General features: G+C 43.1%; 1 protein-coding gene across 1 annotated transcript; it reads left to right on the forward strand.

The window, feature by feature from the left end:
- Positions 1 to 53,851: 53,851 nt before the first annotated feature.
- On the forward strand, positions 53,852 to 121,506 carry SLC16A1 (solute carrier family 16 member 1). The gene is made up of 5 exons (XM_089676730.1): positions 53,852 to 53,968; positions 90,171 to 90,420; positions 111,830 to 111,973; positions 115,160 to 116,020; positions 118,512 to 121,506. Exons 2-5 carry the CDS (start codon positions 90,204 to 90,206, stop codon positions 118,766 to 118,768), a joined length of 1,479 nt encoding a protein of 492 aa, XP_089532856.1. The 5' UTR covers positions 53,852 to 53,968; positions 90,171 to 90,203; the 3' UTR covers positions 118,769 to 121,506.
- The last annotated feature ends 12,968 nt before the right edge of the window (positions 121,507 to 134,474 follow it).

The raw sequence follows: 134,474 nt of genomic DNA on the forward strand, positions 1-134,474 counted from the left end.
ACAGATGCTTGACATGTTCAGCAAACACATTTTAAGTAATATAACATTTTGTAGAACTCAAGTGGTGGTTGAACTCTGAGGACATATTCTGGAGACAAACGGCTTGGCCTCTTTAGATACATCAAGTGCCTTTGACTTTATAAAGTAGTCCATTTTACAGGCCTACCTGGCTCATTTTGGTCTGGGTTCCACATTTCACAAAAACATTAATATATTCTCTATGGCCAGCCTCAATGTAATATTCTATTTAATGGCCTACTCTCCCCACCAGGGCACTAGACAGGGTGGCACCAATCTCTGCTCGTATTAGCTATGACAATTGAGGCTATCAGGGTCTGACAGATGAAACATTTCAGTGGTACATACTTGGCAGAAAAACTGAGCTTATAGGGCAGGGTTTTTCAACTATCCATCCATATGGCGCTGAAAATGAGGTAATTGGTGCTGGAACTGAAGCAGTGGGCCAGCAGAAGTGGTAATTTTCAGAGGTGGTAGTTTTCCCTATGCTGCTCAGCCATAGCCTGTTGAGTTGTGGGATCTTATTTGTCGCCATTTCCACAGGGATGTGATTGATCGTGTTTGGTCAGCTGACTGGAATATTTTTCTTTATATGCCCAATTCCTCCTGTTGATTGTTTTGCAATCATCTGTTGAATGGTTGCTGTGATTGCGTGGACGATACAACTTTTATTGTTTGCTCAATACTTGATGATCAGCCCATTTTTCATCATTTTATTGGATGATTTCGTTTTTGGAACCTTTATCAACACTTTCTGGATTCCAGTATGGCCTTTTTGATCTTTTGGGCTCTCTTCGTGCTTATGTTGTGAGGCATCTGTTGACCCTATTTTTCATTATTGCACCTCAATTCTGTGGTTACGTTACTATAAATCAGCATTACAGGTATCATCTTTTTCTATTGGTAATCATCTATGGACACACTTTAGCTTCAATACTTTTAATGACATATGAACATCATTAGTAGTTGTTGTCCTTTTTATTTTGATAGAATTGGACCAGTCTTGCACAGCTTGACTTTTATTATATTCTCGCCACAGTGCAGTGTCCTGTAAATGCCACTATTGAGTTCTTGCTTATTTAAATATCGCATGTCCCTTAATTTGTGGCTATTTTTTGTTTTGCTTTATATGTAACTTTTTTATTTAGCTTGATGTGGTTATATCGGCATCCTTTGTACCGTAACAAGTTTACACCTTGAAGCTGCTGATGGTAAACGCACTCATCCTATTTGTATCATGTCATACTGATTATTGTGAGTTTATTGATGTATGAAACAATGTTTTTTGTTTGTATATGGCCAGCTCTCTTTTTGTTTTAATATATATATTTAGGGTGCAGAATCCACCATTACATGAATTCCTTGAAGAAGACTTATACTCTTTGAGAGTTGAAACATGTTGAGGTTTATTTGTACATGCTAGGCTATATATGAGTGCTGAAGATGACTTTCTGATGAGGGCTTTATACATACCAAAGTTGTTATGTATATTATTATTATTATTATATAGTGTTTATATAGCAACAAAAAGTTTGCTCAGCGCTGTACGATACAGTGGGGGACAGTACATGAGACAATACAGTGACAAAACAATACACGAGGGGTTCGAGGGCCCTGCTCTTTCGAGCTCACAATCTAGGAGGTACAGGAGGAAGTGGCTGTGGGGGATGGAGTGGTAAGAGGAGTGGAGGAGATCGGCTGTTAGGTGAGGGTGGGGTAGGCTTCCCTGAAGAGATGGGTTTTCAGGGTGCGCCTAAAGGTGATGAGGGTAGGTGACAGTCTGATGGATTGGGGTAGTGAGTTCCAGAGGATGTGAGAAGTCTTGGAGAAGTCCTGCAGTCGGGCATGGGAGGAGGAGACCAGGGAGCTAGAAAGTAGGAGGTCTTGTGAGGAGCGAAGAGTACGGGTTGAGTGGTATTTGGGTATCAGGTCGGTGAGGTAGTTTGGGGCAGTGTTATGAATGTCTTTGTACGTCAATGTTAGTAGTTTGAATTTAATGCGTTGGGCAATCGGAAGCCAATGGAGGGAATGACAGAGGGGGGTGGCAGATGCGGAGCGGTTGGTAAGGTGGATGAGTCTGGCTGCTGAGTTCAGGATAGACTAAAGCCGGGATAGTCTGTGATGAGGTAGGCTGGTGAGGAGGGAGATGCAGTAGTCGAGTCCTGAGATAATAAGGGAGTGAATGAGTTGTTTAGTAGAGTCTGGGGTTAGGAACGTACGTATTTTGGAGATGTTGCGGAGGTGGAGCCTGCATGAGTTTTTCCAGCGATTGGACATGGGGTTGGAAGGACAGATTTGAGTCTAGAGTGACACCTAGGACTTTGGCTTGTGTATATATCATTTTATATCTTGATGATCAGCCCTCTGTTGGTCTTTTTTATAATGATTGATGTTTTTATATTATCTTTTATTGTGGTTAAACTTTGATTCCTACAAAATCCTATTCCAAATGTAAATAATCTTTCCCCACTCATTACCAACCTTTGGCTTGTTCCTTGGTTACACTTCGGCTTCATCCCAACCTGCAACCGTTTGTTCCCAACCGTTGGCTTGTTTACTGACTACTGTCGCAAACGTGCGCAACAGAGACTGACGCAGCATTTTGTTAAGAGTATCCATTTTTCTCCCCTCACTCCCTCCCCCTCCCTCTCTGAGAGGAGACATTTGGCCAGTGTGTGTGTGCTGGTTGTGGGTAACTGGCAGGCCAAGGCAGCAGGGAACCCAAGAGCCATAAAACATCTCTGAGCTAGGTGCCTAGCTGTCTGGGCGAGCTGTACCATATCACACCAAGTATAAGATAAGCCAAGCTTTCCCCGGAGTTCAAAGAACATTCCAAGGAAACACGACCAGTTAGCCTTGTGTTAAAATCCATTTTTCCCCTATGTCTCTTATCTTGGAATATGAGAGACTTACATAAAAACTGGACATATTGTCAGATGGACGATGAGCAGATGAACAGTTTGATGGGTCACTCGGACACACAGGAAAGCAGAAAAATAGATCTCGCGAACTGTTCAGTGTACACTTTCATAATTCATATCTAATCAATCCTCAGACTTGTCTGCATAATAATCTACCCGTGGGTGGAATGTCACTTGTGCATAGGAAAAGTTATGAGCCCAAATAGGAACTACACAAGATTTTGGCTCTAGTTTAGGTCGACACCCAGACCTCCATGCCTACATGGGGTATTGGTCCGTGGCGTCAGTGCCGCCCCCTGACCATCGTAACATAGGGAAATCAAAGCACCCCCTTCTGCTCTGAAACTTGGATCTGCTAACCCAGAACTTTGGCAAGTACTTTAACCCTTTCACCTCTCTCTGATATCTCTTTGCTGTGCTGTGGTTCTTTGTATATGTTTATATATATATCTTAGTTACAAATTTTTCTGTAAATATTTTTATTGCACCCGTTTGACCTTTTAGTAATAAATCTTTCCTTCTGAAAGTGTTGAATTGTTTCTATAGCGCTTTATTGCAATTTACGAATTCCTGCCTCTAAAGAGATGCTACTGTTTGTTTAACCCTCTGTATAACAGGCCTGTGTTATGACCGTGTTATGCAGACGATTATTTCAATCATTATAGTGTTATAGCTGATATTGCCGAGTTTCCTCTTTCTCTGTATAAAAAGGAGGTGGTGGCAGTGTGAAGGGTTAATTGCGTAATTAACCTGACCCAGTAACAATCGCTCAGGCTGCCGGTACATCGATCTGTGGTCCATTAGCTGAAAAATCGTTGTGCAGGGTGCAGCTGGGTGTGGCATTGTTACACACGTCACATCGCGGTTTTAGATTGGCTAGTCCTTCAGTCACGAGTTTGGTGTTTCTGCTACTGGACCTTGGTTTGCTCATCTCCTAGTGGGGTGATCCAGAGGAATGTGACCTGGTGCTGACATGCAGCAAATCGTATCTCCACTATCTGGAGCTCTGGTGAATACTGTTCAGTGCTTAGACCCCGCACCTCGGATGAGCCCACATCATCCTTCAGGGTGACCAGCTTTTGTACTTATCCTGCTGGTTGGTGGGAGCCTCTCAATGACTAAGTCTACTGGTCTCAGACCCAGACCCTGACCCCTGACTGTGACAGAATAATCTGGCCTAAAACATGGAAGATGCTATAGCAAATATTTGTGGCTCCTTTCAGGCAGCAAATTGCAGACCTGTAAGAGGTCAGTTTTATCTACTAAGAAAAATTTTCAGATCTGGTCCGCAGAATCAATTGCTGGACTTTTGTTCCTGAGATGGTGCTAACTCATGTATGCCTCTAACACTCAAGTTCAGTGGAGACCACTGCCATTATAGAAGTTTCCTTAACCAATGTCTCATTTATTTCCAAATGCAGCCGGCTGCATTTACTTCAGAAAAAAGAAGGTATTGTTTGTTAATCAATCAATTATGTAGAACAAGACAGCTCCACAACTGCTGTGCTATTGCCGAAGCAAAGATGCAAAGTTTGTAGCAGGGTAGACACTCTGTTGCGGAGTACACAGCTGAATTCTGACGCTGGATCTCAGAAACCCCTTGGAACCCAGCAGTGCAAAAGAGTCAGTTCCGCCAAGAACTCTATGAACAGGTAAAAGATGAGCTTGCTAGAGTAGACTCCTAATGATCTCAAGGCTTTCATCGAATTATGTATCCAAATTGATCAGAGACTGACAGAAAGGAGGAAGGAGAGACTGGAAATGTTTTTAAGTAATGGTGGCATGCATTTCTCAGCTAATCAGTTTGTTCAAAAGGATCCAAAAGTTTCTCCAGATTCTAACACTCCTGAACCTATGAAGTATGATGCTATTAAGAGATCCATTTCTTCTCAGGACAAAGAGTGAAGTTGTTCAGAGAACTTAAGGACAATTGCTGTGACTGATGTTATAGTGCCTGAACAAAAAACTCCATTACCCAACCTATTTCCCCATTGATTCATGAAGAAAATAAAGTTAATTCTCTGCTATCTCATTTTGTCATCCCTACCTAACTCATCACCGAGGGCCATGACCTTCCTTCCTGTGCTATGCTGGACTTCCAGGCCAAGAGGAACTTTATGGACATGGAATCTGCCCACAGCAATAATATTTAAACAAGAAATAAATTGGCCCCTATTGATAGGGAGGTGGTTGATGGTTCACCTTTATCTTCAGAATCTGTTACCCATGAAATGGTTCCTTTGTACCCCAATTTGAGGCTGATCATCTTTCAGCTGATTACGTCACCAAAATTTTCAGTAATCCATTCCTCGTTTTCTACCTATAATCCCTCCATCACCTGGGGAACATGGACTATAAATTTTATGTCCCCCCATTGCGAGGAAGATTATAGAAAGCCTTAAACCCCTTGAACTTCACCGATCAAGGAATCACAAGTTGATGTGATATCTACCCAGTCATATGACAACCTGCCTCCACAATACCATGGGTTTTGGGATGTCTGTGATAAAAAGAATGTCTTTTCAATTTGTCAGAATCTGAATTAAAGGTGCTCAGGAAGAGGCTTGAAGAGAATTTAGAAAAGGACTTTATTAGGTACTCAATGTCCCCTGTAGGGGCAGCCCTGTTCTATTTTGAAAAGTAAAGGACTCCACCTTGCGTCCGTGCATCAATTACAGGGATTTGAATAAAATTACTATTAAAAACTGTTAATCGCTGAAATGTTGGAAAGACTTGGTTCTGCTAAAATGTTTACAAAACTAGATTTATGGGGGCATATAACCTTGTCCACATTGGTCATGGAGATGATTGGAATAGCGCCTTTAGAACCAGATAAGGTAATTTCGAGTCCTTGGTTATGCCTTTTGGATTTTGCTACTCTCCCGCAACTTTTCAACATCATGTTTTTTAAGATCTGTTGATCCAGTTTGTGATTTTGTAAACTAAAGACTCTTCACTTCTGCACCAATATTGGTACACCTCAATCCTGAACTGCCTTTTATTATGGAAGTGAAGGTCTCAGACTCTGCTGTGGGAGCTATCCTTTCTTACTGAAGAGGAGAAAAGATGCAGATTCATCCTAGTTCTTATTTCTCTCATTTAATATCTTCAACCAAAAGGAATTATGACATAGGGAATAAAGAGTTGCTGGCAATTAAGGAAGCCTTTTCTGACTGGAAGCATCTGCTTGAAAGGGCTAATAATCCTGTAACTGTTCTCATTGATCATAAAAATTTGTAGTTCATTTGTTCTGCCAAGAGGTTATCTTCTAGACAAGCACATTGGTCTCTATTCTTTTCCAGGTTCAATTTCAATATCTCATATTGACCTAAGTCAAGGAATGGTAGGGCCAATGCTTTATTGGGAATGTTGTCTGAGCTGAGCTCTCCAGGAAGGCAACTCTAAATGTCCAATCCTATCTGAAAAGAACTTCCTAGGGGCCACAAGTTCCAAGATAATATTGAATCTCCTCAAAGAGGAGTATGAGAATGACCCACTTCTCAATTATCATCTTAAGGACATTAACCTTGAGCACTGGAAAGGCTTTTGGACCACACCGTCTCTATTTAATTGAATTGGTTCGGTGGAAACCCTCAGGTTGGCGCATGACTCTAAAATGCTGGGCATTTTGGGGTTTGAAGAACTTGTATAATGTTCCTTTTGATGTAAAGAACTATGTGACCTCGTTTGACCTGTGCATGCAGTAAGACATCCCAATCTTCTCCTTTGGGGGTTACTCGAACCACTTCCTGTTCCATCAAGACCTTGGCAGTCAATTTCAATGCACTTTGTGGTCGATCTTCCTCACTTGAAAGAATTGATCACTATCTTTGTTGTCATTGACCATTTCACAAGGATGGCTCAATTTATACCTGTTAAATGGGTACCATCTAACAAACTGTGGAGTTGATGGTTTGGGAAGTCTTTAAACTACATCACTGAATATGTGTTGTCTGAGAGAGGAGTGCAGTTCACTGTGAAATTTTGGAAAAGCTTTTGCTCAGCTTTAGATCTAACAATTAATCTGTCCTCTGCTTTTCATCCCCAGTATAATGGACAGGCCGAGAGGACCAATCAAACTTTGGAGCAGTAGCTTGGATGTTTTGTTAGTTATCTTCAGGATGACTGGGTGAACTATCTTCTTATAGTGGAGTTTGCCTATAACAATTGTAAACATTGCGCCAATTTCTTTTTTTCTTTAATGCATTGTATCATCCACTTTTTATTCCTGACCCCCCTATCTCCACTCCAATTACTGCTGTTACCAACAAATTAACTACATTACAGGAGATTCAAGAAAAATTGACTGATACTTTGAAGGACACTCGGAAATATTACAAGAAGGCTGCTGACAGACATCGCAGATCATACATTTTATGTGGGTGACAAGGTGTTTATTTCCATCTGCCAAGTTAGGTCAAAAGTTTGTGGGACCTGTCCAGCTCTCTGCTCAAATCAGCCTGCTCACCTGATGCTTAAAATTTCCTAACAGTAGGAAGATTAAGCCTGTTTATCACACATCCCTACTTTCATGAAAGAATTCTTGATTACAGGATCTTTGGAAACAAATTACAATATCTGGTGCAATGGGAAGGATATGGACCAGAGGACAATCCTTGGTAACCTGAGGAGAATGTTCATGCTCCCAGATTGACAAAAGTGTTCCGTCAGAGGTTTCCTCACAAACCTGGTCCCTAAGATGTCCAGGGGCCATCTTAAAAGAAAGGGAATGTCAGGAATGGACTCGCCAATGGTGGTGGGACTCACCTGCCTTGTAGGCTGCAGTACTAAGGCTGGCCAGCGGGTGCTCTCAGCAGCCAGAATCTCACTCCTGCAATCAAGCCATCACCTGAGGCTGATTGCAGGAGGTGTATTTAAGCAGGACCAGGCCTGCAATCAGTGCCTTGGTGTTGTTTCCCATGAGCCCCTGTACCTTGTATCCTGTGTTTCTGTTTTTCTGCCTATCTGATTTGTTGCCGACCCTGCCCTCTGCTGACTTCTCCTGCTCTGACCCCTGGCTCGTTTGACTACTCTCCTGGACATCCCTATTCTGATCTGAACCCCCGTTACCGAACTCGGCGAGTGACCTGACTACCCTTTGCCTGCTACCTTGTACATATTAGTATTAGTTAAGGTTTGGTTTTGTTTGCACTGCGTTTGTTTATTTAGTGCAGCTAATAATAAATCTTATTATTTCACCATACTTGAAGCCTGCTGTTTCCCTGTGTCAGTCCACACATCTCTGGTCATACCTGGATCCCTGACAGGGAATACTGTCAGGGTCCAGATATGAACCTGCAACCTTTGTGGTATCTGGCTGTGGCTCTTCTCACTGTGCAACATGGGATGCTGGGAAACTCTCTGTCTTATCTCTCAGGACAATCTTGATTTGTCTCTTGTTTCTGGTGAACCCTAAACTCTTTGATCCTTCCATGAACTTCCTGATTTCATGACTTCCTAATCCCTACCTGCTATATCTGTTACTGGATCCTGGTGAGGTGATCCTGAGGACCTGGTACCAACATGCAGCAAAACTCATCTCCACCATCAGGAACTCTGGTGACTACTGGTTAGTTCTTACATCCTGCACCTTGGGTGATTCTGCGTCATCCTCCAGGGTGATCTGTTTGTGTATTTATTATGCTGGTCAGTGGGATCCTCTCTAATGCTATAGCTGCTGGTCTCCGAGCCTAACCCCTGACCATGACACTTCCATACTATAGAACAACTTGGCGAATACTATGGCCAGAAAATAAACTGGCAGAAATCAGTCCTTATGCATATGTCCCCCAGATCCCCAGCTACCATGTGGCTGTAGGAGACAAAAAGAGGGGAGGGGGAGAGAAGCGCAACTGTCAGGAATGGACTGGCCAGCAATAGTGGGACTCACCTGCCTTATGAGCTGCAGTACCAGGGCTGGCCAGCGGGTGCTCCCAGCAATCAGAGACTCAACCTTGCAGCCAGTCAAACACCTGGAACTAATTATACTGGTGTATTTAAGGGACATTCAGACCTGCAGACTCTGCCTTGGTGTTGTGTTTTTCCTGGGCCCTGTATCTTGTTCCTGCATCCTGCTCCTGTTCCTGTTCCTGTTCCTGTCTTGTTGCTGACCCGGCTTGATTCTGACCTCTGCTGACTTCTCCTGTTCTGATCCCTGGCTTGCGACCCCGACCATTCTCTGCCTGACCCCCTGTACCTACCTGCCTGTTAGTTGCTGTACCCTGCTCGTGACCTGACTATTCTCCGCTTGCTCCCCCTGTACCTACCTGCCTGATTGATATTGACCCGGCCTGCCTGACGACGCTTGCACTGTATGTACTGTTATCTGTGGGTGGTTTGGTTTGGTTCGTTTGCACTGTGTTATGTTTTAGTATTGCACTGCGTTTATGTTTGTATTGTTAGCGTTAATAAATTGTTTATAACTTATCTGAAGTCTGCGTTTCCCTGCGTCAGTCACACACCTCTGGTCATACCCGGGAGCCCTGACATTACACCAAGGCCAATCCTGACCAGAAGTGGCTGCACAGGGAAGCCATCTTGGTTTGTTGATGGGAAGGATGGATCTGGATGAGGTTGCATATTTATATCTGCTAGTGTTTGATGACAGGGAGTATGCTTATCAAACTCTGAAGGAGTATACCCGGGATGAACTGCTAGAATGTATACGGCTCGCTCATGTTCTAGTAGATCAGGGCACAGAGTTCTCTGAGGTGCAGCCATTGATTGAGGTTTGTGCTGAGTTGGTTTCATCTGGTACCCCCGAATGCAGGGATGAATTTTTGCCACCATTTAGTGCAGACCAGGTAGAGTCCCTGGTATGGTTATTAGAGGATGATGTGGGTTACTTTCTGGAGCGTTATTCCACATGTTCACCACAGGTACTAAGAGATTGTATAAACGCAGTGCAGTCTTTGTTCAGACAGGCTTTGTGTAAGCTCAGCTTTGTTCAACCCATACTGCAGACATGGACAGATTTGTTACACCCAGCCTCAGTCAGCTTACAAAGACCCAGTCCTGCTTCTAATCTATCTCCTCAAAGCTCTACTCCTGTATTCCCAACAGCTCCTCCAGTTACAGCCCAGTATACTTGGCTATCTACCGCATGTCAGTACCCTGTTCCCACTCGCTGCACCTATCCTGCCTTTAACCCTGTAAAGAAGCCCTCTGTAGCGACTGTTCCTTCCCCTGTTCCATCCTCCAGCTCTTCTCTGTCTCCAGCTGCTCCATTCATTTGCAGACCTGCGTTTACTTGCAGTGCCCCAGTAGTTAAAACCAGAAAAAGCGAAAATTCTTTCCAACCAATACCATCCTGCCAGTATCCAAACCGGTGAGCCTACCGTCTGAGAACCTGCCTTCCGTGGTTCAGCCTGAAGCCTCTACTCAGCCTGAAGCCTCTACTCAGCCTGATGCCTCTACTCAGCCGGATGCCTCTACTCAGCCTGATGCCTCTACTCAGCCTGATGCCTCTCTTCAGCCTGATGCCTCCACTCAGCCTGATGCCTCCACTCAGCCTGATGCCTCTACTCAGCCTGAAGCCTCTACTCAGCCTGAAGCCTCTACTCAGCCTGAAGCCTCTACTCAGCCGGATGCCTCTACTCAGCCGGATGCTTCTACCCAGCATAATGAACTGATCCAGCCTGATGATCCTATTAGGCCAGTTGACTCGATGCCCGCTGTTGATCCAGATGATCCGGTACCTGATCCGGTGCCCGCTGTCGTGCCAATTGACTCAGAGCCCGCTGTCGTACCTGGTGACTCGGTGCCCACTGCCTTGCCAGATGACGCGGTGCCCGCTGGCGAGCCAAATGACCTGATGCCTGGTGACCCAGTGCCCGCTGTCATACCTGGTGACCTGATGCCCGCTGTCGAGCCAGACGATCCAATGCCAGACGACTCGGTGCCCGCAGTCTTGCCAGACGACTCGGTGCCCGCAGTCTTGCCAGACGACTCGGTGCCCGCAGTCTTGTCAGACGACTCGGTGCCCGCTGTTCCGCCAGTTGACTCGATGCCCGCTGTTCCGCCAGACGACTCGGTGCCCGCTGTTCCGCCAGTTGACTCGATGCCCACTGTTCCGCCAGTTGACTCGATGCCCGCTGTTCCGCCAGATGACTCGGTGCCCGCAGTCTTGCCAGACGACTCGGTGCCCGCAGTCTTGCCAGACGACTCGGTGCCCGCAGTTCCGCCAGTTGACTCGATGCCCGCTGTTCCGCCAGTTGACTCGGTGCCTGCAGTCTTGCCAGACGACTCGGTGCCCGCAGTCTTGCCAGACGACTCGGTGCCCGCAGTCTTGCCAGACGACTCGGTGCCCGCTGTTCCGCCAGTTGACTCGATGCCCGCTGTTCCGCCAGACGACTCGGTGCCCTTAGTCTTGCCAGACGACTCGGTGCCCTTAGTCTTGCCAGACAACTCGGTGCCCGCAGTTCCGCCAGTTGACTCGATGCCCGCTGTTCCGCCAGTTGACTCGGTGCCCGCAGTCTTGCCAGACGACTCGGTGCCCGCAGTCTTGCCAGACGACTCGGTGCCCGCAGTCTTGCCAGACAACTCTGTGCCCGCAGTTCCGCCAGTTGACTCGGTGCCCGCAGTCTTGCCAGACGACTTGGTGCCCGCAGTCTTGCCAGACGACTCGGTGCCCGCAGTCTTGACAGACGACTCGGTGCCCGCAGTCTTGCCAGACGACTCGGTGCCCGCTTTTCCGCCAGACGACTCGGTGCCCGCAGTCTTGCCAGACGACTCGGTGCCCGCAGTCTTGCCAGACGACTTGGTGCCCGCAGTCTTGCCAGATGACTCGGTGCCCGCAGTTCCGCCAGTTGACTCGATGCCCGCTGTTCCGCCAGTTGACTCGGTGCCAGCAGCCTTGCCAGACGACTCGGTGCCCACTGTCGTGCCTGGTGACTCGGTGCCCGCCGCTCTGCCTGGGGGCCCGAGACCTGTCGCTCCGCCTGGGGGTCCGGCGCCCGCCGCTCCGCCTGGGGGTCCGGCGCCCGCCGCTCCGCCTGGGGGTCCGGCGCCCGCCGCTCCGCCTGGGGGCCTGAGACCTGTCGCTCCGCCTGGGAGCCTGAGACCTGTCGCACCGCCTGGGGGTCCGGCACCTGCCGCTCCGCCTGGGGGCCCGAGACCTGTCGCTCCGCCTGGGAGCCTGAGACCTGTCGCACCGCCTGGGGGTCCGGCGCCTGCCGCTCCGCCTGGGGGCCCGAGACCTGTCGCTCCGCCTGGGGGCCCGATGCCTGTCGCCCCGCCTGGGGGCCCGATGCCTGTCGCCCCGCCTGGGGGCCCGATGCCTGTCGCCCCGCCTGGGGGCCCGATGCCTGTTGCCCCGCCTGGGGGCCCGATGCCTGTCGCCCCTCCTGGGGGCCCGGTGCCCGCCGCTCCGCTTGGGGGCTCGATGCCTGTAGCCCCGCCGGGGGGCCCAATGCCTGTCGCCCCGCCTAGGGGCCCGATGCCTGTCGCCCCACCTGGGGGCCCGATACCTGTCGCCCCTCCTGGGGGCCCGGCGCCCGCCGCTCCGCTTGGGGCCCGATGCCTGTCGCGCCGCCTGGGGGCCCGATGCCTGTCGCCCCGCCTGGGGGCCTGGTGCCTGCTGCTTCACCTGGTAATCTCCCGATGTGCCTCTGCCCGGAGTCCAGCCCGATGTGCCTCTGCCCGGACTCCAGCCCGATGTGCCTCTGCCCGGAGTCCAGCCCGATGTGCCTCTGCCCGGAGTCCAGCCCGATGTGCCTCTGCCCGGAGTCCAGCCCGATGTGCCTCTGCCCGGAGTCCAGCCCGATGTGCCTCTGCCCGGAGTCCAGCCCGATGTGCCTCTGCCCGGAGTCCAGCCCGATGTGCCTCTGCCTGGAGTCCAGCCCGATGTGCCTCTGCCCGGTGTGCCGCTGCCCGGAGTGCCTCTGCCCGGAGTCCAGCCCGATGTGCCTCTGCCCGGAGTCCAGCCCGATGTGCCTCTGCCCGGAGTCCAGCCCGATGTGCCTCTGCCCGGAGTCCAGCCCGATGTGCCTCTGCCCGGAGTCCAGCCCGATGTGCCTCTGCCCGGAGTCCAGCCCGATGTGCCTCTGCCCGGAGTCCAGCCCGATGTGCCTCTGCCCGGTGTGCCTCTGCCCGGTGTGCCCCTGCCCGGTGTGCCCCTGCCCGAAATCCAGTGCCAGTCTTTGATATCCCGCCAGTTACCAGACCCGGGCGGTGGAACTTTTTGCCCAGCTAGGACTGTTTGGAGCATCCTGAGGCCGCTCCTTGAGGGGGGGGTACTGTCAGGAATGGAATGGCCAGCAATAGTGGGACTCACCTGCCTTATGAGCTGCAGTACCAGGGCTGGCCAGCGGGTGCTCCCAGCAATCAGAGACTCAACCTTGCAGCCAGTCAAACACCTGGAACTAATTATACTGGTGTATTTAAGGGACATTCAGACCTGCAGACTCTGCCTTGGTGTTGTGTTTTTCCTGGGCCCTGTATCTTGTTCCTGCATCCTGCTCCTGTTCCTGTTCCTGTCTTGTTGCTGACCCGGCTTGATTCTGACCTCTGCTGACTTCTCCTGTTCTGATCCCTAGCTTGTGACCCCGACCATTCTCTGCCTGACCCCCTGTACCTACCTGCCTGTTAGTTACTGTACCCTGCTCGTGACCTGACTATTCTCCGCTTGCTCCCCCTGTACCTACCTGCCCGATTGATATTGACCCGGCCTGCCTGACGACGCTTGCACTGTATGTACTGTTATCTGTGGGTGGTTTGGTTTGGTTCGTTTGCACTGTGTTATGTTTTAGTATTGCACTGCGTTTATGTTTGTATTGTTAGCGTTAATAAATTGTTTATAACTTATCTGAAGTCTGCGTTTCCCTGCGTCAGTCACACACCTCTGGTCATACCCGGGTGCCCTGACAGCAACAACCATAGTGTAGCATGTAAAGTGTACTGTTAATGGAAAAAGTAAACAAGCACTCACAATGTTAAAAAGGAGCTCATCATGACAGTCAGGTAGCCTTTCGGATAGAGATCGGACAGGCGACCAGGATGCCTTGCCTTGGTCACTGGCAAGGGAGTGGAGATGGAATGGAAGCAGGGAACGGCCAAAGCCATGGGTCCAACACAGGGCCCAGGATATGAATCCACCTTTGTTGGAGAATGCTGGAGCTGGAACAGGAACAGGTTTCAAAGCAACCTTGATTTTTCTTCAGCCTGTCTAAAAATGGGCTACCAACTAGCATTTATATGATCAGGAAGAAGCAGGTCACAGGGAGCCGGTACACACCCTTTCAAACACTGATTACCATAGCTGTCAGCAAAGCACCCAGATCTGCGTAAAACAACAGAAAACAGAAGTTAAAAACAAAAACTGTAAAAAATAGACAAATCGTGTAATATATAAACATTATGTTTGACCACAGCTGGGCTGTTGGGGGAAGGGGGGACTGTCAAAAGCAATAAAAAAAATGTTATAGATCAATGAGTAGAATCAAATCAAGGACTAGACTGGGTTTGAACACTAGTCTGTGTGAGCCAAAGCCTGCAGCCAAATTTATGTAGCCAGCTACTCAGAACTATCCATAGAAATGACCAGTGAGAGATCCAGAACAGCCACCATCATTGAAACAAAACATCTCCTATTGAAGCAGGGCCAGATCTGAACCATCTTGCACTGAAAAGTATAGAGGGATGAATAAGCTCAGACAAGCCAGCAATTAGACCTTTCAGTGCAGGAAGGATGCATGCGTCGTGTCGCCACAGGTGCCAGGTGAAGAAATGGGGCAACCAGCACACTACACTTCACAGAGAGATGTCAATAACAGGTTTGTACCTGGCAATGCCCCATATATAAAATCAATAAATCAGTAAATCATTTTATCATTTAAATGCCTGGGGAATGTAGTTACTAAAGACCCTTCCATGGCCCTTACAGGAAATATCACCCCTCTGATAAACACCATTACATGTAAAACATTGCAAACATGGCCTCTGTCTTTGGCAGGCAGAATGAATCTTATTTAGACTATTCTTCTTCCTACATGCCTTTACAGTATATTCTCACTAAAATGCCTGCGATGGTACAAAAATACATTGTCTTACAGAACCCAGTTCTATGTTTTCTACTTTTGTGTAGGGCACCAATAGGCCAAAAGTAGAATTGACCACATTACAGAGACCCAAGGAAGAGACAGGAACGGTCCTCCTAGACCTATTTTTATATTCTTTGGCAGGGAAATTGAAACACCTAGTTTCATGGGTCATTCCTTATACTTCCTCTACTTCCTAGACCCACTTGGCGTATGTGCTGGGTATACAACAGTTATTTTCTAGAAGCTGTTTTTAGTGGATGTTTTTCCTCTCTGTGTACAGAAACAATTGAGTACTGTCCATGATACTTTTTTTATTTGCACTAACATACAATTTTGAGAACAAGCTTTCGGGGTATGTCCCCTTCTTCAAGGTCCAAGCAGTACTATACAAATACAAATTACAAAGTTTAAGCAGAATATTAGAAGGGATGAAAAAAAAAAAGAGGCTAGAGATAAGAGACAGCAAAAGCAAGGGGGGAGGGGAATACTACACTCACACAGAGGCAGTCATGCTTGAGGTGATAAAACTGTTGGATAATGGTTGAGGAATCCAATGTCCAAATTCAGGCCGTTATTTCTTGTGTCAAATAGAATTATCATTCTTAGTTCAAAAGTTTTTCTTTCCTGAATGGATTTGAAATTTCCTTTAAGAACTAAAATATTGAGGTCTCCCATTGTGTGGCCTGGTTGTGCGAAATGGTGTCCCACAGGTGTGCAAAAGTCATCTTCTTGCAACCTCCACAGTTCCAGCTTCCACCCCCAACACACGAAACGTGCCATCATACACAGTCAGGCCATTAGATACCACTGAATATGTTCTGACCCAAGAGACAGAGATAAACATCTCGGGACACTAGCAGACGCCTTCCATAAGAAAGGTTACAAGGACAAAACTATCAACACCAGATTAAACACAGCCTTGAGAATCCGAAGAGAAAATCTACTTCAGTACAAAGAGAAAAAAACAAACAACCGTGTACCTCTAGTAACCACATACAACCCAGCACTAGAAGGAATAAGAAAAATAATCAAAGATTTACAACCCATCATAACAGAGGATGGAACTCTGAAAGAAATATTCCAGAAACCACCAATACTAGCCTGCAGACAACCCCCCAACCTCAGAAATAAACTAATCAGTAGGAAACTTCCTTCTGATCAAGATGTCACAAATAATGGAAGCAAACCCTAATAAAAATCGCTGCAAACTGTGCAACCAAATCAATCCATCAAAAAGTGTCAGACACTCAAAAGGGATCTTCAATATTTCCGGATCATGCAGCTGCACCTCTAGTAATGTTGTGTACCTTATCCAGTGCAGAAAATGCAGGAAGGGATCTTATGTTGGCGAAACAGGACAGAAGTTGCAAACAAGAATGAATTTGCACAGACATATCATCAAGGAACATAAAGAAGATGACTTGTGCACACCTGTGGGACACCATTTCACGCAACCAGGCCACACAATGGGAGTCCTCAATATTTTAGTTCTTAAAGGAAATTTCAAATCCATTCAGGAAAGAAAAACTTTTGAACTAAGAATGGTAATTCTATTTGACACAAGAGATAATGGCCTGAATTTGGACATGGTATTCCTCAACCATTATTCAACAGTTTTATCACCTCAAGCATGACTGCCTCTGCGTGAGTGTAGTATCCCCCCTTCCCCCCTCGCTTTTGCTATCTCTTATCTCTAGCCTCTTTTTTTTTCATCCCTTCTAATATTCTGCTGAAACTTTGTGATTTGTATTTGTATAGTACTGCTTGGACCTTGAAGAAGGGGACACTCCCCGAAAGCTTGTCCTCAAAATTGTATGTTAGTGCAAATAAAAAAAGTATCACGGACAGTACTCAATTGTTTCTGTCGCGAATGCACTAATAGGGCTACAATCACCTCAAGCAATCTCCTCTCTGTGTAGAATGGTGTTAGGTGACTGGTATCCTATCAAGGTCTGCCTGGTGATTTATCTTCATAGTATAATCCAACTTTTGAGCAGTTATGTATTGTTCATAACTCTGTTTTATGAAAATCTAATGGATTTTCCCCTTGCCATCTTATTAAATATGTACTATGAATGTGTTCTGCACTCCTTTTCAAAATTTCATGATAAGTATGAGTTGCCTTGTTCTTTCTTGTACACTTTTCCACAACTCTGTCATGGCTTAGAGGCACAATTTAAAACTCAGAATATACCTAAATCTAACTGTGCCCTAAAATCAAAGTGTCCTAAAGGGTTGGTTTCTATTCTACTCCACCATTTACTACTTACTACTTACTAAACTAGGGTTGTCTCCCCTTGCAGTTAGAACTATATGGCAGCTTATGCACACAATCAGATGAAGACTGGGGTGATGTGTTTTCGCATATAAATGTCTCATCGAAAAGCAAATAATCTGTTAATCCAGCTGTATATTATCCACCAGACCTATCTATCCTTACTCCATTTAAATAAAATGTGATGTATAACCACCCACAACTGTATACATTGTACCCAGCCCCAAGCTGATTTTCTGCACCTCATCTGGAGTTGTCCATTCATAGTTGATTTCCTGAAGCAAGTGACTACTTTCGGTGCTATCCTACTCACAGTTTTATGTTTGCTAGAAATGTGCTTATTTTGTTTATTGGACAAAGAAACATTGTTCATAGCTTGCAAAGTCATTGCTATTAGACAAACTCACCTCCCCCTAATGCAGGGGTGGGCAAACGTTTTGACTTGAGGGCCACAATGGGTTCATATATTGGACCCGGGGGCCGGACCAAGAGTAGATGAATGATGTGTATGTGTCATCCATAGTAAGTATAGTAATATTCCCCCATAGTAAGCATAGTAATTAATCCCCCATATAGTAATTCATTACCCATATAGTAATTCATCCCCCATATAGTAATTCATCCCCCATAGTAATTCATCCCCCATATAGTAATTCATCCCCCATAGTAATTCATCCCCCATAGTAATTCATCCCCCATATAGTAATTCATCCCCCATAGTAATTCATCCCCCATATAGTAATTCATCCCCCATAGTAATTCATCCCCCATAGTAATTCATCCCCCCTATAGTAATTCATCCCCCCTATAGTAATTCATTGCCCATATTAATTCATCCCCCATATTAAGTCCCCAAGTCCCCCCTGTGTCAATTCACTTACCTTTGCTCCGCGCGTTCCTCTCGCCGTGTTCCCGCGCCATTCCGGTGTAGCATGAAAATCTGTCTCCTATGAGGATCTGTCCCCCTCGACGTATCTGCGCATGTGCCAGTTTCAGGCATTAGCAGCCGATCGGCGATCTCCGGCACATGCGCAGATACGTCGAGGGGGACAGATCCTCATAGGAGACAGATTTTCATGCTACACCGGTCTTCAGGGCGGACTGTGAGAGGAGCCTAGCGGGATCCTAGCTCCGCGGGCCGGATTAAAAGGTTCGCCGGACCGTATACGGCCCGCGGGCCATAGTTTGCCCATTGCTGCCCTAATGTCTCCCAGTGTAAGCTGGTAATAAATCAGATTATCCCTTATGAGAAGGTGATGTATGGGAAGAGAAGCAATCCTCTTAAATTTCATAAAACACGGGACTTATTGTGTACTTTGACTTTGGGATAAAAATTGCTCTGGTCCTCTTAAAGTGGTTGTAACCCCTTTCATACAGTATACCCAGTGAAGTGACTGTCCTAAGGTGATACACAGAGATGAAAGAAATTCTCCTACATAAGTTGTACCTGTTTATCTGCAGCATTCACTTCTATACATCCAAAATCCTGGATTTATAAAGCTTGTCTAAGCTTTCAGAAAGCAGGGGACGGAGAGCTGACATCACTCACTGCAGAGCCCAGTGAGGAGAGCTGATTAACCCTCAATTCACATCTGTGCGGGTGGTACCACGCGGGACAAATGCCTGCAGCCACACAACCCACACAGAAGAATGCGGGACCTGTGGGCATGTGCCATTAATTCTAATGGCACTTTGCCCACACTGGAAATCACAGCCGTACTGGGAACCTTGGTTCCTGTTCGGGCTGCGATTTCCAAAGTAGTGCAGGGACTTCTTCCCTGCTTATCCCATTCAAATAAATGGGCTCTCGTGCCCTCGCAAATCGCGGCCTGCTCAACCACAAAGATGTGAACCAGCGCTAAGGGAAGGGATATCCCCCCCCTTCACACAGCACATAGGAACAGACCTGAGGATGTCAATTACAGGATATGTGCTGGAGATCCCTCCCTTGTCACCTTTTTTCTCTTGGTGTCATTAACACTTGCCAGTAACTCATGCTTATGGCAGAGGAATGAGGCAGCAGACAGAAATTACACTTAGTGCTCTGGATTGAGACAAGTACAAAATATATGCCTTGTTCATATTTTGTGTCTGAGGTTTACAGTTACTTCAATGTAATCTTAGAAATCCACTGTAAGTTTACTTTAAAGACCAACTCCAGGAATTAGAAAAAATTACCCTTGCATTCCTTCCTCCCCTCATAGTACAAGGGTGAAATACCCAATACCTCTAGGGGATAAGGAATAATTACCTTAATCATCATTCCAGCAGCAGGCTCCCTTTATCTGTGTATGGTGACATCATCAGATAGTGATATCACCAAGTACAATGAAGGGTCAGTAGGCCTGCATGTATGTGAGAACGGTGAGGAGAGTGCTGAAGGTTGCAAGATTGAGGAGTAAGGTGATTAATACACCTTATTTCTCATCCACTAGCGTTATTAAGCATTTAAGCCATGGGCTTTGAGCTTTAAAGGATGTATCTTACCAAATGCTGTTTATGATAAAACAAATCAGTAGAGATTGTCAAAGTTTGCCTAATTATTTTATTTTCTGTTACCATGCACTGCTACATTATTTTTCATATACAGTATATATATACAGTGGTGATCGAAAGTTTAGGCACCCCAGCTAAAAATTTGTATTAATGTGCATAAAGAAGCCAAGGAAAGATGGAAAAATCTCCAAAAGGCATCAAATTACAGATTAGACATTCTTATAATATGTCAACAAAAGTTAGATTTTATTTCCATCATTTACACTTTCAAAATAACAGAAAACAAAAAAATGGCGTCTGCAAAAGTTTGGGCACCCTGCAGAATTTATAGCATGCACTGCCCCCTTTGCCAAGCTGAGACCTGCCAGTGTCATGGATTGTTCTCAATCATCATCTGGGAAGACCAGGTGATGTCAATCTCAAAGGTTTTAAATGCCCAGACTCATCTGACCTTGCCCCAACAATCAGCACCATGGGTTCTTCTAAGCAGTTGTCTAGAAAACTGAAACTGAAAATAGTTGACGCTCACAAAGCTGGAGAAGGCTATAAGAAGATAGCAAAGCGTTTTCAGATGTCAATATCCTCTGTTCGGAATGTAATTAAGAAATGGCAGTCATCAGGAACAGTGGAAGTTAAAGCAACATCTGGAAGACCAAGAAAAATATCAGACAGAACAGCTCGCAGGATTGTGAGAAAAACAATTCAAAACCCACGTTTGACTGCACGATCCCTCCAGAAAGATCTGGCAGACACTGGAGTTGTGGTACACTATTCCAGTATAAAGAGATACTTGTACAAATATGGTCTTCATGGAAGAGTCATCATAAGAAAACCTCTTCTATGTCCTCACCACAAAAATCATCGTTTGAACTTTGCAAATGAACATATAGACAAGCCTGATGCATTTTGGAAACAAGTTCTGTGGACCGATGAGGTTAGAATTGAACTTTTTGGCCGGAATGAGCAAAGGTACGTTTGGAGAAGAAGCGGCCCAGAATTTAATGAAAAGAACCTCTGTCCAACTATTAAGCATGGGGTTTGATCAATCATGCTTTGGGGTTGTGTTGCAGCCAGTGGCACAGGGAACATCTCACGAGTAGAAGGAAAAATGGATTCAATAAAATTTCAGCAAATTTTGGATGGTAACTTGATGCCATCTGTGAAAAAGCTGAAGTTAAAGAGAGGATGGCTTCTACAAATGGATAATGATCCTAAACACACCTCGAAATCCACGGGGGATTACATCAAGAGGCGTAAACTGAAGGTTTTGCCATGGCCTTCACAATCTCCTGACCTCAACATAATTGAAAATCTGTGGATAGACCTTAAAAGAGCAGTGCGTGACAGACAGCCCAGAAATCTCAAAGAACTGGAAGACATTTGTAAGGAAGAATGGGCAAAGATACCTCAAACAAGAATTGAAAGACTCTTGGCTGGCTACAAAAAGCGTTTACAAGCTGTGATACTTGCCAAAGGGGGCAGTACAAGATATTAACTCTGCAGGGTGCCCAAACTTTTGCAGACGCCATTTTTTTGTTTTCTGTTATTTTGAAAGTGTAAATGATGGAAATAAAATCTAACTTTTGTTGACATATTATAAGAATGTCTAATCTGTAATTTGATGCCTTTTGGAGATTTTTCCATCTTTCCTTGGCTTCTTTATGCACATTAATACAAATTTTTAGCTGGGGTGCCCACACTTTCGTTTCCCACTGTATATATATATATATATATATATATATATATATATATATATATATATTGAATATGCATATGTTTTTTATTTTGTACAACTGGTGTAAGAGCAATAAACGAAGTTAAAAAGAAAAAAGTATAGATTCCCTTTTGTTAAAATATTATTTTTCTTTTTAAAATAAAAATAAATACAGCACAAAAAGTACAGCTTGCCCTTCCCAAGTGGAACAACAAACATATAGGTATATTTATTTAAATAGACGTACAACTCCTGTTTTGGGAGCAGCCCTATTCCTGCTTGCAGGTCCTGTGACGAGATTCCAATGTTCTGTGTACATCCTAGACAGTGTGTGGTCTTTGCAAACAATAGCATTCACTTCAAAGAAATATGATCTTACAACAATTTTTTTTCTTTTATTGACGTTACAGGTTGAGTGTAGTAAAACATGTAAAGGAATGTTGTAAATATTAGCTGCTAAAGTACCTAAGCCATTTTACTTTCTGGAATCTTTTTTTTTTTTCAGAAACTTTTTTTTAATTTGTCTTTTCTCTTTTATACATGATCTTATGGAGAGCTCTGCACAAGAAAGAAAGACAGGAAGCTAATGTCCAGTTCTCCCTCTTAGGATAGCCAAATGATCATACAAAGCACACATGCATTTCCTGTGATCGGTTAAATACTATTTAATTAGATATTTATTGGCAGAGAAAATTTTTTGAAAGATCATCCACAAGTTCGCTAAATATGCATAGCCTTAGGAATAGCGCAGATTACACTAATACAGACATGATCTTTAAAATATGACATTCTTTAAAAACAATTATACAGGCTCTGCTGCAGTGCATGTGTTGAATACCAAAATGCTGCCAAGAGAGCAGAGGGATGGCCTCATCATTGTGCTGCTGCTGCTTCCGTATCCAATCTTCAGGCTGGGAAGTGTTTTTTAATAAACTGCACTGCCTCTGTCTAGGAGTTCAAAAATCTGGCTGCGCTGTCTGGCAAGAGTTATTTTTTGACAAGACACTTTGCATGTCCAAAATATTCTACATCCTAGCAATTTTCTATTTTCAGAGTTTAGTCCCACTTTTTTTATAATTATATTTTTCATTAAGATTTTTCAAAATATTATCATAATTACAAATTCTAAACAAATTATTACAAGGAGATAAGTGTGTAGAACAAAAATATACAATATCATAAAAGTGGCAAACACATGGTAGAAAAAAAGGCAAGTTGTCAGAATCTCAAGTTTACAAGATTTCTCTGATAGCTATTATTATTATACAGGATTTATATAGCTCCACCAGTTTGCACAGTGCTTTACAAAATGGATTCTCATCATATGGATACAGTAGTAAATGTCATTAGGACAGAATCATATATCAATTTAACAACAGCCAATGGGAAACAATCAAAGGATGTTGTAAGAAGGGGATGGAGTCCCACTTTAACTATGCCCCTTAAGCTATGCCCACTTTTTGCCACCATACCACCATACTACTGCTCTGTATGGTTTTCTATGCACCATAAAGTGGCATCGTTATCTAATATACTTTTCTGATTATATAGTCATGTGCCATTTTAGCTTTGTCACTAGTGCCACTTGTAACTTTATCTGATCTGTTTTAAATCCAGAGTGCAGAAGATTTAATTTTTATTAGAATTCTACTACATAAAAAAAGGTCTTACAAAATAAAAAGGAAAGTAAAAACACCTACAGTGTTTAGTACTATAAAAGACCACTTTTCTGTCTGAGATCCAAGTGGTGGCAGTTGATCCATATCTTTGCAATTAACTCAGATCTTTATCCAAGCAAGCCCAGCAACCAATTACATTGAAAACGGATAAGTAAAACGGCATGTGGATACATGTGTTTCATTGAGTATAACAGGCTGTTTTGGAACTAATGTTGACAGATGGAAAACTAGCAAAACCTTGCATTATTCATAAAATTGTTGTGCAATTCCGACTATTTAAAATAAACAGGAGACTGCAGGGCTACAGAAAATGGGGTAATAAAAATCTGGAAGTCAGTTTAAAGTTATGTTTATCTGGAAATGAATATTCTATTCTTATTTCATCAGTATTCTGCTAATGAAAAATAAATCAGCTTTGCACAATACATAGAAGCCATGGATTTTTTGAACCTTGCAGGTATTTTGATGCAAAGGTTGAAAAATGGTGATTTTCACTACTCACATAAACTTACCTAACATTATTATTATTATATAGGATTTATATAGCGCCATATTTTTACTGCTACTGGTAACTGGCATTAGGGTTGACTTAAAGTGGTTCTAAAGGCTCAAGGTTTTTTACCTTCATGCATTCTATGCATGAAGGTAAAAAACCTTCTGTATACAGCATCCTCCCCAGCCCACCCTAATACCCACCCTAATACCCACCCTCTTCTCATTGGCTGAGACAGAAGCCGGGAGCCATTGGCTCACACTGCTGTCAATCACAACCAGTGAGCCAATGAGAAGATAGAGGGGGCGAGGTCAAGCCACAGCTCCATGTGTGAATGGACACACAGAGCAGCGGGTGCCCCCATAGCAAGCTGCTTGCTGTAGGGGCACCCCACAGGAAGGAGGGGCCAGGAGAGCCTGCAGGGGACCTGAGAAGAGGAAGATCCAGGCTGCTCTGTGCAAAACCACTACACACAGCAGGTAAGTATAAACATGTTTGTTATATTTTCCTTTAAAAAAAAAAATAAGGCTTTAGAATTGCTTTCAAGTAGCATTAAACCCCCTTAGCATTTTTTAGTTTAACACAAAATTAAAGTTGTTCTAAAGCCAAACCATTTTTCACCTTAATGCATTCCATTTACCTTGCATCACTGAGGAAAAAAAATATTCCCCTCAGGGTGATCTATGTACAGTGCAAGGATTTTGACAAAAGTTGTTGCAGGGTCTTCATCCCTTTATTTAAGATTTCCCTTTGGGAATATTTCACCAAAAATGACATTTTTATTGCAGGGGATGCCCAAAATCTGACTTGTATCTTAGTGCAGACTTCTGGGAAAATCAGTAAGCCAATCATACAAGCAGGAAATGACAAATCTGGGGGGCGTCCTGTAGACCATCTGTGTACAGAACACCTCCAGGTAGCCATATACTGCATTGCATGTTACAGAAAATTACAGAGCTGTAGATTGAAAAGGTAATTTTTAATAACATTCAATTACAATATGACTTGTATCGCAATTGTATAGGCTATAATATTTTTTTTATTTGCTATTTTCTTTTCAAAGACAGTGGAGTTACCCTTTAACCAGATGCCTGCCACCCCATGCAAATATTTGCTGCAGAGCGGATCACATGACTGATATGTGATCTGGCTCTTCTGGGTAGGGGGGCAAATCATAGCTGTGCTTTGATTTGTTACAGCACAAGGTAATCAGTGGGTCCCAGCCAATGATTTATGGCCAGGACCCACCGATTGGCACAGCGGAGCTATTTCTTGACAGCGGCAATATGCCGTTTTTTGTTTCCCTGCAAAGCAGAGAACAAAAACCGGCACTTCCCTTAGAAAAATCAGCACACAGTAAACACGTAACACTTGTTAGGCACACAATTAACCCTTTGATTGCTCCTAGATGTTAACTCCTTCCCAGCCAGCATCATTAGTACAGTGTCAGTGTATGTTATTAGCAATGATCACTGTATTAGTGTTACTGGTGATGTCAGTGACAGTCAGTTCCCACAAAGTGCCTATCACAGTCCCGATATAATTTGCTAATCTTTGCCATTACTAGTATTAAACAAACAAACAAATAAATAAATAAAGATTCCAGTATGTATCCCATAGTTTGTAGGCACTATAACTTTCATGCAAACCAATTAATATACGCTTATTGGCATTTTGGCCTAAATTAATTAAGAAATTATTTTTTTTATTTTTATTGCAAATGTTTTCCAGCAGAAAGTAAAAAAAATTTTTTTTCAGCATTTTTGGTCTTTTTTTTCTTTATATAATAAACAATAAAAAAACTCAGTGATGATCAAATACCATTAAAAGAAAGCTCTATTTCTGTGAAAAAATGATATAAATTTAGTTTGGGTACAGAGTTGCATGACCTCGCAATTGTCAGTTCAATTAGCGCAGTGCCAAATAGCAAAAAAATTGCCTTGTCATGAAGGGGGTAAAATCTTTTGAAGGTCAAGTGGTTAAGGTAAATAAAGGTCCAACTATTTGTTCCTCCTCATGTGTGCTCTCATGATCCAGAACTGTGCCCATCTGCAGTGCTGCTGCTCTTTCTTCCTCTTAGAGGACACACTGTCAGTCAAATCCTGTGAGGAGAGAGCAGGGGGTATGAGCCGAGCTGTGTGTGTCTACGGATGCACACAGCCCAGCTTGGTAGGGAACCTGCATGGGTACCTCCTAAGCATATGGCTTGTTGAGGAAACAGTCAGAGAAGAAGAGGAGTGGAAAGCGCCGACAGGGGACCCCATAAGTGGAGGTAAGAGACAGCAGTACCATTGCACAGAGCAGGTAGATTTAACATCTCTTTTTTTTAGGAAAAAAATACCTTTAGAACCACTTTAACATTCCACAGTAACTCTTTTTAACTTTGTTAAAATTCTTACACCAGCACTTGCAGTTTACAGCTTTCAATGCTGCTGACTCCTGCTCTCGCACTGTAGCTTCCCCCAACCTAGCTTCAATCTATATTCTAAACCAACACCTCTATATAAGCCTTTTGGTTAAAATATTATTGCCCCAAAGTTACCCTGGGTCCTACATAGTTTTGAGCCAGCATTGCCCATATTTCATTGCGTCTAACAAGGCCTGCTTGAGTATGGCCAACCTTTGTGGTACATTTAGGGTAGTACTATCTATTGGCAGAATCCCTGTCCTGTGTCCTATACACTTTCAAGCATAGACAGTATGAAATGTCACTAACAATAACAAATAAAGTCTCCTTCTTATTGCCTAAACATAATCACGTGATGTGTGGTGAAAGGGCATTGTACATAATGTAGGCATAACTATATTTAATAATCTTGATGTATGCACATAATACATATAACTATAACTTCATAAAGTATAAAGTCATTTATTGATTAGACAGCCTGTTAATAAAATGATTCTGTATACGTACTAGACTTGTGATGTCAGGGTTGCCACCTCATCTCTTTAAATCTGAACACATATTAATTACACAGGTTCTGTGGCTGATTAAGGTGGTAATTACACGCACTTAGTGCCTTATCTGCAATAAATTAGCCCCAGAACCTGCGTAAATAATATGTGTTCAGTTTTAAAGGGATGAGCTGGCAACCCTGCCAGTGAGTTAATGAGGAGCTCATTGATATAATAAAACAATTAATTTAACCTGTGCAATTACTGTATGTGTCACACAGCCAGTATCTTGAAAACCACATGTTTGTTTCCCTGCAGGGTGTTGTCTCCATGGATCTGGCACCATGTCCTTTGACTTGTTGCCAATTCATTCTGTTGAAATGAAATAAAGGAAATGTTTGCATTTGTGAAGAACACAGCTTGAGGTAGCTTACTGTCATTGTGAACTGCTCTGTCTGTTTTGACCTCTAACAATATGGAGGTGGGGCAATAGATAATTGTTTTGTCAGTTTTCTCTTATTCTACACTTCTAAGAATCCCTTATAGCTCAGAGAATGTTCCGGCTTTTAAATGTCAAAAACTTGCTGTATTTGCCTGTTTATTGATATAGTTAAACCTCAAAACAAAGGTGTATTATTTTGAAATTTACCAAGTCTTAGATGTGGTGGCTCCATGAAAACTTTCTTTTGTTAAATTTTTTTCCCTTTTTTTTGAATCTGGTTATCCGGACAATAAGTCTGCTTTTTTTCAACTTTCAAAAGTAGTAATAATAATAATAATAATTGGTTATGACCTCCTTTCCGGTAATTTATATTTGCCTGCTTAGCTTTGGTGAGTGTTTAAGTTCTTGACACTCTCATTTATGATTTCCAATAGCAATAGCCCGGACCTTTCGCTTCCCTTGCTTCCTTTTTTTGCCTCTTATCCCCCCTCCTCCCTCTCCCCCTACTCTCCCCCCCCTCTTCTCCCCCTTTTTTTTTTCCTCTTCCTCTCCTCTCTCTCTACTATGACTTCCATTCTTTTCCTTTTCTTGTCCTTTTCCTTCTTTCTATTCTTTTTTTTTTTTTTTCTCGACAAGCCCTTAGTCATCGATCAGGCTTAGTCTTCGTTTCATTCAGGATTACTTGGTATATGGTTAGCTTACCTCCTCTAGGATAGTTAATGCTACTCACGACATCTACTCTTATACTGCGATGCTCTCTTAGCCTCATGATAGCATACTGCTTTTGGTTTAGGCTCCGAAGGTTCATTTCCTCCATGCATAGGCCAGTACGCCAATAATCAATTGGTGGAAGTAAGCTGTTATTATCTTCTATATTGTATATTTGTGAAACTTGAGTACTACAGGCCTATCTCTTTCGTAACTTGACATGCTTATGTTGTCCACAGTGTCACACTCTACCATGTTGTTTCTTCCTGTATTTTGGTTTAAGCTGTGTCTATGACCTGATTGATGCTGTGTGTGCATTTCTTTATATTTTCCTGTAACATGTTGTCACTTCTAAATAAACTTTTATGGAATAAAAAAAATAATAATAATAACTGCACATTTATTTACAAAAAAAAACTATTATCAGTGGATATTGGGTGCAATGCCAGGCTCCTGCAAACTTTTCCTCCAGCTCTCTGTCTGTACCAAGGTATTAACTTTCAGTTGGAGACCTGTCAATGGACTATGAGTGCTGTGAATGAATGGTATGGATGTGCATTTGGAGCCATACACAGTCACTATGATTTCAAATCTGACAGTTGCTGCATGCTATTCAAGGGGGAGACAGCATTTTGGGGTGGGGAGGGTTTGCTTGGCACCATATTATATGTTTCACCCTAACATGGTCTTAAAGGTGGAATTAATCTTTAACAGTCCAAGCTGTCCAGCAAAGGTGGCATTTAGAGGGTTAAGAAAATCCATTTACCACTGCCAGGGGTGCCTACCATGATCAGCTTTTATTTATTTATATAAAATCTTTATCCCAAGGAAAAAAAAAAGCTTTTGCTGTAACTGCTGAAAAAGTGCTAGCTGTAGTTTGGCTTTAATTAATTAGTCCATCTTAATCTGCTATTGCATCTAAGGCTACATTCACACAGCAGTTTAACTGTGGCCAAGAGGAGTCACTGGCAAGAATCAGTAGATTCTTGCCAGCAGTTGTAAACAATGATTGCCAATATTGTGTGTTAACAGCTGCAGTTGTCAGCGGCAGCTTTCAGATTTGCTCTCAAATCTATGGCCAGTACAGCCGTTGTTCTCATGTAATTGCTGATCTGAGTGGTTACAAGTGAATAGAGTGCTTGATGGACTCTGGACACAGCCAATCTACATTTAGAGTTGGTAGCTCTGTTGCGTTTTGGCTACATACAAACTGGCTGTGGCTAATTGGCCAATTTGCTTGTGGCCATAGCACAGAGTATTGTTGCATCCAGAACTGGCTTTGAGCCACCTCTTAACACAGCAAGCTATCCATGACTAAACTGCCATGTGAATGCAATTTAAGATTATCCTCTCTCCAGATTGACATTGCTGCTGTTCAAAAGTGTCTCTGTTGTTCTTCCATCCAGAGTGGAGACACCATAAGACTGAATGTGTGTTAGACTGGTTCCATCAGGAACAACATAAACAATAGGTCACTGTTGAGACCCTGATCTACCCAGGGACCCTTGGGCTTTTTTGGGCACCAAAACTCCATTAAGATCCGAACTGAAGTCCTCTTCTTTAATAAAGGCTACTTTATTGTGCTGGATTGTGCAATTTCAAATACTCCAAGCCCCTTCACTCACTTGACAATTCCCATTTTCCACAAGGATATTTTTTCTCCAGGGTTTGGAGACTAGGATAAAGTGTTTTTGTCACAAATGAATGTCAATATTCTCATTGCACACATTCCCGGATTAGTCTTAGATGTAGCAGGTGGAACAGCAAAAACTAACTGGAGATTGGAAGCATCATAGGTCAATGTACATCATTGCCAGTACACCACGGATCAACAAATACCATCCTAAAGTTTTATCGTAGCATGAACACATCACATTGGACAAAGTACAATGTTTCGGGGCCATGCAGGACCCCTTTGTCAGGCATGCATCCATCACATGCCTGATGAAGGGGTCCTGCATGGGCCAAAATTTTGGACTTTGTTCATTTTGATGTGGTCATGTTACAATAAAACTTTCGAACAGTACTTGTCGATCCATGGTGTGCTGGCAAAGATGTACATTGGCCACAAATCAGACACATTTGAACCATTTCAAGTATTATTTCTGCAGACACGCTTTACTCTGTTACAGTAAAGGATCATTATGGTTTCATCATAGATAACTATCTAGTTATCATAGAATGCTCTCCTCAAGGTAGTTATACATCACTCACTGAAGGAATTTGAATGTCTCTATGTACAGTCTCAACCATCTTCACACACCATTTCCCCAGTTTACTCTCTTCTTCTCTCTGGGAAAATGGCTCTCTCCTTCCCACTTTCAAGGTAAATTGGAGCTGGACTGTGATACACATTTGTCTGGTGAGGATTGGCTTACCAGATTCTTTTCTACTTTTTCATATACCTGCTGGTGGTATAATAGACAGAAGGGCATCTATATTTACTTTTGGTGGAGTTGCTTTCCCCTTAAACAACTATGGGACACAATTTTTACATTGTTTAATGATTGCTATCTTACAAACTGTAGAAATACCCTAAAGATAGTATTGATGTCCATGATCCCAGGTACAGTGAAATCTGCAAAATGTACTTATTGCCATCAGGCAAATCATTCCCCAACACTGGAAGTCACAGGTTATTCCTACCTCGAGGGAGTGGTTTGAGGTCCTGAGTGAACTCATACGAATGGAACAAATGATTGCACAAGACAATGGTAAGTCAGAACAATTCAGTGCAGTATGGATGTCTTGGTGGGTGTTCAACACATCTAAATTTAAACAATACTTCACTTAACTTCTATCTACTTGTGGCTTGTCATTTATTTAATTGCAGGTTATACATGTTATTTTACTTTAATTGCTTTACATATTGTTGCTACATGATGCGACCTGTAACAGAGATTGCTCTCTCTTTTACCTCTTTAGATAAACACTGATTTTTAAATTTGTTCTGCCTCTGAATTGCTGAAATTCAACCTGTGAATCACCAAAATTAGGTTTTTTGGGCTTTTAAAGCTTTAAGGGCTCATGCACACAAAGCATGAAAAAATGCCTCTTTTACAGACATCAGGCTTTTTTCTTTCAGCCTGTAAAAGCACCTCTACGTAGGCCAAGGTGTCCATGCATGCATAGACATTTATAGGTGTATTAGAAGAGGAGTGATTAGGAGAGGAGCTGAAGAGGAGAAAAATTGCTAAATGTGTCTAAATGCACATAAATGAGTATTAATGCATTCCAAAGGCCAGAATAAATTAATAACCAACAGAATGTCCAATAGAAAGCAATAACGCTCAAACATCAGACAGACTTAAATGGGCCTAAACGCTTGTGCAATATCTGGCTTTTAGTGTTTTCATTAGTTGTGCAACTTTCTGAATGTACCGTATATTTTTTAAGCTCTCAGGTTCCACTGTAATGCAATTTTAGGGTCACATTTTCTCCTTCTAGTGTGCATTGAAGGGCAACTTCAGTAGCTTAATTGCTATCACGTGTTAACACGTTTGACCAATCGCCTCTACCTAATAATAGTGACAAAAATCCTCTAATTTACTCATGGTAAAAAAGTTATAATTTGGTATTTTCAATGGCTAGAAGATACACTGTACTTACAATCCTTCTCAGACTTTCCTAAATTAAAAGGATGACAATTTGAATAGACAAGACTCTAGTATAGACACAGTTTAGTGTGGTTTCTGTATTTTAATGTCAACTTTAGCACCGCCATTGTTTTTAAATAATGCTGACAAGGTAGGCCAAAGCATCTGTGAATGACAAGTCTTGCCCATTATCCTTCAATAGTTCTTTTGTGTGAATGTTTAAGGGCATAAACTGTTTTTTTTGGCTGAACTTCAACTGCACCTGCCTGACCAAATTGTGCAAGTAACCTGTTTTCTCCTGCAGTGAGTATGGGATGATCTATTGTATTTTAGGTAGATGGGGCATTGGACTTTTCGGAAATTTGATGCACCCACATTCATAAGTCTTCTTTGTCATGGGAGGTTTAGTAGTTCTGAGCTATTTTATGCCACAAAAAGTAAACACTTTTCAGAAAAAAAGCCAAACATTGGGCCACACAATGGTTTGACAGGTTTTGAAAATAAAAAATAAACCCTTAATGACTCGTTTAGCAAACGGCAAAGTCATGTAGGTAGGTGCCTACAGAGTATTTTGGAATATCTGCCTGTTTGCTGTATGTTATAAAAAGGGTTAATAAACTCAGAAAATATACAAGAGTTGACTTCCTAGTATCCAAGTGTAACATGCAATTTAATGTCCCTGGGAGTGAGGTGACTGGTAGCTGAGCTTGTGGAGTCCAGTACAGGCTCAGCAGTATCAGCTCAGAAGTGCTGCAGCACAAGTGTCCCCAGTGTAACCCAGTGTCCAGAGTAGAGTAATGAACTGTACCAAGGATTAAAAAATGCTAACTCTTAAATGAAGTAGTTTTGCTTTTAAGATGGAGTGCTGCCTTAAAGCTGTATTGGTATTTAGTGTCGGCCTCAGCCCACCTTTGGGCACTAGTGAACAATATTGGGGTCGGTCCCCAACATGGCGGCAGTAAGCCTCAGCCACAAACGGCCTTTCCTTCAATTATAAAATTCTCTCTGCAGTGTTAAAAGGTTAGTTCACCTTTACCAAAAAACTGCCTATGCAGGCAAGGGGCTCCTGCAGATATAACAAACTGTACAGCTTTGACCACAGTTAAATAATGCCCTTGCTATACAGTAGATCTAGTCCATGTACATACCTCCCAAGGCATGGCCAAAAACAAATCCTAGAGATGGTATCATCCCATCCGGTATTATTGCTAGGACAATGCTAAGACATTTTCAGCTGATTCAAACCACTTCATATTCACTCTCCTTCCCTGTTGTTGAGGTTCTGAGCTCAGCAAAGCTGCAACAGCGTAGATAATAGACCACACATATTCGGGGAATTGATTGTTTGGTCCTATGATGATGGAAGTGATCAGTAATGGCTGGGTGTGTCTTAGCAACATCCTAGCAACCACGCAGGCTAAAATGATGCCCATTACCTGCATATGCAGGTTTTGGTAACAATGAACAAACCCTTTAAGCAGAGAGAATGCTGTGCTGACGTTACACTGCTGCCTTTATGGTATGAATGGGATGTAACATGCAGGCCACCATATGGAGTAACAGAAATCTGAGCACAGTGCAGGCATGCAGAAGGACAGGTACACTGTAGGGTTGGCCAGGGGCCAGGAGCAGCAGATCTTAACCATTGAATATTTGAAGGAAACCTGCCTGGAGGAACAACTCTCAGCAGACGGCCTTTGAGAATGCATAGCTGTGAAGACAGACAGACAGAAACTACTGGAGTCCCAGTACATGGTAGATAACGTGAACAGACAGATAAAATCTGGGCAACAAGCTATACATACAAACAGGAACAGAAGTCGAAGCCAATACAGATAAATAGGAGCAAAAGCTAAACAAAAAAAATTTTTACAACATACTATCTGCCCTACATGTCTACATTTACTTCTCCATGGTAACTACAGAAATAGCCACAATTGTCATACAGGCTGGACTTCAAAGATATCTCGTCATCACATACTGAATTGATGGGACTAGTAGTTTATAAAAGATAGCATGGTTTATCTTTATCTTTTCAGCTCACATGAAGTGACAATGACACTGCAGTTCTGATGGGATTAACAGGTATTTTTTCGACTTGCTAAAAATGCACTTAGCTTGAAAAATAAATATTAATGCAACCACCACATCTAAGGACTGACCTGCTGCAACATATTACATTTTTGCTTTCTGATTTAGATACACTTGAGAGTCAGTACATAATGGGGTTGATTTACTAAAAGTGGAGAGTGCAGAATCTAGTGCAGCTGCACATGCTAGCCAATCAGCTTTTAACTTCAGCTTGTTCTATTCGGCTTTGAAAAAAACAAACAAACTGGAAGGTGATTGGTTTCTATGTAGAGCTGCACCAGACTTTGAACTCACTAGTTTTAGTAAATCAACCCCAATGTTTCCAATGGCCCACCAGCAATGACTTTTGTGTACAAACAAAAAAACAAATAATACAGAAACAAGACTGAAAGAGCAGACTAGACAGGGCAGACACCAAATCTTAAATGTTAAAGAGGGATAAAAACACCAATCTTTGCACTATACCGTATATACATACTGTATATATATAGTAAGGGGGGCAGGCTCAACTGGTATTGGCAGTGGTACAACTGTCATGCAGGTTGAATTGGTGCATTCACTTTCTGATTGTAGATGCAGATGAAATCTGAAGATGAAATGAACTGTTGCAAGAGTTAATGGAACACCTCGCAATAAAATGAAAACTACTTTTTAGAATCAAAAGATCAGTTTATGGGTTGCATGTACTGGTCTGGCTTGGATGGAAAATTAGCAGTTGAATTTCATGCCACTTGTAGATTATCTTCCCTACAGTGGAATGATTGATTTCAAATCGTTTGATCTTGTTAAATCCCTTGCCAGACTGTTAAGCCAGTCATAAATGGATCGAATCTTGGCTGGTTCAGCAGGGACTGTTCAAGATTCAGTTCCATGTATGGGCAGGCTGGTTGTACCCAAGCCAATCCATGATTTTTTACATGCAATTAGTGCTGGCAGCATGAAGGTCCCTGCTGACAGAACGCAATAGCGCTGCGAGAAGGATTCCCCCATCAACACTGACTTGGGGAGATTTACTAAAGCTGGTTCACTCAGAAACTTGAGCACCTGTGCATGATAGCCAGTCAGCTTCTAACCTTATCTTGTTCAATTAACCTCTTCACGCCAGCCGACAGCAAATGTGTGGCCTCCCAGCGTCTGGGCCTAGACGCCGAGTGGCCGCACATTTGCATTCTATTAAAAAAGAACATATGTGCTGAGAGCACGCGCCCTGCACGCTCCCAGCACACGTCCGGTACTCACAGAAAGGTCCCGATCTCCTCTTTTAATCGAGACCTTTCCTGATCATGTGACCGCCATGACGGCGTGTCACGGCAGTCACATAACCCTAAACCCTGCCCCGCCTCCCGATTTCTAAAACCCTTAAAGGGCCGGGAGGTGCTGGCGTGAAGGGGTTAAGCTTTAGCAATAAAACCTGGAAGCTGATTGGTTTCCATGCAGAAGTGCACAAGATTCTGAGTGAACCAGCTTTAGTAAATAAACCCCACTGTTTTGATGGGGGAATTGATTGATTTTCATTCCTTCTCCCCGTGGTGGAAGGAAAGGACCATTTCTATGGTGGATTAAAGAAAATCGCATAATCTATGGCTTGCTTTAGGCTTCCACATCTTTATTTCTGTGGGCCTCAGGGAGTGATCTTGGCATGATGACACCACAAATGTCAATAGCAAAGTGAACACCAGTGTACCTAATGAAACAGCAGATAGTGGCAGCATATCTTATGAAAAAAAAAAAAAGAAAATCGCTGTATTATATGGGTAGGGTTTGGAACAGTAGGGCCAAACTAAAATAGCTGTATTATTGCAGACACTTGTTATCTAATAGTACCTAGTGCAATTTTTACTGTGTTGATGGTATTGGTTGGTAAGTGAAACTTGGAATTTTTGCTTCACCAAAATGTCAGTAAATATCTGAACATTTTGGTGACATTTCATCGAAGAGTGAAATGAAAAAGACAAAAAGACCAATGTATTAATAAAGCACAGCAATGTTCTTTTCAAATGTGCATCATGCTCCACTTGGTTCTGGACTTTAAAGCAAGTGTAGAGCTATTCATTGCAATGACTGAATGTAAAAAAGGATATATGTGCTTATAGGTTTAGGCTCCCTGCACACTAGGAGCTGTAAAAAAAACACTGAAATGCCGGATAAAAAATATTAGCGTTTTTTCTAGTTCTTTTCTAGCATTTTTCTGTGCCAGCGTTTTGCTGGTTAATAAGGAGCAGCGTGCAAGCAACCGCATGCATCCTTGACAACTGATGACTTGTCAGCTGTCAAACAAAAGAATTGGCAGCAAGGCTCTTCAAGTCTGGTATGAATTTTACGGGGAACCCCACATCAAAATTTTAAACAAAAATACGGTGTGGGGTCCCCACCAAAATCCATACCAGACCCTTATCCAAACATGCAGCCTGGAAGGCCAGAAAAGGGGGGGATGAGCAAGCACCCCCCTCCTGAATCATACTAGGCCACATGCCCTCACATAGGGGGGTGCTTTGGGGTAGGGGACCACACCCCAAAGTACCTTGTCTCCGTGTCAATGGAGATAAGTTCCTCTTCCCCACAACCTTGGCAGTGGTTGTTGGGGTCTGTGGGTGGGGGGCTTGTCGGAATCTGGAAACCCCCTTTAACAATGTGGCAGGAGGCAGCGGAGCTGTCAGATGGTGGGAGCCAGCATCGGGCACAGAGGTACCAATGTACCCCATACTCATTCAAATGGGGGGCAGGATCTGGGGGCTCCTTTGTTAAAGGGGGCTTCCAGATTCCGATAAGCCACCCTACGGACCCCCACAACCAGTGCCCAGGGTTGTGGGAAGAGGCCCTTGTCCTCATCAACATGGGGACAAGGTGCTTTGGGAGGGGGAGCCCCCTTACCCCAAAGCACCCCCCATGTTAAGGACATATGGTCTTGTAGGGTTCAGGGGGGGTGCTCATCCCCCCTCTTTTCCTTGCCTGCCAGACTGCATGCTTGGATAAGGGTCTGTTATGGATTTTGGGGGCAACCCCCAAGCCATATTTTTTTTTAATTTTGGCATGGGGTTCTCCCCAAAATCCATACCAGACCCAAAGGGCATGGTAAGGATTGGGAGGGACCCCCATGCTGTTTTTATTCTCAGATTTCTTTTGTTTACACTCAGCTGTCAGCGGTGAACCCGTCTTACAGCAAAAAAAAACCCACTGGAACCGGCGTTTAGGAGCATTCAGCATTGTTTTGTTTTTCTGCTGGCAAATTGCACCAAAAAAGCAAAAAAAAATCTTTTTTTTACCTGCTCTTTGAAGCTAAAGCTTCTAGCCTACAATAGTGTGCATGGAAACATAGGATAACACTACTTACCTTCTAGGAGCAGAAAAAAAAACACTCATAGTGGCTAGGAGCTTAAAACTAAACTAGAGTGCATGGAGCCTAAAAATAGACAATTCCCCATAAAATTTCATGTCTTTATATTGAAATCAGCAAAGTCATGCTGATGCAACAGATGTGACAGTCCTTTCCATACATCTGCTGTAATTTCCTCCTAAGCCTGCTTTCACATTACATATGGTTTTATAAATAAACTGCATAGCATATGTTCACACTGCCTATGTGTTGCTAAAAAAGTTGTAATCTTGGATTTAGTGAATGAATTGCGAGTAGCAAAAGTAGGATAAATATAAACCTAGATTAGATGACACATGCTTGCTACCCAATTTACAATACAAATAAATAATTCTTACCAGGTTTAAAGAAAACCTTTCTATTAAAAAATGAGCCTTATTATTGTGGGTGTAGGGACGGCTCTTGAAAATTGATATTTGTGTGCCCTAATTTTTTGGGAGTTCTCAGGAACTAGAATGAATATTGGAAGGTAAATAGTGGCAATTGAAATTACTTGATTTTCATTGCTACAGTTATACTGTCACATCGGTCAACAAAATAAATGCCAAGTGCCATTTCCCTGTTTATTGGGATGGCTCCTAATGTCTATTCAGGTAATTCATGGGATTGTAGAGTGGTAGGTAACAGATCTTGGCCAGGGAATGTCAAGCCCCCCACCAAAAAAAACTGATACTAAAGCTAGTCATGCACCCATAGATTTAAAGTGTTACTAAACACAGGACTCTGCATTCACTATATCTGGTCTTCCACAGTACACAGAACATACCTTTTCTCACCATTAGTATATAGCAGTCTTGTGACTTCTGTCAGTGCCCAGAAGAGTACTGGTTAAAGCTTGTAGGAGGAGTTTTCGATTTGCTCTAGGAGGATATTCTCTGACCTCTGTCAGGACAGTGCTGATTGGCCCTGTGCTGATCACAAGCACTCTACCAAGGAATAAAAAAAAAATCTCTAGCAATACACACTAAACTGAGCATGTGCAGAGTGACTCCACGTGATATGTCTTATCGGGAGATAAGGGGGGGACATTGGAAGAATGGGAGGATCAAAGAAGTCATGATCGAACAGCCTTTTTACACAATGAAGAGTATTAACCACTTAGGTTCCACAGTGAGTATAAAAAAGCATGCTTTAATGCCTATACAGGCTGATTTTACTGTTGAGGGTTTAGTGACACTTTAATGCATTCAGTCTTCTGGCTGTCAGAATACCCAAACAGATGTAGGTGCTGTTCGGATATTTTGAAGTGGATGGGGGGAATGAAGTGACTTCCTCGTTCAGCCCAGGGAGTGAATGAGCAAAATCTTACATTGTATGGTCAGCATTAAGAAGGGGCTGGGGGGTTAAAGTAAAGCCAGTTAAGTGTTTAGTGATACACAGAAATGAAACAAATCCTCCAACATGAGTTGTACCTGTTTATCTACAGTATTCTCTTCTGTACATCCTTCTAAAACACATAGATTAAGACATTTTTTTCAGCTCCAGCAAATAAGGGGTAGGGATCATACATCACACACACACTGCTGCAGACTAAAAAGGAGAAATTCATATCCCCTGAACCCTCCCACCCATTATCTGGGCACCCACTCCCAGAGATTAGCAAGGGCTGCATAAATATTCAGCCACTGATTTGATTCTCCTGGCCCGCTATGTTCTAGAACCCTTCAGAAAGACAGGGGGAAGCAGTCAACCCTACAGCCTGTGAACCACAGAACAGACCAAAGTAATCACATACAGCTCAACTGATTACAGTGAGCCAAGAGCTAAAGTTACCTAACCTAGCCCCTATCTAGGAGGGTGCTACATATTTAGCAATTTTATAGCTTTTCTTTAAATTCTTTTATTTATAGAACTCAGAGAGGTGTACAAATGAACAATCTGGATACTAGCTGTAGTGACCTTGGTAACAACCAGGAATTTCCCTTACTTTGAAGCAATTTTCTCTCACTTCCTGTTGTGGCTTCCAATTGTTTTGCCATCTGTCTCCAATGAGACACAGATAACAAAAAAAACTGACATGGGAATATAACCCTCCATATTCTATCCACAATTAAAGAAAAAAGTTTTGCCTAAGTAATTTAACCAGTTCTTGCACATCCAAGAGCAAATTAACAGTCAAATGGGATTTTTGTTGATCCAGGTGGGCGTCATATGACTTGTTTCCGGATTACTGCTTCGCATGCACCTACGGGGCCATGCTGTGGTGGAATCTGTCTCTGGCTGTGTCCATCGGACACAGCCGATGACTAATCTGTGTACAGGCCCATTGCCAGTACCATGTGAATGCTGTGACCAATCACATTGCATACAATTGTGTTGCTAGCTGCGATTGGTCCCAGTGATCACACGGTATAGACTGGGCCAATCACAGCCCATCTGTGTCATGTGATTAGATGTGGCCAATTACAGCTAATCACAACAAAAAAGCATTGAATTAATTGATTTCATTCAGTGAAATGCTTGCCTATAGCAGTGAAATTCACTGCTATAGGCAATCATAATGTGTAAAAAAAAATTATCACTTCTCCAGAGTAGTACAATGTCACTATGATAACATTATATTACACTGGTCACAGAGTTTTATATAAAAAAAAATAGTAAAAAAAGTAATACAAATTGAAAAATATATATATTATTTTTTTTATATTGTCACCAGTAAGTGTCCCTTATCACATCAGTAATAACCACACCAATTACATGGTGATGCTGTACTGAACTGGTGACGGTATATAAAAAAAAAATGTTGAAAAAGTTTCTCTTCATTTCTTTACTTTCCCAAAAATTTTGACAAAAAAATACACTTTCAAAAAACTCTTACTAAATACTGCAGACTATCTACCTTCCAAAAAGGGTAATGTGGGGGATATTTGTACTGTAGTGACATTTTTGGACCTCAAGAAATGAGATAGACTGCCAGTACATCAGGAATGATCAATTTTCAGATATATGCCATGGTTTGTGGACTCTATAACTTTTCTAAAGACTAAATAACATACACTTATTTGGGTTAGAAGAATTATTTATTTGAAAATTCTTGTAACAGAAATGAAGAAAAGCACATTTGTTTTTCAAAATTTTCAGTCTGTGACATGGGGTAGTTAGAGCTCATAGTAGATGTATTGTTTTAGTGAGTTCACAGCAGACAGGAACTATTTTTAAGGGCTTGGTAGCCCACTTTTATTTAAAAGAATTCAAAAATTCACAAATGAATAATTTCCCATGCAGCTGATCTTCTCCAACTTGAGCAGAAATCCATACACTGGAAAATGCCAAGTCACCTGGCTCATAAGCTTGCTCAGCTTCACTTGCAGTACCTCTCCTGGATACTTGACTCTGTAGCCTTTCAACACAGCACCCTGCTGTAAGACCCACTTCTGGCCTATGGATGGGAGTTCTCCTGACACCCCGATAGGAGCCAACATGACTCCTGGAACTAAGAGCTCTGTCTCTTGGCTTCCAGCGGGGTCCTCTGACTCTTCAATGAGACCTTCTGTCTCACACACTGGGAGCTGTCTCCAACTGGGAGCCCCAAGCTATTCTCAGACCCGAGTATATGTAACGACATCTCACAGCTGTGTACTCCAGATTGCAGGTGTCTAGCAAAACCTGTACATAGGATTAAGCCCCGGTTCACATATATGCAGCCGTGTGGACTGCGTTTTGTTCAGGCAAAAGAGTCCATTCATTTGAATGGACTCCTGTACCCCAGGACACGCAGGTAAGAAGTCCCTGCACTTCTTTGGAAACCGCAGCCCACACGGGAACCTCGATTCCCAGCGCGGTTGTGATTTCCAGTGAAGGCGGCGTGCCATTAGAATTAATGGCACCCACCCGCGGGTCCGTATTTTTCTGCGCAGGTGGTGCGGCTCTACGGATTTTTGTGCCTGCACCACCCGCACATATGTGAACCTAGCCTGAATGTTCCGATCCAGAGCTGCAGAAACCAGAGAAAGTCCGCACATACCTGTTCCATTAGTGTGCTTGCCTCTTACAAAATTTGGCATAAACTTCTTAATCACAGTAGCATGGCCTTGCACTGCCACAGGTATTTTTCGTTTATTTAACAAAAAATAAAAAACCTAGTAGTGATTAAATACCACCAAAAGAAAGCTCTAGTTGTGTGAACAAAATGATAAAAATTTTGTTTGGGTACAGTGTTGCATGACAGCGCAATTTTCATTCAAACTGTAAGAGCGCTGAAAGCTGAAAATCAGCCTGGGCAGGAAGGGGGTAAAAGTGCCCTGTACTGAAGTGGTTAAATTTAGGCAACTCACACATGAGATCCCCAAACATGGTGTGTTCAAGGGTAAATTCCTAACACAGTTCACATTTTCAGTATGAGAAACACAATAACTATCAAAGCATTAGTAAAGGTCTTGTTTGCATAAGTTTTCTTATAGAAATAGAATATGATAAAACACAAACACAAAAGCAAACGTAGCACAGAGAAGACATATGAAGTATAGAATACATTATTTTACTCTAGTATACAATTAGAAAATGTCAGTTTACAAAAAACAAGCTGAAAACAAAAACAGTATAGAAAACTCACTTATTAAAGTAATATGGCTTTATTAAAAAAAAACAAAAAAAAACTTTATTTTTCTTCCCATAGGATCGTGACGTCATCCGCCTGTCCCTCCACCTCTCTACCGCCAATCCAAACTACAGGGCATGACTCGATTTTGTTCCGAGAACAGTCCCAGTGCCACTGCCGAAACACAACACTGTATACAGTATGTCACTGGTGCCACTTACAGTTTATACAGTGTGGATAGAGGGCACAAGAATAGTGAAGGAAAAACTTTATTAAGACCAATGAATCTAGTGTATCTAAACCCAAGAACGAAAACTGCATGTATTGCAGCCAGATATGTTCTGTAAATTTTGTTAAAACTTCCACGTGTCTTTTATTTCCACCTGATGATCCTGCCAGAAACACAGGATCTTGTATGTAGTGTATCTAGGAGGAGCATGACCATCATAATAGGAAAAGAGTGTATTAGGACTATAGAACACCTCCCCTCTCCAGAACATAGGAACAGTATTTAGTAGTCAATGGAGATATCTGTAAACAATGCTATTTGATAATGGCTTGCAGAGGATAAGCGAAAGAGGAAGTTATGAACGTACAAGATTTCTGGCTGGAAGAACGGCTATTTTTGCCTTGTCAAACAGATATAACAAAATGCTTTCAGTTGAATATTTAACTGACCAAAATAGAGCAAATAAGAGAAATGTATTGGTTGGGTTTGCATACACTTTAACCTCATGATTGTCACTGCACTGTAGGGGGAAGTACTGTGGTAGATTTGGGCAGTGTGTAGAGAGAAGATGGCTACATGGTTCATCTCCTTCTGTTTTTAGTAAATGATATGTTTTTTGTTGCTCTTGGACTGTTTGCAGACATAATTTGCTAAACAGTGGTTCAGCAGGGAAAAATGGTTCCACAAACAAACAAGGAACGCACAGGACTGGGAGGAGGTGGACCTCAGGAAGCTTCTGTTTGTAAAAGAACCATGTGTGAAGGTATCTAAACCATGCCTGAGAGCAGCAGAAGCTAGCTTGGGAGTCATAATGTCTGTCACTCCCTGCCACCCCTGCAGTTACTTCAATCCCTGTGACATTTTAAGGGCTTGTACACATACACACTAAGCTGTCTTTGATGCTTTGCGCTTTGATGTGCATTGTGGCATGCAAGATGGTAATAATCTTTATTTAATGTGGATGTAGCTCTGAGAAGTTTGTTGTCACTGAAGTATGTGACAGTGCTAATTGGCACTAGGTGTATGTGCAAACCTGAATTCCCTACAATTATTAGGAGTTATCCTGCATACAATGCCTTTGTCAGAGCTGAGGAATATAGTGCTGCATGAAGTTGTGTGTCTTCATATGCCGCACTGGCCATAAGAGTGGCAAGAGCCACTACTGATATGAGCTACCACCACAGCATCATCATTGATGCATTCTAACCCAAAGAGATAGCAGTTAGGCTGATAATAGATAATTCTAAAAAAAAACCTTGGTTCACAGAGAAATAATAGTGGAATTTTTTTTATTCTGGGGTGCATTAGAACAGGGGCGGACTGACAACTCATGGGGCCCCCGGGCAATAGGGGATCATGGGGCCCCCTGCTTCCTTGCCCAAACTCAAAAAAGCCTATGAAAAAGGTACCAGGGGCATCTCATGGGGCCCCCTACTGACCCTGGGCCCTCGGGCAGTGCCCGAGTTTCCAAATGGTCAGTCTGCCCCTGCATTAGAGCCACAGCATCATTGTCAAACAGCCTTTATAAGTGAGTTACATAGCTGCCTTATGTGACCGCTGCTTGATCTCCAGCTCTTTAGTGCGTTTGTTCCTGTGATAGCTTGCATCTGTGGATTCCTGTTACCGACTTGGCTTGCCCTTGGACCTGTCTTCTGCCTGCCTTCTGGTTTGAACCTAGCTTGCTTAGTAGACTTGCTCTCACTGCTCTCCTGTGTATGACTCTGGCTATCCTCCTGACTATGCTTACTTACATCCACATCCAGTACCTAACGTTGGCTTTGAACTGAATTCTCTTCTGCCTCCTGTTCTGCCTGTGTCTTGCAACTTACCATGGGTGCCACATGTCTGTAGTCCTTGCCTAAGTGCATCAACTGAATGCCTGGACATCTCATCTGACATCACCCAGCAGGTGCCCCATGCTTCTGAAACCTCCTGTTATCACCTTCAGGGGTACCTGGATCTTAGTCACAAGGGAAGACCTCTCACCATTGGCCTCCAACACCAGGTACATGATAATCATTAGTACTGTACTTTAACCTATTGACCTAGTATTGATTTGCAATATATATTTTTATATACATTCATATGATAAGGCTGTGCTGCAAAACTCCACACATCTCTGCTCAATCACTGCTCTGAGTATATCGAGTGCTGGCCTAAAGAAGTCCATTTCTATGACTAAAGCCCCGTTGTAATGAACCGCCTGGCGGTACCTCTAGCAATCCACGGAATAGGATTCCCCAGAGCGCGGAGTCTAAGTCCCAGTCTGCTTGTTCACCAGGGCCCCTGATGGTGGGGATGGACTTGGAGCAGACAGAGACCAGGTCGCGGCCCCTGAGTACACCCACCCGTGGTAGAGGGATCCGCCAGAGTTATCTGCAGGATGAGAGCCTGATGTGAAGAGGCGGATGGGTCCGAGCAGGACGGATGGATGGATAAATGAGCAGAAGCATGGTCAGACAGGCCGAGTCGGTAACCGTGGGGACAGCGCGGTACAAGGCGGCAGGCAGAGAATCGTTGGGTCACATGCCGGGTTAGTAACGGAAGGTCAGATCCAATGAGGGGCATCCAAAAGAGAGTTCAGGCAAGCTAGGGGTCAGAGCAGGAGAATACAGCACGGTCAGGAACATTCCGGGTCAGCAACAATCAAAAATAGCACAGATACAGGAGCAGGAATACAGAATAGACCATACGGCAACCAGTGTCAGTGCAGAGCGGATTTAAATACTGCGCCCTGCGCTGTCATTGGTGCCAGGCACGCACCTGCGGTCCCGAGTGCGCATGCGCGAGTTCCGTCATCGCCGCGGCCGGCCAGGACCTAGTGCCCGCACACCAGTGCGAGTCGGCACCCTGCGCCTGCGCCAAGCCGTGGCGGCCCCTGCCACCCGTACACACTATCAGTTTATTTTATAGTTCAACCCAGCGAGCTGAATTAAAAAAACGGACAGATTGCTGTACTAACACAACCGGCTAGTAATATTATTATTATTATACAGGATTTATATAGCACCAACAGTTTGCTCAGCGCTTTACAATATAACTGGAGACAATACAGCAAAAATGCAGTTCAATATAAGAGGGTTAGAAGGACCTTGCTCCTTGGAGTTTACAATCTAAGAGAAAGGGGCTAGTACTATATTGTGTTCTGCCAGAGGGACTTACCCACCTCCAGAGCACACTGGTTTTCGCTCTCAGCCATTGGCTGAGAACATTGATCAGAAGCCGATCTGCAGGCCTTTTTCGGTCATGCCCCTTCGACAGGAGCTGGACCAGCTGCCATACACACGGGACGAATGTTGGCTGGTTTCTGTTGAACTGGCCGATACCGTGCGATATTTGGCCCGTGTCTACGGGGCTTAACCCTGTAATGGTGAAATGCATCAGGGAGGGGTGGGAATTCCTTCATGGTGGGGCTGGCTCATTAAAGTTTTCTATAACTGATATATTGGTGTGCAGCCATCGCTTCCTGTTCAGATATTTTTTATATATTTCCAGATTTTGTGGCATGTAGTCACACACCACTAATTCTCTGATAGTGTGGACACAGCTCATCGTCCCTCTAGGTTACAAATTGAACAAAGGTCAACAAAAGTTTTCCCCACTACCATGGGTTTTATGTGCGATCCAGAAGGTTCGAAATTTGTAGTTCCAACAAATGAATGTGGAAATTTGCCAGACTTATCTGTTTGTAACCATAATGCACTGCTTAGATTTTGAACTGCCTTATATGTCTCAGTAAGGGGGCTTAGATGACCCAGTAAGGGGGATTTTGGATAAGCCAGCCCCATCATTATAAAAGGGTGGGTTCCCAGCAACCACATTGACAATGTGATTTATCTGTGATAGAGGTTACAAGATAGAAGCGCTGCCGGCAAACTGCAGAGGGAGAAATTATTGCAAAGCTTGTAGGCACTGGCAGGTCTGTTAAGGTAGATGCAAACAATAATGTCATGTAGGTAGCAGAAGGTAGGTAGCTTGAGGTTCAGGAGAGCCACAGTTGTGTCTAACTGAACAGAACCCTTAAATAGCTGCAAGGGGTAGGGGTTATCTGTATATTAACCTTTGTTATATCTCAATGCTGCTGTGGTCCTTCAGCCACTTTACAGCTTGTTCCTGATCACATGCAATATAGTGAGAACAGACAGCATGTGTTCTTTCACAGGACATATTTCCTGATTGGTGCTGGCAACAATCGTGTTTTTTTTTCAGGCCTTTTTTTAAATTGCCACAATAGTGGAACATGCTTAGAAACATATAGTACATCAGCACAACAGTTTATAGTTTCATGTAACAGGGTGATTTATGGGCAGGAGATTGTGGGAGACAAGGTCAAAGCGATGTCACCGCAGGACCTTATATATAAATTGCCACCACACTTACAAAGAGCCCAGATAAGGACCTTTATATAAATATCACTGTCTGTAAGTTTCCTGGAAGCTAGTGATTAAAAAGAAAAAACTTTCCCAGTGATGTTAGCATGGTATAGCTTATCTGAGATTTTAGCGATTGGGATTATATCCAGTCTCACAAATGATGATTGAATTATTTGAATTGCAGTTCTGGGTGCATTTTCTCATGTGCTCTGCCCTGCATGTATTCACAAATCTTTACACCCAAAAAATTATATTAAGGAACAATATCTGTCCACAACAACTTTTTTGCTAACTCTAATTATCAAAACCTTAGCTACTTTTTTCTATACTTTTTTTCTTTTTTTCATATAGTACCTCACTGCATCCTTAAAAAATAAACAAATGAAAAAAAATCTGTACACACCCTCACATCAGTTTAACTATAACCTCCTGCTGTATCCCCATACACCCAATGTTTCAAAAATATTGGTGCTATAACCCTGATATAATGCGCCCAGCGATGAAGCAAGAAGTCTACATTCTGAGTTTTGTCCCCATGGAGCTCAATGATTGGAGGAGAGATGGTCATATGATTTTGACAGCATTTTGCTGGCTTTGTAAATATGCAGTTTTTTTTTTCTTTTTAAAGAAGAGAAATTGTATGTTATGTTTTATAAGGCAGCCCACAGACAAGTCTTTTTTTTTTGTTCAACCAGCGAGTTGAACGAAAAAACTGACTACCCTATTGAGTGTGTGGATGGGGAATCCTCCCTGCTGAGTCATTGTATTCTGATGACAGGGAGACTTCCCTGCTCTCAGAATACCTAGATTGGCAATGCAGACTATAGCTGATTAAGTAGGAAAAATCAGACAGGGCTGTTGTTCAGATATTGATTGGTAGATCAGCTTTTATAAAACCTCCCTGCCCACACTTGGATCAAAATTTTTCTAGTCTCTGCTGAACCGGCTGAATCTTGATCCATGTACAGTATAAACTGCTTTAGTTTCCTTTTTCAGGCATAGTTTCATACACTTAACTACAATATCATACTTACATATAAACAAGAACAGTAGACATCAAAGAACACAAGTTGAATAAACTCATACAAGCAAGGAAATTTAGATGGACAGACAATGATGCAGGTCAGTGGGACAAGGAAGTTATTTACAAATGATAGGGGGGCTACAGCATCTGGACATCTAAGCCACCGCTGGTGGCCATTAAAAAATCATTGCAGTCAGTACTTTTATTTTTGTCTTTACCCATACTTTTGGAAATAAAGTACTTTTATGCAGTATCACGCTATGTGATGTCCCTTTTTGGGCTCTTTATGAGCACCACCCTTTCGCAGTACCAAGCTTAAGGAGGGACTCCAGAGGTGCATGAGTGTCTGAGCAACCAGGGAACCTGGCCATGATGGATGACCAGTGAGGACCAGGAAGCTCAGCTTGACCTGAGTGTGGAGGATCTAGATATACTTGATAAGAAGAAACTTCTTTCATGCGTATTTTAAACGCACTTCTGGTGAGTGCGCATTTCATTCATTTCCTGTTCACCTTTGGATCACTTATCCGTATTGACAAAGGAGACCTGACAGAATTTGCACATCACATCCTTTCGTGTTTTTGGACATTAGATTGAGCATTGAATTTATCTTAGATAAAAAATATGATCTAATATCACTATTTGTATACTCCTATATATTGAGTGTATGTTGACATTTCACTATTTCTAATAGCGCTGCACCTTTGTTATCTATATATTTACAAATGAGCTTGGACAATAAAACAGAGGTGTGAAAGAAGAGCATTTGGTCATGGCACTTCATCCTTTTATCTCTGTGGAATCAAATGTACATAAAAATGACAACTTAGAATGCCACATGCTGTGGCTTTTGTAGGCCACTAAATAGTGTGTAAGATTTCTGCATATTCTTATTCTTTCCTCTTCCTCTTAAAATTCCCCAAAAGAACAGCGACCTACAGATCCCAAATACCATTGTCAGGTCTGTAGAAGTGTTCTGCCATGGGATGGTCATACACCCTAATGAAGCTCAGAGCAGAAAAAAACGTGTAGGTATGAGTTCACTAGGGTGTCATCTACCTGAGTACAATCACATGGTTATAGGCAGGGCTGCTGTTAGAAATCACAGGGCCCATACAACCAACCTAAAAGGCCCTCCTAAAAAAAAAACAAATAAAAGAAAAAAACAGTTGTGAATGAACACAACGAATGATCAATACCAATTAGTCATTGTCTTCATTCAGGAAAGGAAGAGCCTTGTAAATGTGCCAATTATCCTCCCTACCCACATCTGATTCACCCAGCTGCTTGGGCCCCCCTCCTGGCTTGAACCCCGTACAGGAGGACTGGTAGTACCCCCTTATCCACGGCCCTGGTTATAGGTATAAAACCTATACAAACCTATACAAATAGTCTGCAAACAGCAGAAGACTATTATATGAATACCTGATGATTTGCTGGAAATAATGCACAATAGCTGATAGCTACGGTAAGCACCTTATTAAGCCTGGACTACTGAATTCACCAATGTTTTGCATGATATGTTAGAGAAGGAACATGATGCTCAATTCATATCCTAGATTATTTTATAGCTGGCCACTACTTAGGGGTGCATTTAAAAAAATTGCATAGCTATTTGTCCTTTGAAACTACATGTAAGTTTGGGCAGTGCAAATGCAACACAATCGAAGGTTCTCAGACATTATTAGAGAATTTGTGAATGTGGAAATTACCTAAGAATGACCCCTAGATGGTGCTAACTATCAGAGGAAATAGGTGCAGCGGTGAAAATGAATCCTATTTGTGACTGCTGTAACCTGCTGACTTGCATTCTCCTCTGAACCCTGACACTTGCACAGTGCAGGATTTCAGCCCCTCCCTTCTCCTCTCAGACTGTAATAGAGAGAGAGAGCCAATCAGAAGAGCCATTAAAGGAGCCAATGACAGGGACTTTCTCAAGCAGGAGGTGCAGCTGCAAAGCATTGTGGAACATGTAGTCCTGAACAGACATGGCCTGATAGTCTTTTATAGAAATGGAACTGCAAAGACCAGCATGCTTAGTCAGAGCAGAGTGAAGGACTCCATCTTGTTTCTCCTAAGGGGAGGCAGTCTGCATGTGGCAAGGTAACAGTCTGGACCTAGCAAAGAAGTGCTTAGGGTCAGTTCACAGCATGCTGAGTTATCTGCGTCAGTCAGGGGAACATCCAAACTGAGAGATGTGGACCTACAATACAGTGTCTACACTGACAGAGTGAAGTGCTCAGGGGTGGACTGACCATTCGAGCACTCAGGCACCACCCGAGGGCCCGGGGTCAGTAGGGGGCCCCATGAGATCCCCCTGGTACCTTTCCTTGTTTTTTTCATAGTCTTTTTTGGGTGTGGGCAAGGACACAGGGGCCCCATGATCCCCTATTGCCCGGGGGCCCCATGAGTTGTTAGTCCGCCCCTGGAAGCGCTCATTGTGAGGTGACCAGAGGAGCCTGTCATTTCCAGGACGATCGTTTGGGCCTTAGTCACAGGATCTGGTGAGAGGGATTTAGCCCACTTACAGATGACAGGAACACTGCACACAGACAGAGACATTACACTTTGCCCATACTCACCAGGGACTGGGTTGTGTAGATGGCCCTGCTAAACAGACACAGTATTTGCTTTGCTATACAAATACTGCCACGGGATTACAATTATACTTTACCATAGGAGTTTAGGTGCACCAACAAAAGTGGCTAGATGAAGATCCAAAGATTCATCCTGTTACCAAGAGACTGACGGCACGCGCATGCGTATTCAGGCCTCTATATTGCATGGTGTGTGAGGGAATAGCTGTACCTTGGAAAGTAGCTATTAAGCTTCAGTTGGGTACAGTGTTTGCCTATTGGGCTTGTAGTGTCATGGATAGAAGGGAGAAGTCTGACACAACAGAGAGTCTTTCTTCTGCTCTCCTCCTGCTTGGTCATCATAGAGCTGAATTTATGTAAAGGGGTTTAGACCCACTTTAAGGTTGCCATTTAAGTGTTTGCCTCTGCTCTTGGGGTTATTCATGGTTGGAATCCCCTGAAAGCAGCCTGAGTGTAAAAGTGAGCTATATTGCTTTCGGTCACAGTATTTGCTGTTCTCTTGATTCTGCTAACATATACCCAGGGGCGGACTGACCATTTGGAAACTCGGGCACTGCCCGAGGGCCCGGGGTCAGTAGGGGGCCCCATGAGATGCCCCTGGTACCTTTTTCATAGGCTTTTTTGAGTTTGGGCAAGGACACAGGGGCCCCATTGGCCGGGGGCCCCATGAGTTGTCAGTCCGCCCCTGCATATACCTGTTAATGTTTCTTACTTCCCATAGAGGTCTTACAGTAAAGCTGATCTCTGTGTTTTATTATAAAGTGTGTGCTTTTCATTGGTCCTTGCACTTACACTATTGCCAGGTGTGTCAGTTGGGGCTGAGACAGTTCTTGAGGTTGAGAGGCAGAGTGGCGGAGTGAAGAAACTTAAGCAGCCCCTTCGGGGGTCCCTAAATAGGTATGCTACTCAGCGCCATCTAGTAGCCGTAATGTGTTATTTCTGTATCCATAAAATTGATTTGCAGAGAATGTAGCCTGAGAACAATTAATTTTACCCCATTTGCACAGAATTAATTTACATGGATGAACAGCTATGTGATTTTTTTTGTTGTTTTATATAAATACTCTCCTAAATCTTTGTTCATTGTAATACCTTAGGATATCGTATGATTGTATTATTATAATATACGCATCTTCTCATTTGAGGGGTTTGGCCAATCATCCGCATGCATGCTGATATTATTTAAATGCACTTTATGTGGTTCAGGGTATAGTTATAGTTGCAGGGCTTTTTTTTCAGTGGGAACACAGGGGAACGCAGCTGCAGCACTGAATATATGAAAAAATCAAAGAGTGCTGGGGTGTGTTGGAGGATCTATTGTTGCTGGATGCTTCGGGATCTATTGTCACTGAAGAGTATCTATTTTTGTATGATGGTCTATTGTTGCTGGGGAGGTCTGTTGTTGCTGGTGGTGGATCTATTGTTGATGGGGGTCAATTATTGTTGGAATGGATCTACTGTTGAGGGAGGGGTCTATTGTTGCGGGCTGCTGGATAGTCTATTGATGCTGGCTGCTGAGAGATCTGTTGTAGCTGCTGGAGGTCTATTGTTGCTGGAGTGGTAATTTGTTTTGGGGGTCCATTGTTGCTGGAGGAATCTATTGCTGCTGTTGGGGGGACTATTGCTACTGGCTGCGGGGGATCTGTTTTTCTGCTTTTTATGTTATCGTTAACAAATTCTATACAAATTATTTAGCATCACAAAATGATACTTCACTCTGTATTCTCTAAAAGGAGAGGTACTGGGAGGTGGGTAGGGGGTGGAACCAAGTGACATGCTTGGAGGTAGGATGGGCAGACAAGAAGTGACTCAGAAGGGTGGAGTTCCTGCACCTATTTTTTGAGAAAAAAAGCTATGTGTAGTTGTATAGTGACTCCTGGGAGGAATTTGATGAAAATTGTCTCATTTTAATTGTGTTGTTTTCTGAGGGAATGGGAGCTGCTTGTTTCTTGGGATTGTCATATTGTGTAATATAGATTGTCTGTTCTTTCAAGATTTGAGTGTAGTTGCATACTCTATTCAGCTATTTTTTTTGTGGGTAATCATTATATGAGAATTACACACCTGACCGAACTGAACAGTTTTTTTTTTTTTTTGTGTGGTGAGTTGCAATTACACATTTTTAAAGGGGTTGTGTGTATGTATATATATATATATATATAACAGGGGCGGACTGACAACTCATGGGGCCCCCAGGCAACAGGGGATCATGGGGCCCCTGTGTCCTTGCCCAAACTCAAAAAACCTATGCAAAAGGTACCAGGGGCATCTCAAGGGGCCCCCTACTGACCCCGGGCCCTCAGGCAGTGTCCAAGTTACCAAATGGTCAGTCCGCCCCTGGTTAGTACACAGGGAAAGTAGGAAAATATACACCCGTCATTTTTGACAGGCAAAAATATGACCCATTCAAGTGAATGAGGCCGTTCTGTAACTGCGTGTAATGCATGCAGTTTTGGTGCGGTGTGGTGGGTTGTTGCTGGAGGTGACATATTACCTCTATGCTACCTGCAAATGCCTCTAAAAAGCGATCTGCTGAAAAAAGAAATGCTGCACATAAAATGAGCCCTAAGGCACAATCTTCAAATCTCTGCTTTCTGTACATGTCAGAAATGAACCAGTGTGTCACTTTTGACACGTGTTGCTGCTAGGGTTGTCACCTCTGAGGCTAAATTACTGATAAGGCACTATGTGAGTTTAGTTGCCTTACCTCAATCAGCCACAGACCTTGTGTAAGTAAAATGTGTTCCATTTTAAAGGGATGAGGTGGCAACCCTAGTTGCTGCCACCAGGGCTGCTGTTAGAAACCACGGGGCCCCATACAGCCAACCTGACAGCCCCCTCCCAAGAAAACCCCCACAGTGTACTATACTTCAGTTATGAATAAACACAGTGAATGATCACTACCGATCACTCATTGAGTTAATTCAACAAGGAAGGGGCTGATAAATGCAACATATTTACCGGATTCTTCTCTCACTCTCCATCCTGATGGATCCTATTGAGTGCTTGCAGCTGAAAGTAGGAAGAAGAGGAGGCAAGGCGGCAGCACTGGGGGGCACACAGGGGGGCCTGGGAAGCAGGGGAAATATTTGGTGGACAGAGAGGGAGATCGGTGCGGTGGGAATGCAATTACTGGAACCGATCCTCTGTATGGCTCTCTCTGCAGCAGCTGAAAGCCAGAGGAGAAGAGGCCAGCTATCAACTGCTACAGAGAGAGACATACAGGGGATCAGTTTTAGCAATTGCCCCCCCTGCTGTCCTGATTACCCCCCTGCCTACATCTGATTCACCCATCTGCCAGGGCCCTCCTGCTGACCTGGGCCCCGTACATGAGGACTGGTGGTACCCCCTTATCCACAGCCCTGGCTGCCACCAAACAAGACTGATCCAGTTTTATGGGGTCTGAGTGCAGTGCTGCAGTAGTGGGGATTTAAATTCATATCGCCTCCTCACTGCCTGAGAAATGTCTCTGAAAGGTGATCTGAGTGTGGATCGCTTTTCAGAGGAGTGACAATAACTGAATCAGCTTTCTAGGACTTTGTATGCCTGTTGTTTCTATGCAGCTGGAATAAATTTAGCTGAGTTTTAGAAGTCTTCTCTTCCTTGCACCATTCATTTAGGTGATGGTAGAGTCACTTTAAAAGCGATCTGAGTGTGGATCGCTTTTCAGAGGAGTGGCAATCCCTGAATCAGCCCTCTAGGACTTTGTATGCCTGTTGTTTCTATGCAGCTGGAATAGATTTAGCTGAGTTTTAGAAGTCTTCGCTTCCTTGCACCATTCCTTTAGGTGATAGCAGAGTCACTTTAAAAGCGATCTGAGTGTGGATCGCTTTTCAGAGGAGTGGCAATCCCTGAATCAGCCCTCTAGGACTTTGTACACCTGTTGTTTCTATGCAGCTGGAATAGATTTAGCTGAGTTTTAGAAGTCTTCTCTTCCTTGCATCATTCATTTAGGTGATGGCAGAGTCACTTTAAATAGGTCCCGTCGGCTCCAGTCTTCCTGGAACTGATGTATTATGTATGGAGATCTCCGTGTATGTGCCACATCCGACACATTCAATGGCTGACGGTGCCATGCAGCATTGAGAACGCAGCAGCACTCGGTCCTCAACTCCACTCTACTAATATGATGAAAGGACACATCAGGGAAAACCCATCACATTCTATGACGCTCAGTCCCGGCAGATGTTACATAGTAATAAGGGGGCGGTGTCCAGAACACACCCACTAGCGTAGTACCAAGGGGGCGGTGCCCAGCACACAGCAGCCTCCCGCAGAGTGGTTAGCTGTTTTATGATAATGAAAGGGGCGGTGCCCAACACGCAGCAGCCTCCTGCAGAGCTATTAGGAGGGGGCGGTCCTGGAGCAAGCGCGTTCTGAGGTGAATAGTGCCGGATAGTCAGCGATCAGGTCATTGCTCTTCTAGCCGGCGCTGCGTTCTCCGCCTCTCGGCTCCTGTGGGACCAAAGGTGAGCAGACTGTGCGCTGTGTTCGTTTCCTCGCCATAGCCGGCCTGGGCCGCTTGTGTTTTCGGCTCTCTACCTTTCTCTTTGTTCAGCTTCTTTCCAGCCGCTTCTGTGGGTGAGGGGAGGGCCGGGGGTCGGCGTGTTACCCACGTGTGATGGGGTGAGCTGGGCTCTGTGGAGGACACTGCGGATAGGTGGGAGCGAAGTCCACGTAGGCGGGTCTGTGGTCGGTGCTTTGTTGAGGGGACTGTCCTCGGGTAAACAGGGCACACATTGCTCCACTGTGCTAAAGGGGGGGGGCACCTTGTGGGAAAGTCATTGATTAGGTCAGCTTTGTTCAATGTGGAGTGACCCTTCAAGAGATCTTCAGGGATGGGAGCAGAGCTACACATAATGGTACATTAGATATATCACATTGGTGGTCAATGAGAGAAGGGCTTCTATGTACTGCTGCTGCTCAGTGGAAAGGGGTGGTGTTAGGGCCACAGCCATGGGTACCACCAGGCAGGGAATTGGGGCCACTGCTAGCTGGGCACCCTCTCAGTGGGGGATTGGGGCTACTGTCAGGCAAGATCTCAGGGCCACAACTATGGGGGTGCTGTCGGGCAAGAGATCAGGGTCATGGCTAACTGGGCACCGTCAAGGGGTCTTGGGGTTGTGCCCAACTGGGCACCGTCAAGGGGTCTTGGGGTTGTGCCCAACTGGGCACCGTCAAGGGGTCTTGGGGTTGTGCCCAACTGGGCACCGTCAAGGAGTCTTGGTGTTGTGCCCAACTGGGCACCGTCAAGGGGTCTTGGGGTTGTGCCCAACTGGGCACCAGGTGGCACATCGGGGGCAGTGGCTATCTGGGCACCAGGTGGCACATCGGGGGCAGTGGCTATCTGGGCACTAGGTGGCACATCGGGGGCAGTGTTTATCTGGGCACCAGGTGGCACATCGGGGGCAGTGTTTATCTGGGCACCAGGTGGCACATCGGGGGCAGTGTTTATCTGGGCATCAGGGGGCGGTGGCTATCTGGGCACCATCAGACAGGGTATCAGGTTCATCAATGATGGACATCTTGGCAACCTCTGGATGAGCACCTAGGCTTCCACATACCTTTGGTTGAGAGGTTTCTGTAGGCTTTATCTATTACTACCACTGCCATGTGCTCTGTATTGAGTGGGAAATTGTACATTTGGTACTTCAGCTTGCCCATTAAACAAAACATTTCAATGATCAATACAGATGCTGAGTGTCCTAAGATTACTGAAACTGGCCTAGGAGCTTTTCAATGTTTTAGATTTACTAAAATTAGTAGATTCATTCATACAGTTTTTCTGAATGTAAAAATTGTCCATCGTGCTCTTCCAAATTTTCTTCCTTTTGAATACTAACATTAATTTGACATTGATCATTAGATAATTGACCTTCAGAAAATGGGCATTTTTGAATAAAGTTCTATTAAGCTCAGCCTTCAGGTAATGATGTTAGGCTGCATTTACTTGTTTTAGAGTCCTGCATACGGTGCCGTTAATGACACCCCAAGCGTGGCCTGGAAATGTGTGAAGTTCAATGCCCAAAAACGCGTGGGAGGTTCTTTGGCTCATTCAAGCTGTGTAAACGTGCAAAGTATGAGAAACCCGCTCATTCATAAGATGTGCACATGTGAATGGGGTCTCAGAGGGAAGTTGGATCTCCCAACCTGACCTCATCTGCATACCAGTTCCAGGTGTATAATTCAGTTGTTAAAGGTTTGTTCACACCAGTAAGGCTACATTCACACTAGCGTTGTGTGCAGGCGGCAGAGAGGCGTTTTGGGAAGCGTTTTTACCGCTTCCCAAACTCCTCTGACAATTCTGCACATTGCAGCACATGGTGTTCTAATGAGAGCGTTAGCGTCGCGGCAAAATGGACGCCTCTGGTCAAGTCAGGAGGCGTTGAAGCCTCCTATTCTAGTCTATGGTGCCGCTCCGCAAACGCCCGTTCGGCGTGTGCGGTTGTGGGGCGTTTGCGGAGCAGTAACACCATTCAAACTTCATTATAGGCGTTTGTGGGGCGTTTTTAACACTCGGCAAACGCCTAGCAGCTGCCGCTAAACCGCACATGCAGCGTTTGCTGAGCGTTAAAGGCTCCGCAAAGGCCGGACCAACGCTTGCCAAACGCTATAGAGGCGTTTGGCAAGCGTTGGTAAAACAGTCAAGTGTGAACGAGCCCTAAGAAATGCATATTGTTCAGCTGCCGGTGTGTACTGGGGAGAGCGGTTCTGGAGCAGTGATTCCAGTGTACTACTGTATGGCTAAATGCCCGTAGAAGTGGTGCTTTATTTGGATCTCAACCAAAATGCAAAAATGACTTACTATTCATCCATCTTGGGTTTTGTCTGAGATAAAGAAGGTTGACATTGGCTGAGTGATCCGTGAATGAGACTTGTAGAGTTAGAATGTAACTTTCACATCTGTTAACTGGTACTCCTTGACAGTCATCCTTTGAACTTGCTGGCTGGTAAAGTAGAACTACTGAAGATGAAACCAATATTGTTCCTTTTGATTTGTTTCACAGCTTGTTTATGACATTTGAGATACTTTAGCTGTGTGCTTTTTATTCAGTCACTGAAAGTTGTCTTGGTATAACAGTCTTTATACAGTTCTTTTGCTCTTACAAACTTCATTCATTTAACTTCCCGTCTCTCTGGTTTTCAGTATCTTTACTCTTCTGCCTTTCAGAGCTGAGGTATGACTAATGATGACTTATAGCATTCACTAGTGTGTGCGTGCTGCTAGCTGCCTGCCTTATGGAACGGCGTCTTGGTATCTTGGCAACAGTGTAGAAGGCGTGATGTCACAGTACCTTGGAAGCAATGCTTTATAAATCCTTTGGATCATTAGACTTTTTACTGTATTTTTAGCAGTTACATTTTTTTTTTCTGACAATGTCATCCAGGCTCAATCTTGCTGACAGTGTTCCCTTTTTCCTGTTTTTACCTCGGTTCTGGCAAGATCTTGCATGCTCTGCTGTTGCAAAAATCTATTTTAGTCCTCATAGAACAAAATGGCTTTCTAGCAATAGGCATCAAAGTCTGAATTATGACGCTTCAGATTCCATTCATGTATACTTAATTGGGAAAAGACCAACCCAAGATGGCTCTAAAAGTCTACAGGCTCATACACATTTTAATCCTTTTGTACTGTTACTGCAATAATATGTTCCTATATTCCTTACAGCCCAACTCAAACAACAAGTAAAAATAAAATTGCTGAAGAACAGCCTGGACTGTGTGGGTCTTATTCAAATATTCATTTGCTCCCTCAAATCTCCTCTTAAAGTGCAGCTTTACTCAGGACAAAAAAGTGAACAGGCATACTTTTTAATAAAGAGCTATTGTGGCTGTACTGCATTAAAGCACAGCTCTGGGCAAAAATTTTATTTATACTGAAAGACGACCAGTTGAAGAGGGCGGCAGCCGGCAGAGAGCTCCTGGACGCCGTATCAGTGCAGTGAAGGTAATATAGTTCCTCTTTAAAGCGGAACTAAACCCTCCATATCCTTTTCATTCAAGGAAGCTGCCATCTTAGCCTCTGTTTGACCTGCAACCACCACGGTGCTGTACATGTGATCTGTTATGGCACTGGTTATTTGGTGGCTTAACGGTTTGGTTGAGAGCAAAAGCAAATGTTACAGTTGGCGTTCCCGGCATGCCGGGAATATAACTATTTGAAGCTGTTAAATTGATGGGTTTAGTTCTGCTTTGAATTTTTTTTTTTTTTTTTTTTTTTTTACATCTTGAAGGTCGCTTTTCCTGTGCTTTCTACTCTTCCAGGCCATGTGCTAAGGGTTCATGCACACAGATGTAATGGGCCATATACCACAAAGCCACATGTGTTGTCTACAGTTGTGTGCACAAATGAATTTCAGGATGCGGCTGTACGCAGCTCTGAATGTGAATACGTAATGTATGGGCATACAATCTCCTAACCCAGGCAATCTGTTTTAGGAAAAGTACTGGCTTATACCTTTCCTGTAATTCATTGGTGCAGGTGGCTGATAAAGGATAAGTTCACCTTTTGTAACACGTTATATCCATATTCAGGGTGTAACCTATTACGAAAGGCCCGCACCCGATCCTCCATTGTGACAGCAGGGAGTCTTCTCCCCATTTGGCCTTGTCACTCTATCACAATATTCTGCAAATGGGAAGCTACATAGTTCTCAATGAGCTACCACAGTGCTGTTGAGCGTTGTGGTAGTTAATTGCCTGGACAAGGTATGAGCACACAGATTCACTGACAGGTCTGCAGGAGTCCTGTATGGCACCAGCGATTTGCTGGTGAAATGCTCTCAAGGCTTCCAAAACAAAAGATAGTAAATGCACATTTTTTTTGCCTGCAAAAAGTGCATTTATTTTTTAATATGGGGTGTGCAGCGCTATACAAATAAAACACACTGTCATAAATATGACAAAAAGTAGAAAGTCCTATAAACTGAATGATAAACAGTCCGAGGTAATATATCAGTCCAAAAAGGTTTATTCCAGTGATGGAGTATAAATGACTTCAATCCAAATGGGTATATTCCAGCATCCTAACATGAAGGTGTAGAAAAATTGCCCACTCACCGGAAGTGCAATTTAATGTGCACATAGAAATTCCATGTAGCCGGAGGTCCCATGAAGGTACAGCCTGATGATAAAGGTATCCTCTGGTGGTAAATGGGGTGACGGCTGCCAGAGATGATGGTCTGGACCTATATCCCAAATCCTCCAGCCTGGGTGGACTCCTAAAATGCTGGGCTGAGATGTGGAGGCTCAGTGCCAGGTAATAGAGATGAAACCGCTCATGGTGTAGTATTATGAAATGTATTTATTGGGTATAAATCATTATGATAAACAGTAAACGTACAGGGTGATAGTAACCTATACAAATATAGTGTGAATGAGCTCTTGAATGCACTGACCAGTGGATAAAAATGATGGCCTCTGCACGCCTTGACGTCACGCCACCGGATCAGGAAGTCCGGTGGCCATCATTTGTACCCACTGGTCAGTGCATTCAAGAGCTCGTTCACACTATATTTGTATAGGTTACTATCACCCTGTACGTTTACTGTTTATCATAATGATTTATACCCAATAAATACATTTCATAATACTACACCATGAGCGGTTTCATCTCTATTACCTGGCACTGAGCCTCCACATCTCAGCCCAGCATTTTAGGAGTCCACCCAGGCTGGAGGATTTGGAATATAGGTCCAGACAATCATCTCTGGCAGCAGTCACCCCATTTACCACCAGAGGATACCTTTTATCATCAGGCTGTACCTTCACGGGACCTCCGGCTTCATGGAATTTCTATGTGCACATTAAATTGCACTTCCGGTGAGTGGGCAATTTTTCTACACCTTCATGTTAGGATGCTGAAATATACCCATTTGGATTGAAGTCATTTATACTCCATCACTGGAATATACCTTTTTGGACTGATATCATATTACCTTGGACTGTTTATCATTCAGTTTATAGGACTTTTTCTACTTTTTGTCATATTTATGGCAGTGTGTTTTTATTTGTATAGCGCTGCACACCCCATTTTTATGTTATATTCCTAGAAAGGCTTTGTGGTTCCTTTTTTGTGCATCAGCAGCTTTATAGGGTACGCTCGCTAACTCACACATTTATATTTTTTTATAAATGGCGAACTTATCCTTTAACCACATTTTGTGGTTTTTTTGGGTGTCGAAATTCGGCCATTAAACTGTAACCTGTAAAATGCATGTGGCCTTTCCCATTTGTGAAGGAAAACTTGCTTTCAGTGATGCAAATTATATCATAGGAAATGTCACCTTGTTCAAGCCCTTTTTGTTTTTGTTTTTTTAATTTTTTCTTTATCAGTTTGTGGTTCCTCTTCTGTGAGGAAGTTTCACCGCTGCAGTCTAGGTCCACCTCCACCCCTCGATATTGTCCTACCATATTGTAGTCTTCAGGACCCACTGTTGAACCCTGTGGGAAGTGTCCAGTCACACCAAGCAGAGGATTGGGCCCTCATACACGCTGCAGTAAAGAAATATGAAAACTTGATGCCCTCCATGTCACGTAACCACAAATTTTGGTATGGCTATGAGGTAATTGAACAGAACTGTGAAAACCTCCAAATAGTCAATTTGCTTTTTTCCCCACTTGCTTTCTATTGTCTAAAACGTAAAAAGTCACAAACTGCAGTCAATACTGCAGCATTTTTTACTTTTTTTAAAGGAAAATGATTCTTTCTGAGATCTGGCAGTCTATTGAAGTGGAAAATAGAACAGACGATTGTCTGTTTTAAGTAGATAACAGTCCTGTTGTTCTACACACATGACTATCAGACTTGCTGAAGGGAGTGGTCTCTGTATGTTTCATAATGCTTGTGTTGGCTACAAGTAAGCTATGGATCTGTGTATTTAAGGACCTACTCTGGCCATATTATCAAACCTCTTTTTACCACTTTAAGTCCGGACAATTTTACCCCCTTCCTGCCCAGGCCAATTTTCAGCTTTCAGTGCTTTCACATTTTGAATGACAATTGCGCGGTCATGCAACACTGTACCCATATGGATTTTTTACCTTTTTTTTAGACCGTTTTTATTTTGGTGGTATTTATTCACCGCTGGGATCTTTATTTTTTTGGCTATATAAATGAAAGTCCAAAAATTTTGAAAGTGTTTTTCTTATAAAATTTTGCAAATATTTCATCATAAATCTTGGCCAAAATTTAGTCAGTGATCTTTTTAGTAAAAATACCCAAATTTGTTTATAACCAAATTATAATTTTTTAATTTTTTTTTTTTTTTTACATTTTTATTTCAATATTTTTTTTTTACTTACTGTCACCGTAGCAGTACAGCATCACCATGGTGAACTGTACTACTTGTGGGGGGTGATGAAGATTTTTTTTACACTGATTGCTTTTATACCCATAAAGGCTGTAAAAGCAATCATTTCTCCTCTTTGGCTGCATTCTTGCAGCCATTGAGAAATACTGTTTGAGCTGTGATTGGTCACAGCTTGTCACATGGTACAAGGCTGTTGTGAATAGCCTTGTACCATGTGACCTCTGTGATCATCCACAGATTTCACATGTAGTAAGCAATGATGTCTGAAGTGACATCTTGCTTACTACTCTGCATGTGATCACTGATTGGCCAATCGGTGATCGCATGATTGGGACCTCACACAGAGGTCCCATACAACGATCGGTGTTCCACTGTGTCTAGAGGACACAGCAGGCACTGGATCACGGCGCTGCGCGTTCCCAGGGAGCTTGCACAAGCAGGGGGCGGGGAGGCCGTTTATAAATGGCCACCCGCCCCTGCACTGCCACCGTCCGGCTGTTTATATACGAGGGCCGGATGGGAGGTAGTTAAGAATAACAAATTTCTAGTGCAACTTTCCTTTCTAATCCCAAAGTACGTGCGATATACATTAAAATTAAGGGTCACTAAGGCCATTTTATATAAAGGAAGGGAGAGTTAAAACACTTGCCAGGTTGTTTTTTTGTTTTCCATTTGTTTCCCACTGCAGAGGTTTCCCTTTGCTTCCTGTCCTGTATCCAAAACCGGAAGTGGGCAGAAAGTGATATAATCCTTGGGTATCACCAAAGCTAACAAAGGTGTCTCCATCGTAAGATTTACTCTATTACCCTTCTAACGTCAACCCAGAATTTGTGATTTTCTTTCGCATTCAGTGATGACTGTAAACAGGATGCATAGAGAGGGTGAATCTCCCTAATGGGGCACAGGCAGCAAAAAAAACCTGACTGGACTGCCTAATCCTCTCCACTCCAAAACATTTATCTTTAGTGACACTTTAATAGAACACAGTTCTGCTCAGCTTTTCTGTGTGGTCTGTACAGCCCCAAACATCCTTTGTCTGGTAAAGTGTTACTAAAGGTTAAAAAAAAGAGAGAAATCTGAGCATGTCATACTTACCGCACTGTGCAGCCGTTTTGCATAGAGCAGCCCTGATTCTCCTCTTTGGTCCCTTGACAACTCTTCTGGCTCCTCTTCCAATCTGCTTTCTCTGGGGGCACTTGTGTGGGCTCGCTCCCGAGCTGCATCTGTGTCCATAAGATAGTGCTGCTCGACCCCCACACCTGCTTACTAAGCACTGGCTGTGATTGACAGTGGGAGCCAATGGCTGCCTGCTTCTATGTTTCAGCCAATGAGGAGGTAGAAAGCCAATGGTCATGCACATTGCTGGGTCGGGCTGAGGTAAGTATCATGGGGACCTGAACACTGAAGGTTTTTATGTTCATGCATGAAGGTTAAAAAAACCCTTCAGCCTTTATAACCTCTTTAAGGGCTTATTCATACCCGCAGCTGTAGGTATTTCTTTTTTAGCTGTCTGAAAGGGGGGGTAATTCTTCCCATTGACATTCACACTAATGTGTCCTGAGTTGTAGATATAGGAATATTTTGCAGGGGTTCCCTGAGACTGGAATGTTGTCTCAGGGGTTCCTCTTTATTGAAAAGGTTGAGAGAGTTTGTGCTATACTCAGGAGGCCAGGATTTGTTGTCTTTAACCACTTCAAGACTGGACACTTTTACCCCCTTCCTGACCAGGGCAATTTTCAGCTTTCAGCGCTATCACGCTTTGAATGACAATTACGCGGTCATGCAACGCTGTACCCAAATGAATTTTTTACCATTTTTTTGAAACGGATAAAGCTTTATTTTGGTGGTATTTATTCACCGCTGGGATTTTTATTTTTTTTGCTATGTAAATGAAAGTCCAAAAATTTTGAAAGTTTTTTTTAATAAAATTTTGCAAATAAATAATATTTCATCATAAATCTTTGCCAGAATTTATTCCGTTATCTTTTTAGTAAAAAAAAAAAATCCAAATTAGTTTAGTTTATAACAAAAATTATAATTTTTAAACACTTTTTTTTTTTTACATTTTTATTTTATTTTATATTTTTAATTTTTTTTATTTTTTTACATACTGTCACCCTAGCAGTACAGTGTCACCATGGTGACACTGTACTACTTGTGGGGGGTGATGAAGATTTTTTTTTTTTTTTTTTTTTACACATTGCTTTTACACCCATATAGGATGTAAAAGCAATCATTTCTCTTTCTCTCTGTGTGCATTCATGCACTCATTGAGAAGTACTGACTGAGCTGTGATTGGTCACAGCTTGTCACATGGTACAAGCCTGTTGTGAATAGGCTTGTACCATGTGACCTCTGTGATCATTCAGATTTCACACGTAGTAAGCAATGATGTCACAAGTGACATCTTGCTTACTACTTTGCATGTGATCACTGATTGGCCAATCAGTGATCACATGATCGGGACCTCGTACAGAGGTCCCGTCCGACGATCGGTGTTTCACTGTGTCCGGAGGACACAGCGGGCACCGGATCGCGGTGCTGCGCGCTCCCAGGGTGCGGGGAGGCCGTTTATAGACGGCCACCCGACCCTGCAGTGCCACCATCCGGCCGTTTATATGCAACGGCCGGTCGGGAAGTGGTTAAAGGCAATACATAAATAAGGTTGGTTGTAACTATGCAAGTACCCTGAAAATGAACACACAACATCCTGTGGCGTAGGCAGGTGTCAACCTATGTATCTTGTGTGAAATCCCCATCCCACAGCCTGATCAGTGCTGTGTACTGTATGTAGCTGAGGCTACATGCAGTTTATACATCACAGTCGCTGCATCTGTGAAGGTGATGGTTTGTTTGGACCAGCTTGGTCTGAGCAAACTATTCAAACTTCACCAATAGCTGGAGATCTACGTTCAGTTCCTCATGAGATGCTGCATGGTCTTTAGTTGGCAGACCCTAGGTATTGGTGTGTCTGCAACACCTGCCCACTTTTGCCTTCAATTAACGTGCCCTCAGATGTAAATACAGGCGTATGAGCATTCAGCCTAAAATACGCCTGTATTGACAGGGCATGTATGCCTCAACTTCTGTGCCCATAGTGTCTAAGGATTGGGTCCTAAGACACTGGGACATTACAGCCCATAGGACTATTGACAGAATGTGCAGTAATTGGGTATAGACCGGCAAATGTCAGTATTTGTGTTTGCTTACATGTCTTTATCATTCCTGAATGCGGATGTTTTGCACTCGGGGAATTCTACCCATATATGTGTGCATGTAAACTCTGGTATTTTTACAGTTGTAGAACTGCATGCAGGGTATTCTGTCCTCAGTCTTATGAGGCAGTGTTACTTGGTCTTTGCCATAATGTGTCTTGCAAGGTTTCTATTTTTCAATGATATTGTACTGCTATTAAATTGATCACCTGGTTGGAAGTACATTTCTGCCGAGGACATTGGTGGACTGGTATTTCTGCCTGTGCTCTGTGGTAGAGGTGTTTAGATAGTGCTGCACCTATGTTATGTGCATGCTTGCTTTCAAGTAGAACTATAGGTAAAACTTTTTCCATTTTGGATATTGTAAGGGAGGGTTATAACCCTGTGTCTATTTTTGGCAATCTGTGTCCCATTGGGGAGATTTACCTTCACTTCCTGTCCATAGCCAAAACAGGAAATTGGAGAATCCCTACAAATTAAGGGAATTCCTTGGGGACCCCAGGAAAAAATTTCCCTTTTGTTGCTTTTTTGGGGACAACCCAAAATTTGGGGTGTTCTTTATTTTCACTTTCAATGGAAGTGATAAACAGGACAAATAGGGTGAATCTCTGTAATGGGGGGCACTGACTGCAATAAAAAAACCTAATTAGGTGTTCTAATTCAGCTCCACTCTATCGAAAACTAGAAAAAAAGATTTTTGCTCATTTACTTTAGTGTTACTAAACCCACAACAGTAAAATTGGTCTGTGTATGCAGTAAAGCATGCTTGTTATACTCACTCTTGAACCTAAGGGATTAATTTTCCACATTGTATAAAAAGACTTTGATCCTGTTTTCTATGATCCTCCCCTTCTACTGTCCCCAATCCATCTGCTGATAGTACAGAGCTCTAGGAGTCACTCTGCACATGCTCAGTTTCGTGTGTATGGCTGGAGTTTGTTTTGGGAGGGTGCATGTGATGGTTACAGGGCCAGTCAGCACTGTCCAGATAGAGGGTCAGTGGTTATGCAGCCTAATAGGACAGTCAGAGGAGAATAAAAACTCCTATAAGATTAACCAGTGCTCGCCCAGAGACTGCTATATACATTTCCATGTTGTGTACTGAGAGACCAGATTTAGTGAATGCAGAGTCATGAGTTCAGTAACATTTTAAGATGGTGACAGGAATTGGTAAGGTAACACTTGCCTGTCCTGGTAATACCAAATTAACCGATGTGATATATTTTATTCCTTTTAATTTGGAAACTAGAGTTTAAACTGTAAACTTAACTTCCTATACACAGTGCTTTGTAGCATGATGATCAGCCAAGTGATGAGAAAGAATGTCTGTTCTCCTTTGTATAACAAGTAGCAGTGGTACTATGGTTTGGCCCATTGAGACTTTTGTTGCTCGGTGAAATTTGCATGTCAGTTGTATTTGGCTGTTTGTTCACACTGGACTGTTCTCTGTTCTGAATGCAATTTTTAAAGGCTAAGCTTCTTAAAAAGAAAACAAAAAACAAATGCACATTTTTGCCAGGTAAAAACTGAACTTTATTTATATTTATTTATAGATATTTATTTATTTTTTTTTACAGCCTAGAAAGCATTGCGCCAGTGATCAGCGATCAATGGTACCATGCAGGACTCCTGTTGGTGTAATCTGTCTGCCCGGAAGAATCAATGAACTACCGCAGGCTGTTGGTACTTGTATTTGATTCATTCAGAGTTCTGCGCAGCCATAAGAGCGGAGTCCTACTCGGCCACGCTCTTGTCAAAAAGTGACAGGTAAAATGGGGATCTTCTCCCTGTACTGCCACACAGGGCTCCGTTCGTTGAACTGCTGCAGGAGCTGGAACATCTTACACCCTAAAAACAGGTGTGACATGTTCCCGAAGGAGAACTTCTCTTTTAAGTGAGTGAGAATGGACTTTGTCACAACCTATGTATGTTTTCACTGATAAATTTCCACTAAATAGTGATTTTCTTGAACTTTTTTTCCCTCCATAATTTTTTACTATATAGACTGTTCTCTACCAATGTCACGGAACTCCTGCATACCAGGCTGTCCTCTTGTAGCGCTATGTGGAAACTTTTATCTTTAGTATACCTATAATGACCAATGATGCAATAGAAAACAATCTGTTAACAGCAAGTCGTGCTATTTTTAGGTTTAAAGCATCTGATGAGACCAGGCTTGTGGTCTGTACATCTGGAAAGGCTTGTACTTGCTAGAATAGAAACCTGAAGTCCCAGAGTATTTCCTCCTCTTGTGGTTGGGTGATTATATTCAAGTCCAGATGGCAGTATGTATTTTTGTTTTTTGGGGTGTTTTTATTTTTTTTTTTATATAGAGACTACACTTTCAAGCACCCTGCATTTTCAGGGTCTCTAGGCCCTAGTGAGGATTGGCAACTGGATAGTTTTCAGAACTCTGTGCATACCTGTATAACAAATGATTGGGAAAATAGTTTTCATATTCTCTCAGATCCTGTTTCCTTTAACAAAGTTTAGGGCCTCATGCATACTGGGCATCATCAAAAATGCTACTTTTTTGCCTCTAAAGCCCCCTCTTCACATTTGTGTCTTTGCAAACTTTGGCAATTAAAGGCAGAAAAAAATTTACCATCACTTGTGCATTCAGGAGAGGAACATTTTGGCAGTAAATGCTGAATATGCTTAAATGCATCTAAGCACTAGGCGCGTTTGAGCGTTCATTTCAATGTCCAGAATAACTTAATAGTTTGGCCAATTAAATGAATGCTCAAACACCTGATGTGATGTGTTCAGAAGAGCTGGGTTAACAGCCAGTGTGCATGAGGCCTAAAAGCAGAAGGAAATATTTGTGGTCCCCTTTTAAGGTTCGCATTCACATGCAATTCCATGTCGGAGAACCTGTACTGTTAAACCTGCCACAAAGTCAAACTGAGGGCCAAGAACTAGTAACCTATTTTTCCTGTAGGCCCCAAGGGAGGGTCTTGTTTTCTGGGTGTTTCTTGGTTCACTTGAACATATTCTGATTGTCTTGGATTTTAGCGATTGAAGCATTGACTACTCCTGTGGCTTAGGTGTGATTTAAAGGTCTTGTCTTACCCTTTAATTCATCTTATAGTCTATATGTGTACTCTTGAAATGTGCTGGATCATTAGTTTTCCTCTTGATAAAGGAATACACGAAGGTCAGTTTATTCTTCACTAAGGTCAATGTGTTCTTCATCACTAAGCAGGTTTCACTGAGCATTGCAAATTCTATGGGCTTTTATTAAAAGGTATTTACCAGTAATTAGTGACTGTTTAAAGACTGGCTGTTTGGAGGCTCTAATATATTGCTGCGATCTGCAGTTAGCCAGTTTATTTTTAGGCATGCTATATGCACGTGATAGTGTACAGAATGTGCACCATTGTCTGTGCCCTTGTAGCGCTGAATTTCACCAATGTTCTAAATAAGCCACAAGAATGTAGTTTTGTCCACCATTTTTATTAATGTTGCAGTGGTTTATAAGGCTGAAATTAACCAACATATTTGATCATAAAAGTAGTTGTGAACGCTTTTCATAGATTTGCTGGTCAGTCAGTTGGCCTGCATGCAAAATGCATTATTTGTTTACATAGTGCTACACTGAAGTGAAAGTTCTGGTGCTGAAACTGAAAATTCAGGATGCACTTGGCCAAAAACCGATATGGACAGTTTTTAAAAATTTATATAATTTTCAAATGCAATTTAAAAAAAAAAATGCACTTTAATGAATAAACAAAACACAATACACTGCTCAAATGCCTGACAATGTCGGGGCATGCTCCTAGAGACGACGGATGGTGTCCTGGGGTATTTCCTCCCGGATCTGTACCAGAGCTTCGCTGAGCTCCTAGACAGTCTGAGCTTCATCCTGGCGGTGTCAGATGGATCGAAACATGATATCTCAGATGTGTTCTATTGGATTTAAGTCAGGCAAGCATGGGGGCCATTCAATGTTATAAATTCCTTCATCCTCCAGGAACTGCCTGCATACTCTCCCCACATGAGGCTGGGCATTGTCATGCACCAGGAGGAATCCCTGACCCACTGCACCAGCATAGGGTCTGACGGGTTGAAGGATTTCATCTCAATAGCTAATTAGTCAGGGTGCCATTGTCTAGTCTGTAGAGATCTGTTTGTCCCTCCATGGATATGCCTCCCCAGACTGTCACTGACCCACCACCAAACAAAAAAAAGTTTGTTTACATGGTGCCTGAACTGGCATAGAGATGAGCGGAGAGCATCTTTCCATGCCCAGCACCATGATCGTTGGATGGGTTCTCGGGTAAGACTGAGAACCACCAGGGGGTAGGTGAGGTCAGGGTTATTTTCGACACCTGTATCTGTGCCTATTTTCAGTTTGGCTACAGGCTGATAGAGGTATTTTCAGCCAAAATAATTCAGCCGCTAATATTTTGGTGCATCCCTCCATAGTTCACATCCTGTACAGCCCATACAATTCAGTACACCATTCATACAAGTCAGTAAGTGTCTGAGAACATGTAAATGTGTGAGGTGTAATGCCTCATGGGACATGTAGTACTGGGCAGAAGGAGAAAGCGATGTAAGGGCTCTGTGCAGGGAAGATCAGCATCTGAACCCAGAGAAGCTGGAGCTTGGTAAACTGGAGGTAAATTAAGGCATTCATTTAAAGCAAAAGTTTACCGGTATTGTACAAATTTATTTAAAAGTATATCCATGGAATCAGCCTTTAGTACTAATTTAATATAAATATTTATACCTCTTGCTGCTGTCAGTCACAGCCAGTGAGGAGGGGGCTCAACTGAGCTGTCTTTTTTTTTTTTTTTTTTTTTTTGTCTGTGGAGTGATCACACACAAGTACCCCCAGAGCAAGCGACTCTGGGGGCATTCAGTTTGGGGAGGAGCCAGGAGCGACGGTGGGGGACCAGGGAAGAGGAGGATCTGGGCTGCTTTGTGCAAAATAGCAAAACCATTACACAGAGCAGGTATACCATGTTTGTTTAAAAGACTGAAGTTCCGGCTTTTTTCTATTTGCAGAGAAGCCCCTTGCCATGGAGGAAAGCACTTTAAATTGGTGAAAGAGTAACCAAGAGCAATATCCTAGCCTGGCAAAACTAGCAAAATCCTGTCTACATATCCTAGGCACCTCCATGCCATCAGAGTGCCTCTTCTCTGAAGGCAACAGTTTGGGGGTTGGGTGAAGCCAGCCTCAGCCCTGACCATGTGGATATGTTGACATTCTTACATTTCAATGTAAAATTTCTTGAACCATGATAGTCCACCTCCTTTTAGAATGCTTTTTTTTTTTTCTGCTCTTTAACCGCTTCCCAACCGAAAGACTGCTAAAGCGCGGTTGTCCAGTTCTGGGAGGGTGTCCATGGATGTCTTCCCAGAATGCGCCCCCTCTACACCCCGGTGATTGCTGTCCTACATACAGCTTTTTACCACGTGATCAGCTGTGTCCAATGACACAGCAGATCGCAATGTAAATACAGTTGCCGGTTATCGGCCGCGTTTTCTGCACGGTGTCAGACCTTGATCTAGGTATCTGTGTTTGGGTCAGGGTTTTTTGAATTTTTAAATTAGTATCTGTGTCAGTGGCAGAATGGGGGGAGCCTGCTATTTGCGCACTATTGTTTCTGGGCTGTACTATGCAGCGATGTTCAATTCCTATTGCCTGACGCCTGGGACATGTAGCTATGGTTATAGGGGGAAAAAAAATAAATCAGCAGATTACCATTTACCACCAAATGAGAGCCCAATTTGTCCTGAAAAAAAAAGGTATAATCCACCTGGATGCACAAAGTAGTTGTGGTGATATGTACGGTTTTGCTAACAAGTCAAAGTTGCAAAATTGTGCTTAAGCATTTAGATTTGTTTTTTCCTTCAGCTTTGGAGTATTTAACCCCTTCATGCCTAAGTTTTAGTAATTTTTACATAGATGTAGGCATCACTACTGCTGTGATCTTCACTAGTTTTAGGGTCCTGTGCCAAGTAGCTGTGCTGTGAACACAGGAGGTTGCTTGCTTGGTATGGGCATCATCTAGTGAACACTTAATTTCCTCAATGAATGAAGTGTTCTCTAATAAATGTGGTGAAGAGGCAGGGCACGGAGGTCACAATCTCCGCCTCGCAAAGTTAGAACATTTTGCATTCATTGAGAAAATGCAAAGTGTTCTCTAAATGGAAAAGAAACAAAAAAGGAATAAAGGTATTGTGCTACCCTGTGTAATGACAATATAATAACCCCCCCCAATTCTCCAGAAAGAGAGTGCACAAGTGATAGTGTATGATAAATGTGTATCAAGTCTCTTCCAGTTGGTAATCAGAGGGTTATCCTGTTGGTGAGCCCACAGTACCGGTACTGTAGATTTTCAGTTATTGTGCTCCAACACACAACCGCGATACCCCTCACCTTCATAAATGGACCTACAGGTTATAGTAGGTCACAATGCGTCTCTCCCCTTTCAATGGGGTTAACCAGTAGATCTCCACTGGTCACAATCCTCACCAGCCACTTCCTGGGGGGCTCTATGTCAGTGTGTGTACGGTCTTGCTTCTAGGCTCAAACTCGGTCACATTCCTCAATACAGAGACATTGTGACATTAAGTTTATTCTGCGCATATTCATGTGAGTTCAATTTTATTGTTTTGTAGTTTTTAAATGCTTCACTATGGGTGATCTTCTTTGAGTTTGGTCCTAGAAGCAAGACCGTACACACACTGAGGACATAGAGCCCCCCAGGAAGTGGCTGATATGTGAGGATTGTGACCAGTGGAGAGCTATTGGTTAACTCCATAGGGTAGAGATGCACTGTGACCACCTATAACCTGTAGGTCCATTTATGAAGGTGAGGGGTATTGCGGTTGTGTGGTGGAGCACAATAACTGAAAATCTACAGTACTGGTCCTGTGGGCTCACTTACCAACAGGATAACCCTCTGATCAGATTATCATTTAATCCCTCTGAATGCAATTTTTTTTATTTTTTCCATTCGCTTTTCTGGTGTACTAGGCATAAACATTGTGGTGGGTTTTTTTTTTTTTTTTGCTACCCTTGTCTCTAAACAGTTCTCTACAGTTTGCATCAGCTGCTGTATGTAGTGTAAGAGGCAAGCCCTCGTGACTAAGCATCTAGACGTACTGTAGAACGTCACACTAGGAATCTTACTGTATGTCCTCATTCTCTTCCTGGCTGCGTAATCTGTGCTAGTTACACCACACGATTCTGAATACATCATAACTGGTTTGCTTGGCTTCCCTTGCACTTCCTGAGCGCAACTGTGTATGGCACCACAGAACTTTAACTCCCTGACCTGGAGTCGTGTGAAAGACTGCAATTGTCATAGCAGCACAGTGCTGACACACATCATTCTGACTTTTCCATCTCCATTCCTGTTTTAGCAAATAGTCTTCTGCTTACCCATATTATATTACCACTGAGGGCTCCACTCCATGAGATTTTAACTATAATTTGAAGAAATTTACCAGTGAGTTAAGTTTTTGTCTAAGCCAAAGGACTAGACCAGGGTATTGAATTAAAATTTAGAGGTCCAATCAGTAAAATTTCCTTCCAGCGAAGGTCTGAATCGCATGTTTGGGCTAAGACTTTACATCACAGCTCCCCCATATCACAATCCCGTTCTTACGTCCATGTCCTCAGTCCCACATACATCAGTCCACCACTTCAGTTTTCCTTTAGTGTATTGTTCCCAGAGCCTTTTCACATCACCCCCACCCCCTTCACAGTAGTATACTGAATCCCCTTTACATAACGCACAACCTTTATTCACAGCAGTGTTCTCACCCGTGGTTCAAACCATCACCTCCTTTGTCCACTTCACATCAACCCCATGCGCACCCCCCCCCCCCTTCAGCACTGCCACCGCTTTACATCCCCCCCCCCCTCCTTCCCACGGTAATGTGCTCTATTGTGCTCTGTGCTCTTCTCATCATTCCTCCCACACAGCTTTGCCCCTTCATATCTCTCCCAACTCCTACACAGTAGTGTGCTGTGCCTTCTTCCCATCACCTGCAACCCCCCCCCTAACATCCATCACCTTCTCCCCACAGCACTGCCCCCCTCCCTTAAATCACCCTCACATCACAAATACTTCCCCGTAGTGTCTTCACACCACCCCCGTACAGCACCCCCTTAACCCCTACAGTAGTGTATTCTGCCCTCTTGACATCCAGCTAGCCTCATTCCCCCCCCCCCCCCCCCCGCCACTTCTCTAGAACTGCCACTTTTCATACCTCCCTCCCCTCCAGTAGTGTCCTCTGCCCTTCAATCTCCCACCTTAGACCAAGCGGAGAGCGACGAGAGGCAGGATGCTATTAAGCGGAGTGTGAGGAACATCTCTGAATTGGATGGAGGGCGGGAGCTGCGCGAGTTACCGTTCCTGAGTAACCAGCACAGGATTGGTAGCTAGGATGCAGGGTGGTGCTAGCAACTAATCACTTGCTGATTAATATGAAAAGTTAACCGGTGGCAGCTCCTGCCCTTCAACCAATGGAGAGCTGTGCCTCCTGCACTCAGCTCACCATCCTGCCTCCTGACATGCAGAGAATGACAGCTGCACAGGCTGGGGAACAGAAGCTGCTCCTAAATGGTGATTGCAGATCCAGATGGGACAGTGTCTTGGTTCAGACTAGGACCGTGGTCTGCTATTTAGTGATGGGCTAAACTATCAGATTGTAATCACTTATAAAGCAGCTGTCAAGCGGTTACATCTGCCTTCTCCAGCCGTTTGGGTCTTCTGTGGTTAAAACATTGATGTCTTTAAAGTTCTTCTTGCTGTAGTGCTATCTGTGTGGTTTACAGTAAACATTTTCAAAAGCTCAGCAGCCAGTGCAATTCATCAGTATATAATTTTAGTATGAGATGCTGTTAAAATCCTTAGTGTAAGGCCTCATGCAAACCTTATTTTTATCTACTTTGCTAGCTTTAGAAGGAAAGCTAATAAGGCCTCATGCACACTTGCATCAAAAACGGACCATTCAGGTCCCCAAAGTGAACATTCTTAAAATGAGCCAAATGGTCTTCTATGTGAACCTGTACACTAGACATTCAGAAGTGTTTACAAGCTCTAGGTTTAGAAACACTTAGGCCAGGCATACATAGATTGAAATTTGGCTGGTTTAGCAGGGACAGATCAAAGTCACCCTGCATAGTCTCAGAAATTGCAGGGCAACCTGATCTCCGAAGTGTGAACTGATCCTAAAGTATGTTGCATAATTCTTATTTGGACTTTTTATGGGAATTGTAAGGCCTCATTCACACAGGGCGATTAGTATCTCATGCAGGGCTGTACTTTTCTGCAAGGGGGATGTACAGGTGTTTCATGCATCCCCTGTGCCAGCAGTCCTATAGATATCTATTGGGACCTGCAGCTGTATGAACACAGCCAATGTCCCATTGTGACATCTGTGCAGGTGCATGTCCCTGAACTCATCTTGGGTGTTTTCAGGGCTGTGCACCTGCATGGATATCACATTGGGACACAGTGGTTGTGTCTGCCAATGATTTAAATTAATGATTCCACTGAGGGGAAAATCTAAAGTGGCATAGATTCAGACAGCTGCTTACTTGTCCAGGACTTACTAGCCTAGCAAATTCAACAGAGCTAAAAGCAGTCTCCAAGAATCTTCAAGTTTCATCATGGGGTGTTCAAGTAACTCTTGCAACAGTTTGGGGTCAATATTGCTGAAGACTGATCGAAGATACAATAGTTTGGTCACTGTATTTGTAGACGCGTTTGTTGTAAATAGAAGGCAGTATTTCAGAAGAGACTCATACCAACTGTATGGTTGCATGCATTAAGGTTAAAAAAAACCTTCATAAAAGAATCCCCCTCTGCCCCCTTATACTTATCAAAGATCCAGCACTGTGCGTGAGAGCTGAGGCTCTCCTGGCTCTTTCCCTCCTCACTGGGCAGATCGAAAACCGCAAGAGCCATTGGCTCCCACTTTCTGTGCCAATGGATGCAGCAGCGAGACTCAGAAGCGAGCCTGCACAAGTTCACTCATGGGAATTGACTTCCCATTGGGGCACCAGCCTGAGGGAAGGAGCCAGTAGCACTGGTGGGAGACCCATGAAGAGGTTTGGGGTCGCTCTGTGCAACCCCGCCCCTGCACTGCCACCGTCCAGCCGTTTTATATACAACGGCCGGACGGGAGGTGGTTAAGGTTTGGGGTTGCTTTTTTGCTTCAAGGCCTTGACTGTCTGCAGTACAAAAGTATATTTAATGAGAACATGAGATCTGTCCAAATGTTGGTGAACTGAAAATAGGTCTTTTAGCATGATAATTTTCCAAAGCACACTATTAAATCCACCAGGAAATTGTTCAAAAAGGAAAGCCTACCCTTTGGCATCAGAGGATGGGGTTGTACCACTATAGTAGAAGTTACTTGTCACCAGACTGACATTCACTCAAAAATAATTTACCGCTTCAGGGAAAATCTCTGTTGCTGAATGTTCGTAGGCTACCTTTTGTGAATTGCCTGTTTAAAAAAAAAATAAATTCCCTCACAAAATTCCAATGGGAATCAAACAAGGCCCTTTCAGTAGGGCAGCCCATAATCCTCCATTTTTCCACAATTGTTCACTTAACTGTGTTCTAGGCGGTCCTATTTTACTGTTATCTAATGTTAGTTAAATTTGGGAGATTACACAGTGAGATGCGTGATTGCACTTCCCGCAGGACTTATTTTATGGGGTTTGGCTGTAAATGGTAAGTTTTCTAGTAATTCAACTGCCACTCCACCTTCCCTTTTTCCTACCAACCCAATGTTTACCTAAATTGTCTAGACACCGATACATTATATTAGTCGTGCACTGAAATGAAAATTCTGGACTGAAACCAAAAATTCAGGAGGCACTTTTTTTTTTTTTTTTTTTTTAATTTGTTTGCATTTCATTGTATTATACTTTTTTTAATTTAACCACTTGCCTACAGGGCACTTATAACCCCTTCCTGCCCAGGCCAATTTTCAGTTTTCAGCACTGTCTCACTTTGACAATTGTGTGGTCATGCAACACTGTACCTTTTTTTTTATTTATTTTTTTTTTTTTTATTTTTTTTTTTTTTTTTTTTTGTGATACAGCTTTCTTTTGGTGGTATTTAATCACCTCGGTTTTTATTTTTTGCTAAACAAACCAAAAACTGAAAATTTTGACTTTTTTTTTCTTAGTTTTTGTTAAAATTTTGTAAAGTGTTTTACTCATACACTGATGGGCTCTAATGAGGCTGCACTGATAAGTGGCACTGATGAGGCTGCACTAGTAGGTGGCACTGATGGGCATTGACAGGCATCACTGATGGACACTGAAAGGCAGCACTCATATGTGGCACTAGTGGGCGCTGCTGGGGCTACACTGATATCGGTGCCCTGATCAGTGTACATGTCCCCTCTGAGGAATGCCGATTGCCGGCTCTCCTCACTAGCTGTCAGCGTGAGGAGAAAAATGCTGATAACCAGCATTTCCCTATTTACATGCGATCAGCTGTAATTGGACACAGCTGATCACATGACCGAGCTGAAGTCTTCGGCTCTTTCCATTGACCGGTGATCCGCTGTGTCCGAGGGACACAGCGTACCACCGATCGCCGCTCTGCACGCCCCCGGAGCCGTGCACGCACAGTTATCATATCCTCCCAGAATGAGAGAACCGCCTTGCGCCCGTCATTTCCTTATATGGCAGGCGAGATGTGGTTAATATGATTTTAAAAAATACAATCCAGTAACATAAAATAGCTTTTTTTTTTTTAATTGAAGGTAGTGCATAGAGTGGAAAGAGAATAAATTGAAATGCATATAAAATTGAAAAAATGTAAATGGATGCAGTTTTGTAGTCAGTGGGATGCAATTTTGCAGTGCAGTCTTTTTTTTTTTTTTTTTTTTTTTTTTTTTTTTTTATAAATTCTATTGGCAAAATGCCAATAATCCTATTTTCGGTGGCCAGTATACCGTTGCATCACTACATTATATAGCTGAACAGTTTGTAAACATCTGATCCTCACACCTATATGAGCTTGTTGGGACATCAGGGATGTTCTATTCATATCGCCAGACGCCCAGAATATGTAGTTCTGTGCAACGGTTTTTTACCTTTAGCCCTGCTGTGGGAAGCAGCAGGGCTCACCTGTTAGCTGGAAGCTGTCGATTGCTTGCACACAGCCCACTATATTGCCAGCCTCAACCCCCCCCCCCCCCCCCCACCTCCGCCTGCTATGTCCTGAGCACTGCTTGCCCATCTGCGGGCCCAGGACCAGTTCGGTGGCTGCTGGTGGGTATAGGGGGAGGGAGGAGAGTGGACATGTCCGCTCCCCTTGTCCTGACTCGGAAGTAATGTGATGGCACTTCCAGGTCTTTATTGACTGACTCCTGACCATTGAGTCAGTGTAACACAGGGGAAGACATTGGCGGTCTTTTAGACCCTGGATGTCTCAAAGAACCTGTCACCAAAAAATAATCGCATAGGGGACTTTTTTGTCCCCTATGTGATAAAAAAAAAAAAAGTTTTAAAGCGAAGTTACAGCTGGGGAAAAAAAAGCAGCTACAAAAATTGTAGCTGGCAACTTTTAAAAATACAGATAAGTTACCTGTCCCTCAGCCCAGCGGTGTCCTCACCACACCTGGTTTCACTGGCTGTCTTCTCTCACCAAAGTTTTTTGCGTTTCCTAGATCATTGTGTGACATAAAAAATTTAAACTACTGCTGTTTTATTCTCTGAGGTCTCTGATTTCAGTAAATAAGATTTTGGACTTGTGTAATCTTCAGGCCTTAAATGGTTTTTTTTAAACGTGTGCAAAAACTGTTCTGGCAGCAAAAGGGATAAAGGATAACCCTGACACTCACTTTCCTGATGAGCACCCAATCGGTGCTCATTACAGTGCAAGGTCTCTCTCCTCCCTGCCAGTCCCTGGGTGCGGTGCTAGAGACAGGCAGGGAGGGGAGGAGGAGATAAACAGCGCAATGTTACGAATATTAACCGCCTCCCGCCCGCCATATAGTACAATGACGGGCGCAAGGCGGTTCTCTCGTTCTGGGAGGACATCATATGACGTCTTCCCATTCTCACCACGCATGTGCGGCTCTGGGAGCGCACGGCAATTGGTGGTGCGCTGTGTCCACCGATCCATGGAAAGAGCCAAAGATGTCATGTGATCAGCTGTGTCCAATCACAGCTGATCACATGTAAACAGGGAAATGCCGGTTATCGGCATTTCTCTCCTCACGAGCTGTCACGCTGACAGCTCGAGAGGAGAGCCGGTAATCGGCATTCCTCGGAGGGGACATCTATACTGATCATCAGAGCACTGATGATCAGTGTAGCCCCAGCAGTACCACCTGTCAGTGTCCATCAGTGCCATGTGTCAGTGCTCATCCGTGCCGCCCATCAGTGATGCCTCAGTGCCCATCACTACAGCCTCATTAGCGCACATCAGTGAAGGAGAAAAATCACTTATTTACAAAATATAACAAAAACTTTTTTTTTTTCAACATTTTCAGTGGTTTTTGGTTTAAGAAAAAATAAAAAAGGTGATTAAATACCACCAAAATAGAGCTCTGTCACAAAAAAATGCTAAAAATTTCATATGGGTACAGTGTTGCATGATCGTGCAATTGTCATTCAAAGTGTGACAGCGCTGAAAGCTGGAAATTGACCTGGGCAGGATGGGGGTATAAGTGCCCTGTAGGCTAGTGGTTAAATGTTTTAAGTTGTCAAAGCTTTTTGTTTTTAAAAACCCCATACATTACTTAAAGCAGATTTAAATATGGTTTGGGTTAATTTTTTTTTTTCTTCAGGACAAGTAGATTGTCATGAGGGACAAGTAGATTGGGACACAAGTTTAGTCTCTGGACAAGTAGTTTTTTGAAAAATTTCCACACCCCTTGACATCCCATTTTATAAGTTGCTCTTAGTATAGAGTTAGTTATATCACCCTTATGGAAGTGCTTTCCACAAGCGTTTGGAGTGTCTTTGGGTTTTTGCCCATGCAGCCAAAAGTGCATTTGAGAGTCAGGTATTGGCTCATAGTTGATGATATTTAATTCCAGGGCTCTGCAGGTCAGTTGGTGTTCATACCATACTCTTGCAAACTAATCTTTATGGGCCTGGTTTGTGCACAGAATACAAAGGTTGCCTCTGTATAGGAACTTGCTGTAATAAAGTCCAGTCACTGCTGCTTTCTACTTGTGCAGGGTGATTGGTCTTGTCTCCATTCTTTCTTGTAGTTTTAAGCAGTCAACTTGTAGAGGGTGGAGCCTGCTGGGTCCTTCCAACAGCTTCTCTTTGCACAGGCTATGTACAGCACAGTTCTGCTGTTTACAAGGAAGTATCTGGGTTTGTAAAGGCATATGATGGACTAATTGGATTTATTTTGTCTATTGAGAAATATACTTGGGTGAGTTTTTGGTGCCTGAAGTCAAGCTTTAAAGCTACCACTTCTGGGTGTGTTGTAGAATTTTTTTAATCAGAAGTTTGTTTACCTTGGCAGAAATCTTGGCATTTTGCCATTGATATGGAAAATGACTGATCATGCCAAAATACTGTCTTTTATTTAAGGATAGTGATAATATGAAGCAGTTTTCACATAGTTGTTTGACTCCTTTTTAAACCATAACAGAAATCACCCAAATGGCCATGATCAAAAGTTTACATACCCTGGAATGTTTGACCTTGGTACAGACACACAAGGTGACACACACGGGTTATCCCACATCTGTGGCTTTTTACATTTCTATTAATGTCTTTTTAAATAGTCAATGTGTTTTTAGCTCTCACATAGGTGCACTGAGCAGGCTGGATACTAAGCCATGGGAAGCAGAAAAAAAAATTGTCAAAAGACCAGTGTAACCAGGTAATGGAACCTTATAAAGATGAAAAGGAATATAAAGATATCCAAAGCCTTTAATATGCCAGTCAGTATTCAACCACTTACGAAGTGGAAAATTTAGTGATCTCTTGATGCTAAGGTCAGGTAGATCAGAAAGATTGTAGCCACAACTGGCAGAAGAATTGTTCAAGATACAAAAAAAAAGCTCACAGGTATCACGAGAAATGCAGGCTGCTCTGGAAAGAGTATGGCTGTTTCAAAGAGCACACTAAAACAATATTTGAATGAAAGAGCTGCATGGTTGAGTTGCCAGAAAAAAATCCTTTACTGTGCCAGTGCCATGAATAAGCCTGGTTACAATATGCCCAGCAATACCTTGACACACCAAAGCTTCTGGCACATCTATCTCGAGTGAAGAGACCAAAATATTGCTTTATGGTCACCAGGGTGGATTTGATTTAAATCATAGTTTTCTACATAAAGACTAAGTATTGCTGGTATAACTTTAATATGCAAGTAGATGAAGATTTGTAGAATAACTTTTCAAATTATTTTTTTTTATCCCCAGTTTAACCATTCATATTTGGACAACTTTTCTGCTGTACTTAGGAAGGAGAAAAATAATCATTACCTTAATAACAATTTAAATAGATTTATTCAAGTGAAACAATAACATTACAGCATATGTTATTTGCTTAAACAAACATCCATGTTTGTTAACTAATTTGGCTAAACAAAATACCGTATTTTTCGCTCCATAAGATGCACTTTTTTCCCCCAAAAAGGGGGGAAAATGTCAGTGCGTCTTATGGAGCGAATATGGAGTGGCCGGTCTGCTATTTCCACCGCGGCCGTGTCAGAATACCGGGCCGGCCGCTCAGCTCTGGAGCGGGACCTTACCTGTTCCTCTATCCATCCGCGCGCTGTCTTCCCGGCTTCTGTAGTGTGGGCGCTCGGCTTGACAGCCGGGTGCCAAGTGCACATGCGCAAGAAGCAGTGCTCTTTTTGAATGGTAAGGTGGCACCTGGGACACGACAGGTCCCAGAAGCCGCCGGACCAATCGCAAAGGGCAGCACTTCTCGCTCATGCGCACTGGGCATCCAGCTGTCAAGCCGAGCGCCCACACTACAGAAGCCGGGAAGACAGCGCGCGGATGGATAGAGGAACAGGTAAGGTCCCGCTGCAGAGCGGACACTAATTAAAGAACAACTCCGCAGAAGAGCGGGTACCTGTCAAATTCAGGTACCCGCTCCCCCCCTCCCCAAAGGTCAGCAGTCTCTGGTCATCTCCTGTACTGTGTCCGCAGTCCATTGGTTCCGAATATTTATTTTCCTGTTTTCTGCCTCTAAATCCTAGGTGCGTCTTATGGTCAGGTACGTCTTATGGAGCGAAAAATACGGTATATATATTTTAAGAAACTTAGACTGTCAGCCCCTTCCTCCTCACACTTAGTTTCACTTCTTGTGCAGATCTATTCCACTCCAAACAATCAGAAAAATATTGTTTCTATTCACTGAACTTCTTGAAATTTAGCACTGAAGGGGTTGATTCTGTATTCATAGGTTTGTAGAAGTTAGGATTAAGGTCTTTTTCTTACTCTGTTCATGTTATAACATTTTTGCTGTGAAGAAGAGGCATGTGATCTCCGCTGAGTCAAATTCAGTTTTGAGAACTGCAAACGTAAACCAAGCATCTGTGATAATATCTTGTAGGCAGCGAAACTGCCCAATAATCTTACAAAAACCTCTGGAAGAGCATGACATTGTGAATGGATTAATGGAATTTATTTACCAAAATAATTAAACATATACAGCCTTATTCTACATAATTAAAAACTAATCTTTATTTCATGATGGAATAACCTTTGGATGGTAATATATTTTCCTCAAAAAGCATTTTATTTTAAAAAATCGATTTAAATCAAAAAAATTTTTTATCATTGATTTTTATCCACCCTGACGGTCACAAACATAAGTGCTATGTTTGGAGAGAGGTCAACAAGACCTATAGCAACAAGAGTACCGTCACCACTGTGGAGCGTAGTGGTGGCTCACTGATGTTTTAGGGGGGGTGAGCTCTAACAGCACAGGGACTCTTGTGAAAAGTGAAGGCAAGATGAATGTAGCATGTTATCAGAGAATACTGGCCGACAATTTGCATTCTTCTGCGTGAAAGCTGCACATGGGGCGCTTTTGGACTTTCCAGCATGACAATAACCCTTCTCATCAAGCCACTCTGGAGAGACCTCAAACATGTAGTTCATGCAAGACGACCAAAGACTTTGCATAACATGGAGGCACTTTGCCAAAACAAATGGACAGCTATACCTGCAAGAATTTGGGGCTTCATAGACAACTATTACAAAAGACTTCATGCTGTCTTTGATGGTAAAGGGGGCGATACACAGTATTCAGAACTAAGGGAATGCAGACTTTTGAACAGGGGTCATTTCATTTGTTTACTTGTTGCCATGTTTAGTTTTATGTTTGTGCCATTCTGTTATGACCTATAGTTGAATATGAATCCCATAAGCATTAAACAAAATGTGTTTTACCTCCTTACTCATGTTTTCTTTAACCACTTGAGCCCCAGAGGATTTACCCCCCTTAATGACCAGGCCTTTTTTTGCTGTTTGGCGCTGCACTAATTCAAATGATAATTGCGCGGTCATGCAATGCTGTACCCAAACAAAATTTACGTCCTTTTCTTCACACAAATGGAGCTTTCTTTTGGTGGTATTTGATCACCTGTGCGCTTTTTATTTTCGGCGCTATAAACAAAAAAAACACGAAAATCTTGAAAAAAAACCAATTTTTTCTACTTTCAGCTATAAAAAATATATCGTAAACTCAAAGTTAGTCATAAATTTAAGCCAAAATGTATTCTGCTACATGTTTTTGGTAAAAAAAATCCCAATAAGTGTATATTGATTGCTTTGTGTGAACGTTATAGCGTCTACAAACTATGGTATAGATACTGTAATTTATGCCTTTTTTTGCTATACAGCGCTGCACTAATTCAAATGATAATTGCGCGGTCATGCAATGCTGTACCCAATCGAAATTTACGTCCTTTTTTTCACACAAATAGAGCTTTCTTTTGGTGGTATTTGATCACCTGTGCGCTTTTTATTTTTGGCGCTATAAACAAAAAAACACGAAAATCTTGAAAAAAAAACAATTTTTTCTACTTTCAGCTATAAAAAATATATCGTAAACTCAAAGTTAGTCATAAATTTAAGCCAAAATGTATTCTGCTACATGTTTTTGGTAAAAAAAATCCCAATAAGTGTATATTGATTGCTTTGTGTGAACGTTATAGCGTCTACAAACTATGGTATAGATACTGTAATTTATGCCTTTTTTTGCTATACAGCGCTGCACTAATTCAAATGATAATTGCGCGGTCATGCAATGCTGTACCCAATCGAAATTTACGTCCTTTTTTTCACACAAATAGAGCTTTCTTTTGGTGGTATTTGATCACCTGTGCGCTTTTTATTTTTGGCGCTATAAACAAAAAAACACGAAAATCTTGAAAAAAAAACAATTTTTTCTACTTTCAGCTATAAAAAATATATCGTAAACTCAAAGTTAGTCATAAATTTCAGCCAAAATGTATTCTGCTACATGTTTTTGGTAAAAAAAATCCCAATAAGTGTATATTGATTGCTTTGTGTGAAAGTTATAGCGTCTACAAACTATGGTATAGATAATTTGAAATTTACACAGCTTTTACTTTCTGACCGCCCATCACATCTCTTGAGGTGCTAAAATACCAGGATAGAACAAACACCCCCAAATGACCCCTTTTTGGAAAGCAAATCTCAGGGAGGGGGAGGGGGGGCCATTTTCTCCCGCTGCTTGTAAAGGCAATTCTGCAGCTAATTAACCACTAGGAATGCTTTTACATGAAAGCCCATTTCCGGCTGAAAAAAATAAAACCAGGATGATGCCTGCAGCTGCAGGCATCACCCTGGTATAACCATTCAAAGTCCAGTGATGTACCAGTACGTCACTGGTCCTTGTTGGGTGTATATGCTATGTTCTTTTTTTCTTTATGCAGCCTGTGGGCTGAATGAAAAAAAAGAGAAGAAATCTCTGCCAGAAAAAGTGTGTGGTATGCCCACCATTAGAAACCTCCCTCAATCCACCCACTTCTAATGGTGGGCACATATGAAATGTGCCAACAAATATAAAATATATATGCCGAAGCATGGGGGCCATCCACCCACTGGCCACCCCAGGCCCCCATGCTTTGGCATATATTTTCTTTTTTTTAACTGCGGATGAAAAATCTCATCCGACAGCACTGCACACACCTACTTATGTCTATTCTGAAAGCAAGACCCTGTTGCTGTCAGAATAAACAGGTCAGTGCTGCAGTTTGACGTTCCTGCAAAGAAATCAACAAGGGTTAACAATAAAACATAAACTCAACAACTTTATAATGAAAAGTGTGTGGTGGTATGCCCACCATTAGAAACCTCCCTCAATCCACCCACTTCTAATGGTGGGCACATATGAAATGTGCCAACAAATATAAAATATATATGCCGAAGCATAGGGGCCATCCACCCAGTGGCCACCCCAGGCCCCCATGCTTTGGCATATATTCTCTTTTTTTTAACTGCGGATGAAAAATCTCATCCGACAGCACTGCACACACCTACTTATGTCTATTCTGAAAGCAAGACCCTGTTGCTGTCAGAATAAACAGGTCAGTGCTGCAGTTTGACGTTCCTGCAAAGAAATCAACAAGGGTTAACAATAAAACATAAACTCAACAACTTTATAATGAAAAGTGTGTGGTGGTATGCCCACCATTAGAAACCTCCCTCAATCCACCCACTTCTAATGGTGGGCACATATGAAATGTGCCAACAAATATAAAATATATATGCCGAAGCATAGGGGCCATCCACCCAGTGGCCACCCCAGGCCCCCATGCTTTGGCATATATTCTCTTTTTTTTAACTGCGGATGAAAAATCTCATCCGACAGCACTGCACACACCTACTTATGTCTATTCTGAAAGCAAGACCCTGTTGCTGTCAGAATAAACAGGTCAGTGCTGCAGTTTGACGTTCCTGCAAAAAAATCAACAATGGTTAACAATAAAACATAAACTCAATAAAACAACTTTATAAGGAAAAGTGTGTGGTGGTATGCCCACCATTAGAAACCTCCCTCAATCCACCCACTTCTAATGGTGGGCACACATGAAATGTGCCAACAAATATAAAATATATATGCCGAAGCATAGGGGCCATCCACCCACAGGCCACCCCAGGCCCCCATGCTTTGGCATATATTCTGTTTTTTATAACTGCGGATGAAAAATCTCATCCAACAGCGCTGCTCACGCTGACTTATGTCTATTCTGAGAGCAAGTTCCTGTTGCTGTCAGAATAAACAGGTCAGCGCTGCAGCTGAAAGCATTCCTGCAAACAGAAATGGTTAACAATAAAACAACAATAAACCAGTGAAAGTCGAACAATCGCAAAAATGACAACAAAAAAAACTATAACTATTTTTGGTTTTTACATTTTTTTATTTTTTGGGGGGGTATTTGTACTTTTATTTATTTTTTTTATTTTTTTTAACTTTTTTTTCCAAACTTCAAACATTTAAACAGCTGGTAGGGTCTCTTCAAATGCGATAGCCAGTTTCCTGACTACCGAACATCTTTTGAGACCCTGTGTAAATGTGCCCTGATCTGTGCCGTGCTGTACCCTATACTAATAGTTCACTAGTGTATGGTAGAGGCGGAAGCAGGGCTTGATGCAGAGGCCAGGTTGGCCAGGACAGGAGGGACAACAATAGCGGCTGTCACGCCTAATTCCACGTTTGCTGCAGACACGACATCTTTTTTGGGGTCTTCTTTGGGTTGGGGTACCAGGAATGGTATCGAGAAAATGTCTCTCATGCAGACGGCTAACTGCATCTGGGAGAGGGATTTGGGGCACAGCACCTTCTGGATACAAAAGGGCCCTGATGTTCTCTAACTGGAAATTTAGGTATGATCCACTATGTCCAGTTGCTTTATAGAGAACAAAAGCATTATATAGAGCCAATTGAAATAAATAAACTGACACTTTTATGTACCAGCGTTTGGATTTTCGGGAAACTAAATACGGCTGCATCATCTGGTCATTGAAGTCCACCCCTCCCATGTTAAGGTTATAATCGTGGACACAGAGGGGCTTCTCAACAACACCAGTTGCCGTGGTAATTTGGACGGTCGTATCTGCATGAATGGAAGACAGGAGGTAAACATCCCGTTTGTCCTTCCACTTCACTGCGAGCAATTCTTCATTTCTCAAGCAGGCTTTTTCCCCCTTTTTAAGACGGGTATTTACAAGCCGTTGGGGGAAGCCTCGGCGATTAGATCGCACAGTGCCACATGTGCAAATTCCCAAATTGAACAAATGTCTAAATAGTGGCACGCTTGAATAAAAATTGTCCACGTATAAGTGGTACCCCATGTGGAAATAGGATGACGCCAAGTCCCAAACTATCTTGCCACTGCTCCCCATGTAGTCTGGGCATCCGGGGGGCTCCAAGTAACTATCTTTTCCCTCGTAAATCCGAAACTTACATGTATAGCCTGTTGCCCTCTCACAGGTCTTATACATCTTGATCCCATATCTGGCACGCTTGCTGGGGAGATATTGTTTGATTACAAGGCGGCCAGAATATTGAATGAGGGACTCATCGATGCAGATGTTTTTCTGGGGAGTATACACATCTGCAAATTTTTGGTTAAAGTGATTTACGAGGGGCCGAATTTTGTGGAGCCGGTCAAATTCAGGGTCACCCCGAGGACGACTGAGTGAGTTGTCGTAGAAGTGCATAAAACGCATTATACTCTCATATCTATGCCTGGCCATGGCAGCAGAGAACACGGGCATGTGAACAAGAGGGTCGGTGGACCAATACAACCGCAACTGATTTTTATCATTAATGCCCATGTTGAGGGTTAGGCCCAAAAAAACTTTAAATTCGGAAACCGTAATGGGTTTCCATGCGAATGGTCTGGCAAGGTTTGAATTTGGGTTGGCGGCGATAAATTGGCGTGCATATAAATTGCTTTGATCCACAATCAATGCATAAAGATCTTCTGTGAAAAACAGCTCAAAAAAATTAAGGGGAGTATTTAAATTTGCTGTTTCCACCTGAATTCCGGGTTGGGCAGTGAATGGGGGAAGTACGGGTGCTGCAGAATTTGTGGGCTGCCAATCGGGATTTGCAAGCACATCCGGAAGGACACTAGGGGCTCTACGGGCCTGTCTGCGAATTCTTGGTGGCCGCGGGACACTACTTGTGCTCGCCACCGCACCAGCTTGTACTGCACTTATGGGACTCGCCACGTCACCAAGTGATACTGCAGTGCTGGTATGCCTACGACCAGGACGTACTAGGCCGCTGGTGCTCGCCAGTTCACCAAAAGATACTGCGGCACTAGTACTGGCACTCTGCTGCATATGAGAGTCATCATGCATTTGTACCACCTCAGCAACCTGTGAATGGGATCGGGTACGCCTGACCTTAGCAGGGACCACTTCCTCGTCGCCTGAGCTAGCTGTCAGGGTGCCGCTGCTGTCTATAGGTTCGTATTCTGAGCCTGATTCTGCCAGTGAGTCTTCCCCTTCGCTCTCACTTGACATGCTCAGAATCCTATAGGCCTCTTCACTAGTGTACCTTTGCTTAGACATTTTGGCCACTAAATTTACAGGTACCTAGTGCGACTCACGGGAAAAAGAGCACCTGGCTGTCAGGGACTGCTTGAACTGCTACAAAAAATTTACCGACAAGTGCTAACAGATATCAGGCCTGATTCTGTGAACACTGCGGTTTTGTGTGTAATATGTATCAAGTGACAGTTATCTACTGACACTGCACTTGCCGGGGGAGAAGGGGGGGGCGTAGGGGCTAAACGCAGGTGCTGGCAGGTGTTGGGGCTGATCCCGCTAACACTGCGTTTTTGGGGATACTAAAGTAATGTGAATGCTGGTATAGCGCTGATCTGATCAAAGATATTGATCCAATCAGACACTATACTAGCAATGAAGGTTTAGCGTGCAAGTAAGCGTGTTCCTGGCAATCAAGGGGTCAAATGTGATTATCTGTGTACTAGCGGGCAAACTGGTGCTATCTGGGAGGGGCGCTAACACTATTGGAAGTCGCTAGCGACACTGATACAGTGATCAGTAAAAATTGGTTCACTGAGCAGTGACACTGGTGACAGGGCAGTGAAGGGGTCAACTCAGGGGGGAGGGGGGGGGCGATCAAGGGGTTAGACGGGATCACTGGTGTATTAGCGGGCAATCTGGCGCTATCTGGGAGGGGCGCTAACACTAACGGAAGTCGCCAGCGACACTGATACAGTGATCAGTAAAAATTGGTTCACTGATCAGTGACACTGGTGACAGGGCAGTGAAGGGGTCAACTCGGGGAGGGGGGGGGCGATCAAGGGGTTAGACGGGACTACTGGTGTATTAGCGGGCAATCTGGCGCTATCTGGGAGGGGCGCTAACACTAACGGAAGTCGCCAGCGACACTGATACAGTGATCAGTAAAAATTGGTTCACTGATCAGTGACACTGGTGAGAGGGCAGTGAAGGGGTCAACTCGGGGGGGGGGGGGGGGGCGATCAAGGGGTTAGACGGGACTACTGGTGTATTAGTGGGCAATCTGGCGCTATCTGGGAGGGGCGCTAACACTATCGGAAGTCGCCAGCGACACTGATACAGTGATCAGTAAAAATCGCTTCACTGATCAGTGACACTGGTGACAGGGCAGTTAAGGGGTTAACTGGGGGGGTGGGGGGGGAAATTAAGGGGTTAAATGGCTTTATTGGTGTACTGGGGGGCAAACTGGCGCTATCTGGGAGGGGCGCTAGCACTATTGGAAGTCGCCAGCGACACTGATACAGTGATCAATAAAAATCGCTTCACTGATCAGGTACACTGGTGACAGGGCAGTGAAGGGTTAACTGGGGGGGGGCAATCAGGGGGTTAAATGTGTCCTAGAGTGTGTTCTAACTGTTAGTGTAGTGTTTTACTCACGTTTAAATGTCTCTTCTTCTCTGTCTGGAACGGAATGTGTCCAGGCAGAGAAGAATGACATCATATCCTGCCCTGTGTAAATATCAACACAGGACAGGATAGGACAGGGACCGATCATCCGATTTCAGCCAGAAATCACTGGCTGAAATCTAATGATTGATCCCTCCTGGATCGAATCGGATCACCCGCGGGTCGGCGGGCGCGCGCGCGCGCGCCCCCTGCCCGCGAAAGTGTCGGGAGCGCGGAACCCGTTTTTAAACGTGGTTTTGCGCTCCACTGCCGCCCTGCACACGTATAAACACAGTGGCAGGGCGGCAAGCGGTTAACCACTTGGTAACTGCACAATAGCCGAGTGATGGTTACTGAGCAGTTATCCAGTTCTGGGAGGAGGTCATATGACGTCCTCCCAGAACACGCACCCCCAGCGATCTCTGTGATCACGGTGTCCTACGGAAACGGCTGATCACATGAGGTAAAAGGCCAATCACAGCGGCCTTTTACCACGTGATCAGCTGTGTCCAATGACACAGCAGATGACGGGGTAAATACAGTTGTCGGTTATCGCCAGCACTTTCTTCATGCTGTCACAGAGCAGATCAGCACTGATCATCAGGGCACTGATGATCAGTACCCAGCAATGCTGCCCGTCAGTGACCATCAGTGCCTCCAATGCCCACCAGTGCCGCCTCAATCGGTGCTGCCTATCTGTGCCGCCTCATCACACCAGTGAAGGTGAAAAATTACCTGTTTGCCAAATTTTATAATAGAAACAAACTTTTTTTTTTTTTTTTTTTTTTTTTTTTCCAAATTCAATTTTGATCCTTTCTTTTATAGTTAAAAAAATTTAAAAAACCCAGTGGCAATTAAGTGCCGCCAAAAGAAAGCTAAAAAAATTATTACAATTTCATATAGGTACAATGTTGCATGACTGCGCAATTGTCAAAGTGTAACAGTGCTGAACCCTGAAAATTGGCCTGGGCATGAAGGGGGTATAAGTGCCCAGTAGGCAAGTGGTTAAAATGATACATACTGTATATTATCAATTCTACAAGAGTATTCAAACTATTGAGAGCCATATGTACAGTTGTGCTTGAAAGTTTATACTGTACATCCGGCTGAATTTAAGGTTGGACTAAAAGCATAAGTGAGAAGACCAAACACATTTATTTTTAATGTGATTTGGATTAACCCCTTGTCACCAACTCCTCCCAGCCCTTTGAGCGGTTTGTGATGCCAGGGGTGGGATTTAGGGTCATGTGACTGCCGTGATTTGCTGTTACGGCGATCAGTTGATCGGTAAGCTCCTGACCGTAAGTAGCGATTGGGACCTTTCTGTGGGGTTCCGGTAAATGTGCCAGAAGCACACAGGGTGCGCACTCTCGTCACATTTGTTTACATTGGGTGCCAAGGCCAGGCTGCTGAAAGGCCACTTATTTGCATACGCTTGGTGCCAAAGAGTTAAGCAATTGGGCATTACAGAATAGTCATTGCCCATATGGTCCGGTTTAGTTTGCAAAGCCTGAGTTTTTAATTTATTAACCCTTTTAGCGTTGATGACTGCTTGCACTCTTTAGTGATATTTGTGAATGGGGCACTTTAATAAAGTTCTTGGTAAAAAGCCTCTAGGTCCTCTAAATATATTGGTTATCTAGGATCAGTAGCTTGAGATCAGTTTGAGATCTCCCCATAGAGATTTAGGAATGTCGTAGGTGAAAGGTCTAGAACAGCCTTCACAATCGAAGTATGAATATGTTGAGGATCAATGTCATACTGCAAAGCCAAAGTGCTCTCCAGGCTGACGAATGCAAATTTTTTTTTTTCTGCAATATTTTGTTGCGCTTCTCCTTGCCTTTGGTTTTTATTAAATCCCTTGTACCTCTGTGGCTTGCATACGCCTTAAACTTCAAGAATCCACCTCCATGCTTCACAGTAGGAATGTTGTGCTGCTTCCTATATGCTTTATTGAATACTCACAAAACGGTGTTTGGGCGTGAGGACACCGACCTTGAACTCTATGGCCACAAAACAATTATTCCAGAGGTTTTGAAGCATCTGTGTGCTTTTAGGTATATTCTAATCAGTTTTGTGTATTTGGAGCAGCAAACATGGGTGTGAACCTATGAGCAAAACTAACTGTTTGTAAAGCTGTAACATGGTATGACTTCAGCCACTTATAAAGCAATATATATTGTAAATTGACTTGTTGATTAAAACAGTTGTGCAACTTAACTTTTTTTTTTTTCCCCCTTTTTAAGGATTTTTAAAGACAAGAGCTTGAAGCTGCAACCATGGCACCTGCCGTCGGCGGCCCAGTGGGCTACACCCCCCCGGAAGGAGGCTGGGGTTGGGTAGTGGTTATTGGAGCCTTTGTATCTATTGGCTTTTCATATGCCTTCCCCAAATCCATCACTGTCTTCTTTAAAGATATAGAAGCAATTTTTAGTGCAACAAGCAGTGAAGTTTCCTGGATTTCTTCAATTATGTTGGCAGTCATGTATGCAGGAGGTAAGGTTATTTTAAATGTCAAATATCTGCTATATTATACATTATAAAATGTATATTTGTTAATGCCACAGACACACTGTGATCCAAGGTACTGGTCCTAATGCTAGCTTTAGAGAGGATGCAACTCTGTGATGGAACAGTAGGTTTCAGTAGTGCCTTTATAGATTGTGTTAGCCATCCAGATTACATAGTTTTTCACTAGAACAGACATTATCTGATTTTCAGTTATTCTATAGCTATTGCACTGTATATCATATTTTTATATGCAAGTTTAAGGGTCAGCTTAATGTAAACTGGTACTTGCAGAGCACTGTACAGGATCTAGGACGGAGGGTGTGCATTACTGATGAGGAATGGATTGAAGGTCTCATAACTATATACACTAACATAAGTTGGGGTGTATTCACATGGATGCATAGTTTTGTACATATGTGCAGAGGACCATGCTCATCTGAGCAGGTGACTTTTGCAGCCAGCCTGTTAAAATCCACCAAAAGGCAAAGGCTGTTTTGGCTCTTCACAGATATTCATGCACATCACTGCTTGTTGTCTGAGATTTTTTTTTTCTTTCCTGCACTATAAAACGTTACTGAAATGCTAACGGTACTAAAACACTACTACAACCTGACAAACGCTATAATTTTTTATCCAGGTTTTTTTTTTTTTTTCTTTTTCTTGAGCTTATAAAAATACTAGTGTGCATGGAGCCTTAATGTTTAGACAAATCTATAATGGTAAATATTAGCACAAATGGAAGCAAACCTAAAGCCTCATCTAAAAAAAAAAAAAAAAAAAATACTCGCCAATTACAACCTGTAGCATATGCTTATTTACTGCTCTAGGAAGCTTGGATTACATCACGCACCCTATGTCTATGCCCACCACTTCTAATAATTTTAATACAGCACATTTAGCAAAAGGCAAAAATAGTTAATTACTTGTTACACCCCACACACCCACAAATGTCTTAACTGGTTTAGGACTTTAACTTACTGTAAAATCCTTTCAAATTCATTGTGACACTAAGTGTAAAAAGAGGGCTGGGGGGAGGGGAAAGATGTGTGGGTTACAGTGAAGGAAATAAGTATTTGATCCCCTGCTGATTTTGAATGTTTGCCCACTCCCAAAGAAATGATCAGTCTAAAAATCGAATGTTAAGTGTATTGTAACACACAGAATAGCAAAAAAAAAAAAAAAATCACAAGAAATGCATGTTTAACAAATTATGCACTGATTTGCATGTTCATGAGGGAAATAAGTATTTGATTCTCTTCACAAAACATGACTTGGTACTTGGTGGCAAATCCCTTCTTGGCAATCAGAGGTCAGATGTTTCCTGTAGTTGGCCACCAGGTTTGCACACATCTCAGGAGGGTTTGTGGTCCGCTCCTCTTGGCAGATCCTCTCCAAGTCATTAGGATTTGTTGGCTGACTCAAACTTTCAACTCTCTCCACAGATTTTCAATCTGATTAAGGTCTGGAGACTGGCTAGGCCACTCCAAGACCTTGATGTGCTGCTTCTTGAGCCACTCCTTACCTTGGCTGTGTGTTTTGGGTCATTGTCCTGCTGGAACACCCATCCACGACCCATTTTCAATGCCCTGACTGAGGGAAGAAGGTTCTCACCCAAGATTTGACTGTACATTGCCCCGTCCATCGTCCCTTTGATGCGGTGCAGTTGTCCTGTCCCTTTTGCAGAAAAACACCCCCAAAGCAGAATGTTTCCACCACCATGTTTGACAGTTGGGATGGTGTTCTTGGGGTCATAGGCAGCATTCCGGCTCCTCCAAACACGGCAAGTTGAGTTGATGCCGAAGAGCTCGATTTTGGTCTCATCTGACGACAACACTTTCAACCAGTCCTCTGTATCATTCACATGTTCAGTGGCAAACTTCAGACGGTCCTGGACATCTGCTTTCTTGAGCAGAGGGACCTTGTGGGCACTAAAGGATTTCAGTCCTTGTCGGCATAGTGTTAGCAATTGTTTTCTTGGTGACTGCGGTCCCAGCTGCCTTGAGATCGACCAGATCCTCACATGTAGTTCTGGGATGATTCCTCACTGTTCTCATGATCGACACTCCACGAGGTGAGATCTTGCATGGTGCACCAGACCTAGGGGGACTGACAGTTGTTTTGTGCTTCTTCCATTTGTGAATGATTGCACCAACTGTTGTCACCTTCTCACCAAGCTTCTTGGCAATAGTTTAGTAACCCAGTCCAGCCTTGTGTAGGTCTACTATCTTTATTCTGTAAGTGACCACCTTAAATTGTTAACCAAAAGTCACTATATCACACCTGATGCAGATAATTATCTTCTAAATACAATATTATATGCAGGTGTAACTCGAAAAATTAGAATATCGTGCAAAAGTTCATTTATTTCAGTAATGCAACTTAAAAGGTGAAATATATGAGATAGACTCATTTACATGCAAAGCAAGATAGTTCAAGCCGTGATTTGTCATAATTGTGGTAATTATGGCTTGCAGCTCATGAAAACCCCAAATCCACAATCTCAGAAAATTAGAATATTACATGCAATCAATAAAACAAGGATTGTACAAAGAACAATATCGCACCTCTGAAAAGTATAAGCATGCATATGTACTCCGTACTTGGTTTGGGCCCCTTTTGCAGCAATTACTGCCTTAATGCAGCGTGGCATGGAAGCTATCAGCCTGTGGCACTGCTGAGGTGTTATAGAAGATCAGGATGCTTCAATAGAGGCCTTCAGCTCTTCTGCATTGTTCGGTCTCATGTCTCATCTTTCTCTTGGCAATGCCCCATAGATTCTCTATGGGGTTCAGGTCAGGCGTGTTTGCTGGCCAATCAAGCACAGTAATCCCACGGAAATTGAACCAGGTTTTGGTGCTTTTGGCAGTGTGGGCAGGTGCCAAATCCTGCTGGAAAATTAAGTCAGCATCCCCATAAAGCTCATCTTCGGAAGGAAGCATGAAGTGCTCCAAAATCTCCTAGTAGACTGCTGCGTTGACCCTGGACTTAATGAAGCACAGTGAACCAACACCAGCAGATGACATGGCTCCCCAAATCAACACAGACTGTGGAAACTTCACACTGGACTTCAAGCATCTTGCAGTGTGTGCCTCTCCATTCTTCCTCCATACTCTGGGTCCTTGGTTTCCAAATGAAATGCAAAAGTTGCTCTCATCTGTAAAGAGGTCTTTGGACCACTGAGCAACAGACTAGGTCTATTTTTCTGTAGCCTAGGTAAGACACTTCTGACGTTTGTCCAGGAGCGGCTTGACAAGAGGAATACGACATTTGAAACCCAAGTCCAGGATCCGTCTGTGTCCGGTGGCTAATGATGCACTGACTCCAGCCTCAGTCCACTCCTTGTGAAAGTCCCCAACACTTTTGAATGGCCTTTTCCTGACAATCCTCTCCAGGCTGCGGTCATCCCTGCTGCTTGTGCACCTTTTTTCTTTCACACTTTTCCCTTCCACATAACTTTCTATTAATGTGCTTTTTTACAGCACTTTGGCAACATCCAACTTCTTTTGCAATTACCTTTTTGAGGCTTTCCCTCCTTATGGAGGGTGTCAATGATGGTTTTCTGCACAACTGTCAGGTCAGTAGTCTTTCCAATGATTGTGATTCCTACTGAACTATACTGATAGACCATTTAAAGGCTCGGGAACTCTTTGCAGGTGTTATGGCTTAATTAGCTTGAGTGTGACACTTTGAGCCTAGAATATTGCACCTTTTCACAATATTAAAATTTTCTGAGTGTGGATTTGGGGTTTTCATGAGCTGTAAGCCATAATCATTACAATTATGACAAATCACGGCTTGAACTATCTTGCTTTGCATGTAATGAGTCTATCTCATATATTTCACCTTTTAAGTCGCATTACTGAAATAAATGATTATTTTGCACGATATTCTAATTTTTCGAGTTTCACCTGTATGTTGCTGCCACTCTCCCTCAAAAATTATATAGTATCACCCCTAATCCAGTGTATACAAGTGGCTTACGTGAGCTATGGAAGAAGCCTCATTTGTTCAGTGCTGTTTTGGACTGCTTGCTTTCGAACCCCTTACTCTTGCATCTTATCCCAGACAGTTACGTATTGTATTTCTGTGCTTTGTATTTGACCTATTATCTGATACTACCTATGATATTTGTTATAGAACTAAAAAATGTTGCGCTCCCAATCTCAAACAAACTAATAAATTAGTGACTTCAAATTTATATATCCATGAAAAACAAACATACCATGCATAAATGAATATCAAGTTAAATGTGATGTGAATCAAATAAAATAAAAAAGTCCCATTACTCAAATAGTCCAAAAAAAGGGATTTGTGATGACGTGATCCAAACACACCATTTGTGACTTTTCGTGAATCCTTAAATCATTAAAGATGTGCGCTCACCTTCCTTACAAGCCTAACAGGCTTAATACACTTTGTTCACATACGTGGAACCTGCTAGAATTTGCAACAGCATGGAATGGATGTTGGATACCTCCTATGTACTCCACAATGCCTCTCTCCTTATACACTCGTTATCCCTGCAGGGATCTCTCCCTCCAGCTGCTCAGGATCCCCTGCTCATTCTTAGATGTTCCTCAGTGTCATGAAGCAAAAAAGGAAATGTGGACATAATGCTTTTTCCTTATAAGCTTTCCCTTATTTAAATGCTCAATATATGCTCTCACATTGAATAAAATTAAAAAGCGCTTTGGTATTAAAAAATCCTTTGCCTGTGTGTGCCCCGCACAGCATGTATACTCGCTGTATGCTCTCTGGTGCCGAGTGATGTCGTAGCCCCAGCCCTACGCATTACGCCATAGGTCACGTGGCTTCATCAGGGGGTTGTAATTGTCTGTATTACTATTCTGACTTCATGTGAAACACTGAGAAGCAGCTCAGGATTTTTTCTTTCTGTCTTGGTGTTTGTGTTTATTTTTTAAACTCTATTGCTTTTTTTTTTTTTTTTTTTTTTTTTTTTTTGTTTTTTTTTTTTTGTATCTTTAAAAAGAATTTGTGAGTAAGATCTCTGCCATGGTGGCTGACTCAAAACCCTGGAGATTGCAAGCGTACCTGTCCAATGCACCTTGTGTATTCACAAAGATGCTAGCCCCTGTTTGCTCTGTTGCATTCATAGGGTGTCCCCATTGTGGGGTATCTGGACAACCTGTTCCTGCAAAACGGTTGGCTTGATGTGTCAAGACAACATCCAAAAGACTTCTTTAACAGATTGGTTGGTTGCCTTCTGAACCTCCAGAAATCCGTGCTTGAACAGACTTACAGTATCCCTTGGAGAGTATAGGTCTTCCAGATACTGCTCAGTCCAAGTTTTTTCTTCCTTAAGACAAACCCTAGAACTCTCTTGAATTTTTGCATAGGAGTTCTGGGCTTGATGGTGGCCTCCTTTTTGTGGCAGTCCCATGTGTCCAGTTCTGCTCCCTGCTGTTAAAACTCTATGTTCTGGTTGCTTGGGATGAGGTTACTCCCAGGATCAAGTTTTGTTTCCATCTTAGTTTACATATTCAGCCTTGGCATTGGAAATTCTCCAATTGATGTTGAAGATCTTACAGTGGATGGTAGGCTGCGGGAACATCCTTTTCAAGAGACAACTTTGCTTACTGGAGAAAGCTACTCTCCTGATCATCGTAAGGATCAAGAAGATTAGTTTGGTTACCCATTCACTATCCAAGCCCCTGACTATGAAACCTGAATTCTTAGCCCCCTGGCAGACATTCCGTGGGCTGTTCAGATTGCCTGAATCATCTGTTCCAAGGATCGGTTTGCCTCCCCGTTTTTAATGGTTGCTGTTTTTCACAGTATGCCTGTTTAAAGCTCAGGTCTTAACCTCCCTAGTGGTATGATTGATTATGTCAGTATTTCTGTGCTGAAAGCGGTACATTGTTTTCAATGGAAATATGTTTTTATTGTAAGCCTGTAATTCTTAGGAATAACTCACTGAAATCTGTTTTTACAAGAGTCTAGTAGACATCCTTGGTGCAATAAAGTTTAATAAATGAAGTCATAAATTATAATATAATAAATTAAATGTAATCAAATCAAACACACGGAACTCTGTCCAAACCATATTATATAGACACTGCATATTCTAGAAGACTTCACGGGTGTGATAAATTTTGAAACATGGGACTGCACAAAGTCCGACATCGCAATCAGGACAGTGGAACCTCGTTTCCTTGTGGATTTTTTTTACACTCAAAAGGATGCTGCCTTTTTTTGGGGTTGGTGGGATGTGGTCCATAAAATGACATCCAGTCAGATGTTCTGGGTTGACAACTCCCATAGCATGTCATCCGGATTCCGCCACTTTCCAGATAGTCCACATGAACCACAGGCTTGTCATGGTTTTTGTGGAACAGAATATAGGCATTCCACAAGCACTGTTCCAGAAGATACCGGAAAATCTTTTAATAGTATTTCCTCTGCTGCTTTCTCATCGCCGGATAGAAAGTCATAGCTTGGTCAGCTCTGTCGACCTCTCCCATGGTGCTGTTGTCAATGACAACCTGCGGTTTCTGGATGTTTTTCCCACCTTAATTTGTACAATCACTGTGGAGGCATTGTGAATGGTATTCATTAGGCACACATCCTTCTTGTCTCGCCATCTAAGTGCAATCATTTTGCCTTTCTGCCAGGTAACTAATTCTCCCAACTTTAGTTTGTTTTTTGCAAACTTCGAAGGTAGGTTGCGCTGGTTAGCCCGAACGGTTCCATATTCATCAGTTTTGTGCTGAAGAAGAACCTCAAAGTTCTAGAGAGGTGTAGAAATTGTCTGTTACACAGTAGCCTTGGTTTAGCAGAGGCTCAATCAGTGACCGGATGGAAGATGTTGCCATTCCGTAGTTGCTGTACTTGGGATCAAATTTTGTGCCTTTGCTGGTGTATGATGGTGTTCCAGATGTAGCCGGTAGAGCATTCGCACAGCAGGTAGGATTTGACGCAAAATCATGCTCTTGGACGTGATATACTGTATCCAGCTGAGCCTTCCTTTTGTAGGCCATTAGACTTTCGTCTATGCTAATGTCTCTCTCTGGCACATAGCTCTGCTGGAAATTTCTTACAATTATTTGGGAGACTTCTCAAATTTTTTTAGCTTGGGAGCCAGATGAGTCGATTCATCAAAATCCTTATATGCGAAATGCAAAAATTTCATAAGGGAAAAGCTGTACTCCGACATGATGGTGCCAAAGAACAGCATGGCGAGCATTTTGTTTGCTCCATTAGCACTTCTGCAGCGGTTTCCCCACCACTCCTTGCAGAATAATTAGGCCGAGAAACAGCCAAATGTCCTTTTTGACAGGTTCCCACTTTCTGCTTCGTGAAAACCGGCTGTGTGGAGCAGCTAGTTGCACTGCGTACCTATTTGTCTCTGTCACGATAATTTCAATAACTTAATCGGTCAGAAACAATTCCAAATATGCCAAGGGGTTGTCGCCTTCAACGTGGATTTTCATACCAGGTGCACCGGTAAATGGAAATCTTGGCGGCGCTGGCGTATCGCAATCAATAGTGCACCACGTTCGCAGATCACTACTGTCTTCACTTTTGGTGTCTGAAGAAAAATCGCCACATGAGTCGCTATCGCTCTATTCAAGTAGCTCCTTACTGTCAGTGTTCGCTAGCTCATAAACCGCTTTAGCGCTAGCGAGGCGCTTTTTGGAAGCCATGAGCACAAAACAGTTTAGTCACAAACTGAAAAACTGCACTATGGAAATATCTGAGGTAAAGTTACAATGTATGCACTAGAGTAACACTTTATTTTGACACTGATCTATTTTTAGAACTCCCCCCTCCCGCAAGCACACTGATCAGCGTGAGATACTAGTGATGGAGACTGGGGATGGATGGAGGGGATGGCTGCATGTGGCTCAGGACCCGGATCGGGACCAGGTACTTAGTTTGCGGTGACCCCAAGTTTGGCTCGTGGTTACCGCTTTTGACCGCTAGATTTAACCCCGAGCCAGGCTAAAAAAAAAACCGCTAGGGAGGTTAAAGGAATAAAGGATATTTCTTTTGATTATTCCTAATAACTAGGAAAATCTGCTCACAGGGAGCAGAGCATTTGGAAGGCATATTTTGCATGGTTTGGAGCACGGAAAATCCTGTCTCAGGAGATGCTCTCTGGGGTGCTTCCTGACCTTCTCCAATCTGGCCTGAATTAATGTTTTGGCCTTGAGTACTCAAGGGTCAAGTCTTGGCTTTATTGAGCCTTCCAAGACAGTTTGCCTCTTACTGTGTTAAAAGCCTTTGTACAAGGTGTTGCTCACATAGCTCACCCTGTATATCTACTGGTGACCTAAACCTGACTCTTCAAACTTCAATAAAACATTGTTTATTCAAGAGCTGTTTAAAACACACACCTTTGCAGAGATAATGGCAACAAGGAAGGTAATCTTGTAAGTGTGGACATCCTTTTCCATACTTGCCAACATAATTAAAGTCCTAATAAAGAACAATGTTGTATTGAGGCCTTGGGGCCTTTTCTTTCCGAGGTCTCTTCCTTTCCCGAAACTTCAATACTTGTTTCAGATCAGTAAAGGGAAAGACAATCCTTCGAAAACGTCACTGGCTCTGGTTTGGTGGCCCACGTACAACAAAGTCTTGCCACAGGATGCTTGTGGTTTTTTTTTTTTTTTTTTTAATTTACATTTATTCATAGAAAGCAGAACATATAAACATCAGTAAACTACAAAAAGGCTTTGCATGTTATGAAGCCATGTATTACACGGTAACAAATGTTGGCTTCTGGAAAAACTCAATAGTACAATCAGATCAGTGGTCTAAATGAGGCATTCACATATTGAAGCGTTTAAAAGTTGCAGATACAAACATTAAATCTGACAGAGTGTATGAACCGAAGAATGAAATTTAGTTGAGAAAGGAACAGAACAGATCCATTTCCGCAAGCAGTGTCAAATATCCACCAGCATGATACGCACGTCAAAATGCAGAAAAGTGCTATTTGCCCATCAGCCCTCTATACGTTTCTGAGAGTGAAAGCATACCAACTGGACCATAACTTGTGAAATTGGGCAATCATGTCATCGGTCATAGTCGGTGTTCTTTTTAATTCCTGAATGACATTAACCTCTCATCCAATCTTGAATCGAGGGGCATGAGTGATCTTCCAATGCCTGGGGATTTAGGACTTGGCCGCATTCAAGGACAAAGGATTGCTTGTATGATTTCAACGAGCACTCAGATATGGAAGAGACCACATTCAGGGGTTTAAGGGTAATGCAGTCTCAGTAATAGAGTATGTCAACTCGTGAACTTTGTCCCAAAATGGCATAAGCGGTGGACATTGCCACCAAACATGTAACAGGGAGCCCTCGGCTGATTCACAGTGCCAACATAAGCCTGACATCTGGGGGAACCACCTCTTTAAGCTATCCAATGTAGCATACCATCTTAACAATTTGTAGGTTTCTTGAGTCCTAGTGTTGGAGTATTTGTGAGCAAAAATGCAGGCTTTTCTCCATTGCTCATCAGAGAACTCTACCTGAAGTGCTGATTCCCAACCCATCCAAAAATTGTCAGGGGGTTCAGAGTGTTTTGAAGCCATGAATAGGCCAGATGTGGTTTTGTTGACTGACTGGTTTCCCCTTTTAAACAGTGTTTCTAGGGTTGTGAGGGGCCTGGAAAAAGCTTTCTTCCGTCTGTGGTTAGTCAAATAGTTGTGTATTTGAAAATAAGTCCAGTATGGGATAGATACCTTTCCACATAGCTCCCGGAGTTCTCCTTTTTGGGCTACTCCCCCACGTCTGAGCCAATGAGTCGCAAACAAAGATGAGCCTGACTCATGCACTGGAATCACTCCAGTTTCCAACCCGGGGGGAAACTGGATTATTTGCAATAGGAGTGAGTACCAGGAGAAGTAGCAAAGCCCACAACCCTTGCAAGGTCATGAAATGCATCTAATGTTGCGCCAATTAAAGGATGTGCTATCAAACGCTTTGGATAGGCAGACTTTGACAGCCATGGTGAAAATCTTAAAGGAGCTGAAATGTAAGGGCTTTCCAGGGAAATCCAATGTTTATGCTTGGCATGACAATTCCAGTCTATGATTCTGGTAATGTGAGTAGCGTAGTAATACTTTTTAAAATCCTGTAGTCCCTGGTATGCGTGATGCGTTGAAATCGAATACGTGTTTTTTTTGGTTTTTTTTGTTTTGTTTTTTTTATATTGGCTCACTCTTTTGAGCCTGTTGTAATTTCTTACAGGCTTGTGGGAGCCTAATCGGAGCATTCATGCAATAAAGTATCCGAGGAAGAATATTCATTTTGATGACTGCCCTACAAAACCAAGAGTTTTTGCATGCCAAATTTTGAGCACTTTCTGAATATTGCATAGTAAGGGGACAAAGTTGTATACAAGTCATTGAGATTTGGAGTGAGCCCGATGCCCAAATATTTAAGGGCTTTAGGAACTCACCTGAGAACAGTTTTGCTTAATGAGGGCTAGGGAGGAGGAGCTTACTGTTTAAATTCATTGCCTCTGATTTAGTGTAATTTATTTTCAAATTTGAGAGAAAATAATGGTTGAATAAGCTCAGGTTAGCTACAGTAATGTGAGGTTGAGATGAAAAATAACAGGTCATTTGCATATGCCGCAGTTTTGAAAGTCTCATCGTTGATCTGGAATCTGAGTTACCTCATTTTGCTGAACCAGCCGTTTTGAAGGGTTCAAGAGTGAGATGAACAGATGGGACAACCCTGTCTCGTTCCATTCTTAATGGGTATTGTTTCAGTGCCATTAATCTTAGCCGTTGGATTCTGATACAGAGCATATATCCAATTCAACATATGAGGCTCCAGCCCAATATTCGCACACGTAGCGAACATAAAGTCCCAGGATACGCAATCAAAGACCTTCTTCGCATTGGTAGAGAGAAGGCCCTTGAAGCCCACAACCCTCGCCCTATGGATTGGGGTAAGGGCCTTGACAATATTGTAATGTGCTTCCCTACCTGACATAAAACAGACTTGTTCCGGTCCAATGATATCAGATCAGGTCTAAGCCGGTTGGCCAGTATTTTCGCAAGTATCTTTATATCAATGTTAAGTAGGGAAATAGGTCTGTACCTTGTGCAGTCGGCAGGGTCTTTGCCCTTTGTGGGGGTTGACAGTGATATGTGCAAGAGAAAAAGGAGGTATAGGCTGTGGTGTGCTCAGTTGAGTGTCTGCAGTAGAGGCGTAGAGTAGAGAGCTTAAGGTCTTGTAATGTCAGTCTGTTTGGGCCTGGGCTTTTCCCTAATTTTAAACTGTTAGTAGCATTGGCCAACTCTATCTCCCCAATAGGGCATTCTAGCAATTTGACATTTGAATGTTTCAGGGAAGGTAATTTACGTTTCCTAAGAAAATCATTGATTAAATCAGATTTCTCTCCCTTAAGATCCTTTGTGGGGAGGCAGGTTATATAAGGTGGTGTAATGATGAAATAAGGAGGCAATCACTTTACTGTCGTGTTCCAAGGTACCTTTCGAGTTTGACTACATGAATAATTTCATTTAGTCTAGCCTCTTGCAAGACCCTGGCCAAGAAACGCCCACTTTTTCTATGCTCCCTCATAGTAGACTCGTTTTTTGAAAAATAAGGATCGCTTATAGTTGGTTTCTAGGATGGCCTGCAGTTCCAACCATGCCTTCTGAAGTTCAGCTGCCATGGAATTGGCAAGGGAAAGTTTTTATGCGGAGATTCAAGTTTTGCTATGTTTACGTAAATATCCACAATTCTACTAGATTGCTCCTTTTTCGGTCTGGCACCCCACTTACTAAACACTTCACGAACACATTTGTGCACCTGCCACATGCTAATAGAGTTCCTGTACCCATATTGATATCAAAATATTGTTTAATCGTATTGGTAATATCGGTCTAAATTTCAACATCTGTCAAAGCCGTATTACGTCTCCAGTTATACGTCTTGGCTGTCTTACCTGGGAGAGTCAAACTAGGCGATATTGGGGTATGATCTGAAAGATTGTATCCCAATCTTGGTGTCAGTCAGCAGAGGAAGGTCTCTGAGAAATAAAAAGGTAATCAATCCTGGCATATCAGTTGTGTGGTGCACGTGTAATCACGGCCAGTGGTGTTAAGTGATCTTCAAGCGTCAATCAGTAGTAAAGATCTTAGAAGTAGCATAACCCTTTTAATGTTTGTATATGCAATACAGGTTGTCCCGTTAGACGTATCAAAAGCATGGTTAAGTTGGATATTAAAATCTCCCCCTAGGATCAGACAGCCCGCTGCAGACCTTTTTGAGTTCATCTGCAATATGTTGACAGAAGATGTGAGCCGAGTTGGGGAAATAGACATTGGCCAAGGTGATCGTTGTACCCGCCCATGAGACTTTTCAGAAGACCTGTCCAGATCAAAATCTGTGCCTCCCTACTGATCAGTATGGAGACCCCCCTTAGTCTTTGGCTAAAGCATTAGTGGAATGTTTTCATAAAGTACAGTTGGGTCCATACAGTCAGGTCCATAAATATTGGGACATCGACACAATTCTAACATTTATGGCTCTATACACTACCACAATGGATTTGAAATGAAATGAACAAGATGTGCTTTAACTGCAGACTGTCAGCTTTAATTTGAGGGAACTTACATCCATATCAGGTGAACGGTGTAGAAATTACAACAGTTTGCATATGTGCCTCCCACTTGTTAAGGGACCAAAAGTAATGGGACAAATGGATTCTCAGCTGTTCCATGGCCAGGTGTGTTATTCCCTCATTATTCCAATTACAATGAGCAGATAAAAGATCCAGAGTTAATTTCAAGTGTGCTACTTGCATTTGGAATCTGTTGCTGTCAACTCTCAAGATGAGATCCAAAGAGCTGTCACTATCAGTGAAGCAAGCCATCATTAGGCTGAAAAAACAAAGCAAACCCATCAGAGAGATAGCAAAAACATTAGGCGTGGCCAAAACAACTGTTTGGAACATTCTTAAAGAAGGAACGCACCGGTGAGCTCAGCAGCACCAAAAGACCAGGAAGACCACGGAAAACAACTGTGGTGGATGACCGAAGAGTTCTTTCCCTGGTGAAGAAAACACCCTTCACAACAGTTGGCCAGATCAAGAACACTCTCCAGGAGGTAGGTGTATGTGTGTCAAAGTCAACAATCAAGAGAAGACTTCGCCAGAGTGAATACAGAGGGTTCACCACAAGATGGAAACCATTGGTGAGCCTCAAAAACAGGAAGGCCAGATTAGAGTTTGCCAAATGACATCTAAAAAAGCCTTCACAGTTCTGGAACAACATCCTATGGACAGATGAGACCAAGATCAACTTGAACCAGAGTGATGGGAAGACAAGAGTATGGTGAAGGAAAGGACCTGCTCATGATCCTAAGCATACCACCTCATCAGTGAAGCATGGTGGTGGTAGTGTCATGGCGTGGGCATGTATGGCTGCCAATGGAACTGGTTCTCTTGTATTTATTGATGATGTGACTGCTGACAAAAGCAGCAGGATGAATTCTGAAGTGTTTCGGGCAATATCTGCTCATATTCAGCCAAATGCTTCACAACTCATTGGACACCGCTTCACAGTGCAGATGGACAATGACCCAAAGCATACTGCAAAAGCAACCAAAGAGTTTTTTTTAAGGGAAAGAAGTGGAATGTTATGCAATGGCCAAGTCAATCACCTGACCTGAATCTGATTGAGCATGCATTTCACTTGCTGAAGACAAAACTGAAGGGAAAATGCCCCAAGAACAAGCAGGAACTGAAGACAGTTGCAGTAGAGACCTGGCAGAGCATCGCCATGGATGAAACCCAGCGTCTGGTGATGTCTATGCGTTCCAGACTTCAGGCTGTAATTGACTGCAAAGAATTTGCAACCAAGTATTAAAAAGTGAAAGTTTGATTTATGATTATTATTCTGTCCCATTACTTTTGGTCCCTTAAAAAGTGGGAGGCACATATGCAAACTGTAGTAATTCCTACACCGTTCACCTGATTTGGATGTAAATACCCTCAAATTAAAGCTGACAGTCTGCAGTTAAAGCACATCTTGTTTGTTTCATTTCAAATCCATTGTGGTGGTTTATAGAGCCAAAAATGTTAGAATTGTGTCGATGTCCCAATATTTATGGACCTGACTGTATATATTTGGACATAGGCGCAATTTTAGGTTTTTCAGGTATTGACCAAAACATATTCAAGCTATAGTTTTATCATGGATATGGGCTGAAAGTGCACAGTCAGGTTTAATTTGAGGGTATGTACATACAAATTGGAGGAAGGGTTTAGGAATTATAGCTTTTGCAAGGGACCAGAAGTAATTTGAATCAAAAGCGGTTTCATGGCCAGGTGTGGACTTATTTAATCAATTAAGCAGGTCAAAGGTCTGGAGTTAATTCTAAGTGTGGTATTTGCATTTGAAATCTATTGCAAGTGAAACAGGCCATTGTAAGGATTCAAAAACAAAAAACAAATCCTTCAGAGATAGCAACTAGAGATGAGCGAAGTATTCAAGAATTCGATTCGGCTGATTCGGCGAATTCGAGGAATAAATTCGATTCGAGGCGAATATATTCGCTGCGAAATTAACTTATAAAAAGGGTGTTTCTAGGCTTCAGAGAGCCTTTATATTAGTGCAGAACACTGTACCCTTAATTTAAATGCCCTTGGAGTCTGCTGGGGAAGAGAAATAATACTGTCAGTCAGTATGACATGCAGATGAGTGCCGTCGATCTTAGAATCACCGCACACTTCACTCATTTGGGCAGTCACGGGGCCAAAACCAGAGTGTGGAGCCACAGTGTGGCGATGGAGACAGCAGCAATGGGAGGCCGTACAGGGACCCATGACACACTCTGGACCTGGCAGCAGCAAGAGGAGGCGGTACAGGGGCCCATGGCAGAGTGGCGAAGCGTAAGCAGCTTAAATTGAAGGCCATACAGAGGCCTATGTTAAAAATAATAACATGTTTGGGGCATGATTCATGGCGGATTTAGTCAGTTGTGTCAGGAACTGGTGGTTTGAAATCCAGACTAATCCACGCCTGATTCATTTTCACAAACGTGAGTCTCTCCACACTTTGGGTGGACAGTCGTGTCCTCCGGAGTTACAATACCTCCTGCCGCACTAAACACGCGCTCCGATGCCACGCTACTGGCCGGGCATGACAGCCTTTCAAGGGCAAATTCAGCTAGTTGGGGCCAAAGGTAAAGTTTCGTTGCCCAGTAGTCAAGGGGATTGTCTACCTCGGTTGGCAGGGTGCTGTCCAAGTAGGCCCGAGCCTGTTGTTTGAGGTCCTGCTCCAGGTCCACCTGATGCTGCTGCTGCTGCGGCTGGTTAGTAGTTTCCTCACTGCGCTGGTGAAGAAAGCTACTCATCATCGACTGCAGACTGAGGCAGCCGCTGCTGGTGGAGCTGCCACTGCTCCTACCACACCACCCCACCCCTCCCCTGCTGCCATGGCAGCGGAACGCGAGCGCACAGGGCCCACAGTGTCTGAGGATGGACGTTGGCGCAGAAAGGCAGAGACCAGCTGACTACATAGGTGGTTTTTATAGTACGTTATTTTGGCCTCCCTCTCAGCAGGTGTGAAAGGCCACCATTTTTGAACGGTAGCGAGGGTCCAACAAGGTGGACAGTCAAAAGTCATCCCTCTGTCTGATGGTTATTATTCGGCTGTCGCTACGCAAGCAACCGAGCATGCTATGGGCCATTTGTGCCAAGGAATGCGAGGGACTCCCTGCCTCCATCTCCACAGCATACTGCCACGGTGCGTCTGGGTCCTCTGTCTCCTCTTCCTCCTCCTCTACCAGATGCTCCTGCTCCTCCACTCCTGTCCGCTGAGTGGAAAAACCACCCATTTCACTCAATAATTCCTGAGCACCAATGTCCTCCTCTACCTCCTCTTCTTCCTGTCCTGCCCCCACAGGGGTCATGAGGCGTTGAGATCTGTGCGCCACGTCTACCGCACCCTGACCAGCCATTGTTAACGGCATTTGTTCCAGGACGTGCAACAGAGGAATGACGTCGTTCATCCCATAGTCCTGCCGACTCACGAATAGCGTGGCCTCCTCAAAGGGCCTGAGCAAGCGGCAGGTGTCACGCATGAGCTGCCAATGGCTGACATCTAAGTTACACAGGGGAGTACCTTTATCCGCTTGTAACATCAGGAAATCGGTGATGGCCTTTCGCTGTTCGTAAAGGCGGTTAACATATGTAGGGTTGAATTCCACCTTGTTGCAACGTCACAGCATGAGGAGTCGGTACGGGGGCCCATGGCAGATTACGGGCCTGGCAGCAGCATGAGGAGTCGGTACGGGGGCCCATGGCAGATTACGGGCCTGGCAGCAGCAATGGGAGGCCCGTAATCTGCCAGCACCCTATGACAAAATGGAAACCAACAGCAGTGTGAGGAGACCTGAAAGTGGCACATGGCAGAGTGTGGCGATGGAGACAGCAGCAATGGGAGGCCGTACAGGGACCCATGACAGATTACGGGCCTGGCAGCAGCATGAGGAGGCGGTACGGGAGCCCATGGCAGATTACGGGCCTGGTAGCAGCAATGGGAGGCCCGTAATCTGCCAGCACCCTATGACAAAATGGAACCCACCAGCAGTGTGAGGAGACCTGAAAGTGGCACATGGCAGAGTGTGGCGATGGAGACATGGGCCCCCTGGCCACGCTTGACTTTCTGGCCACATAGTCGACATACGGCTACGTTTACTTCCTCGGGCGGCTTGACGAAAAATTGCCACAATGCCGAGTAGGAAACTTTGCCCCCGCTACTCCTCACTGGCTGACTGCTACTTCCTCCGTGCACACCGGCACCACTACTGGCCATGGTGGTAGGCTGCAGTGGAGCTGGTGCTCTACTCCGTGGCCGTTTGCCTCCACTGACAATGCTGCGACCCTGCTGCCTCCTGGGCAACCCACTGACTGTTTTGCTCGCTGCCAAGCTGGCACCCTCTTCTCCTGATGATGCGGAAGCAATAGCCTGATGACGACGAGGCTGCCAAGTGCGGTCAGCCTCATCATCATCAATTGGGGTCTCCGCCTCACTACTAGCCCCCTCGGCTGCGTGTGGGTCAGGAGACAGACCTGTCTCTAGACCGGCTACCGAGCCACTCTCCTCGCCAGTACTTCTTCTCCTGGCTGCTGAAGAGGCGGATGTCTCCCCCCCGTTCCTGACCGCCCTCTGTTAGCTCTTCCTCACTGTACAGTGGGGCTGAGCCCACAGCATGCGATACTTCGCTTGGTGAGGGAACACCAAAGGACGGGCAGGTAGAGGACACGTGATTTCAGTGGGCTTGCTCCCGGGTCATGCCAACTAACGGTTGTGTCTGAGGTACCCACCGACCGTTGGCTGTAGGTGTCAGAGGTGACCTGGGAAGAGGAAGACGACCGAGCCAACCAATCGATGACGGCAGGGTTGTCGGTGGAGACACGACCGCTGGATGACACCGGGAGCACTGGCCTCTGGCTGCGACTAGTGCTGCCTCGACCCCTTCCTCTGCTGCCACGTCTGCTCGCTCCTGAAACATTGCCTCCTCTGCCACTCCTCTGCGTGTTGTCTGACATACTCTTTAATTCAACGATTCTGTGTCCCTGAGTAACAATTCTGTCCCTCAGTAACAATTCTGTCCCTGTCCCTCAGTAACAATTCTGTCCCTGTCCCTCAGTAACAATTCTGTCCCTGTCCCTGAGTAACAATTCTGTCCCTGTCCCTGAGTAACAATTCTGTGTCTGTCCCTGAGTAACAATTCTGTGTCTGTCCCTGAGTAACAATTCTGTGTCTGTCCCTGAGTAACAATTCTGTGTCTGTCCCTGAGTAACAATTCTGTGGCCCTAAAGTCTCTTTGGCCCTAACTCTGTCCCTAATACAGAGAGGTCTGTCTCTCTTGAATGACCGGAGGCTAATGGAGAATTCTAAGATGGCCGCAATTTATAGCTCGACCATTACACAGTGCTGGCTGCTGATTGGCTAATGCGATCACATGTCATGAATGAATGCATTATGGGTAAGCGCGCCTTGTCTGCGCGCCTTCCCAGAGATTTCCGCTCCGTCGCCACACATGTCGCCGCCATTTTTGGAAAATTTCGATTCGCGCATCCGAAGTCTGCTAATTTTCGGATTTTCCCAATATTCGAAACTAATTCCACTTCGCCATGTTCGATTCGCTCATCTCTAATAGCAACATTAAGAGTGGCCACCTACAAAAAAAAAAAAAAAAAAAAAAAGTCTGCAGGTACAAAAACTGTAGCTGCTGACTTTTAAAATAGATACTTGCCTGTCCCTCGGTCCAGTGGTGTCCTCACCATGGCTGGTTTCACTTGACAGTCTTCTCTCCCTGGTGCTGGCTGTGACAGCTTGCGGTTGCTCACCACGCATGCGTGAGAAGCACTGCACTTTATGAATGGCCTGTAGTCTTCTGGGACCTGTCACGTGTCCCAGAAGACTACGGGAAGGGAGGGGCCGGAGGACAACTTTTGCTTCCAACCGCCTAGGCCAGGGATAGGCAACCTGTGGCTCTCTAGCTGTTGTGGAATTACATTTCCCATGAGGCATTGCAAAGATTACAAATTTGACAGTTACAGCTATGACTTGCAGAGGCATGATGGAACTTGTAGTCCTGCGGCTCTCAGGTTGCCTACCTCTAGCCTAGGAAATCGCAGTGGGAGCGGGTAGCTGCCCCTCCTCCACTCCCCAAAGCTGCCAATCCTTAATGGGGGAGCAGCACCTTTTGGGTGTAGCTCCGCTTTAACCTGTCACTGTTGAGTAGGTCTGAACCAGGGTAAATTTTAACAAGTAATACTGGCTTTTTAAGCTTTTTGCTTGGTGCCAAATGTGCTGTACAAAATTAAAAGGGGGTGGGCATAGACATGGGGGTGTCTGATGGATCGAATATTCCTAGTGCAGTAAAAAAGCATTTGTTACAGATTTTTAATTGGTATATTTTTCAGATGATATGCTTTAGTTTACAATTATACTTGTACAGGTTAGGTTAAAGCTGGACAAACAGTGAATTTTAGACTAAATTCATTCAGTGAGGCCCTGTAGGCCACCATATGACTGACCCAGCATCCTTCAAAAAAATTTAAGGAACCGGTGGAAAATCGTAAGCTGCAAAAGTGGCCGCATGCAATTCGATGCATCCACTGACTATTTTTACGGCCAGTTGTAAAAATGCAGTAGCTGCAGTAAGAGCTGTGTTCAGCTGCACCCTGAGCTGAATGAATAAAATGTGTATGGGGAGCACAGGAGTGCCGTTGGCAGCATAAATTCTCTGGAGATGTTGTAACCACCACATTTTTCCTAAATTATTACAGGTTAAGTTGAGAACCTAGTTATCAGATTATTGCCATCTCAATACCATTTTTCTAAGCTAACCTTTAGAAACACTTGAATTTTCAACTGCTAGCACAAATCGCTCCATGTCTTTAATTGTCAGCCAGAGACTTAATGATCTGATGTTAAAGTCTTGCAGTGAAGAAACAATCAGTACTAGCCCTGCTTATACACTGGTGCAGCACTGTTGAATAAATCACATTTTTGTGTCTTTTGAAGTCAGTGAATTTCTAGTACAGAAGGGTGGAGGGTCACATGGATAATTAGAAATCTTGGGTTTTTTGCCTATTTTACAATTCATTACTGCTAGACTCGGCTATGTGGGGTGCGGTGTGATGTTTCATTAACTTATTGCACTTTGTAGAATGCGTCAAGGCACAGTGTAAATTTTATCATAAGGCAACACTCACTCACTGTACTGCATTTATGCAGTGTTATCACCTTGGACCAGTGAGTTGGGACTACAGAGCTCCTCCCCTTATCTCCATACATGGAGGATAGGTGAATACGGTGGGACTGATTAGGATAAGAGAAAATAACTTAGCGAACGCTTACCGTTAGCAGCTATAGCACCAAAAAGGAACCACAAACCTTTCCAGAAATAAGAAAAACACAGTGCAGCGCTAAAAATAGAAACCCTAAACGACCTGAATAATAATAAAAAATGCCGGTATTAAATATATGTCCAAGAGATAAATGTCGCAGGCAATAATAAAGTGACAGTGTCCAGTGAACTCAAGTCCAAATCAATGACAGCAGGTGTCTCAGCTATCTTATCTCTGTGAGCAAATGGTGATCCGGTGAAGAGCGAAATGGTAAAAATGCGCACTCACCGGAAGCGCATTGATCAGATCTCCTTTTGATACAGCCTGGTATAGAATCTCCTCCTCCTGTAAATGGGTTGTCACTCAGGGGGGTCTGGTCCAAGGCTTCCCTCCTTGGATCTGGACAGGTCACCTGGGGTCCTGGGATGAGGTTCAACTGCTCGGTGTGGAGCAAAAGACAAAAAACGCCCATAGTGTAGTAGGTTAAAGGTAATTTATTGATAAAAATATTAAAAACTAAACACCAGAGCATGAATGGTTCCAGTAAGGATATAGGCATTAGGCAGGCTATAATGGTATGAAGAACTACTCACATAAGCATACTAGCAGCAAACTGGGCTGCTCCAACCTTTAGAATATGCAATAGCACTAACCAGCTGGTTTGTTATGATGGCCGCAGGACCTCTGTGATCCGGCGGCGTGACGTCACGGCGTACAAGGGGCTCCTCCTAGACGCGTTTCGTATTCACATACGTCATCAGTAGGGGTGTTTCACAACGTTGGCAACACCTCTACTGATGACATATGTGAATACGAAATGCATCTAGGAGGAGCCCTTGTACGCCGTGACGTCACGCCGCCGGATCACGAAGGTCCGGCGGGCATCATAACAAACCAGATGATCAGTGCGCTTCTGGTGAGTGTGTACATTTTTACCATTTCGCTCTTCACCGGATCACTATTTGCTCACATAGAGATAAGATAGGTGGGACTGATTTAGATTACACGAGACAGCACTGGCAAATTTTGCAGATATTTTCCACTTATACCTGTGCCGTTCCCTCAGAGCTGTGTGCCGTGGCATGTAGCTTCCGTGCGCATGCATGGATATGTTATCTCGGCTTTGGCCATTCAAGTGGCCGCATGCCAGGAACACGGAAGGAAGACCTGGTGAAGATGGAAGTCTCTGCAACGGTGACAGCGCACTGCTGAAGGGCTTCATTCTCAGCACAAGTCTTTCATAATGTGCTAGTATGACATTACCTTGCAAGGAAAAAATTTTTTTTGAGGTTTCAATAATGAATATAAAGTGCTCTGCAAGCTGTGTAGACCTAATTTTGATGCCTGTCTTGAAGTGGAACTTCACCTAAAGAAAAAAGGAAAGTTTCCTTCCCTGCTCGGATTGCCTAGGTAATTGGAGTTGATGTTTGGCTCCCTGCATTATAACACTTAATGCTGAAATGAAGTTGTACATTTTTACGGATTCCGTATTTTTTGAATGTATGTTTATAACAATGTTTTAACCTTCTTTTAGGCCCCATATCCAGTATATTGGTGAATAAGTTTGGATGCAGACCTATAATGATGTGTGGTGGCCTTCTCTCTGGAATTGGCTTAATCGGTGCCTCATTTTGTCACACGGTGACTCAACTCTACTTTTGTATTGGTGTTATTGGAGGTGAGTGTTTCCCCCTTTTTATAAAACTGGAACTGACATTTGTTTTAAGCTTTCATATAAGCTAGTATTCTGTGAGTATGTGGTGCTTTAACTTACAACAAAAATGTTTTGTTAAATTGCATGAGACTGATAGCAAAGGGTAAGACATACTGGGTGTTTTAAAGTGACACGAAGGCTAGGTTCACATCTGTGCAGGTGATGCCACTGCAGTTCCGCACAACAATCTGTGCAGCCACACCACCCGCACAGAGGAATGTGGACCCGCGGTCAGGTGCCATTAGTTCTAATGGCATGCCACCCGCACTGGAAAGCGCAACCGTAATGGGAACCGAGGTTCCCGTGCGGGCTGCGTTTTCGGAGGAAGTGCAGAAACTTCTTCCCTGTGTGTCACGGGGCACAGGAGTCTATTCAAATGAATGGGCTCTCGTGCCTACGCAAAACGCGGCCTGCATGGCCGCATATATGTGAACCGGGGCTAAAGGTTCCTGTGTGATTTTTCAGAGCAGCTCCAATCCTCTTGGATCCCCTGCTGGTGCTCCTGGCCCCTCCCCCATAGAATGCATGAAGGTAAAAAAACTTTAAGCCTTTAGATCCACTTTAAGAATATCTGATTTACCATGCTACATCTTTTCTTATTAAAGCTGAACACTGGTCATGTAAAAATAAATGCACAATTAATGCATTTTTGTAGTCTAATATACCCATAATCCTTTCAAGTCCTGGGTAATTGAACCCTTCATGATCAGACCAAACTGACATTTTGGAATGCACTGGTATACTTGACAAACTTTCTTGTTTTACTACTTTTGCTTTTCACACCATTCTAAGGCTGATTGGGTATGATTTCCCCTACATTGGTCCAATTCAGACCAATGCAATATCTCACACCTGACTGATCACTGTATTTTTCACTAGTTGTGCCAAGTAGCTGCCCTTCTGCATATTAGCCACCACTTGGAACTTCAGCCACGTCCAATCAGGACTGAGATATGTATGCTTGCATTGGTCCAAGGTGGACCAGTGTAGCTATGCGAGGAAAATCATACCTAAACTTCCGCTTTAAAGTGGAAGAAAATACTAAATTTAACTATTCTCCTGCCTACCCTGTTTGAAAAAAAGCAGTGCAAATAAAGCTTTTCCTGACCCACTGATAACTCAGTGATGACCCAGTGATCATCCCCCGCCCCCACAGCCTTCACCAAAATACCTCGTTTTGGTTATTTTCAGGGCCTAGAGGTAAGTGGTTTGTTACCCCATCCATGTGACTGTGCTTGGTCCCATGTTACAGCATTGCGCATAATTTTGTGCAATGCAGTGCTTTTCAATGCATTAATATAGTGATAAACTGCAGTGTGCATGCTGTCTTGTAGCGCACTTCATTCGTCCATGTAAGAATACATTGGATGCATAATCAAAATGTGTGTGTTTTTTGGGGGGGCGGAATGTAGCCTGAAATATATTGAGCCTCCGTGCATGGGAATATGTAATGTGTTTAATGCACTAAAGGGCTGATTTGCAATTGAGGGCAATGGGTTTGAGATGGCTAGGGTTAATATCCATTGCCCAAGACTTGCTAGTACCTGTTATCGAAGCATCAAAGCGCACTTGATAAGTGATGTGCTGCTGTCATGTCTATGGACCTGCCAATGCTAGACTGCGGCACTGAAATGGGAACCTTAATCGGGAACCACAACACACACAGTGGGTCAGAACATGTGCAAAAAACGCATCCGTGTAAGTGGGGTTTAAATATTAATGGTTTAAAATAATGGCAGAAAAGTTTTAGCGAATGGTGGTAGGTTTATTAGGGCTGGTTTGTGTTAGCCAATGGTTCGTAGCAGGTAAATAGGGGTACCTTTTTTTTTTTTTTTTTTTTTTTTTTTTTTTTTTGCATGATTTGTGTGACTTGGTCAAATGCCTAGATTCAGAAAAACTAGAATGATGGTTGTGTTGAGTAAATATGAGATGTCACGTCTTGTGTGTCTATCGCAAAAAAACTGGTACCCAAATGAGCTCATTGTAGCAGTAGCCTCCCTAGCGGTCTGATTATGTCCATATTTCTGTGCTCAAAGCGGTACCTTTTTTGCACGGAAATATGTATTTTTTTTTTTTTTTTTTTTTTTTTTTTTTATTGTAGGCCTGTAATTTTTAGGAATAACTCACTGAAATCTGTCCGAAAAAGAGTCTGGTAAACATCCCGGGTATGTTAAAATTTGAATCGCGAAATCATAAATTATAATTTAATAATCATAAAAAATAATATAATAATAAATTTAATATAATCAAACCAAAAACACTGAAATTTGAAAGAGCGCCAAGTTCGCACATCACTGAGCAAAGTCGCAAACTAGTTTTCAGTGTCTGATGAATTTCCCCACGAATTATCACACAATTCTGCTAGTGGTTCTAATTTACTATAGCTGTTCTCTAGCTAGTTTAAAACCACTAGGGACAAAATGTATGTGAAATGGTTTGATACAGTAATGGAATACTATGTGATTTTAGTGAATGTCACCTTTTAGTCATTTTCAAATTTCCTGCCATTCCGTTCCCCGTACGTCCCGACGTCACAGGGGACAGAACCCAGATGACAGATGCCGGCATCAGCCAGAGGACATTGTCGGGGACATCGTGGGAGCGCAGGACAAGGTAAGTGATAGAGGGATCCCGGAGCAGCGCTGCAGAGTATTCCCGAGTGTAGCTCGGGGTTACCACTTGCGGTGCTGAAACTTTACCCCGAGCTACACTTGGGAATACTGCCAGGGAGGTTAACTGTGTGCTATGACTCACCCTGTATGCCTATTTGTGGTGTTTTTTCTTTTTGTTTTTAATACATTTTATTAACTTTTTAATTGACTATATTGCTTTCACAAGTGGTTAACAAATGCTCATATGATAGCATTAGGCAGGTGACGGGTACTCTTTATGGAGACATTGGAGGTCTAATAGACCTTAATATCTACAATGCAGATAACCAAGCAAAGATCTGGGGAACCGTATCGCCAGCACTATGAAAGTGATCAGCCAGCTTGTGGCTGAACCCTTCGCTGTTTGGATGTACTACAAAAGTCCAAAAAGCAGTAATGGTTAAGGATTAGCACGTGCTTATTTGTATGCTTGTCACCTAAAGTGTAAAACATCCAACAACTTAATCCTTTTTTTTTTTTTTTTTTTTTTTCTCCCTAGGTTTTGGTCTTGCTTTTAACTTAAATCCAGCTCTAACAATGATTGGCAAATACTTCTTCAAGAGGAGGCCAATTGCTAATGGCTTGGCAATGGCAGGCAGTCCTGTATTTTTGTCAACTCTTGCTCCTTTAAACCAATACTTCTACAGTATCTTTGGATGGAGAGGAAGCTTTTTGATCCTGGGAGGACTTCTTCTCAATTGTTGCGTTGCAGGCTCCTTGATGCGCCCCATCGGACCAAAGCCTGATGATTTGAAAAAGAAAGTGACAAAGGAAGTATTGGAGGAAGCTGGAAAGTGCAACTCCAAAGAAGACAAGGATGCAAACAAAGACCTTATTGATGGAACCGCAAAAACAAAACCAACTTTCTATCAGACAATTAACAAGTTTTTGGACATCTCCCTTTTTACTCATAGAGGATTCCTGATCTACCTATCTGGACACACAATCATGTTCTTTGGACTCTTTACACCTTTAGTCTTTCTTAGTAACTATGCAAAAAGCAAACACATTTCTCCAGGGAGTGCAGCCTTTTTGCTTTCCATCCTTGCTTTTGTAGATATGGTTGCAAGGCCTTCTATGGGGATAGTTGCAAATACCAAGTGGGTGAGACCTAGGATTCAATATTTCTTTTCTGTGGCTGTGCTCTTTAATGGAATATGCCACCTGTTGGCACCTTTATCACATGATTATGTTGGTTTTGCAATCTATGCTGCGTTCTTTGGCTTCTTTTTCGGCTGGCTCAGCTCTGTCCTTTTTGAAACCTTAATGGATTTAGTTGGCGCAAATAGATTTTCCAGTGCTGTTGGACTGGTGACAATTGTGGAATGTTGCCCTGTTCTTCTAGGGCCACCCCTCTTAGGTAAGATTGACCAAGTTTTAAGTACTTGAGGCATGTGTGAAAACGTTCAGGCTTTAAAATGTATTCATCCACTATTATAAACCGCTTTATATCCCAAAAGTAACTTTATTCTAGAATCATGTGTAGACTTGGAGTGCTGCTCAAAGCTGGAGGATAGCATGTGTCCCTACAGGGATTCAGAAAGTGGAAGCAGGCTTCAGGCACTAATTCAGAAGCGTGGATATATGTGGGGTAAGATGCTGCTCAAAACCGACCTGGGGATTTAGAGGTAGAAATTGCTGTGTATGGCCTCAGCCAGCACTGCTCCGGCCATGCCCCCTGACCTGTTTCTCCCTGCCTACTCGGGGCTGTTGGGCTGTGGATGGAGCAATGCTGGCTGAGGCCATACAGACATATCCACATCTTTAGTACTGTATTAGTTTTGAGTGGCGTCTTACCCCACATAGGTCAATGATTCTAGAGTCCTCTGAAATCTGTTCTGCACCTTTTCCATCCACAGATCCAAGACTTCTGATGTAGGTGTGGTGGTGGGGTTTTTTTTTTTTTTTTTTTTTTTAACACTCCTAGTCAAAATTGAATAGCAATAAATATATCAACAAACCCTCCACACAGTAAAAAACTTCTACATTGAAAAAGTATATCCTTAAAGTTTGGTGAGCCACTGAAGAATCAACTAATGGGGGGATGATACTGCACTAATGTGCATACTGTAAGACCTTGATCAGTAAGGTCGCAAACCTCTGAGTGGATAATTATACCCAGGTAATGGACACAGTGTTTAGCTTGTTTTCACAAGTTCTTTTCGATTCAATAAGCTAGACAGATAGGGAATGGATCCCCATCCTTCAGTGGGTTTTTTTTTTTTCTTTTTAAGGGCATTCGATTGGATGTAGGGAGGTGTAAACGGAAACAAGTTAATTTACACCCATTTGTCCATAGAGGAGAATGGAAAGTCAAATTGGGTCCACTTGAAAAATTGACAGGCGCCCCAGATTGGCCCACTTGTTTAAAAGGGGCCTTATGGGCACTGTTAATATATTTTCAGTATTTACTGTGGGAGTTTTTTTGTTTTTTGTTTTTTTTTGTTTTTTTTTACTGTGTGGAGTATTTTAGTTTGACATGTCACTGCCTGATTTTTTTAAGATATATTGCAGCCTTGCAAAGTCTTGTGGTGATGTGGTGTTTTTCCTTTTTCACCTAGTGATCTGGCCAGTATGTTTTGGTATTTTGCAATAGAGCAGGCTGTGCTGCAGAAGTGGCAGTTAAGGGTTGAGATAAACTATTAACTGTCATGTACTTACAATGGTCTGCTTTTATAGATGTGAAATCTTTATCCCAAAAATAAAAAAAACCTCTTGCTAGAACTGCTTAAAAGTGATCACCTATAATAAAGATCTGGGCCACTTTGTAAAATATCATTTTTATTACATGTAGGCCATTTGGGTCCCCTCAGAAGCATGGCTAATAAACTCCTAGTTACCTCCTAGTTTTTGTCAGAGACCCTGAGCACAACTCAAGTCTGTTTCCATACACGGGTTGATTTTATTAAAATTAGAGAGTGCAAAATCTGGTGCAGCTATGCATAGCATCCAATTCGCTTCTGGTTCAGCTATGCATAGAATCCAATCCGCTTCTATATTTTTTTATTTTTTTTGTCAAATCTTAATTGAACAAGCTGAAGTTTTAAGCTGACTACTATGCAGAGCTGCACTCCAGGTTTAGTAAACCAGAGTTTAGGAGTAGCGGCGTTTAGAGGCAGTTCTGCATTTTTGAAGAGTTTTCGTTAATGCGGTCATCTAAACGTATGTTTAGTACTTGAGTGTTCATTTCAGTGGGCAGAACAAATTATTCTGGCCAATAAAGTGATTTCTTACCACTGAAATGACCAAGTGCTTGATGCTGGTAAATGCGGTACATGTCACTACCAGCATCAAGTGTCTTTTTGCTGCCAGGAGAAAGGCGTCTAGGGAGCATCCAGTGTGCATGAACCCTAATATCCATCACAGGCACTTGAGTGCTGACTGTTCCCGAAACAAGAATGGTTTCTTGTGCGAATTTAAAAAAAAAAAAAAAAAGTTGCTAAGCGTTGTCATTTAAGTGGATGAAGTTCATTAACCACTTGCTCTCCAGAGGATTTAGCCCCCTTCCTGTCCAGGCCATTTTTTGCTACCCTTCAAGACCTGTGTCCTGTTCTTTGCAATGTTTGCATGTTGAATCTGGGTGACCTCTGCATGCTAGTTGATGTGAAGAATGGCACAAGTATACGAACACTGACAGTTTAGAACAAACCAGACTGCATTGTGCATACTGGCAATGCTATTCAGCATGGGTAATTACATTGAAATAGAGTGGTGTAGTGGTTTCCAAGTTTGTTTTGTTTTGTTTGTTTTTTTTCCTATGTCTATAAAGTTTGGTGTGTGGTTTGTTTTTTTTTGTTTGTTTTTTCCTCCAAAGATCCTTAATTTAATTTTTTTTTTTTTTTTTTTTCCAGGCAAATTAAATGACATATATGGAGACTACAAGTATACTTACCAAGCTTGTGGGATAATACTCATCGTATCTTCAGTTTACTTAATTATTGGGATGACTATCCATTACAGACTTCTTGCAAAAGAGCAGAAAGCCGAAGATAAAAAGAGGAGCCAAGAAGCAAATGGCGGTGAAGCAGAACACAAAGTCAACAATGAACTCTCAGTCCTTCCTCAGAATTCAGACGATGTTGTAAAAGAAGAGGAAAGTAACATATAGAACATTTTTTTTTTTTTTTTTTTTTTTTTTTTTCCCCCTTTCTCAGTGCTGGGTGGTAGCCATCAACAGGGTGACACTGATATTGCACACTAGTCCGGTATTGGCATAGAATTGTATTTTTAAAGCCTTATTTGAAGCACGTGGTTTTTTTTTTTTTTTTTTTGTTTTTTTTAGCTTCTACACAAACATTTCATCAGACAGAAACTAAACGTTGCTTTTAATTTTATTTTAATTCTTCAGTTCTGTGAATGTTAAAACATGTGCCTTATTCACATTATCTATTCAGACTCCCCTTTTTAAACTTGTCAAAGTTTGGCTGCTTTTATTCATGTAGTTTCTGGTTTGCTGACTGCTGCAACAGCAGTGGCCACCCATTTGAAGGTTTTATGTAACAGGAACAAGTAAACAGTACATGCCCCATCCTTAAGCAACGCTTGGATTCTGTCTTCCAAGGACTTCACAGGATAAGATTCAGATGCTGCTACAATACATCAAACATAGGAATTAATCTCTGCCCAAGAGGTTTAATTTTTTTTTTTCCCCCATCTTGCTCCCCTTGGGTCCAGAGGCCGTTTTCAAGCTTTGATTATAGTAGAAAAGGCTGATATATATTAAGATATTTTTTTTAAAGCTTCTGTAATGTGGATGTTGTGTGGACTTAAATTTGTGCAGATGTGGTGCGCACTTCAGTATTAAATCCTTTACTGCCAGAGAAGGCTGTGGATATTGTTAAAGCTCTTCCAGCATTCAAAAGGGGTCAGCTCCTTATTGCATATGCTTAAGTCTCAATTTTCTAAAGTTAGACATGCTTGACACTCAGTTGCTTAGTCCATAGCAAAAGCTAATCTGGTCATTTGTGTAAACTCTAACATTGCGCTTTTTTTAATTGCTCCCTTTTTGCTCTTTTGAAAGTGGATTATCTGTTCAGTAAGTGCAAAAAATAGCTGTTGATTTTTACCAGAAATCTTGTGAGCCAATAACTTCTGTGCACTGTCTTTGCACAAGGAAGTGGAAAGGCGGTAGGAATGGTGCTTTTTGAAGTTTAGAGCCATTTTGTCCAGTCATAAAAAGGCAGGAGTGTATTATATTTCTGGCATACCAACAGTTGTTTGTGTACTTGCAGTTTTTTTAAAGGGACAAAACATGGGGAACTGGATGTATTCCAAAATTTCTATTTTTCTTTTATCAGGTTGGTCCATTTTTTATGTGCAAAATCCTATTTAAATGTGATGCATTGGTTAAATATTCATGGACAAGTAATGTACAGTTTTAAATATAGGTGTTGCCTTAATAGTAAAATAGACAGCAGCCCGACCCTTTTTCCTTTTTTTTTTTTTTTTTTTGTCTTTTTAATCTGTTTTTAGGTAGATGTAGGGAAAGTTGAAAACCTCTGCTAAGGTGTGTGTGGGTTTTTTATTTTTACCCAACCCCTCGTCTGTTCCCACTGGGGTCGTTTCTCCCCACTTTCTATACCAGAGGCACTATGGAAAATTAGAGAATCTTTTCAGTGTGTGTGTGGGGGGGGGGGGGGGTGTTTAAAGAGCAACAATCCTTTTGAAGAGTCTGCTTTCTGTGCCCATATTGGAGACCTTCCCTTTTTGTACTATTGATACAAGAAGTTCAGATCTTCCCAGTGGCTACTCAGCAATAAAAAAAACTAGACTTTTTAGTTTGTCATCTATCTGAAACATTAAATATATATTTTGGCCTTACTGAACTATAGTTGGCCATACACAGGCTAAATGTGAGAATTGATCTTTCTATCCACATGAACTGCATGGACAGAGGGATATCTGCTATCTGGATCCATTGATTTTTACGTTTTGCCTTTTTTGTAAAACCAGGTGGGATATGGAGCCACCCATGGTTAGAATTTTTGCTGGTTCAGTGAGACCTGTCTGAAATTCAAGCAGTCTATGGCTAGTTTAAGTGTATCCTAATGCTTCCAAGACCACGCTGAGTGTTACTGGAAGCCACTAATGGTCATCTGAATGAGTTGAATTTCACTCACTAATGACCATGTCAAACTGGTCTTTCTGTCTTTCAATACTCAAATTGTGAGAATCTTGAAGTGGTGACTGATTTTTAAGATGCAAGTCAGGACAGCTGTATTTGCAGTTTCATTGTAAGTCAACACTTGTCCAACATAGTCAGATTTTCAGATTCTGCTCTGATTGTTACATGTAAGCTAGTACCACCTGTAGAAGTGCTGTTTAAGACTATTGTTAGCATGATTCCCTACCTCAAATATACAGCACAGCTCACAATTTTTGATAGTTTGGTGAAGGATTAGAACCTCTGTAAGCTTTGTATTTCTGTTTGTGTCATCATTGAGCATAGTTCCTGAAATTCTATTTGTAAAACATCCTTTAGCCACACAAAGGATATGCCTGTAGGACCGGAAAATAAGGAAAAATTAGATTGACCCAGGCAGTAATAAAAACCTGATGGGAGGTTCCCATCACCTGCTGTATCTAATTGGTAGTTGGGCTATGTCTATTTGGCCTGCTGGCTTCTACTATTGCTACCTCCCTTTTTTTTTTTTTTTTTTTTTTTAATGCCTTGCCTCCAAATGAAGCCTCATCTGCCTTGATCTGCAGAAGTAAACCACTTTACTGCCAGAACAGCAGACCACTGGCAACAAAATGAATGAAACGTTCCAGTTTGATATGGGCCCACATGAAGGTTGATGTACTGTATGTAACTTGTTTTTAAATAAAAATGTTACTTTTATTTAACTCAGATTTTGTCTTCTCTTTCCTACAATTAAAGCAAAGCTACACTTTCTAAGGCTAGATTCACACATGCAGGTTGGGAACTGGTGCATAACTGCAAGGGGGTTAGCTCAAAAGTATGATAAAACTTTATGCTACCTCCAGTAGGGTTGCCAACTCACCCCTTTAAAACTGAACACATCACATGGGTTCTGTGGCTGATTAAGGTGGTAATTAAATTTGCTGTCTTATCTGCATTAAATTCGCTTCAGAACCTGTGCAATTTGTTCAGTTCTAAAGGGATGAGTTGGCAACCCTAACCTCCAGACCTATGCCTTGCAGTTATGTATGTACTGAAAAGATAACACAAGGCACTCTGTGACTCTGTGCAGTGCACTGTGGAATCATGTAGAATGGCTCCCAAATGCAAGTACCAAGAGACTCCCTGCAGTGCACCACAATATGCACACTTCGCTTTGTGGTGCACTTAAAGGGCTGATACTGTTGTGTGATTGGACACTGTCGAAGCTTTTGTGGAAACTCACTGTCCAACACTTTCCCCACTCTGTGAATACTGTTTTGCTAATTTCTGAGCAATGGATGGACTACTTCCTAAAATAGAAATCGCTCTTGACTTAAAGGATGAGTTCAATTTTTAGGAGCATATTACACTCATTTAGGGTGTAACATGCTCCCACTTCCCGCCGCCAGTGGTTCCCTCTGTGATGCTCTCACCCATGTGGCCAAGTCATTCATTCAGTTTCCCCTGAATGATGAATGAACAGACTAAAAGTACCATCAGCCATTGCAGCTGAGAGCTTGTAGCTCTCAATAACTGGGAGGGCACTAGTGACGGGAGGTGCACAGCTTACTCAGTCTGCAGGATTGCACCTGGGATCTGATCGTGGGTGCAATGTTTTACAGACTGCAATGTGTAAAAGCATATTTTTTTACCTGCAAAAAGATGTGCATTTATTTTTACAAAAGGTGAGCTTACCCTTTTAAAGTATGTGAATTGTCACCATGTAAACCCATTCAATTTTAAAATAGAAATGGAAGGCAAAACTTTCTGGGTGTTGGATATCCCAGACCTGTGGGTTCAGTCTGTGTTTTAAAAAGGGGTACAAAATAGAATTCCAAACTCTTCCCCCTCCCTGCTTTTCTCTCCAATCAACCAAAATCTGCTAAACTGCATTCAGATTTTCAGAACGCTCTACACACATCCCTTCACCCAGGGAGTGGTCTCTCCAGTACCTCTGGAAAACAGGTTCAAAAAATATTATTCAAACGTTCACTGTACCAAATCTCAATGGGAGTATTCTTCCTATCTTGGACCTAAAATCCCTAAACAAGTACTTCACATTTCCAAAGTTTCATTTGGGTTCCGCAAGGTCAGTAGTTGCCTTTCTGAGATGAGGGTAATACCTAGGCGTGGCAGATGTCTACAGATTCTCTGTAAATTCTCATCGAGCCACCTTATCTATGCTTTTGCAATAGGAAACTAACACTTCCAGTTTGCCGCACTTCTCTTTTGGCCTATCCGCTGCTCCTAGGGTATTCTTAAAGGTGATTGCACCCATTCTTGCACTCTTAAGAACTTGGGGCATTCAGGTTACAGGATATCCAGAAAACAAGCTAATCTCCATCAGATCTCCTGCCTGTGCCTAAAGGTCAAGACATCCTATGTGAGATTGAGTGCTGAGCCTCATGGTAGCCTCCTTTTGAGGTGTTCCTTTCATGGCCTATCCAACACAACATCTAGTTGACACGAACAAACCTGCTCCTTCTCCCTCCCTCCCTATGCTTCAATCCAGCTAAGCAAGGAGCTTCCCTACCTTAATTGGCTTTCTAAACCAGACTTGACAATAGGGAGGTCCTTTCATCCATATCCATAAAATGTGATAACAGTTGCCAGCCTCTTACTTGGGGGGAGATGTATTCTAATCTCACAGTTCAGGGCACATGGCCACCCAAGGAAACAGTTTTCTATCCACCACTGGATCCCCTGCTCCGGAGACACCCATTCAGAATATTAACTGACAACACCAAAGCTGTTGCCTATATGAATGTAGACAAGTTGAAGGTGGATTACCTCAACCATTACTGCCTGGACCACAGAGAAGAAGGCTTTCTCACTGAAATGTTTATTATTCCAGAGATGGAAGACTCTGAATGTGCATATCCTGGCCTCTAGGTTCAACAAGACATACTCAAGAGAAAACCACTGGCTGTTTTCAAATATACCAGGCCAGCTCAGGAATCCTTTTCCATTATGCTTCTTAGTCTCTGGCTTTAACAGCATGGCTGTTGAATCTGAGGTCTTTAGGAGCATAGGGTTGCTGATTCTGTAATTTCCACCTTGCTAAAATCAAGTCACTTTCAGAAAAAAATACTATTGTATCTAGAAGACATTTTGCCTGGTGTGAACACAGGTGTGATTAAGTTACGGCCAAATCCATAAGTGACAGAAATTAAGGGACATTTTTGCGTCTTAACCATTCATAACCCCAAACCTCTAACTTCATTTTCTCTGGCAAAAACGTTTATTCAAATGTTTTATTTGTTTGTCAGATCAAATGTTCCTTACAGCTCTTGGGACTGAAATTTGTTTTAATTCGCCCTGTGAGAAAACCACTTTTTTTTTTTTTTGTGCCATCAGGATGACCTCTCCTGCAAGATGGCCTTCTTTGTGACCATCACATCTGTCGGACGTGTCTGTTAGCAGCTCTCTTGTAAGGAGCCATTCCTCAATCTTCACAAGGATAAAGGAGTCTTGTGCGCAGGGCCCTCAGTTTGTGACAGACAAGGTATTTAATGAGTTGGAAGGCTATCATTGTGCCCTGCTCCTAAGCATCCAAAGGAGATTGCTCTGCACTGTCACTTTTTGTGGTCAGAGCCATCAGTGTTCCCTAAGGCTATAGCTTCCATTAGGAAGGACTCCCTAGTTGTCCCTTTCTCAGGACCTCGCAAGAGTCCTCCTGCTTCATGATCCACCATTAATAGATGGATATGACAAACTATCTTAAGAGATTACATGGTAAAGAATAAAGCACCTCTTGCGAGAATACATGCTCACTCCACCAGGTTGGTAGGCGTTTCTTGGGCGGTCTGACATCAAGCCTCTGCTGCCTAGTATTGTAAGGCTGCCACCTCATTTTCTGCTCACACCCTTTCCAAGCTTTGCAGCTTTTGATCACCAAGTTCTAGCAGTAGTAATCTGTGTTGGGTCCATTGACCCTTGTTGGGCCTTTTGGCACTGTTCTGTTAGCCTTGTTGTCCTTCCTTAGTTGGCTTAGTGGAAGCCAATGAAGGGATTGGCAGATAGGGGTAGCAGTCACTGATCGGTTGGTAAGGTGTAGGAGTCTAGCAGCAGCATTGATAATACTGAACGGGGGGATAGCCTGTGTAACGGTACCAGTGAGGAGGGAATTGCAGTAGTCAAGGCAGAATAAAACCAAGGCATGGATAAGTTTTGTGATGTCATTGGTCAGAAAGGGGCGGGTTTTGGAAATGTTTTGCGGAGGTTGAGGCGGCAGGTTTTAGCCAGTGATTGGATGTGGGGCCCAAAGGAGAGGTCAGAGTCTAGAATTACACCTAGCACCCTGGCATGAGGGGAAGGACCAATGGTTTATGCTGTTTATCTTAATGGTAAAGTCATGAGTTGGGGATCGGGGGGGGAAGGAAATATTACAAGCACGATTTTGGGAAGATTGAGTTTAAGGTAGTGGTGTGACATCCATGCTGATATGTTGCTCAGTAGATTTGTGATACGTGAGGGGGTGAGCTGGGGAGTGGGGAGAGATCTGGGTGTCATCAGCATAGAGGTGGTATATGAAGCCATGGGAGATTATCAATTGGCCCAGGGAGGAGGTGTAGAGAGAAAAGGAGAGGCCCAAGGACAGAATCTTGGGGTACCCCAACGGAAAGAGGGAGAGGAGCGGAGGAGGAGGAGTTGTATGTGACACTGAAAGTGCGCTGAGAAAAGTAGAAGAACCAGGAGAGAGTAAAGTCACGGAGGCCGATGGGAGTGGAGTTTACTGAGGAGCGGGTGGTCGAATGTGTCAAAGGCAGCGTAAAGGTCTAGGAGTAGGAGTATGGAGTAATGACTATTGGTTTAGCAGCTAGTAGGTAGTGAGTTTTAGTAGGGCAGTTTCAGTGGAATGTTGTGGGTGGAAGCCAGACTGTCGGGGATCAAGAAGGTTGTTGTCGGTGAGGTAGCAATTCATACGGTTGTGTTGAGAACAAGGCGCTCAATAAGCTTGGAGGCAAATGGGAGCAGGGAGATGGGTGGGGTCCAGCGAGGGTTTTGAGTATGGGGGTAACCAGTGCATGTTTGAGTGGGGAGGGAAAGGTGCCCATGGAGAGTAAGAGGTTGAAGATGTGGGTTAGAGAGTTCAGGACAGAGCTGGAAGGAGGCTGCAACAGTTGAGGGGACATGTGGTGAAGTAGGCCTTGGAAAGGAGTTCGGTAACTTCCTCGGTCGTAACAGGGTTGAAGGGGGAGAGTGTTGTGTTGGGCCTGGTATGTTGGTTGGAGGAGGAAGCTGGACACTGGAGATCTCGTCACGAATTGTCGATCTTGTTCTTGAAATCACTGGAAATCTCCTATGCAGTAAGTTGGTGGAGGCCGTGGGGGGTGGAGTAAGGAATTAAGGGTAGAAAAGAGTAGAGGATTAGATGAAGAGGGTCTTGAGTGTTGTAGTAGATTTGTTTAGCAGTGTGGAGGCTGAAGTATTTGACAAAAGTGGTTTGTAGAGGGTAAAATCTTTCAGGGAATTTTAGTTTTACGCTATGCTCTCTCAAGAGTGTGGCTGCGTCTCGAGACTTCTGGTGTCATCTGTTTGCCAGGGTTGTGACAGGCGAGGTCTGGTTCTGCATATAGAGAGGAGCAAGAGCGTCCAGGGAGGATGATAGATGGTTGTAGGCAGATGTGGGCAGGGCAGGGTGCAATTTTATCAGAGGGGCTCCGTAGAAGAGAAGGTCAGGGCTGAAGTGGTTTCTACAGATAACTTTGCTGGTTGGAGGCATAGGAGGTAGGGAGAGTGTGAAGCTGATAAAGTTGTGATCAGAGAGAGGAAAAGGGGCGTTAGAGAGGTTACAGGGAGTGCATAGGTGGGAGAATACAAGGTCGAGGGTGGTGGATTGTGTTAGGTTAAGAGTATGTTAGGTAGCCATGCCGAAAAGTCATCAAAGTGTGAAACTGGGCCCGGTAGATGACTGCGATCCTCAGAAAAGACAAATACAGTGCACTTCAAAAGAGCAGAGGGACAGACTGAGGGGCAGGAAGAACCTGGAATGTGCTTTGTGGGTAAAAGTCTGACTCTGGACCCTTTTTCGTCCACTGGGTCTGGACAAGTGAGTCCAGAGGATGCCACCATGGGAGTGCAGCTGAGACAGTCGGAATCCTGGAGCCAGGTTTCGGTAATGGCAAGTAAGTTGAGGAATTAGGAGAGGAAGAGGTCATTGATAGTAGAAAGCTTGTTAGAGGCTGAGCTGGCATTCCAGAGGGCACATAAGAGGGAGGGGCTGGCGTTTGGAAGCAGGGGAATTGAGATAAGTGAGGGTTGCGGCTGTGGCCAGAGGGGAGGCTGCTGCTTCTGTGGGTTGGAGTTTGATGGTGGTGGGCCAGGGATTGGAGCAATGTCTCCAGAAGTTAGTAATAGCAGGGTGAGGGAGGGGAGGTGGGAGTGAGATTTATGAGGGAAATTGCTGCAGTAATTTTGTAGTGGTGAAATTATGTGGACCAAGAGAGAGCAGGAGATAGGTGCAATGATATTCAGCGTGCAGAAGTGAGGGTGATATGTACAGGTTGTGGAGTATGGGTAAACAGGAGAGCGTTTGAGAGGGCATTCTAGCAACAAAGAGCGTTATCAAGAGCATGCTGGAGAGAGGAGAAATAAAGGAAGGCTGAGGGTAAGAGGTGAGAGGAAGGAGCACTTGCAGTCCACTTGGAGTGGAGCACTAATGTTTGTACTTGCCTTAGTCAAAGTGCCATGCACTTGGCGCCGTAATAACACTTTGCGCAAGGAATGCTAGCCTGTCCCCTTGCCAGCTGTCCCAAGGACTGTACTGAATTTATACATGGATTTGGGGGGGGGGGGTGTTAGGTAATTGTTCAAGAGCTAATGATACATGGTGGAGGTGTTCTACCCTTAACAAATTGCAAGCAGGATGGATATAAGATAAGGCAAGGTGTTTGATCTCAGTTAAGGCACTAGAAGGTAGAAGGTGGAGTTCACTTAATATAGGCAAGTATAGGCAGTTACAAAAAAAAAAAAATAACAAAGCAGATGATTTCAGGCATGCAAAGTAGCTTATATCATCCAAGGTGCAGAGCAGAAACATGTTTGCAAATGTTGCTAATGTGCCCTTTCAATGCTTCTCATCAGGCACCCATCCGCTATTTCTATGGACTCCCAGAGGGCCTTTTCCTTCTAAGGAGCATACGGCTGTTAGCAGTACAGGACACAGTATTCCTTAATCCTGGGTCACAGGCTGCCACCTTCAGGTGTAAACACTGGCAAAAATGAGAGCTTCAGGGACATGCTCCCTATAACCTTTCCCATTCCCAGCTAGCCTTGGCTTTTTTTTTTTGCTAGTTCTGATGGACCTCTTCTCTGTACTGAGATATAAAGTATAAGCACCTGCAATAATAAATCAGAGGTTTTCTTTTATATGGAGGCTATGGCTCTCAAAGATTCTTCTAGAATTCCTGGCTGCACAAAAGTCAGTTTTTTTCATTACAGCTTCTGGATCAATTGACCCCTTGTGTAACTGCACCTGAAGTAATCTGTGTTGCTCTGTCTGTGCTTGGGCTAGGAAACCTTGGGTCCTGCCATTTTCATGTGACCTGTAGCAGCTACCTAAACATTGTTGGTGGCCAAGTACACCCCTTCATGGAAACCGTGTTCCTGATGGCTATAGCCTCTTTCAGCAGGATAATATACCCTGCCCACCACAAAATGGTCACAATCACACAGGTGTACCTCATCTTATTGAATGAATTGGTATGGTGGTAACACAAGCTGGCTACTACATTCTGTCAGGGATAAGTTGCAGCTGCAAGCTTGTCTTTAATGAGTGATCAATTCCAGGCATGGTCCTTCACAACACATGCTAACTGCTACTAAGGCTGGCTATACATTATACAATTTTCTTGTGAATTTTTCTTTAGATTTACCACAAATCATATAATATCAGGTCAAACCTAAACACTTTCAATTGTATCAAATTAGGCAGATCCTTGCACTACAAAGTTGAAAGTAAATCTAAAGGAAATTGGACAGAAAATTGTATAGTGTATGGCCAGCCTTAGTGTAGTCATTTTCTCTGAAGATGGCAACTGCAGGAGGGTGTTCCCTTCCCTGGTAGTGCCATCACTTAACTATGTTGTTTCAGCAGCTTCAAATCGGATTATACACAAAAAATCCTGAAAATAAGATGCTGATATTCTGGGTTGGTAGTGTTGTGCTTCAAGAGAGGTAAACTAGACCAATCGGCATGAAAAGATAGGTGAGAGAGAAAAAGCTCCCTAAAGGCCAACCTCGCCTTACCATGCTGCATGTTTACACCTCCATTTAGGGTTTAACATGGGTAAAACCCCCAACCCCCTTCTCGCTCTTGCGGGATCGTGGGGTTTCTTGCAGACGTTGGTCTCTGTCCTAAGCGGCTGTGAAAAAGTTGCACTGGGGACATGGCTGCCTCTGGTTGCCTGTAAAATGATCAATAATGGAGGAAAGTGTGTCACAGGACCACCCACCATTCGGAGATCATGTTATAGATGGGTTCCCAGTGCAACTTTGTAACGGAAGCTTACCCTAAAGCTATTAACCAAACCCCCCCCCCAGCAGTGCTGGAAGCTGAGACAGGAAGAGGGAGGGACGTCCCGCATAGATAATTTCTCCAGGATTCAGCTGTCTATACGGCATGGGACATAATTCATTACTGGTAAGTAAAGTCACCAAACCCATACAGAAACACAAAAGCAGAAATATTGTGATGAAGGTTCCCAGGAGACTGCGGGAGGGAGAGGGCCGAACGTCTGGCTCACTGCACCGCGGCAAACTGAGCCAGAAGTGGGAGCAGGTACCTGTCGAAACCAGGTACCTGCTCCCCCCCTAAAAGGTGCCCAATATAGCAGTGGAGGGGGGGGGAGGCAAACAAGCAGAGCTTCCACTTTTGGGTGGATCTCTGCTTTAACTCTTTTTACTCCAAGGGTTGATTTTCTAAAGGCAAAAGCGCTGTTTTCTTTGCAAGTGAATTTTCCCTTTGCTTAGTGAATGTGAAGATCTGGTGACTTTGATCAACCGATCATGTGCAATAAAAAAAATTTTTTTTTTTTTTTTTTCTTTGCAGAGTGAATTTGCACAACATTCACTAAGCTAAGGGAAATATTTACTTGCAAGGTAAAAAAACATTTCTTTGCAAAGTGATCATCCCATTTCCCTTTAGAAAACCAACTTCCAAGTCTTCCAAAACTGGAACACTCAGAATTTGGTGCAGCTGTGCATAGTAGCCAATCAGCTTCTAACTTCAGCTTGTTCAGTTAATCTTTGGCAGTAAAAACTGGAAGTTGATTGGTTTCTATGCAGAGCTGCACCGGATTTAGCATGGTTCTCACCATTTGCATAGCACTGTGTAGTATTGCATCTATTATCTCTTCCTGCAAATCTACTGTGAGCACTCCCTATCTACTCTCACACACTGACTTTTTAAAGCACTAAATACATCACTATAAAGGAACATGGTGTAGTATAGCAGCAACTATCTCTCCCTCCAAACACTGTCAGCTCCAAGTCTCAAACACACACTGGAACAAGGCTGTTGGGATCTCTGATTTTTGTAAGGTGTGGGTTGGCACATAACTGCCATTCTTGGCCCCTCTAAGCCATCTGACCACAGCCAAGAAGTATATTGATAATTCATTGCAATAGCAGCAAACGGCTGCATTAGTTTGTCATTTTCAAGGACCTTGAATGACTTGGGTTTGCTTTGAACTGAAGTTGGACTCGAACCCCAAATCTCATAACTATTGAGCCCTGTAATATGGAGAATCCAAAGTTGAGTCATGTGTTGCCCCATCCCCAGAAGTTATTTCTTCATGTTCTGGTGGCTTTGTGTGGTAGGGAAGCAATTGTCAACTGAAGCAGACATTTTTGCTTTCCATTCCCCTTACTTTGGGTTGCTAGGAGCCCTAGCAACCAATGATGCTGTCATTGGTTGCTGGCAGCTGAGCTGTGCAGTGTCATTGGGTGCTACAACATGCACGGCCACCTGCACCATAACAAACTGTGTCCAAGCAACCAGCTCAGTAAGGCCTTGTTCACATGACTGTACTAAAGTGTATGTTCAAGAGCAGTGTTTGGCTACATGGGATGCAGTGGCTGCACAGAGACAGCTGCTGCTCCCAATCTGACAGTGTGGGTGCATGTTCCCAAACACACACTGTGTGTGGGCAAACACTGCTCCCCACATGGGCATATGGTTATGTATGCCTGTGTAAAAGAGGCCTAAAGCTGCTTTGTATACAGGGTAATGTTCCTGAGCTACAGTGAAGATGGTGCTCCCCTCCCCACCGAATCTCCTCACTTTGCCCCATTGGCAATATTCCTGGATTTAAAACTATTATTTTTTAATATTGCATATATAATATTTTGTCTATTGCTATAATATCAGTAATTTAATATAGTCTTGGTAATTACTTTTTCAGATGTTAAAAATTCTAATGTGTATGCTGTGGGCTGATTAATGATTTCTCAAGGTGTTGATGCATTACTAACTTTTCAAAGTACAAATAATCCATCCATTTCTGGTAATTCACTAACAATTTTGGCAACTTGTTCTTATCTTAAGAGTAATGGCATTTACTCATCTTATGCGTCTTTTTTAACTCCTTTGTGTCCGCATTAATATGTATGCATTTTGTGACCTCAAATGTATTCGGAATGTGAGGTTTCACATCAAATGGCATAGCATTAGTTGGATGAGTGCTTTGCCAGTACACATGTCGTTATTGAAGGAAATGCTCACAGACCCTTTATGCATTTCAGCCTACACTTTGGCTTTCCTTATGAATCACTGCTGACACAGCAAAGATCAGGAAAAAAAAAAAAGTCTCCGGGCATTTTAACAGTCATTAAATTTTTTAGTAGGCACAGTCACTAAATAATACAACTGAGAAGACTGTAGCAAAGTATAAGGAAACACACTCCGTTAAATCTCATAACCTTAGCAAATTTATGTAATTCAAATTACATTTTTTAGGCCCCTTTTCACACTACTTTTGTTGCAGTTTCCCTGCAGTTTACCCTGCTTTCTCATAGACTTCTGTTAAATTGGGACGTTTTAGAAGTCTATGGGAAACTGTGTTACCTGCGCAAAAACTGCCTGTATACCTGCAGTGCAGCCAAACCACAGCAGATCAGTGCAAAAACAGCCTATATCTGCAGCTTTTGTTAAAATCTAGTTCTGGTCATGAAGGTCCTTGTTTAGGCCCTTCCTGTAGTAGGGTGATAATGATCTGTCCCTGGCTCACAAATTGTACACCTGCATTGTAACATGGGCTCCTGATACACACCAGTGGCCTTTTCAATACACATTATGCGGACATGGTCCACTGTTGTTACAAAGGATGAAAAAAGGTGCAAAAGGCAATTGCTTACAATACTCAGTGCTTTAGTGAGTTAAATGTCATTCAGTTAGGTTTATATCTCTATCTTGTGAATCATGCTGTTGCAAAAACAATATGTATCCCAATATTTATCCATTTGCCTTGCCTACTGGGGCAATTTTTTTCTGCACACATTTAAATCTGCATTTTTTGCTACAAATTACTGTAGAACCCAAAAGTATAAATTTTCCGAAAGCAGAGATCGGATGTATAAAACGGTGTTAGTTGCAATTTGATTTGTTGAATGATATTTGCACAATTATCTACCAAACGCAATTCTGAAAAAAAAAAATGAAGTTTAGTGCACACAAGATTGTATCCAATTTTTTTGTAAAATATTGGGTTGCGTTAAGTAAGTGGCTACCAACCATGTCAAGTCAAAACTGCATGTCCAGGAAATTGGAGTAGTATAGTTTTTTTTTTTTTTGCAAACTGTCCACAGGCAGAGCTTTAAAACGCTTTTATAAGTTCTCAGTTTAGGGTTAACCATGAGTTATTGCTTTTATTCCATGGTTCGTGACAATACTTCACATGTGTGGTTCAATTCCTTTTTACATACATGTGCTCGCCCTAAATGGTGCAAAATATTGTGTGGGTTTTTTTAATTTTCACTTTAATTTTTTTTTTAACTTTATTGCTATCACAAGGGTCTAACAGGCCCACTATATGATAGCATGGACGGGTGACAGGTACTCTTTATAGACATTGGGGTCTATTAGCGAAATTTTAATTATAGGGTTAACAAACACTTTAAGGGCTCATGCACATGGGTGTAACATAATACTGAACTGAACACAGGATCATGTAGGTGGTTTCATCGGTTGACAGTTCATTGGTAAGAAAATAGTCATGGCCTGCATTGCTGTCAGATAGTACACTGCTTCACCCAGAAAACTGATGCAATTACAAATGTTTAGGCATTCTTGTGTTTATTTCTTTTGTATTGGTATGACAAAAGAGTGGAGAAACAAAAAGCCAAATCTGACACCTTCCATGCAAAACACCAAAAATGGACCAAACAAAATTATGGGCACCTTCTCACAATTGTAAGAAATAATTGCATTCCAAGTTTGTGATGTGCCTGTAATTTGTAATTAAACTCACCTGTATCAATTAACAGGTGCTGACAATATAGAAATCACACTGGCAACCAGTTAAAATGGTGAAAATTTAAATCAACCTTTCTTTTTGTGTGCCGTATGGAGAAGAGAAAAGAGTAGCAAAAGAATTGTATGAGGATTAGAGAACACAAATTATGCAAAAGCATGGACAATATCAAGGTTACAAGTCCATCTCCAGGGATCCTAATGTTCCTGTGTCCACTGTGCGCAACAGTGTCAAGTTTCGCAGCCCATGGCACTGTAGCTAATCTTCCTGGATGTGGATGAAATAAAACATTTTAATTTTCAAAGATTGCAATGAAGGATTGTTCAAATGATTAAAGAACCTTGATCAACTTCCAGACAAATTCACGCTGACCTACAGGCACTGTGTCAACTCACACTATATGTCGCCATCTGAATGAAAAGAGACTTTATGGTAGGAGACCTAGGAGGATCCCACTGTAGACACAAATAAAAAGTCAGATTGGAGTTTGCCAAAATTTACCTGAGGAAGCCAAAATCCTTTTGGGAGATTATACTTTGGACAGATGTAACAAAATTACAGTTTTTTGGTAAAGCCCATCATTCTACCGATTTCGTAAAAAGAAATGAGGTCTATAAAAAAAAAAAAATACAGTTCCAACAGTCAAACATGGTAGATGTTCACTGTTTTGGGGTTGCTTTACTGCTTCAGGCACTGAAAGTTTTGCATGGCATTAAGACAGCTAAAGACTACCAAAGAATTCTGGAGTGCAATGTAAGGCCCAGTGTCAGGAAGTTGGGTCTTCGTCAGAGGTCATGGGTCTTACAGCAGGACAGTGACCCAAAGCACACATCAAAGAGCACCCAGAATGGTTTCCGACATCGCTTCAGGTGCATTTACATGCATATATTGTAATTCATACCAAAAATTCTTCTGTTTTCCACTAGCTCCTATGCAATCTCAGAATTTCCTCCGTGTTCCTAATTTTTGATATATAAATAAATTGGGTTTAATTTTCTTCCTGTTTGCTTCTACCTTTTCCTGAGAGACGTGTACCAGCTGCCTACTACTGGATTACATTGTTGATCTTCTAGATGAAGCAATCTTGCTGATGGTGCTGAGTAGAACATTGAGGGAATTCGAAGAGAAGAGATTCACGTGCCACTGGTAGGCACATCCTCTAATGTCATTTCGACTGAAGAATGGCCTCTTTGCGCTGATGTAAAGAGACCTATCTA

This window comes from Staurois parvus, unplaced genomic scaffold (genome assembly GCF_062004578.1).
Source record: "Staurois parvus isolate SC_StPar_1 unplaced genomic scaffold, SC_StPar_1.0 ptg000172l, whole genome shotgun sequence".
Lineage (NCBI taxonomy): Eukaryota > Metazoa > Chordata > Amphibia > Anura > Ranidae > Staurois > Staurois parvus.

What these genes read in the sequence shown, in the direction of transcription:
- SLC16A1 (XM_089676730.1), top strand. Translation starts at nt 90,204, where the DNA reads ATGGCACCTGCCGTCGGCGGCCCAGTGGGCTACACCCCCCCGGAAGGA. An exon ending in TTGTATTGGTGTTATTGGAG is followed by an intron (nt 111,974 to 115,159) that starts GTGAGTGTTTCC and finishes TTTTCTCCCTAG; the next exon opens with GTTTTGGTCTTGCTTTTAAC. An exon ending in TCTAGGGCCACCCCTCTTAG is followed by an intron (nt 116,021 to 118,511) that starts GTAAGATTGACC and finishes TTTTTTTTCCAG; the next exon opens with GCAAATTAAATGACATATAT.